The sequence below is a fragment of the Chenopodium album genome, chromosome 12, assembly GCF_948465745.1.
Source record: "Chenopodium album chromosome 12, dcCheAlbu1.1, whole genome shotgun sequence".
In the NCBI taxonomy this organism is placed as follows: Eukaryota; Viridiplantae; Streptophyta; class Magnoliopsida; order Caryophyllales; family Amaranthaceae; genus Chenopodium; species Chenopodium album.
This window is the reverse complement of record NC_137845.1, coordinates 1676298-1813051: the sequence shown is the minus strand read 5'-3', so window position 1 is coordinate 1813051 and position 136754 is coordinate 1676298. Positions and strand designations below refer to the sequence as shown.

At 34.2% G+C, this 136754-nt stretch overlaps 16 protein-coding genes and 3 pseudogenes across 18 annotated transcripts; 11 read left to right on the top strand and 8 right to left on the bottom strand.

Annotated features, from left to right (window-relative positions):
• Nucleotides 1–2738: 2738 nt before the first annotated feature.
• Nucleotides 2739–7072, top strand: LOC145571542 (putative respiratory burst oxidase homolog protein H). Its single transcript, XM_081630578.1, has 14 exons — nt 2739–3260; nt 3431–3593; nt 3700–3748; nt 3849–3962; nt 4075–4881; nt 4984–5079; nt 5157–5272; nt 5370–5472; nt 5623–5714; nt 5909–6065; nt 6154–6270; nt 6386–6514; nt 6604–6682; nt 6895–7072. The coding sequence occupies exons 1-14, from the start codon at nt 2852–2854 to the stop codon at nt 7002–7004; spliced, it is 2541 nt and encodes an 846-aa protein (XP_081486704.1). The 5' UTR covers nt 2739–2851; the 3' UTR covers nt 7005–7072.
• A 14668-nt stretch (nt 7073–21740) lies between these two features.
• On the bottom strand, nt 21741–22630 carry LOC145571541 (embryo-specific protein ATS3A-like). Its single transcript, XM_081630577.1, has 2 exons — nt 22523–22630; nt 21741–22438 (listed from the first exon to the last, which is right to left on the bottom strand). The coding sequence occupies exons 1-2, from the start codon at nt 22628–22630 to the stop codon at nt 21986–21988; spliced, it is 561 nt and encodes a 186-aa protein (XP_081486703.1). The 3' UTR covers nt 21741–21985.
• Nucleotides 22631–25708: 3078 nt separating this feature from the next.
• Nucleotides 25709–36569, bottom strand: LOC145569987 (phototropin-1-like). Its single transcript, XM_081628961.1, has 22 exons — nt 35633–36569; nt 35328–35510; nt 34071–34162; nt 32523–32775; nt 32100–32337; nt 31926–31996; nt 31616–31722; nt 30960–31009; nt 30718–30822; nt 29880–29939; nt 29694–29783; nt 29492–29568; nt 29319–29403; nt 28945–29025; nt 28554–28657; nt 28040–28089; nt 27824–27930; nt 27554–27676; nt 27219–27270; nt 26739–26851; nt 26417–26557; nt 25709–26036 (listed from the first exon to the last, which is right to left on the bottom strand). The coding sequence occupies exons 1-22, from the start codon at nt 36334–36336 to the stop codon at nt 25938–25940; spliced, it is 2985 nt and encodes a 994-aa protein (XP_081485087.1). The 5' UTR covers nt 36337–36569; the 3' UTR covers nt 25709–25937.
• Nucleotides 36570–42408: 5839 nt separating this feature from the next.
• Nucleotides 42409–45303, top strand: LOC145572759 (cation/H(+) antiporter 11-like). The gene is made up of 3 exons (XM_081631728.1): nt 42409–42603; nt 43001–44050; nt 44134–45303. Exons 1-3 carry the CDS (start codon nt 42409–42411, stop codon nt 45301–45303), a joined length of 2415 nt encoding a protein of 804 aa, XP_081487854.1.
• Nucleotides 45304–49500: 4197 nt separating this feature from the next.
• Nucleotides 49501–50496, bottom strand: LOC145571540 (uncharacterized). The gene has a single exon (XM_081630576.1). It carries the CDS (start codon nt 50387–50389, stop codon nt 49814–49816), a length of 576 nt encoding a protein of 191 aa, XP_081486702.1. The 5' UTR covers nt 50390–50496; the 3' UTR covers nt 49501–49813.
• A 10214-nt stretch (nt 50497–60710) lies between these two features.
• LOC145571539 (GDSL esterase/lipase At2g31550-like) lies at nt 60711–62673 on the top strand. Its single transcript, XM_081630575.1, has 3 exons — nt 60711–61382; nt 62004–62265; nt 62371–62673. The coding sequence occupies exons 1-3, from the start codon at nt 60762–60764 to the stop codon at nt 62583–62585; spliced, it is 1098 nt and encodes a 365-aa protein (XP_081486701.1). The 5' UTR covers nt 60711–60761; the 3' UTR covers nt 62586–62673.
• Nucleotides 62674–65380: 2707 nt separating this feature from the next.
• Nucleotides 65381–67892, bottom strand: LOC145571538 (exocyst complex component EXO70B1 pseudogene; annotated as a pseudogene).
• An 841-nt stretch (nt 67893–68733) lies between these two features.
• Nucleotides 68734–71211, top strand: LOC145572758 (PKS-NRPS hybrid synthetase cheA-like). The gene is made up of 3 exons (XM_081631727.1): nt 68734–70531; nt 70619–70695; nt 70762–71211. Exons 1-3 carry the CDS (start codon nt 68734–68736, stop codon nt 71209–71211), a joined length of 2325 nt encoding a protein of 774 aa, XP_081487853.1.
• Nucleotides 71212–73666: 2455 nt separating this feature from the next.
• LOC145571537 (PRA1 family protein B3 pseudogene) lies at nt 73667–74290 on the top strand (annotated as a pseudogene).
• Nucleotides 74291–74587: 297 nt separating this feature from the next.
• LOC145571536 (sorting nexin 2B-like) lies at nt 74588–80599 on the bottom strand. 2 transcript variants are annotated; one of them, XM_081630574.1, is made up of 6 exons: nt 80428–80599; nt 79160–80261; nt 78838–79047; nt 78332–78592; nt 76849–76935; nt 74588–75121 (listed from the first exon to the last, which is right to left on the bottom strand). In XM_081630574.1, the coding sequence occupies exons 2-6, from the start codon at nt 80222–80224 to the stop codon at nt 75041–75043; spliced, it is 1704 nt and encodes a 567-aa protein (XP_081486700.1). In that variant the 5' UTR covers nt 80225–80261; nt 80428–80599; the 3' UTR covers nt 74588–75040. The 2 variants fall into 2 exon arrangements, with proteins under 2 accessions (XP_081486700.1, XP_081486699.1); XM_081630573.1 differs by having other exon boundaries at nt 79160–80599.
• Nucleotides 80600–82454: 1855 nt separating this feature from the next.
• Nucleotides 82455–93275, top strand: LOC145571535 (N-terminal acetyltransferase B complex auxiliary subunit NAA25-like). 2 transcript variants are annotated; one of them, XM_081630571.1, is made up of 19 exons: nt 82455–82833; nt 83645–83801; nt 83877–83995; nt 84100–84174; nt 84467–84560; nt 84650–84768; nt 85149–85219; nt 85512–85650; nt 86058–86233; nt 87287–87489; nt 87749–87879; nt 88903–88979; nt 89454–89528; nt 89670–89862; nt 90503–90622; nt 90699–90834; nt 91165–91202; nt 91285–91545; nt 92159–93275. In XM_081630571.1, exons 1-19 carry the CDS (start codon nt 82675–82677, stop codon nt 92846–92848), a joined length of 3033 nt encoding a protein of 1010 aa, XP_081486697.1. In that variant the 5' UTR covers nt 82455–82674; the 3' UTR covers nt 92849–93275. The 2 variants fall into 2 exon arrangements, with proteins under 2 accessions (XP_081486697.1, XP_081486698.1); XM_081630572.1 differs by lacking the exons at nt 82455–82833; nt 83645–83801 and having other exon boundaries at nt 83925–83995; nt 84104–84174; nt 92159–93274.
• Nucleotides 93276–96028: 2753 nt separating this feature from the next.
• On the top strand, nt 96029–98269 carry LOC145571534 (laccase-3-like). The gene is made up of 6 exons (XM_081630570.1): nt 96029–96133; nt 96281–96432; nt 96520–96764; nt 96855–96983; nt 97102–98034; nt 98134–98269. Exons 1-6 carry the CDS (start codon nt 96029–96031, stop codon nt 98262–98264), a joined length of 1695 nt encoding a protein of 564 aa, XP_081486696.1. The 3' UTR covers nt 98265–98269.
• A 4559-nt stretch (nt 98270–102828) lies between these two features.
• Nucleotides 102829–104835, top strand: LOC145569986 (laccase-3-like). Its single transcript, XM_081628960.1, has 4 exons — nt 102829–103057; nt 103131–103259; nt 103628–104581; nt 104705–104835. The coding sequence occupies exons 1-4, from the start codon at nt 102829–102831 to the stop codon at nt 104833–104835; spliced, it is 1443 nt and encodes a 480-aa protein (XP_081485086.1).
• Nucleotides 104836–105263: 428 nt separating this feature from the next.
• On the bottom strand, nt 105264–106446 carry LOC145569985 (SWR1 complex subunit 6-like). The gene is made up of 4 exons (XM_081628959.1): nt 106288–106446; nt 106102–106204; nt 105702–105811; nt 105264–105582 (listed from the first exon to the last, which is right to left on the bottom strand). The coding sequence occupies exons 1-4, from the start codon at nt 106390–106392 to the stop codon at nt 105379–105381; spliced, it is 522 nt and encodes a 173-aa protein (XP_081485085.1). The 5' UTR covers nt 106393–106446; the 3' UTR covers nt 105264–105378.
• Nucleotides 106447–106628: 182 nt separating this feature from the next.
• LOC145572757 (cation/H(+) antiporter 24 pseudogene) lies at nt 106629–110738 on the bottom strand (annotated as a pseudogene).
• Nucleotides 110739–111989: 1251 nt separating this feature from the next.
• On the bottom strand, nt 111990–115100 carry LOC145572756 (cation/H(+) antiporter 24-like). Its single transcript, XM_081631726.1, has 4 exons — nt 114858–115100; nt 113317–114324; nt 113096–113125; nt 111990–113009 (listed from the first exon to the last, which is right to left on the bottom strand). The coding sequence occupies exons 1-4, from the start codon at nt 115098–115100 to the stop codon at nt 111990–111992; spliced, it is 2301 nt and encodes a 766-aa protein (XP_081487852.1).
• Nucleotides 115101–123058: 7958 nt separating this feature from the next.
• LOC145572755 (uncharacterized) lies at nt 123059–124523 on the top strand. The gene is made up of 4 exons (XM_081631725.1): nt 123059–123409; nt 123478–123724; nt 123816–124154; nt 124327–124523. Exons 1-4 carry the CDS (start codon nt 123059–123061, stop codon nt 124521–124523), a joined length of 1134 nt encoding a protein of 377 aa, XP_081487851.1.
• A 47-nt stretch (nt 124524–124570) lies between these two features.
• On the top strand, nt 124571–125155 carry LOC145572754 (uncharacterized). Its single transcript, XM_081631724.1, has one exon. It carries the CDS (start codon nt 124571–124573, stop codon nt 125153–125155), a length of 585 nt encoding a protein of 194 aa, XP_081487850.1.
• A 3-nt stretch (nt 125156–125158) lies between these two features.
• On the top strand, nt 125159–125829 carry LOC145572753 (uncharacterized). Its single transcript, XM_081631723.1, has 2 exons — nt 125159–125591; nt 125765–125829. The coding sequence occupies exons 1-2, from the start codon at nt 125159–125161 to the stop codon at nt 125827–125829; spliced, it is 498 nt and encodes a 165-aa protein (XP_081487849.1).
• The last annotated feature ends 10925 nt before the right edge of the window (nt 125830–136754 follow it).

The following is a 136754-nucleotide window of genomic DNA, read 5'->3' as shown; positions in this document are numbered from 1 at the left end:
TGTGTAGGAAGACTAACATGGTTTTTACTCTTACTTTTAAAGTAGGGGCTTTTTATATGTTTGGACTTAGTGTATATGATAATATTAGGGGTAATATGGCTTCCATCCTATATAATAGTGTGGATGTGTGATATAGATACAAAGTATACCGATATGTAATATAATTTGGTTGGTTTCTTGTAAAAATTACAACAGTTTGATGTTAATTGTATATTTTCAATAATATATGTTATAAAAAAAATTGTCAGTAGTTATCAAATTTATTTGTCACAATTTGTAATTTCTATGTAATAAGATTTACAATTTTTACTACCGAGTAATATATAATTAACAATATTAATGATCAAAGTTAAGTATTAACAAATGTTTCAAATAAACTAATGAAGTAGTGTATTTGGGCTGGTCTTGAAAGATGTTTCAAGTTATAACGTTTAATAATTGGGCTACATTAGTTCAATGGTTGATACAAGAGGTTTAAAGTTCAATAAAACGATAGTGAGTGTGTTTGTTTCTACACAATGTAAATGCAATATATGAACAGAAGATTCAATACAAAGTGGGAAGGTTCCGAAATACTGACGGACGTATTTGAACCACACTCAATATTAAGACTTTATAATCCGTTTGGAAGACGTGTTATGGTTTCAAACTAACTTTTATAACCCAAGGGAACTTCCCACACATCTACTTCATTTTTACAAAATTATTTTAAAATTGACCCAAAAACATGGATTGTAGCCTTCAAATTTGGACAATTTTTAACTTTTATGGATCCGGATATTAAAAAGGTTGGGGTGCTTCCCTTAAATCTCACGAAACCTCTAGAGACCATTTCAGTGATTGTAACACTTTTCCTTTAAACTGTCAATATAAATAAGTATGTATACACATCCCTTCATTAAATCAAGATAGCCACATTATATGATCTTGGGATGCCTTCCCTATCATCAATTGAAAATTCGACACCTGATGTCGTGTACCCATAAATGGTTCAATCCTGTGTAATATATGCTTGAAATTCAATTACTAGAGAATAATTTCATACTGGACAACATTAGCATATGGACGCTTTTTGGCACCTCATAATAGAATCCCGGGATTGGTGATTGAAACGGTCTCTTTCAATTCTTGCCAATGAAATAAATTTTCGAAACACAACTTAATATCGGACTTTATTAACTAATTGGAAGACCTTTTATGAATTCTAACCGACTTTTATGGCCCTAGGACAGGACTCCCCACACATTCTAAGCAAACAGATTGTTTACTATCTTATGGGCAAGTACAAGAGCATCAAGAATAAATTGAAAAAAAAGAAGCTTTTAGAATCATTAGTGTCAAACGTCATAACCTCATGCTCATAATTCAATACGAGTAACAACAAGCTTTACAAAAAAAAAAAAAAAAGACTTTCTACAAACCAAGAGGACAATGTACAATCTAAAATTTAATATAAAATTACACAAAACATTAAAAAAATAAGAAGTAGAAGATGAAAACAAGAAAAATTTAGTGGAGAACCTCAATTAGAGAACGTGCCTACAACTCACCATTATTATGAGTACCAACCATTAATTTGTTTGAATTAAGTTGATTGTTAGACCACATACTAATTAATTCTGAAACTTCTGCTTTCTTTCCATTATTATTTTCTGTGATTTTTTGTTTGTATCTTCCCATTTTTAATTCCCACAATTTCATGAAATAACATTTTAATTTACTAAGAGAAATTTGACATTTGCTCTAGTCGGTTATTTTTTTATACATAGCTAGATCATATGTGTATCAAATTAATTCATTTTTAATCATGCCAAATTTCGGCTAATTATCATCTAATTATTGTCTTGGACTAACTTATTCATTCGTTTTTTAAACTTTGATGGTTGTTGTATCTTGGTGAACTGTTTTTATTTGACTAGCTTGATTTAAAATGCTCTTATCGATCACTTTATACAATTACTATATGATTTTAAATTAGTTGTCAAATTGGCTTTGTCCATCATTGATGCAAATATCCTCATACTACAATCAATCTAAGACTTGTTTTTGGACAGATGTATTAGTAGAAGGTAAAATTATAAAAGTTGTAAAGCTTCCGTGATTTATACGTAAAGATAGTTTTACTGTTCTAAGCCTTTAATGAATTACGAACATAGAAAATGTGCTTTCTCTATTATCAAACATTATTTCACTTGTCATATTTAATCATTTTTAAATAATTGCATTACTTTCTTACAGAATATTCGGCAATATACTATCAACTTTTATTCATCGTACTATTATTATTTATTTTCCTCGTGAATCTATATGTTTTACTTTTATATTATCATATCATATTATCATGTACCTTACAATTATTTAAAAACAATTTACCATTAAACTGCGAAGGGAGAAAAGCGTAAAAGTACCACGACTAGAAAAAAACCTACCATGTTTCATGGGATCTAAATTCAAAACCACAACGTGATGCGTCAATAGCCTCTTGCATGAACAAGAGTAAACAAGAGAGAGTGGACTTGAGATAAACAAACAAAAATGTTGCACCCCTTTATATTATAAATCTATAATTAGATAATCAAACTAACTGTTTTAACTGTACCACTTGTATTGTATGTCATCGCCTCTCTCATTAACCTCTCCCCATTTCTTTCTCTCTCCAAAATTGTTCAAACAATTAATCAAATATAAATTAAATAAATTTATTGGAAAAAAAAAACCCAAAAATCAGAAACCCCAAACCCTTAAAAAAGATCTCTGTCCCCTTTAAATTTCCCTCCTCCTGAATTTATATTTTCACTGGGGAATTTCATCAAACAGGAGGAGGGCATTGCTGGGTTTTTTCGATTTTCAGATGACCAACAATAATCACAAAGAAGGTGATTCCACAAAATGGATTCTTGATAGCGTTGAAATTGATCAAATTACAGATACACCCAGAAATGAAAGCAGCAGTAGTAGCAGTAATTTTAATAACAATAACAATAACAATGCTCTGAAAAGTCCAAGAGGAGTGAATTTTAGTAGGATTGGTAGCAATGCCAGGAAAAGATTTGGGATACTTGGAAATGGTAATGCCAATAATGCAGCTCAACCTAAGATGGGTAGAATGCGATCAACTGCTGCTAGAGGGTTGCAGAGTTTAAGGTTTCTCGACGGCGCCACCGGAAAAGATGGTGATGCTTGGAAGCCTGTTGAGAAGAGATTTAAGACAAATGCTGTTAATGGAAGAGTTCCCAGGGATAAATTCAGTGCTGTCATTGGTAAATGTTGTTTTTGAATTTTTATGTTTTTTGGGTGTTTGACTTTGTGTTTTTGTGTGTGAAATGCTGTGATTATGATTGAGTTGAATTGAATTTGTTTTTGTTTTTATTTGTTTGGATTGTGAATGACTTTTTTTGAGTTAATTTTTGTTTTTTGGGGGGGAAAAAAGGAATGGGAAATTCAAAAGAATTTGCAGGGGAATTGTATGATACATTAGCTAGGAGAAGGAATTTGGATGCAACAAATGGAATTACAATTGATGAAATGAGAATGTTTTGGGAAGATATGACTAGTCAAGATATTGATGCTCGTTTGCAGATCTTCTTTGACATGTAAGCTGATCATCAATGTGTTTGATCATCTCTGTTTTGCCCTGTTTTGCTCTGTTTTTGCTTCCTAGAATAAAGGTCAAATCTTGATGGATTTTGGTCTTTGTAGGTGTGACAAGAATGGGGATGGGAAACTATCCGAAGACGAGGTTCGCGAGGTAATTAAGTTTGATGGTTCTCTAAAGGTTTTTGATGATGAAGTTAGATGTGCTATATATATGCTTAGAATTGACTTGAAGAATTTCCTTTTTGCATTAGGTTTTAGTGTTAAGTGCCTCAGCTAATCAACTAAATAAACTCAAGTCACAAGCAGGAAATTACGCGGCTTTGATCATGGAAGAATTAGATCCGGATCACCAAGGATTTATAGAGGTTAGTAATCCTTGCATATCATATATCAGAAGAATTATTTGCAGCCCATTTATGTCACCTCATTGCTGTATGTTTTTTAAGCTTCTAATGCTGAGCTATTGTTAATATACAGTTGTGGCAACTTGAAACTTTGCTAAGAGGAATGGTGACTTCTACCGATGAAGGGACTAAGTTTAAGAGGAGCCAAACCCTAACCAAAACCATGATCCCTAAAATGTTCAGGAATCCAATATCGAAAACTGTGAATAGCACAAAAGAATTTATCTTGGATAATGGGAAGAGAATTTGGGCAGTTGGGCTATGGCTAACCATAAATGCATGCCTCTTCTATTATAAGTTCAATTATTATGAGAAGCATGCTGCCTTCCCAGTCATGGGTTATTGTGTCTGTGTTGCAAAGGGTGCTGCTGAGACTCTCAAATTCAATATGGCTCTCATCTTGCTTCCTGTTTGTAGAAGAACACTTACCCGGTTAAGGTCAACATTTCTTAGTAGAATATTTCCTTTTGATGATAATATAAATTTTCACAAGATGGTAGCTGCCGGGATTACAATTGGGACTTTTTTGCATGTTTTGATGCACTTGAGTTGTGATTTTCCAAGGCTCATTTTATGTCCGAAAAACAAATTTATGATGTGGCTCGGTCCAAACTTTAACTTCAAGCAGCCAAATTTTCTTGATCTGGTAAGTAGTATACCAGGGATGACTGGTATCATCATGATCCTACTTATGGCTTTTGCCTTCACACTAGCAACACACTCTTTTAGAAGGAATGTTATCAAGTTGCCGTGGCCATTCCTTCATTTGGCTGGGTTCAATGCCTTCTGGTATGCACATCACCTGCTGTTTGTTGTCTATATTCTCTTGATTGTTCACGGGTATTTCCTGTTTCTCACCAAGGAGTGGTTCAATAAAACGGTATGCATTTATAATTATTTTTTGTATCTATCATCAGATGCATAATCCTTTCATCAATATTTTATACACTGATCATTTTTTTTCTTCTGAAAATCATTGCAGACGTGGATGTATCTTCTGTTCCCAGTTTTGCTCTATGCTAGTGAGAGAACATTGACATCTATCCATGACCACAATCATCATGTTAACATCCTAAAGGTCTTGAAACAACTGTCTTTTATATTTCAGCTGAAACTAGGGATACTTTGGTTTAGTCTTACCATTACAGTTTGCAGGCTGTCGTATATGAAGGAAATGTCCTGGCATTATATATGAGCAAACCACCTAATTTTAAGTACAAGAGTGGGATGTACTTGTTCGTCAAGTGTCCAGATATCTCAAGCTTTGAATGGTAACTAAACAGCCTGCTACTTTGCATCAATATTATGAAAAGAATCTTAAAAAGGTGTGGTCTTAACTCTTTTAATTGTTCTTCCTGTTTCTAACAGGCATCCCTTCTCTATTACTTCTGCACCTGGTGATGCCTATCTGAGTGTACATATTAGAGCCTTGGGAGACTGGACTAATGCACTTCGGGATAGGTTTGCGAAGGTAACATCCATTTCTTGCACCTGTATCCATTGGTTTGGTAGAATCGAGTTCAAGTGTTTATTTTCAATAAAATTTTCTTATTGTTGGTTGGGTGAAATGTGTGAATTTCATCTGGTATCTTACATTCAATGCTATTGCAATGAAATGCAGACCTGTGAACCTCCAGCAAGCCGTCCTGCAAAAGGGAGGCTCATGAGAATGGAAACGAAACAAATGAATGATTTCGATATACAACCACCAAGGTGAGAGCATAGCCTTCAGAATCATAATGTGATATATTTCTGCATGACACTTTCCATTGCATCTGCAAATGGTCAATAAACTTGGATATTAAAGCATCTCAGGGCCATACAGGAGATCATCTCATTCTGAAATCAATCCAAGATCAAAGAATAAAAAACAAATTCTGACTTTAATGTGTTCCTGTTCAATGCAGTTTTCCACATATAATCATCAAAGGTCCATATGGAGCTCCAGCGCAGAATTACAAAAAGTATGACATTCTTTTGCTCATTGGACTCGGTATTGGAGCAACTCCCTTCATCAGCATCCTCAAGGATCTCTTAAATAACTTAAAAGAAAGCAGTTCAGAGGTACCCAACCTGATTAAGCTGCACAGTATCAATTCTTTGCACATTATTGTGAGATCTTCTAAAATCTGTTATTTTGAAACACATGCAGGATATAGAAAGCAAGAAGGGGCCTCAAAGAGCATATTTCTATTGGTCTACAAGAGAACAAGCCTCCTTTGATTGGTTCAAGGGGGTCATGGATGATATTGCAGAATATGATACTGATGTGGGTATTATTAGACCATGAAACCATATTCATTACCTGTTCACATGTATATATTATATATAAGTATTGACTAATTAACCACATTTCTTGCATTTACTGTGATTATGATTTACAGAACGTGATAGAAATGCATAACTACTTGACTAGTGTGTATGAAGAAGGTGATGCTCGATCAGCACTGATTCAAATGGTGCAGTCATTGCAGCATGCTAAGAATGGAGTCGATGTGGTGTCTGAAAGCCGGGTATATATAACTTCTGTCATCAATACAGATTGATTTTCTTATTATTGATTACTCTGCCATCTGCCGTGTCTAACATGAAATATGCACAGATAAGAACACATTTTGCAAGACCTAACTGGAGGAAGGTGTTTACACAACTAGCTGCCTCACATGAATCACAGAGAATAGGTAAAAAAGAGTTCAGCATCTGAAAACATAGAATTTCTTTTTAAGACCTGTAAAATATCATAGGCAGTTAATAAATTTTGTTTATAAGATTTCAGAAGTTTCTTGTAAGTTGTATGATGTATAGTAAGTTGTATAATGAACACATATAGTAAGTACTGATTTTATTGTGCTGGACTACTAAGGCTGAAATTTGTTGCATGATTATACTGCAGGTGTTTTCTATTGTGGAAGTCCGAATCTGACAAAACTTCTGAGGCAACTGTGCCAAGAATTCAGCCTTAGCAGTACCACCCGCTTCCATTTCCACAAAGAGAACTTTTAGGTGTAGCATAGATTTTGCGTGGTAAATCCACAGTCTTGTAGATTATATTGTATCTTATGTTAGAATGAGTTTTGGCCCGTTTTCTTTTCTTTTCTTTCCCACTCTTTGCTTATACACATGTATTTACTAACAAGAGTAACAAAAACCAAGCTTTAATTTGTTTTGTTACAATATTTAAGGCCTCATTGGTTAAGGGTTTATATTCGCTCTTGTGTCAAAAAAAATTAACTAACCTATGTTAGAATAATTTGGAGGATTAAAACAAGAGGGAATGAATATTTCTTCTAGACACGTAGCTTAATGTTGCTTTCCTTATACTTTATTATTGTATCTCTACGAAACAAAAGAGTTAAGACGATAAAACTATTGAGACAAGAGACCAACTAATTTAGGTTGTTCAACTAAATCAATCTACGAGAAGTTTTTTTTTTTTTTTTTTTTTTGAGAAATCTACGAGAAGTTTGTGAATATATATTGTGTGTTTAACCAAGAGAAAAATCTAGAATAAATTCTTTCAAACAAGCAAGCAAATGACTTTTCGATCATCATCATCCTTCTCCATTCACATTAAATAAACATTCTTGATATGACATGTTTCCCATTAAAAGGCATGTCTTTTAAATCCAACTTTAATCATGTCTAACTACACAACTCTAAATAACATAAATATATGACATAAGCATATTTATTACATAATTGTTTGAAGAGGCAAAATTTTTGTATAGCAAGAATATAATTATTTTAACAATATGATGTAAGTTCTTACTTACTAAAGTGGTTAAAATAATTGAATTAACATATGAATTGAATTAACATGCCGATACAATAAATGTATGTAACCATGAATTGTTTCCTACCAAAAAAATGTAACAATGAATTGGATGAATTACAAGTAGTAATAATTACAACAAATCTACAACTCTTCTTACTAATTATACTATGATATTGATCATACACAGTATTTTCTAAAAGAATAATGACAATTTCCTTTTATTTTAACTCACCCCCTCATTAGACATGTAAAATGTCTATTTTGGGCAATCAAGGGTACGGTTGTTTCAACAAATTCTTGAACATTCATTGCATGCGCTGTCTCTTGACGCAACGCATCTTGTCCTATCCAACCATAATTTACTCTTAGATTAATGATTATATTATTTATGTATTAACAAATTTGGTGAAATTAATTATAAAATAATAAATTACGTGTAATTACGTAAATATTATATTGCACATAGTTATTTCATATAATTATAATTATGTATATTTTATACATTACAATGCTAAAATAAATCATTATTTCTTCATTTAATAAATATTTTTAAAACAAATTTTGAGTTAAAAACAACTTTTTTTTTTTTTTTTTTTTTTTTTTTTTTTTTTTTTTACGTTAAAGAAATAGAATTCGTTGATATTAAATGAAGTGTTTATTAGTTGTATAATAATTAAGAGTATGCATGGGAAGTCTCCGAAAAATAGGAAAACAAGTATAGCACTATCTCAAATATTTCAGGATCGTTTTAATACTTATGAAAATTTTTGGAAATATTTCCAAATCATCAATTTTTATTTGTTTTTTTGGATTCTGAAAAATATGCTTAAAATTTAGGAAAATTTACACTTTAGTGTCCCAACATTTAAGTAAATTCTACTTTGGTGACCCATGATTTTAATATTCCTACCTTAGTGTCCTGTCATTAGATAATTGTTCAATATTAATGCCTAATAGTTAACAGTGTTACATTCTCTGTTAAACTAAAGCCGTATAATATTAAGGTCCCTAAATTTTCCCCCAAAACCCATTTCCCTCATCTCTCTGAAAATTTCCCTCTCATAATTTTCCTCTAGCTTCTATGGTTCTACACTACTTCTACCCATTTCCATAATTCAACAAACTAAGTATCTTCTCTAATCAAATAAAATTTTTCTCATTCATCGGTGAAGATAATGCCGCCGCAATTGTAAAACACAATCCAAGCAAATAAGCAATTTGGCAATTGCGGTGCAAATGAAGGTAATATTTGCTAAATTATTCAATAAAGTAGATTTAAGGTTGGTTTCTTTTAGTGGAATTTGTCATAATTTATCATTTAGACAAGTGTTGATATCATAAATTCGTATGGAAACTTCAATTTGTGAGTTTAAAAGTATAATTTTATGCGTACAGTAAACAAATTTGATAGTTTATTTTGAAGTAAAATGTAATCTATGGTATTAATATCAATGTCATCATTTGATGTTTAATTTGTTTATTTATGCATGATAAAATGCTTGATTACTGGACATGATTGTATATTGTACGATCTAGAATCATAATTTGTTAATTTAATACTCTGCTTTGTACATTGCAACAACATAAACTTTTCTGTCGTTATTACGAGAAATGTTTTATCATACAAGGAGTGGATCCCGATAAATATTCAGTTGTGGATTTGCTTATTGATGTGTGGATACAAGCAGCTAGCCAAATTGGGCAAGATTCTAAGTCTCCAAATGTTATTTTTAAACAAGGGAGCAAGAAGGGCTTATGAGGAATGGAAGAAAAAACAGGATAATGAGAAGATTATTGAGGAGGTGTAGTGGCCTAAAAATGATTATATGCATGAGGCGAAAGTTCATGAGATTCCTTTAGAGCTATTATGGCCTACTGAACAAGAGCTTACATGGTTTGCTAAAGATATTGAGGTTGATAGTAGTGGGTATCATGTGTTAATGAGAAATGGTGACCCAAGGGTTCAAAGTGAGCCTATATCATTAGAAGTTGAAGATCATGTTCCCATCTTAGAAGCTCCAACTCTCCAATTACCAAAAAGAAATAAGATAATCGATCATGTTCCCATCTTAGAAGCTCCAACTCTCCAATTACCAAAAAGAAATAAGATAATTGTACGATCTCATAGCGATGTGATACATTGACTTTTTAATTGTTTTTAATAAATTTATGCATGACTAAGTATATATTTTTGTTTTTTTTTTTAGGGAAGTATATATTTTTGTTTTATTAGCTGTAATTTTAGTTTCATGATGAGAAAGAAGAAGTTTCACTACTATTGGTTCATATATATATGTAATACCGTTAACTATTAGGCACTAATATTGAATAATTATCTAATGACAAGACACTAAAATGGAAATATTGAAACCATGGGTCATCAAAGTGGAATTTACTTAAATGTTGGGACACCAAAGTGTAAATTTTCCTAAAATTTACCAACCCTGTGAGATGGCAGATGTCATGACATTCTTATTTGGTTTTTTTGTGCATTTTTAAAATATAATTGTCAGCCTAAAAAATAAATAATTTGGTTGGTTGTCTTTCTATATATCCATATACGTTAATGATGGTTAACTAACATATTGCAATTACTTTGTTTGGTTCTTACTCTCTACATGAATAACACTATCATAGTTGGAAAAAAAAAAAAAATCATGCATACACACTTTTTTTACGGGTTAATACATAACCCTACATTGATTTTTTGACATATTTTATAAACACACGACCATCGGTGCATATATAGGTACGTGCATAAGGGTGTTTTTTTTTCTTTTTTTTTTTTTCATTTTAAGATTTTAACATGAAGAAAAAAAAATAGGAAAATTTATTAGGAAAAACCTTTTAAGACAACCTCTTTCTCAAAAAAAAAAAAAAAAAAAATGCAAAAACTTTTTGTAAAAGACAAATTAGCTCTATTTTCCAATGTTGACCAACCTATTCCGGTATTGACTTGGGTTATTCAGGGGAAAGAGAGGTAATAGGGTGGAAATAGTAACAATTAAGGTCACATGACCTGCACACCCCAAATCAATGTTGTAAATAGGTTGGTCAACGTTGAAAAGTGGGGTTAGATTGTCTCTTACAAAAAAAATTTACATTAAGGTTTTAATTTGTCAAAAAAATGAATTTTTTTGTGATAAAAAAGTTGCTTTAAAAGACTTTTTTGGGCAAAAGTAATACAAAAAAAAGTTATTACATATTAAATAAGGAGAAAATGTTTTTTTTTTACAATGGGAAAAAATATTTCAATCCTAAATAATACAAATAAAAGTATAATAAAGTATTAAAAGGATTATTATTATTATTATTTTACCACCCAAAAATAACCCAATTTTAAAAATTAGAATTTTTTAGAAAATAATACCACAAAAGACACAAAAATTTGATTATAACATCATAAAATTTCAAAGTTTTATTATAACACCGCTTAAAAAATTAAAATTTTGATATCGAAGGTTCGGATTAACGGGCACTTAAAAAAAACAGAGGAAGTATGATCAATGATGAAATTTTGTTGTCTTTGTTTTATATTTGGTTCTTTGATCATAAGGACCAATAATTGTGCTACAATTCTGCTTTGTCTTTAAAAACATCTAAGAAAAAAATGTAAGTATAAGGATCAATGAATTAAATTTAATGATAAATTTTGTGTAAGGCGAGTGTATGTTAATTTTATTATAAGACGGTTAGTTTGAGGATAACTTTTAACTATTTTTATGGTAAATTTAACCCTTTAAAGAGGTTTTTCATTTGTCGTCGGTTTGAATTTTATTTTAATGTGTCTACTGCGTAATTACTCGTTACTCATATAAGACAAAGGAAGTATATTGCTGAATTTTGTAAGATAAAATGTGATTTGAATGACCTTCTTCAAGTCATTAATCCCAACGCTACAATATTTTTATGCTACTAGATATTAACATTATTGTATGTACATATTCTAGATTTTACGAGTATATACAAGTAGGTTAAATTTGTCTAAAGTTTTGGGTTTTGTGTATGAATACTATACTAAAATAATACATAATCACATTTTAAAAATATAAAATAATCCATTGCATGCATTTGTTATCGTTGAATGGGTAAGCTATGTTATAACTATGGATTGCTGTTTTGTCCCATGCATAATTTCCAGCGTTATTTCGTTGTCAAGTCTCTTCCAAAAGCCTGTTGTTCTTGAGCTAAATTTCCCCTTGTCTTCTGACTAACATACCGATCTATCTATTATTTGTCAGCTATATATAAAGTTATAAAGAGGGACATACAAAAAAATGAAAAAAGAAACAGAAAAAATTAAACCCTAATAAAAGTAACTGGCCACATATTATTACATACTTATATTATATCTACTCATAAGTCATTAGTCAACTCTTATCACTGAAAACTCTAAATAGGAAATGTAACATTCAATCAAAAGTACTACAGTAATACTATAGACTTTTAAGACCTTAGCCAAGTTTCTCTCTAACCCTTGTTAATTTGACAAATGCATGCATGCATGCATGCACATGCCATGTGAGTACATACATACAAATATAGGAAAGAGACAATAGCAAAAAAAAAAAAAAAAGAAAAAAAAAAACAAAGAAGTCACTAGCTAGTAGCATAATCTGAAATTAGTTATCACATCATTAGCGTGACCATTAATTCCAGACTTATAGACTTATGGAATATATTCATTTTAGAGTCTTAATACTTTTAAGTAATCATACAAAAGAAAGATTGTCCTTGAGAGAAGACTTGTCTTTGATAGGAAAGAGCTCCAAGGTTTTGAGGGGCCTTCTAGAGGAATGCTCATCATCATCATGGTCATGATTACCATGATGATTATAATCTCCTGATCTCGTCATCATCCAATCATCATGATCTTGATTTATTGTTATCATTGGCTTCATTATTTGCTTTGTATTTTCCCTTCCATACTTTGCATTATCCAAAGTCTCCATATTACAAGTCGTGTATGTATTTTCCATCCGTGGGACTACTACATCTTCTACTCGTGTCTACATAAGAGAGCATATCTACATTATATACAAATAATACAAGTAAATTATTCTTTCAAATCATTTAAAAATTTGACCAATCTTCACTATTTATTTGCACCATTTGTTTAACTTGTTTGAACATTGATATTTTTACTTGTTAATCAGTCAAAAATATTAAATTAATATTTTGAAAGTATATTTTTAGACAAATTTAATGAAATATCTCATAACTTAGCTTTCTTATACATTGATGAGAATTCATGGTCAAAGTTGATGAACTTTGACTTTAAAAATAAATCCAACAAACAATTAGGAACGTGAAGAACTCTATAGTCTACAGTCTGTATATATATATATATATATATATATATATATATATATAATTATAGATGGTAGATTTCTGTATATACAAATAGTTTTATGTATGTATAAAAGGAAAAATACTGTTGTTGCAGCTCAGCTTACTAGATCTGCCGCCTAAAGGTGAATTCTTGTCATCAATCATGCCTAGCTTAACCACCCTAAGAGAATCTAATGTATTGATCTAGTAAAGAATCTTGTTAGTTAATATAAACCCTCAACATATATATATATGCCTTCAACTTAAATCTTAGAGAATATTCCGTGTTTAGCTTTCTCTTAGCTTCTTAGTACTTTCAATAGCTTCTTAGTACTTAATTTAAATGTAAGTGTATATAAAAACAACAATTATTAACAAGTAGCAAATTAGGTGATCATAAGCTTGAGTAATGCATAAAATACCAGATGATGAGCACCAAAGCAAGGTGAGTTGACAGGAGGAAGCTGATGATGGAATAACCCAAGGGAAGACGTTGTTGTCGGACCGCAACAAGGTAGTGGTGGTGGAGGTGGAGGTAGAGGTAGAGGTGGTTGATCAAATTGAAGATGATGGAGTAAATTACTATGATGATGTTGTTGAAAATGTTGATGATCGAAAGAAGGAAAAACATGATGATGTGAAAACATAAAATGTTGTTGTTGTTGAAGTTGTTTACCAAGAAGTTTTTTCCTAAGTTTTTGCCTATCTCTAGCCTTATGATTTTGAAACCAATAGAAAACATTTTTACCTTCAATTTTACCATAAAGAGAAAGATGGGCAGTAATTTGTTGTATTTGAGATGCATTTGGAGTTCTAACACCACTTCTATACATCTCCTCTAATATCATCACTTGTTCTGGTGTTGGACACCATCTTGTTGAGGCTGCTGGTGACATTTTTTTCTTCCTTTTTTTTTTTAAGGAATTTTTTTTCTTCTTTTTGTTTTTGTTTTTTTGGTGGTTTGTTTTCTTTGTTTTTTGTGGCTTCTAATGATATTGATGCCTTTAAATTTGCCCAATTGGTGAGGTGTTGGAAAGGGATAGGCAAGATGAGGGCTATAAATAGATGGGAAAAGGGGGTAGCACAATAGGAAGCAAAAGGAAAAAAAGGTATGAAATAAATGGTATAGTTAATATTAAAGTAACAAAAGGATGCAATAAAAGTTTTTGGAAATAAATGTGTGGATTGGGGATTAACAATAATGTTTGTTGTAGCTATAGATGATTAAGTTTAGATGTATTGAGACTTTAATCCATAAATAGGAGATAGCAAGTTATTTACTAATTTCTTAAGATAATTGAATTAAATTAGAGTACAATATTGAAATACTCCTATAACTTTTCTTTAAAATTATTAAAGATATATCTCAAGTTAGTTTACAACAAATTTATATATTATAGTTAATTAGTTATATATAGAGAGAATATGCCCAATCTTTACAATAATCAATAAGGCAATTGTATTAATGATTAAAGGAATACTTTGAAAAGGATTAAATTCTCTCTAGGCCACTACTAGATGTTGTTTCTTAATCGGTGAAATTTATTTATTAATTCAATTATGTAACCAATTCAATTAGAATATATTTGACCTTTTAATTTCTTAGCTCGCCTAATTTAATAAAAATAAAAATTTGATTATGATATTGTTATAAAAAAATACTACTCCCTCCGTCTTTTTATTAAAGTCCCATTTCTTTTTGTAGTTCGCACGACATAACATAACTTATAACTAATGGAGGCCTGAATTAAAATCATTATTATATCTAATTATGAATAGTGCACAAGTAATTGGCATTTGAGGAATAATTAATTAGTACTTCGTACATTATTAATTTTATTAGTACTATTACACAACAGGAAAGATATAAAGTATGGAGTAGTAAGAAATTGATTAGGGTTTTTTGAAAAAAGAAAAAAGGGAAGGACATGAATAGTACAAGGAAAAAGATGCAGAGTGTGAAGTTGATGTTTCCAATCAAGGATGCATTCAGTATTATGTCCTCAGGAAGAGAAGGGACAGAATGAGGAATTGCAATGTGTGGTTGAGATATTAATGATTTCGTCATTATTACCTTGTTATTAATTATATCCTTCTTTTTTTTTTTTTTTTTTTTAATTTTATTTTATAGTATGATAAAATAAATATATATATTTTTTTACTCCAACTAGTTTCTAGTTTTGTTTTATGGATGAGATGCTTGGATTGTCATAAAGCAAAATAGAATGATTGTTGTTAAGAGTACCCACAGAGAGCCAGAACCCCATGCTGATTCACATCTCTTTCTGCTTACACACCCACCAATTCATACATATTGTTATTTTTGAGATTTTTATTTTGGATTTTCTTCATTCTAGTACACTATGTAGTAGAATATATACTAATAAGCTAGAATGTATCCAAATTGAACCACCCATAATTATATTTAAATGGGGTTCGCTTTAGTTACTAGAAAATTATTGTAACGAAGGCTGTAATTTAATCCGTGAAATTATCTAGTAATTGAAGAATGGTTCAGTAATTTGAGAAGATCATCACATAAATCTGATTATCCAATGTTATCCCGACAACCTGAAATGATAATCAACACCTCTTGATTTCTCGGAGATATGCATGATTATTTGCTAGAAAGCTAAGTCCTAAATTAAACTAATGGACTTATGGACAAAACCAAATATGAATATTTTTTATTTTTTTTTTTTTTTTTTTTTTGAATAGCCATATATGAGTACTTAAAGAGTGAGTTATTCGCTGTTTGAATTATTCTTCAAAAAATTGTATCTATTTTCTCACTTTCTCTTTGAGATATATACTTAATTTAATTTGCATGTTTATCTATTATCATCTCTCTCTTTCATTGTACTCCAAATGTCATGTGAGTCATGTCCATGGTTGAACCATCAAACCATCGTCCCTCGTGAGTGGAGTCTATTACTGCATGAGCTCTCCAATCTTCCTTGTTACATGAAAAAGGCCTTATGATAAGAGTTCTCCATTTTGACCAGATAACAATAAGGTTTTATCATATGGTAACTTGAATTTTTTATATCTTCCTTTTACATTTAAAAAGGTTGACACTACATTGTGCACGACTTCTCACCACTAGGTTATCTACTTAAACAAAGTCCTTTAAGTCAAACTTTTGTCCTTGCTTGCTTGGATCCACATACAAGGGAAATTATGCACTTTATTTCGATAATTATATTTGCATGTATTATTAGTGTTTTATTTTGATAATATTCCTTTAAGATCCAATTTATTTGTATTATTAGTATACCGTACCACACATAATAACCACATTATCGAGATTTCACTACAAGTTATTGCTACAGTGCTACTCTCTTAGTCTCTAAAAGTTCATTCTTATTAAATAGTGATAGTTTTTCAAATTTTTTTAAAAAGTCAAAACAAGAGTAGCCTTTATAGAATGATTGATAGAGTACAACTAACAAAATTAGTATCAGCACAACCGCACAATTATTATTTTTTTTAATCGATAAATAGATTTTTTTGCGTCTCTCAGAGATTTTGTCATACATGCATTGTTCTCGCAATCGTTCAAATATAACCTCATTATTGTACTATCCAATCACTACAAGAAACCGCGACCATAGTGAACGCCCGAAACAATAAGAGAATGCATCTAAGCTTAATTCAAACCAGGCAAGTAACCAACAAAAAAAAATTATGGCGCACATAAGGGGGTAATATCAGTCTATGTTTTTTAACTCAACCCCCTTGCAACAAGTAAAAAAAAGAAAATATTGTAGTACTAATGTATAGAAATACATATATGTGGTGCAATTATGAATGCATTTATATAACAAGTAATTTTTAAAAAACAAGTGACCTGAAAACCTAAAAACTTAATCCATCGATCAATTATATTTAGAATTCCAAACTAACAAACATTTTGTTGGGTGTCAATTGACGACTGCAACAACTTTTACATATTCTATCACAGTTGGTTAGAAAACGACTTTTCCTAGGCCAAATAAAATTCTAATTCATTCATAAATGAAGTAAAACTTTATATTGTATTTTGGGTTTCCGTTATCATATAAACTTTACCCTTTATTCAACATATAATTATGAACATGCCTGCAATTTTTAAACCTGTCTAGTCATTTTTCATTTGTGTAATTTGTTGCCCCTCTAAATTTTTTTTTAAAATAAATTTATTAGAATATTAAATATTTAATTAATGAAATTGCAGGGGTTGCGTACGTCATAACTGATGAAAAATAGAGAAGGTGATGAATAGATTGGACTGTTCAGCTTAATTTTGTCTTTCTTTCTCACTGACCCACTTTCTGTGGGAAGCATTCAATTGTGTTTTATGCATCTTTTCTATTCTTTGGCCACTTCTTTGTCCGTTTTTGTTAAAAACCCAAGGAGAAAGATCTTATTAAACCGTTATTTTTTACGAATTATTAATAATTCTTACACAGTACAATATTAATTAATATATAGGTATATTATTGGATATTTATATATGTATACAACACAAGAGGAGATGTAATAAAATAACATATGAGAAAACGTTTTTGAGTTAAATATATAATGCATGCATCTTCGAAAGTTGAAATTTAAATCAAAGATTTGGTTTCATTGGTGATGTTGCATTGGCTTAATCGATCATCCATAATAATAAATAAGTGAAATGAATACCAGGTTAAGAGAATACACTCTTTAATTTGTGGGAGAGTTTATAAATGGCACAACTACTATGTAGTATAATTTTAACATAAATCTAAACTATAGCCTTGGTATAATCAACTATTTTAATTTAGATAAAAATAAGTTGTAGAGCAATATATAGTTGATAAAGTAACGTATAATTGTTAACTTTTTTTCATTTTTGTTGATGACAAATCTATTAAATACGTTTCTTAAAAAAGAACATGTTTTCGCTAGATGAATAGTCGTTTATATATCGATTAAAAAAAAAGTATATTTTAACTTATTACAACACCAATCATCTCGGAATAAAGTCAAAAGTCAACAAAAAAAAAGGCCGACCTAAATGCATTCACCAAGAAAGGCTGAAATACATACTTCCATTCACTCAAAGTATAAATTATTGAATTCATCACACTCACATACCACACATACTACAAATTTAATATTACAAGGATTACATAAAATTACCTAAATAATACAATGTGATAGAATTGTAGAACAATATCTTTAAAATCGAGGGGGCCTCCTAGTAAATGAAATCAAATCATAAACCAAGAAAAAAACAATATTCCAAACATTTCAAAAGTTACTAGAGAAGTGAAAACTATGGTGAAAATAATGAAATAATAGTGTTTGAAACACATGCATGTCAAATTGTCAATTCATGTTGGGTTCGTACTTGGGTCGTCTTTTGTTGATGATTATGCTTCTACTCACTACAATGTCAAACTAGGTTAAACAATCCAAGAACTTACTTTTCCACAGTGAGTCAGCTAGACGTTGTCAAATTATTAGAATCCTCTCAATTTAATCTTTTGAAATTAGCTAAACGCCTAAACGACCATACTCACGTATGAATACAAGCAAAGGTTTTTCTAATACATGATTAAAACTTTATTATACTCACGATCTCACATTAGTCACGGCCTTCATAAACCCGTATCGTGTACTCCGTATCTTATTATTATCAATTATCTATGGTCATTCTTGTGTAATTAAGGAGATAAGACCAAAAAAAAAAAAAAAAAAAAAAAAAAAAAAAACCTAAAAACCAAAATTATATCAATAGTAAAGTTTCATTGTTAAAAGTGGTCGTAAATTCTAATAATAGCTATAGTATATGAAAATCATCTGTCAAAATTTCACACTGTAAACTTTAATTTCAACATAGGAGACAATTCTTCCTTTTACACATTTCTGAAAGACTGAAACTCTTCATTCAAGACTTATCTACTTGAAAGATTATTATACATGTCTAGTCATAATATTATGTTAACATAGAAACTACTGCCAAGCTTTTCCACCCATTTTTGGTTATATTTTGTCCACATTTTATTTTTTTATAAATAATGGAACAATAAGTCACAAAATTTGAGATGAAAAATCATGCATTAATTATTAAGCAATTCCCCCCAATAAACTTGATTTGAGGTGACTTGATAAGGTGACAATGACAAAGACAAATCATGGGTAGAGTACTAGGAGCCATTCGTGCTGTCACTAGAATAGTAGAATAAAATATTGCAAATTATACTTGTAATAAATTTTAAAATTCTTGTATAATAACTTTCTCTATTCTATTTTACTAGTAGTTGTAACAAAAAGCAATTTGATTGATATGTTGTCAAAATATGATCATGTGATGAAATCTTATTGTATTCGTAATAACATAATTTTCACAATATCAAATTTATATATTCTTTGTTTATTATAATAGAAAATATAAAGGGTTGAAAACTTGAAATTGTGTATTATCGACCATAAAAGTCAATATGTTACAACTAAAAACACAGTAAAGTACTACGTATATAGTATTGTACTTCTCCGTTTTTAAATATATACTTGCTCCATTTCTACTTTTTACATTATTCATTTGTCCTACTTTAACTAATATTTGTGATTTATACGTAAGAAAAAATACAGTCTTGTGGGTATATATTAGAATCGTCTTAATAAATAGATTATTAAATTTTAATTGTTTGAATTTATACTTATTGATAATTAAAATATTATTGATCAAAGATTAACATCGACATACGTGCCTAAAAAAATTGAAGCAAGTATTTAAAAACGAAGGGAGTATAATCTAATACTCATAAAAACATACGAGCAATACATTAGGAAAAAAAAAAAGGTTCAACGCCTGTCAGAAAATGAATTTATATTATTGTAACTAGCTATATAAGTATAGGTAGTAATAATTATCAGTTAAAAACCCTCGATTTTCCCACAAAAAAGGGGTTGTTTTGTACATATACTTTGGTTTTAGAATATTACGGAATATAGCTTAAATAGTTGAGGCATGCATTTCTTCCTTTTTGCTGCTGCCGAATTTATATTCATGCTAGCAGATCAATTTATGTTGTGTATGTCCTTGGTTTGTGGATATTAAATGTTATGCATAACTTTTATTTTCTCTTCTTATTAATGAGATTTTATTTTAGCCTATTCATTAATTAAACAACTATCTTGTTGACATATCGTAGTGGATGTACATGGTTGTTGTTAAGTATGATCAGTTAAGAGTGAAGAACGAACTAAAGAGAGATATTGGGTCGTGTATGTACATGTCAAAAGTCAAAAGCCAAAACGGCAACCCAAGGTATGATCTGAATACGTGAAATTAATTAATCTCTGTGAAATTTATAGACGTATGTACAATTCTGATAAATGAATCGTGATGTACGAGTAATTATGTTTATGTGTAGATTTAAATAGAAACATTCCTTACGAAATTATGTTTGACATCATTTGTATATTTTTATACCCAAGATTCAAAATATTCTCTATACTATATTCTATTAGAAAAAATATTTCATATGACTAATTAAACTTTAAAAACTTTAGTAAAAAATCCTCGAGAATATAGAAAACATAGTCATGTGGATAATCTTTGATTCTTCATATGTTTTAGCTTTATAATGTCATATTTTATAATTTTTGATAATACATAAATAAAGATATTGATGGTCGAATATGTGTCTTGAAAATTATTTAAAAAAATGAAAATAGACATTATATTAATGAATTGAAGTAACAAAAAAGTAGTCCCATCTCCTAAAGGAAGCTCTATGTCATAATTGATCCGAACCAAAAAGTCCAACAAAATGCAGAAGAGCTCATTGATGAAGTACTTCAATTCCCCCTTTCTTGTTCAAACCAAGTACAAGTAAGATACATGCATGATGGGAATTGGGGGAATACTTCATTAAAATTTACTTTTATTATATGTCACCAATTTATGTACCTTTGCATGTTCTTGGAATAACATGTCACTATTATTTTATCAGAGTAATCAATCTTGCATCAAATGTTATAAGAATTTGTAGTTGGACTTTGAGCAACCAAAGGACATTTAAATTGCCATCCTTCCACCCCCTCCATCTCCTTTTGGTCTAAGTAATCAAACACAGTCTTTTGCAAGTAGCGATTTATTGTGAGTTGTTGATTTACTACTAATCCGGATATCATTTGGAATTCGGTAGCCTTGGGTTAAACCTATTAAAGGATGGTTAGAAAATCGCATAATCCGTCTATAATAAGAGCAGCCCACACTATTTATCATAATCAAACCAAGAGTAAATTGATTTTTGGCGACAACACTTTTGTGGAATTTTGTTCAATAAAAACTCCATATTGATTGAAAAGGTTCTCTATTTAGTGATGTAAAAATCTACTTTTTACTAATTCTAAATCTCTTGTTCAATGATATGTGTATCACTTTTTAATTTGACCTAGAGATAACTGTTCATTCTAATCTTTTCCTAAAAAAAAAAAAAAAAAAAAAAAAAAAAAAAAAAAAAAAAAAAACTTTTCATTCTAATCACACCAATTTCTTTTTGGGATTGAATATAGGCTTCAATGAGCAATATTAGATATCATTATCATTTGTGGTCCCATGCCCAATAGGCTCAACATGGATCATGGGCCTGTGGAGTTGGTAATGGGCTTCATAGCAAATTAGGAGTCAATCTTGCTTTTAGTATACATCATCAACTCATCAATCACATTATGAAATGTATGTGGTTTACTTAAACTATTGAGATTTCATAAAACTAATATCATAAAATACAAAAAGGAAGATGAGATTATCATACACATATTTTTAATCTACAAGGTAGATAACAAAGCTGAAGCCTATGCTGCATGATCCGTTACTTTACTTGTAACACACTATTTGCATCTCACTATAAGCTTAATCGAAAACTTTTCTTTTGTGCCTAATCCCAAAACGAGTGACCTCTCTATCACACAAGTCATAGCCATGCCAGACATGCCTTGGGAGATCACGGCGAAAATAGAAATAATCTGAGTTGAAACGAGCCTCATCCAGAACCCGAACCTGAGCAAAGCCAGGCCGCCAGTTATCAGTTCCTGTCAGCTTCAGATACAAGTAGCAGATGGCTGTATCCACACAGGGTCCATCAACCTGAAAATCATCCACACTGCAAGGTTGAAATGGTTTCCTTGGCGCATCATCTAAGACAATCTGATCCATTTTATCCACCCATTTTACGTGCCTCCTGTTAAGGGGGTGTACTAAAAGGTCGTTGCTTTTTGAGTCTCCAAATCGTAGGTAGATATGATTCGATGTGCCAGCATCTTTGATGCAACTAGTCTCTATAGTGATTACATAGGTGCAGTTCCCCTGCTAGCCAAGACGGCAAAAGCCAATCATATCATATATAACCAAAAGAAAAGAAGCATACATTGATTTAATAGATTTGTGTACCTTCATTTGCTCTTCACCTCTTACAAACGTCATACTCTGGCAGTCCAAGGAAATTGCAAGTAAAGACAGCAAAGTTGTTGCAGCGAAAACTCGCTTATAGATCACCATGATTCTAGCTTAGATGTCTACAGGTTTTGGGGTTCAGTAGTGCAGAAATAAGCCCATGTTGCATTTATACTACAGAAATCTTTAATTTGAGATTCATTCCTTGCTTGAAAGTATCAAAAAGCTCTAGATTCTAGTCCTACATTTGGGTCTTGTAGCACAATAATATAATGCTACGTATGTATTGTATGCAACATAACTTGCTTTGCTTGAATAACACTTATACCAGTATTAATCTCTGACTTATTAGCATAATTACTACAGTATTACAATAAGTTAATTGATCAAGTCCCAAGTTTGATATATTCTTTTTCCATCATATACCAGAAAAGATGCCTTGGCTTGAAAACTATAGCACATTGTAACAAATACAATGTTACTCTATATTATCTTTGTGCTAAATTCGAAATTTACCTACAGAGTACATATATCTGCAAGACTAGAACTATTTGCTTCAACTCTTGAAGCAGAAGCAAATACTTCGTATACACGAGGGATGTTTGATCAGTTATAAGGTGGATTAAGAAACGTAAGGGTAAAACAAAACTCAACCATACATGCTTACATACAGAAATGCATTCAAGGGCAGCTAATATGACTGAAATATGAATTGATTTAATAAAACAATACAAAATCATCACTGCAAAAGATAACAAAATTCAGACAAGTTTATAACTCAAATAAAGTGAGCAATATCTAAGAGGAACAAGAATTAAAGATTTTTTCTAGAATGCATCATCCAACTGTATTTTTCGCTGCAAAAGATACTAAAATCCAACGAAACATACAAGTGCTTGCAATTTTAATTTCGCCATGAAACTAAAATCAAGACACAAACTAAAAGAAGCATTTCCTTGATCGAGTACATATATCAAAACATTTGATGCGGCACTTATCTGCCCAACCAAAGCATGATCCAAGCTTGGAGGTATACGAGCAATGCCATCCCATTTATATTTGTCACGTATATCCCTATCCTTTTGAGCCGCGGCAACAGTATCAACAATCAACTTACGAGTACAAACGATATTATGCATCAAACTAGACTCAATCAGGCGACGATCACTGATACGACGGTCTAAGTCAGCAATCTGTCGAGTCAACAGTATCATTAATATCATTACCAGTAGCATTCGCTTTGATAGCATCCCACTGTTGGCTGCGCTCAATAATAAGACCATTCTTTTCTTTTATGTGCTCATCAAGATATTCTTCAGATACCATTAATGCAATTATCAGACGTTGTTCTTGTTCACCATAATCTAGGTATGGATTGCCAGCCATATTTAACAACAAATTTGTGTCGAGGATTTTTTTTTTTTTTTTTTTTTTTTTTTTTTTTTTTTGAGAGGAAATTGAGATTAGCTATTATTTCATATAGAGAGGTAATGAGATATATATAATATATTGAGTAAATTTGATTGTAGAATTGGTTGATATTTTTAGAAAATATATGCTTCTAGAATTAAGTAAAGATTTTAAGAAAAAGGATAGACCGGAATATTCTTGAATAATCTTGAATATTGAGCAGTCAGAGGTGACGGAGGAATTCTAGATCTAGGTTTTGTACTTTGTGCACTGAGGAAGGAAGTGAGGAGAGAGAGCGTTGTTTTTTTATTTGAACAAGGTCTCTTTTATTTACTACTAGTAATAATTTTTTTTACTATGTATATTTCTTTTTTTTTTTTTTTTTTTTTGAAGGGGGGAGATTAAATTCATTAATAAAAAGCCATACGGCACTTACATAAGAGATCGTAATCGAACAATACAAAGACAACCGAACCAATTACAAGTTCGAAATAAAAGAAACTACAATTGCTCGGGCAAAATGACTTTCTTAAGTACCCTTGGCTCATATAACGCTGTCCTATGCAGCCTCTTGCAAGGGGGTCTGGCAATATGATGTAATTTCTGACGAGAACGTTCATTGGCTCAGAATCCCGTACTCCTCGACCTGAAATCAAAATTGGTGTCGTACACTTCACCATAGACAAGGCAAACTCCGATTCAAACACGGATATCGGCATGGAAGCAAAACCCTTTAGCCCAAACCAACAGAAGATCAAACCGAAGCCCCATAGCCAAAAAACCCGGCTTAAATCCTGCACCAGAAGATCGGTACACCGATCTGCAAGCCCCATATCACCCCAACACACCACACAAACAGAAAAAATAATAAAACTAAATAGCACACAACGACTTCTAAAAGGAAAAACAGAAAGAAAACTAAAACCTAAAACAAAAAACGAAACGCTAACATCCTACCCCGCTGCCAAACCGAGCCCCACCACCAACGCTCCGGGATTCACCGACCCAGCCCACGAACCGCCGGAAAGAAACGCACGGACCGCTGAGGCCCGCCTGAGAAGCCCGAACCCCACACGCCCCTGAGCCGCGGCAACGACAACCCTACACGAGGGACTTAGAACGGCCCTACACGAGGGACACAGAGGGAGAAAACTCCCCCTCCCCGTTCTCGTACTCAACGTCGCGGCAACGGACAAGGGGGTGGGGCGTAGGCGCGGCGGGGAGGCGGTACAAAGAAACGACGGCTGGCCGGCCGCACGGTCGAAGAAGAACAGCGGCGGCGGACGAAGAAGCGGCGCGGCGCAAGATGAAAGGCTGAAAAAACGAAAAACCATAACGGAAAAGGAAAGAAACAAACTAAAGGGGTAGATCGGAGGCTCGCCGACGCTGTGGCATGGGCGGTGAGCCACACGCCCGCCGGCGAGCCTCATAGCCGGAGAAAAAAGAGGGGGGGCGACGGTTTTTGGGAGAGGGAGAGAGAAGTTTCTAGAGAGAGAAAAGAGGAGCCCCTCTTATTATGTATATTGTACAAGGGAATTCGATTATATATGTATATTTCTTAAAATAAGGGTATAGTTGTATCTTTATGTATCCCTAGATCTGCCACTATTTTTTTTAACTATGTATATTTCCTAGAATAAGTAGGTTTTATCCATTTATAATGGATATGTATGGAAAGTTTTTTTTGTTGGCAACAATAATATATCCACTTACACCCTAACCGATTCGTCCGTCATGACTTTTCTAAATTAATGAAATTTCATTAAAGGATGATGGAACAAAATAAAATTGTGATTAGATATAAAATTTGAACAAATCACCACAAACATTACATAGGATACTACAAGAAATTAGATAAACACATCTCATTTTTTTTCCCTCTAAAAGCATATTATTTGAAAGAAGCTAAGCAGAAGAACATAAATTCAATGAGCAATTTTGATCTCATTTTCTAATTCTAGAAGTAAAAATTACATACAAAGCTTTTGAAAGAAGCATCCTCTTAAAAGACATTTGCTTGGAGATCTAGCATTTCAGGGTCCATGATTTTTGCTTCCTTCTCTGGGTCAGTGGAGAATGGAACTTCAAGCTCGGGAGGTTTCTGCGAAAATTTCACTCCACATTTAAGATACAATTCTTGTACATATATCGAAACAGCAAACCATGTTAAGAAATACGAGTGAAAAATTATGTAATAGCACATGGGCAGCTTAGAGTAGTTTGAATTAATTGTCCTATTGTCTCAAATCCTTGTACATAAGTGTGACATGACTTTACGTAAAAGGCCCTTCATAAAAGCTTTACGTATAATCTTTCAGTCAATTATATTAAAGTAATTTACTTTTAGACATCACAAAATAGTACTTTATCTACGTCTTATGAATATTCTAAAGCTTAACAAGAGGAAAACTGATTCTTAGATATATTTTGAATAATTTTGCATGATTTTGGTTATAAAAAAAATTGACAGTGTGTATTTACCATGCCACGAACAAGAGCCCAATTGACTCCACGAAAGAATGGATGTCGCTTAATCTCATTTGCACCTTCATATGCCCCCAATCTGCTCTTGGGGTCTTTCTGCAACAACTGATAAATCAGCTGTTTTGCATGGAGACTCACCTGCAGCATATACATCAGTATTAGCAAAAGCACCTTTCAATAAGGCTCTTCCAGTGTAAGAAACACTAGATGAACATAAACCAAAATTTTGACTTCTTTTAGATTTAAAAATACTGATTGTTGAATGGTCATGCTCTCAATTCTCAACTTAAAGATCAGAGTTCTAAAGATTGGCTTTTACCTGTTTACTTGATGGAAACTTGAGATTCTTTTGAAGCACGTTGGTGAATGTTTTTTGCCTCGTTTTACCACGGAAAGGTGTGTACCCATAAAGCATCTCATATATAAGAATTCCTAAGAGCCAACAAAAATAAAATAGTAATGAATATCAAGCATCAAAATAGCTTATCATGGCTCCTAGAGAGAAAAAGGTTTCAAATTTATGCATAACTGGCTAATGTAACAGGGAAGTGAACGCTATATATATATTTTTTATTTGCGTACTTTGGTGCAAGGCAAACTAACATTCCCCATAGAAAATTGCACAATACAAAAGGTCAGGACAGGTACAACATTGTAGAGAACAATGGGCATGCTGGCACGACAACTGTTTCGGCAAAAAAACAACTGGGCATATCCATCAAAAAATCATCGAGTAGCTAAACTGATAATTTTAGACACATTGAATACAGTTATGTAGACTCAGAAAAAAGCAACTTACCTAAAGCCCACCAATCCACTGCACTCGTATGCCCTGCCCCACCGATAATTTCCTGCATTCGATTCAGAAAAAGAACGTTATTCACCTTCGAGTGGTAAAGATAATGTGGGAAGATTCATGCCAACAAATTTTGAATGAAGGATGCTAACATGGGAGAAGAGAAAAAAAGATATGGCTAGTCTTTTTCTAGAAAACTTCAAATATGAGTTATGGCTAGACTCAAAGTGCTTCAAACATAGCTAAGTGGTAGTTGACAGATTGAACACATATTTGTCACGTACAAGAGAACACATTTTCTGTGAGGAAATTAGAGCATAATATTAAAGAACACATACAGGAGCTATGTATTCCTCGGTCCCTACAAAAGAATTTGATGCTCGCATAGGCTCAGCCAAAAATATAGGATTCTGTTGAGCCTTGTGTTGCCTTTTCTTGTCATTGATCTCTGGAATAAGCAACTGTAAACAGAAATCAAAGAAACAAATCATATAACAGTATGTCCGAAAAAAAAAAAAAAAAAAAAAAAAGCAGCATATTAAACTGCTCTACATTTAATCTCTATTCATAAATACATACCCACAAATATAATACATAAGGATGAATACCTGTGGCATGCAAGATGTCATACATGATAGATCAAAATCTGTCAAAGCTATATGGCCATTGCTCTGAATAAGTATATTCTCTGGCTTCAGGTCTCTATAGATTATACCTAAAAGTCAACAAAGAAGATCATGTCTCATTTGCTGCTGCCAGCCCCCATGGAAGAAAATTTAACATATTTATTGTCTTTAAAATACAACTTCGTATCATGCATGTACCTTGGCAATGAAGGTATTCCAGTGCAATAATCACTTCTGCTGCATAAAATCTGCAAAAGAATTGAGAATTTAGATAATGAACAAAAAAGGAATCTATGGTCAACACTGTTGAGAACCAATCCCAGTTTTCTTGATCTTTGAGATTGGTGAACAGCTTTTAATCCATGAATTACAATTAAATCAGTAAGCACCTATTCCTGCATTTGGTATCTGGCTTAAAGCCTATTACTGCATTCGTTAATCTGGCTCAAATTCTACTACTGCAGTTGGTATCTGGCTTAAAATTACAGAATTGATCAGCTTTAGGAAGATTTGGTCTACTAATATGACTTTTAATAATGATTTTGTGACCTGTATAAGTTGGGAATCTACATGTTACTTTTTGAGAAGGAAAAGTATACCAGAACATAAGGAAGTCTACTCTCAAGACCGTGTGCTGGCAAATCTAGATAAAACTGTAAAATCAGTCATGGTCTACTATATATTTGCAGAAGAGAGCACACTCAAAATTTACCTCACTGCATCTTCTTTCAAGACCTTTGTTGGTTGTCTATCCAGAAGTAAAAATAGCTCCCCACCAGGGCAGTAGTCAGTTATCAGACAAACGTGTGTTTTTGTCTGCAAATTTTACCAAAAATGAATTTCAAGTAGCAGATAAATTAAACAGCATAGCAGTCAGAGAATAAAGCCACTATGAATATGGCAATGTTTTTCTATCAAAAAAAAAAGGTTTCTGATGTAGCAAACATTCAAAAAAATTTTGGACTACAATATAGTAATATAGGAGCCAATAGCCAACTCTTTCAGGTAATAGCCATATCTAACTCAAAATTTATCTATATTGCTTTCAGAAATAGCGAAGTATACTATGGAACATTGGAACTGGTTTCAGTGCTTTGCCTTACCTGAAATGAAGCATATAATGCAGGCAGAAAAGGGTGGTCCAACATGTCAAGAATTTCCCTTTCTGCAATAGCTCTATGTACCTACAACAAAATTGGCAAATAATAATGAGCAAGGAAAAATATCAAGACACAAGCTTCAGAGTTCAGAATCAAAAGTTGGGTTTCTTTAAGGATTAAGGAGTATGAAGCACTTCAAAATATTGATATTAATATATACTTCGTATAACTAACTTACAAGTGACATCAGTAGTGCAGCATCCTATAATAAAAGGTCTATCATGGCCTTGTATAATTTGCAGAGGGTTGGAGAATGGACTTGGGAGATTGAATAACCAAAATAACTGAACATAGTATCAGTACAATAATTTTGATACCTTATTACGATTGAGCATTGCATTTTTATCCATTGCCTTCATGGCGAAATATTCACCTGTTCCACATAATTCCACCAGATGCACACTGCAGACAATTGGGGCAGTTAAGAGACAGTCATTATAACACTAAAGATTCATGGTTGAATATTGCAACTCAAGGATTTAATAGAGACCTTCCAGTGTCACCAGCTCCAAGAGGCTTCACTGGTTTAAAATGTTTCAAGCCTATTGGTTCACCACTTTCAATGACCTATAACAAAATATCGTTTTTAAGATAAATAAAAATAACATTTAACAGAAAAAAGTATGTTTGAATATTCTTACATGCTTTGTGATATTGCAGGTATGAACAATATACAAAAGGATGGGTGATACCTTTTGAATGGATTTCCATGAGGCACATTCCCTCCTATGCGGTTTAGCTCGTACGATCTTCGAATGATTCGCCCACAAGTCCTCAGGTTTCTGCAGATGACATAGAATAAAATTATATAGTCAGACTTGCCAATGGAGTTGAAGAGTGATGAACGATTTATCTTGCTATATACTCCTATTGCTCACCTTGTTGGCATCTGGAAGTTCTCTGACTGCAACATCAACATTTTGTGCAGTTTCTTTCACCTGAATTTCATGTAGTGAGCATGTTAAATTTTAGACCATGTTTTGCATAATTGATATCAGTCTACAGTATCTAACAGAGATAAAATGCATATATATATATAGGAAAATTTGTTGAAAACCATCTTATATAAACCAAATTTTGTTGAAACCATCTAATAATTTTTTTTTTTTGTCAAAACACACCTGTTTTAAAAAAAAAATTGTCAAGGCACACCTGTTTAAATTTTTTTTTTGTTAAGTCCCACCATTTCCCCGGGTTCCGACTAATTACTTACATTTCCGGCGTTGACTAATATGTGCATCTCACGTGACCCACTTAACTCTACTTTTCTTTTATTTTCCCCCCTTTCCCTCCATTCATTTCTCTCTTTGTCACTCCTCTTCATCATAATTTTTGTTTTTATAACCTTTTATAAAATTGCACGGAAATGTAAGTGACAAAGGGGGAATGAATGAAGGAAAAAGGAGGGAAAAATAATAGAAAAGTGGGGTTAAGAAAGTCACCTGAGGTGCATATGCTAATCAACGCTGAAAATGTCAATCAATAGTCGAAATTCGAAAAGTGGTGGGATTCAACAAAAAAAAATTTAAAACAGGTGTGCTTTGACAAAAAAAAAAAAATTATAAGATGGTTTTCAACAAATTTTCCATATATATATATATATATATGCCATATCCTCATGTGGCAAGACTGGTAATCCCCTAAAAAGTCAAATCAGAGTCATCAAAATTAAAATAATGACAGAAAAGAAGGGGTAAAAAGACATGAATTACTTACCAGCTTCTCACTCTCAGTAACAGTAGCTACTGGAATGCTGTTTTGAAGTGGTTCGACATGCTGACTACCATCTAACTGTACCCCGATGAAGTATTGGACTTCTCCCTACACACAGGCAAACACATAAGGAATAGTCAATACCAATGAATCAATTCTTGACATGGGCTTAAAACAATATAAATTAATAATCAATAGGAGACAATTTACAAACAAATTGTTGCGGGTAGTAAACAAAGTTATACCTTTTGGTCACGCATGGGCTGTAGATGGAACACATTCCAGAATTTTTTCCCTAATTCAGAGGAACACAGTCATCAGCAACTTATTTACCAACAGATGCAGAAACAGAAGTTTTCATGGTTTATACTTGCAGATTTTGGATTCACCAAGATGATTTTTTTTTTAAAAAAAATGCACTTTATGATTAGATAAGAACTGATTTAGTGATAATCACATTTTTACTACATAGAAACACTGATAAATCCAGACCTTTTCACTTTGGCACTTTATTTCTAGAGTATGGCAAGTTTACATTATGCAAGTACTTGAACCAATAAGGCAAAGATTCTCAAAATCAGAAAACAAATAGAATCTTGTAATTAGATGATACATTTAGAAGAATTGTGTGCAGCAAAAAGTATCACTACAACAAGTGCATTTCAACAAGATTATTAGTGACCTAAAGGAATGCAAACTAACTATTGTTAGCACAAGTAACATATAGTAATAGCCTCATTGAGCCTCCTAAACTTCATTGACAAGGACTCAATGTGTTAAAAACTTATAACCACTAGAAAATTCCAAGCAAATTCCACCTAATCAATTCCCGACCTAACGTATGGGGATTGGGGGGAAAGGGGTGTGTGTAATCGAGCAAAGTTCAGAAAGTAAGGAATACCAGTTTTTGTGTAGTTAATCAGCTGTACAGTAACTTCTGTTTCATTATTTATAGCATCTCTGATTTTACGCACTGTTTCTGGATCAGTTTCAGGCCCCTGGAGAAACCTGTAAAGTTGTGTAATTACAAGACAGTATTAAGCATAATTTATACCAAGTTTAGAGACAATGTGGAACACATTGACAGATCAAGTTGGTCAAATAATAGCAACAGTTACAAATTTCAGGATCTGATACTTGAAAAAACCACAGGTAGGCAGGTAGCAGCATGGAACTAGATCATATTCATAAATAATTAAAGCTTGGCCTACCTGCAATTTCTTCCCAAAATTTCTTCACGACTGTATTCTGTCAACTCTAAGAAACTATCAGATGCAAATATCTGTAGCAACACAGATTGTGAAAATCAGTTGAACAACATCCTTCAAATGCTAATATTTCCAAGTTTGTTATGGATGAGTGATAAAGTATGAAAAGAAACTTACAATGGGATTATCAGGAAGCCTTGGATCAGTGATGACAAAATTTTTCTCTATACGTTCAAGAGTGGTAGCAAGATCAATACCCTTTCTCATTTCCTTTTTCCTTACTTTATCATCCACACTATCTGGTCTTAGATCATCATAATCAAAATCATAATCTTCATCGTCAGTGCTTCCTTTTTCATCAAAAGTTTCTTCACCATTAATAGGATCCTCACTGGGCTTAGTTTTCTTCAAAATCCTAAAGCACAATTACATGGTATTACATGTTACAAACTTACAACAAACCAGTAGGAGGACGAGCAACATGAGGAAAAAATAAACGTTTTGCTTAAAATATATACTTATCCGGTTTGTTCCTATTGATAAAATGATCATGGCAAGATTTTCTATACAAAGATAGCTTAGTTAATTAGAAATCAATACCCCATGAATGAACGGCGTCCAGATTTTTTGGGTTTCTTTTCAGGCACCTCACTAAGCCGTTCCAATGACATACGCCTAGCTGGAGGCACATGCTCTGAATTTCTCCTCATCTGAGACTGTGATCTGTCTTTTTCATCAGCACCACCGGATTTTCTCCGAAAGGGTCGATTCCCTGATTCACTTTGTGCCCGAGGCCTTTTCACTGCCTGCACTAGCTCATTGACCGAATTGGATGCCATGTCTTTCTGGCGGGCTGCAGTCATAATATTGGCATTCATCATAAGCTTAACAGTATTGCATTATTAATAATTTCACTAGATACAAGTCAAATTTTAACATGAGAATATTGGAGGAATGATCACAGCCAGTGGCGGATCCAGGAATTGGGGAATGGGGGTACGAAATTATGTTTAATAAAAAAAACAAATTACAAAATAAAAAGTAATATGTGGAGCGTAATAATTTTTTCCTAACTAATAAATTTTGAGTTAATAATTAAAATTACTATTGTATATTTGTATTAATATTTGTGTGTACTATCCACACTATCTTCCGACACTAAGACTTAAAATTAACTAATAAAATTGTGAGGAGAATTTTTTTATCTAAGAGACCTGTTATTTGTAACAGTAGGTCTCTTTGATAAAATGTACAAATCTTCTTGTGGAAAAATAAACAATATCACTTAAGAGACCTGTTTTTGTAACAGTAGCTCTCTTTGATCAAAAGTACTATTCTGAAACTCCTAGGCGTCTAGCATGGAAGGTATATAAAAAATAACCTAAGAGACCAAATTTTGACAAAGGCGGTCTCTTTAAATTAAACAAAAAAAGGCGGGGCTGATTGGTGTTACATAACAGTACCTAAGAGACCGCCTATTACATAAAGGCGGTCTCTAAGCTTAACAGTTTTTTTTTTTTCAGCGGAATGGGGGTACAGCTGTAACTCTATGTACCCCCCTGGATCCGCCAATGATCACAGCATGCCTTAAGAAAATCCCACTAGCATGTACATTGGAAATATGTGATCACTTGTAGTATTAAGTAATAACCAATAAAAGTTGCATGAAAAATTAACTGCCTAAGGGAATTCTGATTACACAACAACGATCAGTTCAGAACAAATTTACACCTAGGTTTCAGATTACAGCTACATTTTTGAAGTATGAAGTATGAACCAAGCTTGGTTGTAATCTTGTTCTTTAAGGTACAGGTCAGGTCGGAAGTGCGTGTAGAAAACTACAAGTTATAATTATGACGTACGAACAAAATAAAGGAAAAACTATATCTTTCAATTAAGGGGCCAGTCCCGATTAGACTCTAAATGCAAAATGAGAGCATCAATTGCTAGATGATATTTGCAGAGATCTTTACCACTTTCTGTAGGATCTTTTAACTAGCTTTTTTTTTTTTTTTTTTTGAACAAAAACTAGCTTATTAAACTGTCCTCATCGATGAGTTGTCTGTGATGTGATTTTTAAGATAATAAAAATTGAAAGGTCATTTACTAATGTTAATAAAAAGCAAATAGTTCTTGGATCTAACTTACCATCATATCGAATTAAGGATTCTGGTAGTCCATTCGGACGGACCATCTTATCCTTGTAACCCTCTGTGTGCTTGCTCACCTCCACTTGCATCCTGCCAAATCAGCATTCAATATACATTTAAAGGATAAGTTTCGTATGTTCTATCATTTTCCTCCATCTACTAATCAGCCAGCACAATCCAATATACATCGCCGTTATGATAAAGCAAAGCCATAAATCATAAATGGTGGCATATAAGTTGGGGAATTAGGCAACATGCAATAAAGACTTAAGGGTCAGAACTGCTTTATTTGAAGCTTATACGAAGTATTATTTATCAAATCATCAATATATTCACAATTCCGATGAGTCCTTTTATGTTTGACACGGTTCCTTGGAGGATATCTAAACTCCATCGCCATCATGAAACACAAAAGTCAGGCAAATGACAAGAAATCCTCTGTCAAGTCGCTAAGCTAACAAGCAGACATAAAATTGGAAAGTCTTTTGATTTATCACAACAGGAAATGTCTATTATGGCTTATTTAGTCGATAATAGTGCTTATTTGAGATCCTTTTTTATGTAGGTTACATGTTTAAGGTCCCACAGGTCATATGAGTAGCTGCATATGTGGTGCTGGTTACAAACTTACTAGTATATAATGTTAAATATTTTACTCCTATGTTTGTCTCAAAAAAAATATTTTACTCCTATGTGAACAGGTGATCTTTCGATTAAAAACAGAAGAACAAAATCTAATGTTTGATAGTTGTAAACCACTGCTGGTCTAAGGCTCTATTCTCCACAACTTATTGACAAATGTTTTTAGCAGAAATAATTTAAGTTCGGCCAAAATGAAAAATATGTGAAGTTCAGTAATTAATTAATTAATTAATTAAATGAAACTTTTTTAAAAAAAAAAATAGGATGTTAAGTTTAGCAAATACTTCGTATATGTTAAGTCGGCAATAGCTAAGGTTGTAACTAACACTATTTTTGGATTGAAGGAAATGGAGGGAAAGGAAGGGAAGAAAAATGAGTTATCTTTCATTTGGATAACAAATGAGGAAAGAAGGGAATTAGAGGAGGAAGAAATGGAGAGATTAAATTATGAGAAATTAATCTCTCCAATAATGGAGAGATTTGTAAAGAAAACTTATCTTTCTTATCTTCCCTTTTTTTCTTTCCTATTTCTTTATCCAAACACTCCGTAAATGTGCATGATTTTGTAGCCTATACCTATAAACAGAAAGTAAGAAAGTACTAGTATACTTACCCTATGTATTTAAGGACTTTTCCTGTTTCATCTTTGATGGGTGTCATAGTTAGAAGGTTCCAGAAAGGTGTACTATCTTTCTTGTAATTCAGCAACCTCCCACAGTAGTTGGTACCCTTTTGTAATGCTTCTCTAATTTTATCCAATTCTTCTGGGTCTGTCTCAGCTCCCTGTAAAAACCGGCTGGCCCACCCAAGAAAAAATGAGAAGAAATAAATGCTGTTATTACAGTTATTGGGATAAATAATTAATTTAAAAAAAAAAAAAAAAAAAAAAAAAACCAAGTACTAGAAGTGAAATCTTACCAATTTCTGCCAATAACCTCTCTAGAGTTGTACCCAGTCATCTTAAAAAATCCTTCACTGGCATACAGAATTGGGTAATCAGGTTTGCTAGCATCCGACACAACAAAAGTTTGCTGAAATGCTGACAAGGCATCCTTCAAATCTTCAGACACTCTTGGGGCGTTCCTGGTGAGCCCACCATCAGATGAATCACCTGAACTCCGAACTGAGCCGCCGGATTCCCTCCTCGAGCTCTCAGGTTTAGGATTCGGTTCATCCCCACCTGAAGTCCTGACCTTCACACCCTGTGGCTTCCCAGTTTCATCATCAGTTTTGAGTACTAAACCCCACTCAGCTGCCCTTTGCTCAGCCTTGGCAGTACTAGGACCTTTAAGTTTTGATTGATGATCATCTTCTTTAGAAATTGGAATTGCTGGGATGGTCTTGTAGACTTCTGGAGTCGGGTCAGGTAGAGCCATCCATGAGGTGATCTCATCAGACTTGAACTGACTAGAATTGGGGTCGAGTTTTGAGTCATCTTCCTTAACCTGCTCAAGCTTACTTCGTGCATCCTCCCAGCTTTGCCATGTGGATGGGGACTGAAAAACTGGGTTGGTTGGCCTAGACGAGTAAGTAGATGGGTTGAATACTTCTAGTGAGCCTCGGGAGTCTTTTGGAAACGATGGAACAAGTGAGGACTGCTTGCTGGAACGATTTGATTCCATTATCTGCTTAGAGGAAACAGAACTAATGTCGGTAAACCATGTAATATTGCTTCATTGATCAAATTAACTGGTTGAGCAAAAACAATTGGGTCAGTTGCAAGATGGAATAAAAAGGAAGAAAATGAAGATACAAAGTACTCAAGTCATAGGAATAACTCCAAAGAATTAGTGGGAAAACTATACAAGAGGGTCAGAATGAAAGAGAAAATAGTGTAAAAATAATGCAGCCAAAAATTGACAGAAGGGTGGTAGATGCATATCACAATGCTTGAACAACAAGAACAGGATTTATAGTCCGAGGGGTTGGCTAAATAGACAAGGATGATAAAGATAAGGATGACATGGAATGTAAAATGGGCCAATTAGTGCCCACATTGTTTGTGATCACAGGCAGAAAATACAGGGTAGCTTTCACTTCCAAGGATTTTGTCATCCTGTGCAGAAATATCATTCACAAATAGCTTTATGTAATCAAGGTCAGTTAACCAAATATCGAAACAGCAATAGCTTACAATTTGAACCATTAATCAACCAAAAAGTTTCTGTATATTCTAGATTAAATTTCAAGCTTCATGACTCTCATACATGGATATGGACATTTGACAATTTATTTTGGACAAAAAATATAGAATTGACATAAAATAGCCGAGTTTGACACAGTGACACATACACCAATACTTTGTACTCAAGTCCAGATAACATAGGTCGGCATTGAAGAAATCATCTATGCTTTAGCAAAAACTGAAAATTCTCTGGCTATTATGTGTTGCACAAATTTAATACGTATGCCCCACCTTATGGGCAATCCTTTTGGTGACACTTTCTCCATGTTGGAATGTATTTTGGTCAGACTATAAATAATGACAAAGACAGACTGGTAAAGAAACTGATCTGGAAAGAAATGAGAAACATAACTTTACCATGAATTACATGACCAACAGTCAAAATCTTCATCACATGATTACGAAATTGATAGCAAACATTACACAGTAAAAACTAATAAAGCTTGAGAGCTACAGCATTATGGATTGTAGCAAAAAATAAAGCCATCAGTAGTAGTAGTAGTATTACCTTGAGACTCAGACTGTGACTTGACTTGATGATAATACTCAGCTCAGGTAGTCAGGTATATCTATCTGATGATAAGTTACTCAGCAGAATATATAACATCAGCATAATAAGAATAAGATTGATTGCTGCGAACAATCAACGAGGATGGAGCTTCAGTGGATTATCAGAAAAGAGCATAAAGGGCCACACCTCCCCCATGCTTTGCAATGCTAAGCTTCACATGGCACTGCTTTCGAGTTCCTGCCCCATGCCCAAAAAATTTGCACCAGATCATATGTTACAATTATAGTGTAGACAGGCTAAGACAGCTAAATTCCTACACTCTCATCTAATTGGTTATATGTTAATGTAATGTAAAGGAGGGGAAAATCACTAGTACAACTACCGAGAGTGGCAAAGACAAGAGTGGGGGGCCTTAGCGAGCACGTTGGACACTCAGGCTCTTACCAGCAGTTGGGTTGCATTCAAAATGCTTCCCATCCTCCTACCTTAGCTCAGTGTTCATCTTGACTAGTCAGTTATCTTAATTACTACACACCAAACTATGTAGAACCCATGTAGATTCTACACCACATGTAAGCAAGATACTTTGGTATGTTCTGTAATTATCAACTAATATAACTTCATTTTGGTGAAAGATGTAGTACAAGGCCTACTGTACCATAATATTCTATCACAATGAAAAACTACTAATCACCAATGCTAAAATATCACATAGATACAAGAAAAACACATAGATACAAGAAAAATGAATACTTAGCTAATACACCGTGATAAATTATACACATCAGAGTACTAATTGATTCTTCTAGGTGGTACATCTATGTACATTCTATTTTTGTCTAGAAAAATTTTCAAAAGGTTTGATTTAGGTCTCAGGTATCATCCACAAAGGCTATACAAACTAAATGCGTAACATAACGTAGTTTACTTTAATATTAGACATATGTCCTGAAATACATGCCTTCATGTAACACATTCAGATTACTAAGATTGTGTAACAAGATTATATAATTCTAATTCTAACCCTAGCTTAACTCCCAAATTGATGCATGAAACTGATGAAGGTATAAGAAGCTTAAGACTTGGTTCATCTAGCTAGTGCGAACAAATAATCTTGCATTTCTCCCAACAACTTAAACTCATTAAAAGCAATTCATTTCTACTACTTGTAAAATTAACTATGATTTCCAGAAAGGCCAAACACCACATAAATTCCTCAATAAACAGTGGTTTTAAAATGGACACATTTTGTTTAGTAAAAGAATTTTAACAACAAAAACTATTTATGTAGTTATATAAAAGGAAACTTCTAAATAATGACAGGAACACCATACTAAAATTAATCCTAGCCTCAAACATAATACTAACAGTAAATTTAAAGTAGTTGATAGATGGAGACACGTACTATGAATAGTATCCGACACTAATGCAGTAACTCGTAACGGTTTTACCAATTAAACTAGTTGACATACACAAATACACTTGGTCATGACTACTATCCAACACTAATGCAGTAATGTCGTAAAGTTTTTACCAATTAAACTAGTTTTTACTAAAAACCACTCATCTTATTCAATTCTCGTTAAAGAAACTCAAAAGTGGAGCAATGTAGGACACTAGGTACATCCGGGTATATAATTAGCGCGTAACTATGGTACGAGTACGACACTGTAGCCAAAAAATCCTACTCAGAGGGGTCCCAAAGCACGTGCAGAAATAAGAAAAAACAAGAGCCTAAAAAACAAACCAAATAAAGAAATAGCACTGCCTCTTATCTCCTCCAGATTGTCCACTGTCTTTCTGCATCCACCATCACATCATATCATTCATGTTTTCTGCTCCAAACATTCTCCATTTTTGCCAGTAAACTTATTTGGGCCTGGCTGAAGTTGGGCCTAGAGATTCACACAGAGAAGCCCATTGATTTCGCAGTTCAGCCCTTTTAGTTCATCACCTGCAAAAATGATCAAAAACAAAATTCCAAAATTATAAATAAATTGGGAGAAAAGAATAGGAAATTGTTGGAGGAACTTAAAGAAATTGATTGGTAATATACTCAGAATTTACAGTAACATAAATAGCTGCAACGAATTTAATCGGAAATTAGGGTTTTGTGATTGGCGAATTTCGAAATTGAAGAACGAGTAATTTGGGAATTGCTCTTTAGGTGTCTTTCCTTCTTGATTGTTAATGCGGAATAATGGAGTAGTTTGGTGTTGAGTTGCAACTTCATTTCAATTAACTGAATAACGTACGTAACTAATTGGGATAGTAGTTGGGGATCCAATTTAAATCACATTAATTTCCTAACCTTGTTTTTTTGGTCGAAGTTTACATTTTAAAAATTTTGTAAGTGAATTGTCGTTCTATTCAACTTATTTTTATTGAAATTAAATTATTTTAAAAGAAAATTTGTAAATTAAAATTATTTTTTAAAAAAGATAAACTAAAATTATTTTAATATTTCGTGAAATAGGTGATCAAAACAAGACCTAACAACCTTTTAATAATTTTTTCTTTTCAAATAACTATTCCAAAAACACAAAACGTTTGGTTAGCAATTTACCACAATATTACCGTTTGTGAAGCCCACTTACTATGTATTTGTTTCCTCACAAAGTCTCAAGAATGCAATGTTTATCGAATACTAACTAATATTGCAACAAATCAACAATCAAACATCGCAAATTTTTAGCTGGTCTCGCAACTAGCCATAGCTGGCTGATCCCGCACTATAAAATGAACATTTTCTAGAAATAAAATGAACATTTTCTAGAAATAAAATGAACATTTAGTAATTGAACATTGCATGATCAAAGTGAGTGAAAAATGGAAGGCGGCGATGTGCAGCAACATCAAGGCCAACAAGGACAAACAATTAAAAACAAACCCAGTTCATCACAAAATCAAAAATTTATGACAAAAAAACAAAAGAGAATTCACATATCGATCAAAGGAGAGAGAAAACATTGAATAAATGAGGTACCATCGTCATTCAGAGAATGAGAAGTGACACGCACGGAAATAGGAGAAGAAAAGGAAGAACGAGAAGCACAAATAGCTTCACTGCCACCAGCAAGAAGATTAGAATTGTCGACTTCACTGAAAATTTGTCGGTCGTAAGTGTGAATTGAAGCATTTGAGAATTGAAAATGTGAAGAAAATAGTATAGTATTGTTAGTAGTAGTGTGAAATTTGGGAGTTTAAGGAGAGAGAAAGAAAGGGGTTGTTTAAGATCATGGATCCCGATTTTCATTTTGATTTCCATCCCAATTTCCATGGTGAAAGCTTAATTAGCTAATGAACATTTATAATATAAGAATAAAATAAAGAGACTATGAAACAAAAAAAAAAGTACATCTAATGTTATTAATTGAACATCCTTTATTATAATAACGAACATTTTATACAACTGAACAAACACAAAAATTTGTACTCCATTAATTAAAAAAGAAAATGAACATTTATTTATAAGAATGAACATTATACGACATGAAAATAAACATTTATTTTATACGAATGAACATCATACTGCATGAAAATGAACATTTAATTATTGAGAAATACTAAATTATTGTAAAATATGTCAGTTAGAAAATGTTCATCTTTGTTATGGTAAATGTTCATTTTTGAACGAAGGACCAGCCAATTCTTGCTAGTTTGGAGACCAGCTAACAACAACTGATCAAACATTGGTTTTTTGTAGCCTATAAGATGTGGTTGATGGACCAGCTTAATCCAAGTCTATTTAGGCCCAGTCCGATTATTGGATATTGGGCCCAACACTAGGCCTGTATGAAACAAATTGAGTTATGAGTGGGCCTAGTCCATAACTCCACCTAGGGTAATCGGGGTATGCCCGAGATTGAGCTTTAGAATTACAAAAGTGGTGGTATTAAGCTCAAATACTGATTGGTGACAATAACTTAAGTTAACGTTAACCATGTTAATATTTAATATTAAAAAATATAACTTAATCTGATTTACTGTCTACACTATATAGCGATTATAATCTTTTATAATACTAAAATAATTTACTATTAAATTTCATGATATACATGGTAAATTATATTAGATAAATGTTCATACAAACATAAAACAAAATGATGCTGCAATTGTTATTTTATTATTTTGAAGCATAATTTATACAAAAACAAAATTTTGAATTACATTGGTTTTTAATTTGAAACAAAAATAAATTCATAACAATACTTTCTATGCAAATGTGATTTAATTTATTATTTCCGAACATTTTCTAAGCCAAATGGACAAAATATAAATTAGATTACGTAATAACTCGGTATTTACTTTATAGTTTCATGTTCTATAACGATTTAATTAATTGATAAGTTTTTCGCCACAACTCACTTGTTGCTTAGCTTTAATACACATAATAATAAAGCTAGAGGGGAAAAACTTATCTATATATTTTAATTAGAAAGATAAATCATATGTTATGATCTCAATTTTTTTCTATGGATTTATCTACCATACATATGGTATTGTTTATAGAACCTAAGTTTAGAAAACTTTATATAAAGGCCAACAACTTTATGTCCAAGCTGTATTTACTAATCTATTTTACATTTTTCCTTTGGATTCTCTTGTTTGTTTTTTTTTATTGTCATCCTCCTTTCTCTCTTTTCCACAATCCTCTTATTCGGTAGCTCTTTCATTCATAGAGAAAGAAGATTTTCGTCAAAGAGATTGCAAAATTACAAATTGTAATAAATTATTAGAAAGAAAATTGAGAGAGATATATAGCTTAGTGAGGCTACCCTAATTGCCTAGGGTCCCGCCCCGGTTTGCATTCGGGGTGGGAAGGGAGGAGGCTACTAATTGGGTTAAAAACATTATGCATGAGCATGCCTTGTATGTAAATATCCTGAGAGAGGAACCTAAAACAAGGCTCGCGCTCAACCTTTATATTAAGTACTTCTACCAGTAATCCTGAGCCTAACATTATTTGAGTTTTATCAGTTTTCTAACAAAGACATCATGAGAGAATGGAATGCAACATGGTTGTCACCGGTTTGCCTTAAAGTACCACCATGGTACCCTAGAGCACATTTGGTGGAATTCCCTACTATAATGTTGCTAATTCAAATGTTGGTTGTCTATTGTCTAACTCAAGCCATACATCATAGCTCATTCAAGCGTTTTGGCCTTCCTCCTCTTGCTTCACAATTAATGGTATGCTCTCGGATTCATTTACCATATTATTGTGACATCGTGTGTATACTAGTTATATACAATTTATTTAATTTTCTATGAATAAATTCGTGACTTTTGGATAGATTTTGTTGTGAAATTTCTTTAACCCCTCATGTTCAAGTAGATGAATTTCCTTACGATTATAGGCCTCTATGATATAAACGTGAATGTACTAAGATGATTAGCTTGACCTATAAGGTAGCATAATTAGCTAGCTAGATTAAAGGGGGGGGGGGAGTTGGAGCCATTATTATGTATGTTAATCATAAGAAATACCTTGAGACCGTTCAAACCTGATTATTTTTAATTTACTACTTCTTGTTGTATTAGTGTTTGCACGGATGATGATCATATACTATCTTATGGTGATATATAGGCAGGTGTTGTCTTAACGCCGGAGATATGCACAACTCATATTAAGCCACTGAAGGAAGCTCATGAACTCATATTTCCCTTGGCAAGTAATGAAGTATGGAAGTGTATATCTATGTTGGGTTTTAGTTTTTCTATATTCATTATCTCAGTTAAAACAGATTTTACTATCATCATGAAAACTGGCAAAAAACCTATAATAATCGGACTACTAGTTCCCACTCTCACAGGTGTTGTGAGCTTAACAGTTGCGGCTTGGTATGGTGGATTTATTCGAGTAGTCAGTGATCAGAAGCAACTGAGCGAACTTTCAGCTAGTGCATCAGTATTAGCATTGTCTACATTTCCTGTCATTGCTGTTCTTCTTAGTGATTTGAAGCTTCTTAACTCTGAACTAGGTAGATTAGCTTTGTCTTGTGGGATTGTTGGTGAGATTGCAGGCATTGCTCACACATTAGCCTTGAAACGAATACTTAATACTGTAGATCTTCTTCAAAAAGAGGAGACACATGAAGTTCTTCTATATGTTGGACGTCGTGTTATTGGCCTTTTTGTGTTTGTCCTCATTGTAGTATTCATGCTTCGACCATGGATGAAAAAAATAATAAAAAAGACCCCTAAAGGAAAACCCGTTAAGGATACTTACTTGATTCCTGTATTTTTGTTGATGTTGTTAGGAGGTCTTATAACAAATATTAGTGGGGAGTTTGTGATAATCGGTTGTTGGGTTGTAGGAGCGGCGGTACCTGATGGACCGCCTCTAGGATCAGCTATAGTTGGTAAATTTGACACCTTTGTCTCGGGAATTCTTCAGCCCTTTTTCATAACAATGTCTACCATGAGGGCCAATGTGTTCAAAGTTAACTTTCATGACAAAGTCATTCATGGTGTAATCCTTGTCACTTTGTCTGGTTTCGCTACAAAGATCGTTATATGCCTTGCATGTGGGTTGTACTATCGCATGGAAATCTCAGATGCCTTGGCACTCGCTGCCATTATGTCTTCCAAAGGGATTGTCGAAATTGGGATCTTTAACATGTTTATTGATTCTAAGGTACGTAACTTATTGTAAGTAATCATTTTTCTTCAAATATTATATATTCAATCCTAACTTGAGGTATTTTCTACTTTTGGCAGCTAATTAGAATATCAACATGCGCCTTTTTAATGGTTGTCACAATAATTGTTGCAATTGTTATACCCATTATAGTTAAGCGCCTTTATCAACCTCTAAGGAAGTATGCAGGATATCAGAACAGAGATATTGTGAGTTGCAACCTTGAAGCTCATCTCCGCATCCTTACTTGCATTTCGAAGCCAGATGATGTGCCTGCATTTGTTCATCTACTCACTCTTTCTAACCAAGCCACGAACAACATGATTGTAGATGTTTTACACCTTATAAAGCTAGTTGGAAGAGCACAACCCATATTTATATCTCATGACTTACAGGAGGGAAATTCATCAGAAAACATGTCTTACTCTGAAGATATGATTTCAGCTTTTAACTCATTGATTCAAAGAGCTAACATGAAAGACCTCTTTATACACTTCTTTACAACAGTCACCCCACCTAAAGCAATGCATGATGATATATGCACACTCGCACTTAATAATTTAGCATCACTTATCATCTTACCCTTCCATAGAAAGCTAAGTACTCTCGATGGATCTGTCGAGTTTGAGGATTATGGGCAGAGAACCCTTAACAACAGCATGCTTGAACGAGCCCCATGCTCTGTAGGGATCTTCATTAATAAAGGAACATTGAAGCTCCCTACATTTGAGTCCTCAAACATGACCTCAGTAGTTGTACAATCCCAACCTGAGCAGAATCAGTTCTCAGCAGCAGTGATTTTCATAGGAGGAGTAGATGATCAAGAGGCGGTAGCATATGCTAAGCGCATGGCCTCTGGACCAATGGTATGGGTGCTTGTCATTCGACTAGTTGCTTCCAAAGATGAGATCGAGCTTAGCGAGCTTGATTCCACGACAATTTCGGATATCCAACAGTACAAAGAGATCAAACAACAATTCAACTACTCAGAGCAAGTAGTCCATGATGGTTCACAAACAGCAAAAATGTTAAGGTCTATTGCAGAAGACTTTGACCTTATCATTGTAGGAAGATCACACAATCCAGAAAGTCCTCAACTTTCTGGTTTACAACAATGGAGTGAAGTACAAGAACTTGGTATCCTTGGAGATATCCTCGCCGCACCAGATTTTCCTGGCAAGACATCAATCTTAGTGTTACAACGACAAAAGCAATGGTTATCTAAAGGCTATAAATATAGTAATAGTTGAGTGCTAGTAATTTTATTTTGATACTTGTACATATACATATGTATCAAAGTTTTTGGTATAATCTTTCAGGTATGAGCTGATGATACTTCTTATTTAATTAATCATTACACCGTACCACGGTTTGGTTAGTACAGAGTATTCTTATGTCTAAACATGAAAATTACATGTAGAAGTTAATATGAGCAAATTCTTCATGACAAACTCTTCATAACTTTATTTTCTTGAAGATTATATTGATCAACATTCTCTATATATTCAACCCTAGATTTGTCATCGAAAGATCATCTATATCAACTTTGTAGTCTTGTAGAGGTAAATGTTATTAATTGTAATAAGCTATTTAATTTGTTGCTTTGGTAAAGTTTCTAAGCTATTTGTTGCCTTCTTTCTTTATTTGGAATTTATTTGTTAAATATTTTGTAATCCATTAAAGTAATTATATGGAAGGAAGTGTGAAATATACTTGTATTATTATTCTAGAGTTTCACGTACATTTGCTAAACTATTAGATGTGTTAAATGTTATTGATCCAGGTGAACTTATTTTTTTGTTAAAAACCTATTACTCTGTAATTTTTTTTTTTACTGATATTATATCGTTTTCTTTATTTCATATTTAGAAAAAAAAAACTCGAAAATTGAAGAATACGAATGAATTTTGGATCATGTCAATTGAAACTTATAATTACTTTTCAAATTTTAAAAAAGTTTTTGCCAACACAAAATTCAAATGCTTTGCAAAATGCAACATCTTAACCTTCAAGCAATTTACATCTTGTTGTCCTTCTTATGTATGTATTTATTTTATTTGCTAATCTAATACATAAATCTTAGATGCATCATGATGTGTATTTCATAGAGTGGATTAATTTAGACATTTAGTTTTTTTTGCAGTGATAGTTGACATAATTGATTTAACAAGTTTTGACAAGTGAACATATATATGATCTGTAAAAGTGGTAAAAGCAATAGACTTTCGAAGTTGTGATTTAGGGAATGAAGATAGAGTAGATATATAAATAAATGATTGCCAAAAACATTATTATTATTTATGAAAATATGTGGAGGAGAGAGACTGAGAGTGAGCGAGCAAGCTGGAAGCTTGAATCCATGTGAAGCCTCACTTCCATTAAAGGATTTGCCAGCTTGTTTGGCATTACATCATACCTTCGACTTGTCGTTATTTAACTACTTTTTGTGTTTTTATTTAACTTCATTTTATATAATATATACCTGCCAAAAAATATAAAGTATTTATTTTATACATTTCAAAAATGAAATTTAATTATTTATGCTAATTAATAATTGGCAAAAGCTAACGAACGTCTCGGGAGCTTTGAATAAGCTACCTAAAAGTAGAAAGATTAAATTAAAATGAACATTAATTACACCGATTGACACGAGATTTTGTCATGCATTTCCAAAATAATACCACTTTAGGTATTATTTTAAATGTTTATCCAACGCCCCGAATGCGTTCGTTAGCAGGATACTTAATAATTTCATCTTTATAATCAATAATAATACTATCTCAATCATATTAACCCATTGTTTCAAACTTTCCATATGACTAATTCAAAACTTTAGCATCTCGATCTCTTATCTTCAAATTATTGGCATTAATTATTTAGTAATCTTATTAGTTACTTATTAGGGGTTTGCATGCCTTCTAGATTAGTATTTGGCTTTTACGTCTAGTCAAACAGCTTCTAAATATGCTTGATGAGTGACTATTCAAGCAAAATTAAAATTATTAAGCAAAATTATTATTAGAGCATGCATGCATGTCTAATTGTATATGATTTACTAACAACCAATCTAATTTTATCAAACATCAATTTTTTTTTTCTTTTTGGTACATACAAAGAGTCATATTATGACAATAATATGATAATCTCAACTTTGGGTACCACTCTAAGACTGTACCTTAACAAAGATAATGAGTGATGGAAATTACAGGCAACTTAACAACACGTTAATCCAAATAAATTAACAAGGTCGATAGTTAATCGATTGTCAAACTAGAGTATTGGGTACACTTAAGCTTCCAAGAAATTATACAACTACAGTCCAGGAGGGAAATGCAAGGCACTCGACCATGACTTGAGCTGGATAAAATTCATAGATAGATCTTTCACACGTTTACATGTAAAGGTAGTATCATGTATTATGTGCATTTTGTGCATCATTACATCATAATACTAGTAACATTTTTTGTATTATTCAACTTGATGATTAATTACTTAATTTGATTATTAATTATAATAATAATGTGGAAGAAATGTAATATATGGCACACAAAATTGGAAGCAATGATGAAGACAAACTCCTGAGTTATGTTACACATCTACCACAATTATCTCCTCAGTAATATCTGTACGGAGTAATTAACAATTTTGATGATCATAAAAAATATCCATGTATTCATGCATGTAATCTGATTACTAGCATGATTAATTATTATTAACTTTATCATTAGCACCTAATTGATCCTACCAAGATTTATATTTTGACCATCCCAAAAAATATAAGGAGAAATGAATATACATAAATTTTGGATCATGTGATTTGAGAACTTTATTATTTTCAAAACACAAGTACGGAGCGGGTTTAAGAGTTCGTGCCGAGGCTTATTAGCACAAAATTCAAATGCTTTCATGGAGGAATTTATATTCATGCATGATTATGTTGACATTTATACACAACAACATTCACTCACACTTCTAACCCTTTACGGTTTTCTTATTTCCACTTATTTCAGGGCTAATAAGTTCAGATAAGATAAGTTAAACAAAAATTAGTTCGAATAAGTTGTGATAAGGGTTAATCAGAGCTACCCAAGTTTAATTTATAACTAAAATAAGTTCTAATGGGTTAATAAGTTCAGATAAGATCGGTATTTACCGATCAAGCACTCGAGACTTGAGAGTAAAGGGGATGCATGCTAAGGGAATCCCATCCCTATCCTAAACACCCTCACTGGGTAAAATTATTCAAACCTATGACCTCTAAAATCTAATGTAAGGAAACTTAGCAAGTGAAACCAACACTTTGTTGATATTCACTTGTACTGTACTATTATATGTATTTTTTTTAACAACATAATAGGAAAGTCAAAGAAGGATAAATGATATAAGATATAAGCGAAATCAAATATGACATATGGACTACAATATTTTGTACTATCACTACTACAACAATATCGTCGTCCAATTTTGCTGACATATAGTCTCTTTTAAATTACTTCGCATTTGTGTTGTAAAAGAAGAAATTATTATTCTTAGCTTGATTAACGATGTCGACTTTGATCTCGTGTACACCTAATTCTAATTGTACCTTAATATTATTTGCTCCTTGTAATTTCAGTTATTGGCATGACAACATTTACTCGATCATTTGGAGACTAAATATAAATTATAACAAATAATAATTAATAATATTATTATAATGTATGTATTTGAGTGCACATAATTTTATTAGTACGAGTACTTTAAACCACCTAAATTAAAATTGTAGTGAATATGAGTATATGACTCAAAAGTTGGGTGCAGTGGGAATCAAAAGCCAGCTAAGGTAGGTGCATAATTATTATGCCTAATGTCAACAATGGCTGGATTTGGCTAATTTTGTGTGTTTGCATTGTTAAATTAATTAAACATTATGTTGACTAAAAAAAAAATTAGAGTAAGAAATTAAAATGAGCATTTAAAGTTTCAGTTACAATGTATTGTCACAACCGAATTGAATTACGTATAAAATACTATATTGCAAAAATAGCTGTCTTTGCCTTGTGTACGTTAAACATCCAATCACGGGTTGAATAATGAAGATAGATATTTTTAATGGAAAAACAATGGAAGATGGAGAAATGGAAAGAGACATAAAACTGAGATTCAAAGCATTTATTCAAGTTAAGATAGATCCACCAAAAAAATTAAAATTATTCATGTGAAATTTATTTAGATATTTCATTTGACTTTGAAAATAGATATTAGCATAAAGAAGTCGCGTACAATTTTAAATATGACAATAAACTGTAAGTGTCGTTTGATGTTTTATCAATGATAATTTTGAATTGATTTTCTTTTTTTTCCTATCGACAAAGGGTTATTGAATCTTATGTTCAAGTGAGACCGACTTAAGTTATCTGACATTATAGATAAAACACAATTAATTAACTCTGAAAAAATCAAGAATAAAATCCAAAGTTCTTTGTATTTTTCAACTTTTGGTATGCTCAAATATTTTGAGCTCTCTTTAAGAATTACTCCGTACTTGTACAATAATAAATCCGAAGCTGCCAATATTACAAAGCACTCGGAGAAAAATTAAACCAAAATGTAATGTAATGTATCCACAATAAATTATATAACTCCATCCTCAACACCTTGAAATTTTTGACAAGGAAAAAAAGAAAGGCTTTGAAATTTGCGTATAATTGCAAATCTCAAATAAAGGAGTTTTAGAGAGAATAAAATTTTAATTTAATATATATTTAAAGAAAAAAAAAATCACAAATCTTCAGTAATAATTTCCAAATGAGGTTGCCAAATACCACTTTTACCCCTGCTGCTTCTTCTCCTTTGATGCTTCCCAGATTTAGATTTAATCTTCAAATTTGTTTCACAGACTACCACATTGCTAATATTTTCATGATCACCTTCTAATTTCGACAAATCTATACTCAAAACTTTATTATCATTATCGTTATCATTATCGTTATCGTTACTCTTGGACTTACTAAGCTCCTGATCATTGAGTTTTTGATCGTGAGTAATACTCTTAACCTTGTTTTTCTTAGACGAATTAGGGTTTTTAGAAGGTAAAGAGGAATCCGGTAGCAAGAAATAGATGCTACCGCGTTTAAGCTCAGAATCGGAGGATAAAATCATGATTTTCCTAACCATATTACCTTGTGAACAAGGTTTGCTTAAGACATGGTTTGGATAATCTTGAAGAATTTCACCAGCCGTTACACCGGCCCTTGTGATCTCTTCTACGTACCCGTTTAGATGAACTATTCGGATCAAGTCGAGTGCACCACAAGGTAGTACACAAGCCAAACAACACCTTAAACTATTTCCCATTTTTTTTTTTTTTAATCAAAAATTTAAATATTTTTGGATGATCAAACAAAATTTATTTGAAGGTGTTTTTTGGGGGGAGCTTTGAATATTTTGATGTGGAAAGTGGTGATGAAGAGAGTTTCAAAAGTGGGGGTTTGAGAGGGTTATTATATAAGAGGACCAACCTTATATTATAATAATATAATATGATCTAATTGTATGATATGATTATATTTTTATATAATAATATTTGGTTAATTTATGCTTCTAATAATGTGATTATTGTCCTTGTTGTTGAAGTTTTTAACTACCATAATTAGGTGATTAGGAAGCTTACTTAAGGGGAGTACTACCACTTGGCCGTCATGCTTCAAATTAAATTTAATCTCTGATTAACCTTGTTGTAAAGCAATAGTAATTAACTTTTTAATGTTATAGTATGTGCTACGTTTTTATCTTTTAAGGTACCAGTGTAAAACTTTGTCTAATATGTTTTTAGGTCAAAAAATAACTTGCATTACCCAAGCTGATTTAAAAAAAAAAAAAAAAATTATTCTCCATGAGATTGAGAATGAATAAAGTTATATGTGTGATCTGTAATTCGGGTTATTCATGCATAACTCGAAGCTAGAAATAGAGAATCGTATCTATATGGCACCAGGCTAGCACGTGCATCACACATGCCTATAGAGATAAGAGCATAGTCCTCCATGTGCATATCAATATAATGTTGGTTCAACCTGACTATCTTATCAACAAGCTAGCATGCTCTATATTACGCAACTACAAAGAAGTCGATAAAAAAGATTTGCAATAACTTATTATGAGACAGCTAAAAAATAAAAGGTTAATCTCGGTAATTAAACTCTTCCGTTAAAAAATCATAATTTACAAATCAATACTAAGCTATTGTAAATAATTTAAATGTGGAGAAACATTTTCAAAATTAAATGCAAATATCTCAAGATATATAAGCATAATAGATAGCCGTCTTACCCAAAATACAGCCTTTTCTTTTGATATGCAGAGATTATGAATCAAATCTTACACTATTTCCTAATCAAGGCAGCTCAAGCAAGGTAAAACTCTAAAATATAACACCACTGTATAATTGTATAATATAAAAATATATTATATAGTTTTAGAGTAGAATAAATGAAGTTGACTAGATAAGACAAGCCTTGAAACTCACAGCTGAACTTATATTATAAACTGAAATAAACCCATCTTTAATTAAATTTATATATTGTCATAGTTTAAGGGGCTAACACATGATCATATAATTACTTTAGAACACAAACAAAGGGGTGCTCTGTTTTTGCTAATTAAGTTTATGATTTAATTAAGTTGGCGAAACATGTTGGGTGGCCCACACAACATGACCCATTACGATTAATCGCGAATATTGGCTGAGTTGCGCCGATCCTAACGATTTATTTTATTTATTTTAGCTAGCTTAAGACTGCATTTTAAAGGATAGAGAAATTAAATTAAAGTGTAATTTAAAATAGGCTGAAATTAATTAGAGAATTAGGTACAATGATTAATTAGAGAGGACAGCCTTGTTTATGATGTAAACAACAATGTAGATAATGTTTAAGTTGCTAATGATATAACATCACCTACTTTGGTGTTAGACCATGATGATTAAAGAGAAGATTTTTGTAAAACCATCTTATTGCTATATATCACGATATTAATAAGAATAGTGACGAATTTAGCATCTATTATCAATAATTTCGTAATACAATAACAATAATAATGAAGTAAGTAGTAAGCAAATACTTTTTGAGAAATGTTTATAAATGTTGTTCTACTAATGTGACAAGTTATCTTTTTGAGCTACAATTCTAGTGATTAAAAAAGGGTATTTGTGAAAAATTAAAGTTAAGTTGATTGAAGAGACGAAACAGATGATGCATGAGATGCAAAGGCCAACATAATCTTAATGTTGCAAACTTGCAATTGATACATAGTGTGGCAGACTAAGCTAGTGCAAAAATGTTTAGTGTTAGGGCATTCGACACTCTTGTCTTAACAAGATTTGTCGTGCATGTAACATTTTAATTGTCATTATATCTTTTTTCTAAGTCAAAAAAGTTTAATTCGGTCAAATTTAGATTTTGAAAAACAAAAAACTCGTAATTATTATTAGTAAAATAAGAGTGTCGTCCAAAGTTCCAAGACTCAAAAAACATCTTATAGTAAATTATGGAGTCATATTGTTCATTGTTATGGTTTTTTTCCTAATTTTTTGAATTATTTTCACTTGTTTATTTAGTTCATCCACATTTTAGCATCCAAATATGCCAATCTAATGCATTAACAGTTTAGAACTACCATCCAAAAAGAAAAATTCAGATCTGGATGTGAAAATAATTCAAAACCGAGTATTTGCTTTATTTTATAGCACTTAACAATCATTTTACGTGGAAATCACATGATTATCTACTGTAATTTGCAGTAAATATATGCAAATTTTAGCCTTATTCTTTTGTTTCTTTTGATAAAAATTGCATTATACGTTTAGAATTTAATGGTTACATTTTTATGTTATTATAGAATCATCATAGAAGTAGATACTCGGCCTTGGCAATAATAATAGTAATGCCCTGCTATTTTTGGACCACTTCTTTGCTGCTAATTTAGGACCACTTTACCGCGTAGCAAGTACAATCCTATGGTACTTTACCCTGCTTAATTCCATAGTTTATGCAATTTGTTTATGTTTTCAATTAGATTGCACGAGGATTTGTTAATTAACGATGTGATTAATTCATAAGCACGGGCGATAATTACGTTGTAAAAGTTGTTAATTATTTACACTTTAATGTTTATTTAATTTGAGATCGTGGAGATTCAAACCATGCATGCAAGTTGATGAACAGTTGCATCACTTGCATGTAGTTTATACTTTATGTACTACATTAACGAAGACCAGATTTTCATTAAAGTTCAATAGTTTAATTAGTTGTATAAAATGTAAAGATGAATTATGTTCCAAGCATGTATCGACTTTGTAAATAGGTAAAACCCTTGTGTTTTTGAGCTCGGCCATGCATATACAGGTCAATATAGTTTCATCCTAAACTTAATTGGTTACAGATGGAGTAACTCATTGCGCTACGACTTAGTTAAACTCTCTTTTTTTTCTTCGTGGTATGATGAACTTATCCTTACTCACATGTAGTGGCCAATGTGGGTTAATTATTATCTTAATTGACTTAATACAACCTGCATTAGAGCATAATTGTAACCATATCAAAATTTTGCGAAGTTTCTTTTAATGAGTTTACTTACTCATAAAAGTAGTTGAGAAAGACCAACGATAACATATTTACTTAAAAAAGAGTGCTCAAATTAAGATAACATATAATTGTACCTGGATGTACGTTCCCATAATTTGTGGACTATAAATGAATGTATTCAGTACTATTAGAAGATTAATAACAGTCCAATTTGGCTATTCTTTTAAGACATTGATAGGATTTAAAGATTAACAACAAAACTTGCCAATACAATATTCATAATCTGTAATTAAGTAATGTTGTTAGAGTAACAGATATCTTCTAATCATGATTCTGCTGCTAGATACGAAGCTTCGTAGCATGTAGGTTTTAGGCACCGCCCTTAATTAAATCCGATTAAGTACTATAATTTTTTTTAGATTAAGTCCTAAATTTGATTAAAAATTTTAGACCAACAAAACAATAATATAATTGAAAAATTACAAGGGCATCTGCACGAGGAGTTTGAAATTATAATCAAAGAATCTAATTTAGTGGTAAGTTTTAATATGAACCCTAATTGAAAACAAAATGTGTACTGAACGAGGGACCGAAGAAACAGAAAGAAACTATAATTGAATAACGTGAGTATGTGAGTTATTGTCTGTATTGACACCAAAGTCTAGGTGGAAAATTGATTATATTATTACCTATCCTTTAAACATTACTATAATAATTGAATGAATTATTACTAATCATCATCATATTCTTATATTAGTTCCTTGTAACTTAAAGTACACTTTTTTTGGTCCATAAAAGTAAGCTTTGATTATAGCCATACAAGTATGCATAAGAATAAAAGAAAAGATTTTGCAAGCAAAAACCCTTTTTAATGTAGGGAGCGTTCTTTTTTTTCCTTGTACTACAAGTTTAGATTTATATAAGGTATTTCCTTCACCTCATAATATAGTGTCTATTTTATTAATGATATGGATTGTAAACATGATCTAATAAATAAGAAGTATGATATATGATTGGCATACATATCATACCGAAGTCAAAAAAATCCCTAATCGATATAATGCATGTACTGCATGTATATGTCAGATGACCAAATCAAATCTACTCAGTGTCATTTATGTGTTCATATAATAGTCTGATTCTGTAAGGGACGGGGATTACAACTTACAAGTGTTGTAACGTAGCTTAAAGAAGAACACATGATCATTAAACAGCTCTTTCCTAGCTAGAAGGCTAGACCCTTCCATAACATAATATTTCCCACCATATACCAACGCAAAGCTATATACTAAATCAGACCAGTACTAACTTAGATACTGTTTCGCTGGCAACCCATTTCTCAACTGCGCCTAATTCATTGCATTCTAGCTTGTTTTATTAATTTCATCATTTCAATCACCTAACAAAATCCAACTAAATTATGCATTTACTATATAATATAAGGGACTCATATTTTCAGATGAGTTCATTTTTTCTTTAATCAATCAAACTAAACAAACAAACAAAAAAAACGCGTATTCTGTTGGAAATAAATGCAAAAACATTACACGTAACATGGTTTTAGGCACATAAACTATAATATATGTTAGTTTTGTGAATAGGTTCTCGTAATTTTGAGGCCTTGAATATGCTATAAACTTGCCAAATTAAGTGAGTTCATTCGCTGGTTGTTATATGATTAACTAATTTGCTCAATTCGATGGAATATTTCTGATTTTTGGTCAAATATCCGTACATTGTACCGAAATTAGAGCTTATAAGTCCAGCGTAAATGCGTAATGTAGTGGGTAAGTTGAGGTCAATAATTTAAAATAGAAAATATGTTTTTGTAGAGTTCACTTGCTAACTATCACTCCATAACTACATACTCAAATTAGTTAGATTAATTTTTTTCGGATATTGTGCCTAATGTTTGAGATAGATTTTTTTGTTACCCTATAATCCTATATCATCTTTCAAACGACTCCTAAGCTTTTAAAGCTACAAACAAATATAAAGTACATTATATTATACGAGTAGAATATTAAAATAAAAATAAAAATTTATGAGAATATAATACGTTAATTATTGGTGTTTTCAATACCCGTATAAATAATTCTTATACTTTCTTTTTTAATTAACTTCTTATATGTTGCAAAGTATCTTCTCATATACAAAGGATGAGTTTAAAAGTATTTCCTATTTATTCAAACTTACTTTTTAAATTTATAATTTTTTTTCATTATAATAAAACTTACTTTGTTTAAACTTATTACACGTAATATTTTGAACTCATAGTCTGATAGTCTCATAGAGAGCTTAACTAATTAGAACATATATCATGCATCTACCCTTTTTTATTTAAAAAAACAACTGAAAGTCATTATTCATGTAGCTACACAACTTAAACGATAAGTACAGACATTTGAAGCAAAATGGTTACTACTGTATTACATATTCCATGTTTGGTGGCTGTGCCTTGGCTACTATTTCTGGTATCCTATCAAAATTGCACTAATAATATATACAGTTTAATGTTAATTACACCGCAATCACAGTTATCAATTTTAAATAACAGTGCAATAGATTCTATTTTGTTCTTCATTATTAATTATTCTGCATGCATACGTGACCTTCGAAATTACTTATACTATATAAGATGGAGGGAGTACATAGTATTTGTCTTTTGCCGATAAACTTCTTAAAGTCAAATAAGTCGAGTGAATCAATCTATCCATTCAAACTAAACAAGGTCATAAGGTCATGCATGCACATGGATAAGTGAATAATGAAGGAAAGAATAACGTCATAACTAAAAAGAAAATAACAACAGCATTATACGGAAGCAATGCAAAACGATAGAATGAAAATGCATGTTCATGTACGTATACGTACAAATACATACATCCTAATTAGAGTTTAATTGCTACTACTTTGTACGGTATTATGTGCATTAATTGTACGTTTTCCATTACAGAAAGGTCACTTGCACGACCAGATATCGATTGATCTGATCAGAATTACAAAAATTATACTAATTATGATCAGCATATAGTTTGCATACCGTACGTTTGGGACCACAATTTTGTCATGCTTTCAACTTACATGCAAACTCATACAAGTACCACTTTCTCATCAGTTAGTATATTTACACTTTGTATAATATGTCGAGTTTAATTACGTACATTATTATTTATCTGATTACTTTTTTCTGTTTATCCTAATATATATTGTCAGTGCTTAGCTTAATTATAATTAGTGTTATAGCTGTCATATAGTTCCATCATTAAATTAGTAAGATATGAACTGTTAGTCGATTAGTAACTTAAGGTATATATTATTAGTATAACACTTTGCAGCTTTGCTTTAAGCTCCGTCCAAATCTTATAAATGGTAGTTTGATATAGTAAAGCTTGTTTTGCATGCAATAATTTTGCTGTGGATTACGGTAGATGATTAATTCCATGGAAATCGTAGGATGTATGCATGTATGTAGCAAGATATACCATGATTGAGTCCGAAATTAATTATCATGTTAATAGTGTAATAATTGAACAATGGATCATAGAGTATTAGAGTTCACCAATGCAACCTGCTTGTCCATAATGTCAATATGTCATGACTTCATATTCATGTGTATAAGATCAATCATGAATTCATGACTCAATATTCATAAGTTTAGTAATTAGTATGGCACTCAAAAAATCGATCTACATATATGCATTACTTTGGCTTATATAAAATAGTGCATGAAGTAAACATTATTCCTAATAAGATTGAAAAACTATACAAGTAGTAATTTGGTTGAGAAAAAAATACAAGCAATGCAACTTCTTAGAAAATTCTCACCCTTTTACAACATGTAGGAATGGGTTGAATTGCCTAGCTAGCATCCACCCAAGTTATAATTAAGTGGACCCTCATGTGCATGAGAAGATTTACTTCGTGAATTGTTGTGAATTTGTAATCAACTAAATACAGAGTACTTTTTACCACTTAATTATTAGTGTATTGTAATCAACCTTGATTGACACTTAATTCGTATTATAAAAGCAATTTCCTTAGAAATGTAATAACTTATTGCATCCAATTCAATGGCTAGCTTATCCTTTATAACGAGTATTTAGGACGTGTTCTGATTTACTGAACTGAATTGTTTATGAGAAATGAAAATTAGAAAGTGAACTGAAATGAAATGAAATTAAGCTGAAGAGCACAAGTACTTACCCTTGAAAACTTTGATTATTGCCAAATCAAGCAATATGATCATCCGTATTCATACGTACCCTAGCCTTTTTTGTTAACCATTTCATTAAACGAGTAGAACATTAATTATTGCAATTTGGTACATTTACTACTACTACATGCGTTGATTTAAGCATACACGATCGATGAACTTGAGCCTTAAACAAGGCACATGGGAAACTAAAAGCTCCAAGAAAGCTAATTAAGAGCAAGGGGTCCTTGAATTAAGTATACATTACAATACCGACACATTCAATTAGCTCAAGGCTTGATTTGAAGCTCATTGATCATGTTATCCCATGTTTCATAGACCCCACGCTTCTTCAATCATCTATCATGCATCCGATAAGACTTGTCCGTTGTCCCCCCTTATAATCTCGTCATGATATGATGAGAAATGTAAGGGTACTTACGTAAACGTACGCATGTATGTCCTAATTAAATACTTTTATTTCAATTCGTATGTATAAACAATGAACATGCGACGGTAAAGCCTTTATAATCGATCTCTCATAAGAAGGATGATGTTAAAATTAAAGGACAAGGAGGTTTAATTTAGTTAAGTTGGTTAAGATAAGAATCGAAAGTTCATTATTGTTAGATAATAATATTGCGCAAGGAACTTTAATAGGTATTCCTATTTTCATCCAACTCGATTTCAATCTATACCAATCTAAACAAGTTATTTAATTTAATTTAACGATAATTTTGCACGAAATAATTAGATATTATAAGATACTCCAAAATCCGAAAAGGCATGAACACATGATCCTCAAAACTTGTAAACATGAACAGGTGAAATGTATAATCCCAGCCTACACGTTATACAATATGAATAGGACAAACAACAATAAAAAATGAAACTTTGTATTATACACTTATACCTTGATGAACTACACTGGTAATCTATAGAATTATTACTCGTATACAGCAAATAATCAACAAAGGGAATAAATATAATCTGTCACTGTGCATATAGCATCAAAATTACAATAGATATTTCAATCAAATCAAAATAAAAGATCACATTGAGATTTTCTAGGGCCAGAAGACCTCGAAAATGTAGCTTAATTGTACTAAAATCCAAAATATTTATCCTTCTGATTTCTTGAACAAATTAAATTACAGTTATAATATGATGATTTCTAGATCAAACCCATTGTTTAAGCAAATATGAGAATGTCTTAAGCTAAGCTAAGCTAATCATACATATACATTATGCAATTAGGTTAGTTGACCAAGTAGATGAAATAATTGATATATATGAAGCACGCATGTATGCATGCATGCAGACGGCCATTGATTTGGTGCAGTACATAGAATCAGTAACCACGCCTACCGAATCCTGTAATGCACGAGTGAGCCAGCGAAAATCATGCCAATTTCTACTTCACATAGATATCATCTTTCAGACTTGCAACTCACACGTACTCCTTTTCGGCTTCTTATAGATCAACTTATTTTATATGATTTTTACCCCCGGTTTTGTGATGTTAAGAAAAATCTGTCGCGTAGTAATCCAATTTAGTGTTGTTTATTGATTAAGACTACCTATGGTATGTGTCAAAAAAAAAAAAAAAAAAAAAAAAAAAAAAAAAAAAAAAAAAAGAAAGACTACCTATGGTATAGATTAAGGGAAAAGTTGTCAACAACTTAATGTGTATCAACCCCGTGTAGGGGTGGATCCATATGGGCCTTTGACGATGCAATTGGAACGCCCTGTTGTTAAAATAAGAATAGATTAAGTTGTGGTTGGGAAAAGTTGTTAACAACTTAATGTGTATCAACCCCGCGTAGGGGTGGATGCATATGGGCCTTTGATGATGCAATTGGAACGCCCCGTTGTTAAAATTAGAATAGATTAAGTTGTGGTTGGGAATTTTTTTGAGAAGAGGTAACCCTCAGTCTGAATCCAATTTGTAAAGGAGAGGCCAAGTAACTTGAAGGGTAAATAAAAGAGGACTTCTTTTTATCCTATTGTGTTCATTGGCGAATTACCGTTTATAAAGAGAAAACCGCTACAAGCTAAGGATGCCATGCCTAGATGCATTTTGAACAGAGCCAGTAGTGTCCTAATCAATGGTGGTCGTTCAATTGGTGGCTAAATTGACTGATGACTTGGTGAGTGTTGCTACAGAGATTATGTGGAACCAAAAAAAACCCCTAAGCCCAACATGTAAACAAATTGAGAAAAGATAACAAAACAAGTCAGCCCAGGACCAGGCCCAGGCCTAGGCCCAACAAAATCGTCCAAATAAACTGAATAACAAGATGATAATTAAACTCAAGTTTTCTAAAAAGTGCATTCACTAAACCTAAACCTAAACCTAAATCAGGTTATACTTTTTTTTTTTTTTTTTTTTTTAAGAAAAATACAAAAGTTAGGTAAGTCTTCTCTCAAGACTGTAAAATCAGGTTATACTGTACTTGCATCTACAGATGTACTGGTACAAAAGTAGTGCGAGAAACTAAATCTTCTATCCCGTATTCGTGTCTCACGCCTATTAGGATTATGAAATCAACCTTTTTTTCAACCTTTTTTTCAAACTTGAAAAACAGTTTATACACAAATTTAAATAGTGACACATACAATCAGACATGATACAAAGTACAGTATCAAAGTAATACGCAGAAGACTGGGAACCAAATTAAGTTTGCTTCACTAATAAAATTGAGTGTCCATTACTAGTTGCCTACTTCAGAGTATAAATAAATCTACTGTATGTTACTTTGCTTACTCCTTTTATATCTTGACACATAAACTAAGTTATCTATATCTGCTTATAGAATTTAGATGAATAATCTCTTCAAAGCTACAAAAATTATCCAAAATTTTGCCATTTGTTCTTGAAAACATATTACGGAGTATATACTTTCTATAAATTCCCATCCCACTAACTAAAAATCTACACCCCAAAAACATGGCTCCAAACTTATACTCCATCTTCCTAATAACAATACTGTTGCAAGCTTTTTCCAATATTAATGTCACAGCCCAAGCATTATTTCCTGCAATCCTCGTTTTTGGTGATTCAGCCGTGGATACCGGCAACAACAATTTCATCAATACCATTATATCACCAAATAGAGCTGATCATCCTCCTTATGGTAGAGACTTTCCTAGCCATAAACCCAACGGTCGTTTCTCGAATGGGAAACTTGTACCAGATTTCTTGGCTGATACACTAGGGTTGAAAGAGAGCGTACCCCCATTTCTGGATCCCCGTCTGTCAGACAAGGACCTGATTACTGGTGTGTGTTTTGGGTCTGCAGGGTCTGGGTTTGATGATTTAACGAGTAAGACAACTAAAGCAATCCCAATGTCAAAGCAGGTTGAGTACTTCAAAAAGTATATAGAGAGAGTTACAAGTATTGTAGGGGAAAAGAAGGCTAAGGAGATCATAAGAAAGGCTTTAGTTGTTATAAATTCCGGGACTAATGACTTTGTGATCAATTACTATGACCTGCCTACTAGAAGACTGCAGTACGATATAAATGGGTACCAAGATTTTGTTCTCGAAAGACTGCAAAGCTTTGTTGAGGTTTTAACTCTTTTCTTTACTCCCTCCTTTCCCATAAAAATACAATTAACAGATTCAAAAAGGCATCAAACGGGTAGAGGGTAATGGTATTAGGTTTGAGTGCAATTTTGCAATGAAAACGTATCTCATGTCAAAGTACATGATAATACAATTTCATCTCCAACTATGTGTTTTGCTACAAAAGGTTCCATTCTCACTCAACACCAGATCTAATCATCTAAAATGGTTGGGTGGTAATAGAAATTCAAAGAGAAAAGCACATATTTGTAAATATAGTTGCATAAACATTGACACCCTAAGATTTTTCTTACAAAATTACACAAACCAATCAACATGTTACCGTCATACTACTCTGTGTGTGCTAAGACAATCATAGATGCTGTGTCACAGGTTGCAGGTTGTAGCTGACCAATATATGACACATCAACTATAATTGTTTTAGTATGACAAGGAATAGAGCTCAAATTGATTCATCAATTTATACGAATTCCTACAGCTTAGAGATTATTTTCTTTGGCCCAAACTTAACAACTATTAACGACCCATTCAAGTTAATATTTCAACATCTTATAATTCTACTTGACAATAACACACTACTTTCTCAAAAATCTGAAACTGCAGGAGGTGCATGAACTCGGATGCCGTACAATAATAGTAACTGGGCTACCTCCCATAGGTTGTCTTCCGATTCAAATGACAGCAAGATTTAAACTCCCAAATAAAAGGAAATGTTTAGAGGACCAGAATTCAGATGCCATGTTATATAACAAGAAACTAAAGAAACTCATACCTCATGCACAAGCTTCACTTCCAGGAACTCGGATACTATATGCAGACGTATACACACCATTTAGTGACCTGGTAAAAAATCCAGAAGAGAATGGTAAGGAAACACTTTGTATAAGACAACATGAAGACCAAATATTGCATAAACAATACTGCTATTATAATTATAAGCTGATGTTATATTGTCTAAACACTGTAACAGGATTCAAAGTGACAGATAGAGGATGTTGCGGGACAGGATATATTGAGACAGGGAGCCTTTGCAACATATTGACACCTACATGTAAGAATGCTACAGAGTTTGTGTTTTGGGACAGTGCTCATCCCACAGAAGCAGCCTACCAGTATGTTCATGATTCTTTGCTCGAAGAGCTTGGTCCTCAGATAATTAATGATCCCAAGTTTTCTGTTTCCTAACATTCTGTAATATTCAAAATCTTCATACGTTATGTAATGTTGAATGAAAGACATATCCTCTCAGATTCTTTAAAAAAGAATGCAGATAGTTTTATGAATACATCGAAAATACCATTTCAATATCTCTTGAATTAATATAACTGTTCTCATTAGACAAAGCGAAACACTGAATAGCATTAGACAACTTCCTAAAAACTCCAATTTTGGTATTAAACATTCTAGTAAAGTACAAACATAATACTAATACATCTGGTCTGAGCTGCTGCCAAAAATCTACAGTATAAGATTTAATGCTTACTGTGTGGAAGGCTGGAAGCTAATCATAAAACCAAGTACAGTATTGAAAGTCATATCTTATAATGATTTTGAAAGGCAATATCCTTATCGTTAGAAGATTCAGTCAACTAGCTATATCCCACAGCAGGAAAAAGAAAAAAAAAAAAAAAAAAAAAAAAAAAAAGAGGAGGTCCACTGTTCCAGGGGTGCAGATGCAAGTAAGCATACTACAGTCCCTCAGGACACGGAGATTGAGGAGAAAGAAAAGATAGGGGAAAACGAGCCATAGGGTGTGCATCCCAACTTTTGGAGAGAGAGAGAGGGGGGGGGGGGGGGGGGGTGGAGTGACTATAATAGTACTTAAACTCAACTCTGGGAATATCCAAAATGGTATACTTCAAAGTGGCTCTGAGACTGACGAACTAATTCAAGCTATCTATCACCAGAAGCTACTTAGATATCAGAATGACAAAGGTTAAGAAATCTCTAACATAATAATGTACCACAGTATCAGAACTCAAGCAATAGATCTGGCTGCAGAGTACAGACATATATTGGATTGAATATTCTCAGAACTCGCTAACCAGCAAGCCACGTGTAAGAAACTATACCAGATATCTTTGCTCTTTTGTACAATGATAATACTCCACACAAATCTTAATATCTTAAGCATACAAAGATAATGCAAAAAAAAGGCACCAAATTTCTAGGGATTGTGACAGAGAGATGAGTCTAAAATTCATATAGAGGCTTAGGCACAAATGCACAATCATCCTCTTCTCGTATACTGGACGTCTAGACTTCTTTAGTGGTCCCAATATCTCAAAACGAGATCTAATCCTTTCTAACACAATTGAGTGCAAGCTCTTCTGTTGGAGACATTTGAGCGGTTTAGGTATAAGTAGCCTTAGCCCTAACTAGTTGAGAAAGGAACATTCCTAAGAGGCTAAGAGTAATACTAGAAGAACTATGTTCCTCAAAAAAAAAAAAAAAAAAAAAAAAAAAAAAAAAAAAAAAAAAACTAGAAGTACTATGAAGCAAGAGAAATGCAATATGATGCGAGGGAGACGGAGGGGGTACACCGATTGCTTAAACTAGGCCCAGAGTGTCATAATATTATTATATAGCCTAAGGCTCTAATAGAAGTTTGCTTCCAGTTAGCTAATCTACCCTCCACAAACAACAACAGGGCCTCAAAATCTAGGGGATCAAACATGTACAGGGATCAGATGACGGGCCTTTCACAAATTCATAAATCATTTCTCAAAATGCACCTGTTTCCGTAGACCAGAATTCAATATCTACAACCTAGTTACTTGACATGATCAACTCACCCACAAAATTGATTTTGGCCCTGTTTGGTAATTAGCTGGTTTGACTAACTGATTATATTAACTCGTTTGACTAGCCAGTTGTAAATACATGGTTCATGGTTGAGTAAAAGCATTTGGTAAATAACCCCTTATTAGATATTTAGCATATGAAACAACTAATAAGCTAAATGTTCAATAAGCTAATTCCAAAAAGCTCATGTTTTGAGAATTTACAAAAAGAGTTTTTTGAGTCCAAAATGCTCTTTAATAAGCTTTTTACTAAACACTATAATTAACTTTTTGATAATGGTCAAACCACTAATAGGTTCAATAAGCTAAAAACTATCCAAAAAGCACTTTACCATGCATATCTTATGATACTTAACTAAGTACTCTATACTAGCCTTCTCTGGTCATATCATACCTCAGCAAAGACATTATTGATCATACTAGTCTTTCAAGCAAGTCAGTCAAGTCATTGGTGCTAAAAGAGCAATTAGCAATTGAATTTCAATCCCAATAAGTTGTTAGCACAATCTAATTTTTGTCCAATATGATGATCTCTGATATGATAGGTGCAGCACATCATGGGGATCAACTGCTAAAAAGGGAGATTTTGCATCAAGAGACATGGTCTGCAAGATTAAAATCCACTTACAAGCAACTGGACATACAATAATCTAGTTGACTTCAGCAAATGATAAACAAAATCAAGTGACATTAACAGCTGGCTATGCAGATACTTTCTGAGCACTATACAGGCAATATAGTGGAAACTAACCCAAGAATAGAAGGTTGGGCACATGACCCTTTGAAGTTACACAGTTCTGCATTCCCATATCTCCGATGTGTATACTGTATCTCGAACTAGTACTTTCTTAGTGGTAAGATCCTACAAAATCAGCACACATGACTCAAGTTACACATAATGTAAAGGATTTATAGCTCCAGATTGCAGACAAATTAGTAGAATAGAGATAATTCAACTGAGATATCCATCTGCATGTAACAAATAAGCATCTTTCTACCTGTTCTGTAACCCTCAACTTTCTGCATACAGATTTACAGCTTGTATGGTGAAGTAAAGCTCTGACAGCACTTACAGCAGCTCCATGACAGTATATCATTATTGTAAGATAATTTAATGTTACAATAACATGAAAATATAATAGAAAGCAAGCTTTAAAGACTTCCAAGCTCAATAGGTAATAACAGGCAAATAGGAAATTAATTTTGAAGAGCAATTTCTTGCTAACATTACATAATCAAACAGATCCAATTATACACAATCGTACAAAAATGATCAACAAGTCCTTTGTGAAAATCAGAAATTGATGGAATAAAATTTGGCTTTCAAACAAGGTAAAGTAGTACATAAGGGAAAAATCACACATCTATACACCCCAGCGGAAAATCTACCAGCACGCCAAAATTTTACACTCCACAGTGGGGAAACAACTAATTGATCACCAAAATTTTGGAAAAGACCTACCATTTCAATTCACATTTTCATAAATTGATACATTGTTCTAAACCAATACAAACTTGCTTACACTGTTCTACAAAGATACAAACAACATTTTCTGCTCATCAATTCACCACCGTCTTTCATCTCCTTCCACCATTACTATTACCCCGAAACAGCCCATTGTTAATCTGAGCCTCAACATCCTCCACACTATACTTGATATGTTTCTCAGGGTTCCTTCCTGCTTCTGCAGAGTTCTGGAACCTTCCAATGAATATCCGATAAGCAGGCAACAGATTTTGAATAACAGACATCTTCAAATCCTCCCTCAATTGATCATCAAACACGACCCACGAAGATTGAACCTTCAATATCTCCTCAAAGTAAGCATTAAACATCTTAAATCTTTCCTTCAACGGCCTCGAATTCTGGCCCCCATTAGCATTACTCCCACCTCCACTATCCACCTTCAAAACCCCAACCACCTTATTCCAAGTATTCCTCTGATAATTCATCTGAAACTGCCTAACTTTCACACTATGTTTTCGAATCCAATCTTCCCCTAACAACAACCCAAGCTCACTATCCTTAACCTTCTGCACAATGTACCTCCCATTATTCATCATAAACAAAGAACTCAAAGCAGCATCCTTATAAGTCTTTGATTTCGCCTCCAAATTACTCTCTAATAACTCCATAATCCACGCCATTTGAACCGACAACGAGCTCATCCCCGACATCCCTCGGTCTCTCTCCTCCTCAAACACCTGCTCCAACGTCTGCTGAGACTTACACGCAGCTCGAATATAATTCATCACATATCTAGTAATCGGATGAAGCCCGCCACCAGGTACCGGGTTTTTCGCCGGATCACGTCTAATCAAATTCTCCAATTCCATAAAAATCCCTCCAATTGCTTCCCCAACCCTCTTCCAAATTGCCACAGCTTCATTCCTCAGAAAAACACAATACTGATCAGAAAACAATATCTCAAACTCCGGAATCAAATCCCTCAGAGTCTCATAAACATCAAGCACTTTAAACAATCTCTCCGGAGATCGGCTCGAAATCGCGACCGCATCGGCGAAATTCAACAGCTGAATAGCCGAACCACGGCAAACCTCCATAAAAGCAAAATCAGAAGTCGACGGAAACCCGAAGAAAATACGATCACAGAGACGCCTCTCAGAAGGAAACAAAATCCGAAGAGAGAAAACCGCCGATTTACACCACCGCTCAATCTCATCCTCAAGCTCCGGCCATGGAAGCTTCTGGACTTCATCAGTACTCAATTTCTGCAACCCTAACCTCGACAAACTCTCTTCTAGAAACTCCCTCCGGCACGCGCTGTACACGTGCGAACACTCTCTTCCGTACTCCACCAACACCATTCGCCTCGCAATTTCATGGAGATCGTTGATCGTCGACGCCGGCAAAGCGTCGATAACGATGTTAAAATCCGTCACCGGATGCGCCACCGGAATATCACCGCCGCCGTCATCTCCGCCGTAACATCCGCCGTCATCGGAGTCGGAATCCGACGATTCACGAGTCAAATCGAAGGAATCAGCACCTCGTTGAATCAAACCACGAAATTCCTCTTCCAGCTTGAAAATCGCCGATTGTAGCAGCTCATCCGCGCGATCCAGCGTCACTGCGAGCGCCTTGTTGTCGCGCGCAAGAGGAGCGAAGTCGCGGATTGTTGTGATCAGCTCGTCGAGAACTTCGAGGAAGGCGGAGGAGTCGGCAGGGTCAAACCATAGTGGACGGTCAGAGGAGAGAGAATGTGAGATCTGAGCTTCGAGTGAAGTTAAGCATTCTTCCAAGGTAGCAACCGCTGACGACGGTTTTTCGACGGATTTAGGGTGGTTTTCCGGCAACATATTGTCGGAAACCGGTGATAATTTATCGCGAGAAAATCGGCCGTCGAAAGTGGAGAAAATGTTAAAAATATCGTCGGTCATAGAATTGGAATGACCGAGAGATTTCGCAATTTGGCGTGCAACTGCTATCAATTTCTCTTCTCCATTGATGTTGTTATCAGCCATAATTAAAAGATTAAGTATAAATAAATAAAATAAAATTGTGGTCACATCAAAAAAAAAAAGAAATTCGGACAAATTCAAAGTGAGATTTTAGTGGTAGTAGAATAATCAAAGTGATAGTGTAAATTAGGGTTTATAATTGAAAAGATGAACGCGGAAATTGAAGGAATTGGGGAAGAATAATAAAGGGGGTTGTTATTTAACGCCCACAAATTACTCAAAACGCCCGCAAAATTACAAAATAATTACGATATTACCCTTAACTCTATTTCTTACCCTCTTCAACTCTATTTCTTATCTTCCATCCCTTTCATAACTCTAACTCTCAAAATCGAGCTAAAGTAAACTCTACCACCACCGAACACCGCCACGGTTACCACCATCAACACCACCGCCAGTACCACCAACACCCAACACCACTACCACCACTACCACTACCACCACCACCACCACTATCGCCACCCGGTTACATGTCGGAGGCGGAAAGCAGGGTGTCCACCCCGCCGGACCCACTTGGTGAGGTAAATTTTTAATTTTTGTCGCCGAAAATGTACAAAACCGCCCGAAAAAACCGGTTTGACCATGGTCAAAACGCCCAGGAAAAGCGGTTTGACCATGGTCAAACCTCCTAGGACAACCGGTTTTACCGTGGTCAAAACGGGTTTTCTATTATTATTATTATTGTTATTATTTCTACTACTATTATTGTTATTTTTATGATAAGTAGAACTAAGTTGTGATCATTGTTGTGATTATTATGTTTTTTATTTCCATTATTATCATGGTTATTATGCTAAATTTCATGTTATTTCTTTGTTTAGGCGTCATTGCCGGATTATGGGGGTGATGGAGTTGACTACAGTGCAGTCTTTATAACGTCAACGATGTTCCCAACTTTTGAAGAGGCCTTTGAATGGGCTCAAAACATCTCTATTGGTTGCGGCTTTTTCCTTACAAAGTCTTCGTATAAGACACAACGAGATGGTCGGCCGGTCAAGTATCTGAAGTGCGATCGTGCCCATAGAAATACAGCCGAAGACAAGGATATGGAGAATGCTGTACGAAAAAACACAAAAAGAAAGGGTATCAAATGTCCTTTTCGGATCAAGATCACATGTGTGGTAGATGATCTTGGGTGGCAAATAATTCCTGTATCTGGTTTGCATGGCATGCACAACCACCCTATGATGGTTTATCGAGAGGGTCATCGACAAGTGAGTGGTTTAAGTCCGGCTGCGAAGCAATTGGTTCGACAAATGAGTTCAGCATGTGCTAAACCTAGTAACATAATGGCAGCTGTGAAAGATGCGTATCCCAATGAGAACCCTAACATGAGGCACATCTACAATTTCAGAAGTCGTTTAAGGGTTGATGATAGTGAAGGGAGAGATGTCGTAAACCAGTTTCTTCACTTGGCCAACGAGCACAAGTACGTTAGTTGGGTAGCTGCTGACCCCGACACACGTGTTGTCACCCATGCCTTTATGGCACATCTAGAGATGGCGAATATGTTGCGGACTTATCCACATGTCATAGGGATGGATTCCACATACAAGACAAACAGGTACAACATGGCGTTCTTCGAGATTGTTGGGGTCACACCGACAAACCAAAACTTTTTGATCGGGTATGCTTTAATGAAGACAGAGTCTTATGAGAGTTACAAGTGGGTGTTGGAGAAATTGAAGCTGTATATGGGTTTTGAAGTGACTCCTACTGCGATTCTAACTGATCGAGAGTTGGGACTGTTGAAGGCGGTGAAAGAGGTATTCCCAGACACAGCTCACTTGTTATGTAGATGGCATATCAACAAAGATGTGTTGGCCAAGGTATACCATTTGTGTAAGAAAGATATGGTGTTAGCTGAGAAATTTAGAAATGGGAGGTGGTCAAAACTCATGAATGCAACAACTGAGGCTGAGTATGAATTTGAGTTGCGTCAAATGAGGGATACTTGGGGAAGATCATGGCGTACCATTGTGGATTATGTGGAAAAAACTTGGCTTGTACACAAGGAGAAGTTTATCCTGGCATGGACGAATCAGGTGTTGCACTTTGGCAACGTGAACACGTGTAGGGTGGAGAGCCAACATTCTGTGCTTAAACAATGGCTCGGTAGTTCCAGAGGGTCGTTGGATTCAATATTCAGTCGTGTGCACCGCGCCACAGAGGGTCTGCTTATTGGAATTCGTCATCATTTGGAGGACTCCAGACGACAAATTGGAGTGGAGTATAGGGGCATGCCGTTGCACAATCTCAGTGGCCATATGTCCTTCCACGGTCTCAAAATTCTGAAGCAGGAGGTGACCAGGATGAGAGAGTTATCTGATGATGTGTACGAGCGATGTGGTTGTGCGTTGTTGATGACACACGGCCTACCATGTGCTTGTACCATATATACCTCGATTCAGGGTGGCACGGGTTTATATTTGGATCAGGTCCATTCTTTTTGGAAGACTCTCGTCATTGGGGATGGTGTAGGCATTCATACTTTTGCTGATGAGTCGGAACAGGACACTGCGCAATTTAGATCCCTAGTTGATGAGGTTCTACAACGCGACCCCGGTTTTGTGCGGAGTGTGAACCGAGTGTTGTTTGCGGAGCTTCACCCTGAAGAAGGAGATTACGAAGAACCTGAGATAAACGAGACAACCAGGGGTCGACCACAAGGCCAACAGTGGTCGTCGTCTACTAGACGGGATGCAAGTGGGTTCGAGCACATTCCGAGCAATCGTAGTCGTGGTCGTGCTCGTGGGCGAAGTCGTGGTAGAAGCAGGGGTCGTTCTACATCCAGCTCCGGTCGTGGAATATCAAATGAATCTGTAAACATGAGGACGTCACCTGGTATAAATTGTTATTATTATTAATATTTTTGTACATTACGTAATGAATGGCGAATATGTAATTAATGCGTTGATGATGTATTTACAGGTAATCAGATGAACATCGACGAGTTTTTGTACGTCGATTGGTTTCCAAATGTCATGTTGCCGTATTTGGAAGGATGGGTAGACCCTATCGGTGATGGCAACTGCGGATTTCGTTGTGTTGCATAATTCTTTTGGGGTAACCAGGAGGAATGGATATTGGCCAGGACTGTGATTGCGAATGAGATAACCAGGCATCCTAACGTCTACTCGTACATTTACGGTGATCAATTGGAAAATGAGGTTCGTCGTATCACGTGGACTGGTGGTAGGTGCACAGGCGATCATTGGATGGCAGTGTTTCAAGACTTGTTCCCGATCGCAAATCTGTTCAACGCTGTCATTATGCTATTCGGTACAGGCATAAATGGTGTAGGTGTGTATCCATGCATCACTGTGTTACCGTGGAGTGCCCCGTCCACTTCCACGGGCCCGAGTAGGGAGCTTGCACTACTAACGGTGGGGAACTATCACTACGTGCAGTTGCAAATGTCTCCTAATTTCCCTGTTCCCCCAATAGTCGGATTTTGGTATGACGTTCGTGAATTTAGCGTCCAAGATTGGGACCAACGATATGCAAGTAGGATAGAAACATAGCATAATATTAATAGAAATTCTACTTGTAATTAAAAACGCAATTTAAATTCCAGTTCTAATTAGTTTTTAATTACAATTTTAGTTATAATTAAAAATTACATTAAATTCTATTACATTCTCATCATTGCATCCCACGCCGCAATAAGCTCCTGGGCCTCAACCACTGTTGGGGTGACCTCACCGCCCGTGTCTGCAATGAATCGCCGAATCACATGCATGGAACGACCCATCCACTGCAAAATACAAAGCAAATAATCATAACGTATAATATTTTGTACAATAATAAAATAATACAATGATACACTTCATAAAATACTTACGTAATCAGTGTTAGTCCTCTCTGGATATGCTATTAATATATAAACTAAAATTTACCAAATAAATTAATTAAACTCAACATAAAATATAAAACTATATTAGTTGATTATCTAAACATACACCTAATTATTTTAAAATTCAAATACACAAATACATTATTTTATTTCTAAACATAAATTTAATAAAGCTACACATATAAAAAAACAAACATATACAATATCATTTTTTTCCTAAACATATAATTAATAAAGCTAAACATATACGAACATATTATTTAATTTCTTATACATAAAACGTGAACTTAAATTAAACAAATATATATAATTAATATTTTTTTAAATTATACATAAAACGTGAACTTCAAATAAATATTTTTTTTTTTACTAAACAAATATTAAAATTAATCTAAACAATTAATAAACAAATATATTATTAGTATAAATTTAAATTAAAAAATAAATAAATAATTTAAATTCCAGTGCTCAAACCGCTCAAGATATCCGGTTTGACCATGGTCAAACCGCCCAGTGAAAACGGTTGACCGTGGCCAAACCGGATTTCCTGGGCGGTTTGACCATGGTCTAAACGCCCATGAAATCCGTTTCGACCACGGTCAAACCGCCCAGGGAATCCGGTTTGGCCATGGTCAAACTGTTTTCACTGGGCGGTTTACCGTGGTCAAACCGGATATCTTGAGCGATTTGACCATGGTTAAACCGCCTATTTTGGGCGATTCGGTCAAGCGTTAAAAAAAAACGAACCTGCTCCTCCGGCACGCCGTCTTCCTCCCTCGACCGTCCGACGTTCTTCGTCCTCGGCATCTTGGCGGTTCTCCGGTGGTGCTTGTGGTGGTGGTGGTAAGGGGGTTGGGTGTTGGTGAAAGTGGTGGTGGTTTTTTGTTTTTTTGGTTTGAAGGGAGTTGAAGAGAATGGTTTAGGGTAGAGTGGTTCAAGGGTAGAGTGGTAATTTCGTTGTAATTTTGCGGGCGTTTTGAGTAATTTGCGGGCGTCAAATAGCAGTTGACATAATAAAAAGAGGAAAGTGTGAGGAAAATAGAAAGGGATAGTTTTTTTTTTGGTATTTTGTTTTTTCGAGTTTTCCCACTGTTTTGGTGTGTTTTAGTTGGCCGTGTAAAAAGGTAAGTTTATCGTTGTTTTCTTGTTTTTGGATAATGTGGTGTTTAATATTATTGCTTAGTCAGCATTTTCTAGATGATTATACTCCTAGTAATTAATTAATTCTCCCATTCTTGATCCCCTATGAAAATTGCGTCACAAAGTACTCGTGTTTGTTTATTGTTTATCATGAATTTTCCAATACTTCTTTTGTTTTGTACACACGGTCACAATTATTTTGAGGTTAAATATTATACTTTTGATCGAAATTTTCCATTCATACATATTTTTACATGATACCTATTTAAATTTTTGTCCCAATAATTAGTTCTTACATATAAGATTGTCGATTAAAGTATTTTGATTACGTCAATGATGGCCCCTCATTTAAAAAGTCTCAAATTTTGATATTCATTTTGTTTTAGTCACGTTATCTAAATTTTCATGTCTTAGGCACTTGTAATTTAAACATTAACTTTCTAATTTTAACTTTAGGATAAAATTTAAAATCTAGATCTCCAACGTATTTAGAACAATCGTAATTCAATGTGCACTGGAGATGAGCCTGAGGTGAGGTCATGTGTAGCTAGTTTTGTAAAATGAAAGTAGTATTGAAGCTTAAAGCCTCGATTATATTATCAATGGGCCAGGCTCAAAAGCCCAAACATGTTCTGACACAACCCAAGGATCAAACTTGGGCCTAAGCAGCATACACAACAGTTGGCCCATTCAACTTTGCTTGTCGTCTCTTTACTAGTTTTTGAAGCAACATATGCAAGTTGGTGCAATGGTCAACCTTTTACATGCATGCTTTCCTACTGATGCATATGCAATACTAGTGTTGTAACTGATGCCACAAGCAAAGGGAGATAAGTTACCATTTCTTCAATCAACCATTTTTCACGTTATAATTCCTCCATTAATCAACAATCTTTTAAGAATACTACTTTGAATACATTCAAACATCCTATCAACAAGTCTTAGCTCAAGTTTTTGCTTCTGAAACATCATATTCATATCCCATGTCCTCCCCTCTGTTACTCCAGATCCCAAAGAGTGTTTCTCTATCTCCCCCATTCCGCAACTTTATCTCTCGCATTGGCAATTCGATCTACCGTGCATACTCTCGACAACGCCCATGGTCAGAACTCTTTGAATATGCTGCATGTTCTCGTCCTTGTTCGTTCTCTGATGCCACAACAAGGATCCGTAAGAATCTTTCCTATTTCGGGATCAACTACCTTACACTCCTTGGTGGTTTGCTTGCTTTTTCTCTATTGTCTCACCCGCTCTCCCTCATTACTCTCCTACTTCTCCTTTCTGCTTGGATCTTTTTTTACTTCTTTAAACCATCTGAGCAGCCATTGATCATCTTTGGCCGCACACTATCAAACAGTGAAATACTAGCCATCTTGGTGAGCGCCACAATTGTTGTGATGTTCTTTACCAGTGTTGCATCTTTGCTGATTTATGCTACACTAATTAGTGTGGCTATTGTGTGTCTTCACGGTGCTTTCAGAGATCCAGCAGATCTATTTCTCGACGCACAAGATGGAACTTATTCGTCCAGTTTCTTTTCTATTGCTAATGCTGCTTCAATCACATCGGCTCATGCCTCTATGCGTGATGCTGTTTCCATAGTCTAGAATCTGATTTCAGATCTCATTATCTCAATGCTTCTCAGTTATTAGGGTATTAGAACATGTAACTGATGTAAGCTTCATTAGATGTAAGAGTTGTTATGCCCAACATCATTAAAAAAAAAAAAAGAGTTGACCCATACTTCATATTATTATAGGTCTCATTTCTATTCTATAAGTTCTAAATAATACAGTAGATTTTTTAACTTTTCCATCACCCTTTAAAATGACTATTTCACCTTGATTCTACAAAAATGACCACAGCAAATAGGACTAAAAATCGTTTCACAGCAAAGCACGCAGTTGCAATATTAGTAACAGGTTTGACTTCCCTTCATAACCGGGCAGAAAAATCTAGCCAAAGAAGTCAATAACGAATCCACAAGTAATCAACTACCAACAATATACGAAGTACATCTCAACACTGAAAGTAAAACACAATGGAATTGATCAGAATGCCCTTGTTGAAAATCAGGCCATCCTTGTAATTTCTTATTAGTATGTCAGATGTTCAAAATGTAATCAGGCTAAAAAAATAATCCTGCCATGCGTGGAACTTTTTTTTTTACAGGGTTTACAGAACAAATTCCAGTGAACACATCAACTGATCTGAGTTCCTAAAAGCTATATTATGGGCTCCCATTTTTCTGTGTGTGATATGAACTTGTTTTGTCCTTGATTAGACAGTGGGAAGTAAAAATATGGAACACACAAGAAGAAACTCTTTTTTTGCGTTACAGCTATATACTCTTACACTTAGGAACTATCTTTCACATATCCTCTGGTATCTTCTGCAACCTTTGACCACAGATTAGCCATTTTCTCAGCAGAGCTTACCTATTCAAATCACAACAATAAACATTGTCTCAGACCATAACTTTGCGTGGCAGTTCAAAGCCATAAAAATAAATTGATGCAAGAACATAAGACACGTTGTGAATGAGTCATTCAAATCACTGACTGAAATTCAACAAGTATATATTTTTCTATCACCACCATGGCTCCCCTCACACCCCAGCCATACAAAAGCAACTCCAAAAGCCATTTACAAACCTCCCCCACCCCCCACCAACACCAAACCCCCCAATGAAAAGCAAAAGGGCAGCAACATTGATTTATATAGCCATTTACCATCCCAAAAATCATTTACAGCCTATACCATCAACAGCACATCATTAGTTCTGTAATATACGGCTCCCACCAGGCAATCAATATGATCAATAACATACTCCATAATCCACACTCATATGGCTACATGCATCCCCTAATCTACTATCATTTGGAGAAAAAGAATGTCCTTTCAAAGTGGAAGGGAATAGGTGAAATACCAGATGCTCAGACTGGTACAAAAGCAAGCTATGCTTGGACATAGAGACAAACAGATCACGTGCTCATCTTTGCAGAATTGGAGCAAATCGAACAAAGTATAAAGATCTTAAAACAAAAGGGTATATTGTGTATTGACAAGGAGAAGATAATTCATTCGTAGTCCTCGAATCAGACTGCAAACAGAGCAGCAGCCAGATGTAATCATCCAAAAAAAAAAAAACAAGATTGTCTACAAGAGTACCCAACAATGACCCTGGAGAAGAGGCGGGGGCATGTATGGTCATCTGCTGACTTCTTTGAAAAATGCTGTTCTTCCTCTTACTACTAGAACTAGAAGCTCTGTACTACTTGCCAGTTTGCTACTTAAGCTTAACAATAATGCTTTGGACAATGAATCTACCAGAAGAAACCTCTTCCTCTAAATTCTGGTCTTGACATCTTTAATGGTGAGCAGGATCAAAAGAATACAAAACACACTTCTCTACCTTTAACTGTGAGATCCAACGTTGAATCAAAAGCCTTGAGAATTAAAACTCCAATTATGAGACTCCATGAGTCCCAGACTTTCATATTATGTGCAACAAAGGTCTTGGGCATGGACTCCTAGGCAAAATTTGTTTGTGAGTGTTAAATGGAGAGAGAAAGATAGAGATGCATGTGATGAGGGGAGAGATAGAAAGACATGAAAACTTTAAAAGGAAAGAGTATTTGTTGCACACTTGAACATAATGTGTAGCAACCATTTTTAGTAAATGTTGCACATAATATGACACTGAGGTAGTATTAGATGATCAATACAGCAAACAAAGAAAAGACGATCTGGCCAAGATTTCGCAGCCCCTCATCCATTTACTGCTTAGTTCAGGTGAGGATTTCTTTACAGGACCAAACTGCTTCTGAAAACAAAGAGTGAAAAGCTCTTACAATGAAAGCCTCCCAATTTAGCATCTCTCTCCTAAACATAACCCATTTGAGCACCCAGATACTAAAGTGATTGCACCTTTTCATAGGGTTCAAAAAAATACCCTCTCAGCAGTGAGGAGGGTATGACTATATAGTGTACATCTGAAATCCAAAATGTGCACCAAGTGATAAATTTCGAGTTTCTGAAACCTAATTTATCCCATGCAAAGCAAGAAAGACAAGGGGTAATGAAACAGAGTATCATCACACTCAACAAAAAAATATAACAAAATCAAAATTACACATTACAGGGAAGAGCAAGGAGGACCTACCTGATCATTTACAAACCCCTTCAACATTTTCAGAAAATCAGTATGTTTTTCCCTTTCGAGTCTTTCAAGTTCAGTCCTATTATTTTCCTGCAGATATACCAGCCTTGTTTTAGTCTCAACAATTATTATGGTTAGGAAAACAGTAATACTACAAACAGTTTACCCAACAAATTTGTTACAAGAATATTAAAATGAGAGCATGTATCTAACTGGGCTGAGTATTTGGAAACTTATAAATGAGACAACCCCAAGCTGAAAAATTTAAAAAGATGTAATGAAATTCTCTAGACTATCATGGTGTACTCTACAAATTTCTTAAGCTGTGACATCCCAAAAACCCACAGACTGCATGTTTCACATGGATAGTGTGGTATGGAGAACCTCATCTCTTATACTAAACAAGCCATTAAAAAGTAAAGCCACTGTAGATCTTACTGACAAACAAAACAGATGCAAATCAGAAATCAGAACACAAAATACCATCAAACTGCAAAGGGGCCACCTAGTGTTGTATACAATATGATTAGTCAATAACTTCTTCTAAAATAACAAACCACCATATTTCACCAAGATTCTCAGTGATATAGTCATATAGATTATAGCTTCAGAAATCATTGGTCATCCAGAAATTTTAACTACAGAACTATAACTCTCATCAATGATTGGTACATAAGGAGACAATGACCAACATTTGCCTCTGGAAACCTTTAATTCTCCAGCCCTAGTACCATCTTCACCATGTCTGAGAGCATCGTAACTAGATAGAATGATAGATAACATCACAATTGTAACCTGCTTCTCCAGTAAAAGACCACAAAGAGAATTCAAAATTTCAATCTTCAACCATGACCACAAACAACATACCCATATAGATAAACTACAACAGCGTCCTTCTCCAGAACAGGACCACAAAGCGAATTTAAATTCATTGCTTTTCTTCATCACTGGTTCCAACCCCTACCTTACGGCATATAGTCCTTTAAAATCATAACTACTTTTCATCAATGGTTACAATACCTACTTTACTACCTACAAGTCCACATTCCAAATTGAATCAAACTGGGCAAAACTAACAAATTTCTCACAAGATAACCACCACTTTCACAGAGCATCAATTAGATATTCTTCACCACTAGGCCAAGCCTACCAAAAATATTTAAGCAGAATAAAACATTGCTTGCTGAAACAATCAGCAAGACCACTGCTGCAATGCACTAGAAACGGTAGTTCTACAAAAGAAATCATGAAATACACTCAATAAATCTAAAGGGGGAATGATTAGAAATTCTGGAAGCTGTTAAATAGCTGAAGCCACATAAGAATGCAAGATGTTTGATTCAAAGGGCAACATGCAAAGCTGGTAGCTACGCGACAAGGTACAGATATAACATGCACTTAGCTGTACGCAATGCTAGTTTATATGGAAATTGTTTAATTCCAATGAGCAACTTAACTTGGACCATGATTTAGACTGATTCCATACCTTAATTCGCTCATACTCTCTGACTGCATAGTTTTTCGAGTCTTCAGTGATTTTCATGGTTTCCTTTAACTCTTCCAGCTTGTGATTTCTGGTCTTATCACCACCAAAGACTCTAGATGATGCAGCCTCAAGTTTGTCAGCTTTCGATTGCAAAGAGGATACCTCTGATAGAAGTGTCTGAACAGTCAACAACGCATTTGCACGATCTGAATATGCATTGTGAGCAGCTAACATAGCTCCAAGATATCCATGAAGGGTTTCCTGCACAAAAACAAGCAAGTTATCAGCATAATTTTAAGGCATCTAAGCTCTTTAACTGTACAAACTACAAAGCCTATGATTGGAATGATTTTTTCTAGATAGAGTTTATGCATTAGAAAAAGTCAGTAAATAGGCACCAGAGGACAGCTTTTATATGTCCAAAATTGATTGTCAAGCAAAACCCCAGAAATATAGAAACTGCAGTAAGCCAATAAGCATTAATTAAAAGGCAGAATAGGAGATACCAGGTTCTTCACTGTTTTAGCATTTAACTCCCTATACATTCTGCTGCCTCTGACAGTAGCTGTTGCTATGTTCTTCATTTCAGCGGCACGTTTCCATTGAGTATCAAGAATTGCTGCCTCATTCTCAAATTTTGTCAGCTTGATAAATGATAACCCCAACTCTCCCATTGTATCTCCCATATCTTGCTGAGCTTTGACAAGCGATTCAGCCTGTAAATAATTAGATAGCTAAGCATTAGGAAAGGAAGACTTCTGTAAATCATTATAAATGAAAGTGTGAGAAACCAACGAGTAACAAAAGAAGTTGAAAATGCAAATTGACCTGCTTAGAAACATCCGTGAGGCGGGTTTCGAAATCAAAGAGCTTTTCTTTCTTCTCCATAAACTCCTTGTCTTCCTCAACAGCTGATGGCCTCGAATTTCCCCAGTCATTTGTGACAGACTGCTTTAGCTCTCTAAACAACCTCAGCAAATCCCTTCCTCCTTTAGCAGGCTGAACTGCCTCATGTGGAGTGACAAGACTCCTAGAATCCCCAAATAATTGTTTTGGTAAATTAACAGCCCCATCTAGCATCCTCGATGCTACATCGGTGCTCGTCTGCAAGGGAAGCTTCCCCTGCACTTGCAAAAACATTCTCAACTCTTCACTCGTCCTAATGACAGGATGAGCAGCTAATTTCCTCAAATACTTCTCCAATGCCACTCTTCTCTGCTCAACAAACTCCTGCTTGTGCATCACTTGACTCTCCACTACACTCTTATCAGGCCTAGGAGGTATAAAAAACCCTCTATAAGACTCCGATAACCTATCAGCTAATGTCACAACATCCCTAAACCTCCTCCTAACATTAAACTCCGACCCACCAAACCCGCGCACATTAGTCTTTGTAGTGATCAAATAAGTCACATAAGTGTTTCCCCCAGGAACAATCGAATTTGACGATAACTCCTGCTCTTTCTGGGGGTTCGAAATCTTAATATTCAAATAATCAGAACCCAAAGAACTCAACGAATCCGAACTACTCCCCGAATTCATTTTCGGGCTCCCAACCCCATTGGCACCCCCACCATTAACTCCCCCAGTAATTGGACTATCAAACACATCAGAGTAATCAGAATCCTCAAAATGCGAGCTAAAATCAACATCTTTATTTCTAATTTGATCCTCCTCTTGTAGAGGAGACAACAATGGATCTGAATCAACAGTTTCCGCCACAATCGAGGACGATAAAGGATGATTATTATGCGAATCAGATAAAGTAGTCAAAACACTCTTATAATTAGCAAACGATTTAGAAGATGATAATGGATCATCCAAAACTAGGGTTTCCATTTCTTCGTTAGGAGCAAGAGGATGGGCTCCCTCTTCATTCTCAGAGCCCATCATTTTCTTCCCAATTAATCACCTTATCCTCCAAATCAAACTTAAATCAAAAAAAAAAAAAAAAAAAAAAAAAATCAGCAAAATCAAAATCCAAAAAAAAACCCTAAATTCCACAAAAATCCCAAATCAATCAAAACAACTACAATCAACTGAAATTCAAAATTTAATGCTACAATGAGAGATCAGTGAGCTGCGAGATTACGAACCCGGAGAGAGAAACAGAGAATTGAACCGATTATTGAGGAGAGAGGAAGAGTTCGCCGGAAAACGACGATCGACGGCGGAAGAACGGGGGTTAGAGAAGGTGGTGCATTGAAATTCCGGTGGATTAAAATTTGGTTAAAGGAGAGAGAAAATTTAAGGCGTATAAAGACGACGACCCGCGAAGAAGTTTGCACATGACATAAACAGACTATTAACTATTTATTGATTACAAAATAGTACTTGTACCTTTTTCCTAACCCATATTATGGACAAATTTAGGATAATTTTTTGTTTTTTTTGGCAATGTGGATGATTTTTTTGGTTTAGATTCGTTCGTGGTAGTTGCTTCTGTACAATACACACGTTACTAGTAACTAATCACTTTAGTCTCTCTTCTTAAAGGATATTAGATTAAGCGTGATTTGCTTTTTATATTGTGGTTAGTATAAAAATGAAGTTTAAAAAACTTGTTGTAAAGATTTTATTTCTTATCCTTGATTGTAATTAGGGTAATGCTTTTTCTTTTCTTAATGCGTAGTATTATATTTTGCTCATTCTTTTCAGTTTAAAATGCAATCAATTTGTAGGGTTGCCTATCATGAAACATATGCTCTTGGATTTCATAAAATTAGGTAATTATCAAAGAAGTATTGATCTAACTTAAGAGGGATGATCATGTGAGAGTGAAGGGTAGCTTAAGTAGTGGTTAGAGCTTTAAGCTACCCCTCCCGATTTCAAGTGATCAGTTTATAATTAAATGGTAAACTCTCTCCTAATTAAACTTATATTATTTAATTAATTTGTGGAATTGAGTTAATCTAGTTGCTTAAGTTAGTGTACCTGACCCAAATACACTAATATTGTGTTATTTTTCGAGTTGTATATCTATGGTGTGTGAGCTTCTCGTAACAAGTATGATGTTTTTCTTAAGGAGTTAAAAAATTGGTGGTGGTGGCAAGAGGAAGTACTACTAGCTGCAAACTAATATTCACAATGCATTAAACAAATTCATAGCAAGGTCGAGAGTAACTATAGCCCACTACCAGATATGGTCCATATCAAGTACTTTTTTTTTTTTTTTTTTGGTTTTTGTTTATACTGTAATTATTGATCAATGTACTCTTATTGCTGATTTTATACCGTTATTTTTTATTCTATTCTGTTATTATTCCAACGAGATTTTCAATGAAAAAAGAGGGAAAAAGAAAAGAGCGTATTTTTGTTATACTATTATTATTAATTTTGTACTGTTATTATTGATTTTTATACTGTTTTCGTCCCTTGATATGAACCATACCGGCTAGCGGCCCATCACATCGGCGAGAGAAGACTGCAACATGTGGAATCATTGTAACAATATCAATACCACTATTTACAAAGATCAAAACTATTCTTAAGTGCATTTACTACGACATGCATGTACTACTTATGATACTAGCTTCGTCTTGACACTCCACCCTACATGGTAATGCTTATACTCGGCCTAAAGTAAATACACATTAATTACGCGTTTAAAGTACCTTTGTAGACGACGTGGTAACAGTTGTAGAGGTATAAAAAACTGACCCGATCGACTTAAACAAAACCCGATTCAGACTTTGACTTGTATAGATATAGGTAGAATTTGTTAAATACACCTGAGTGTACCATACACCTGAACTTAGATATAAGAGTAATAATTAAGCACGCATGACTCAAATTTAAAATAGATCCAACGTGATCTCATCAAAACTAACATAACCATCCAATTTTATTTTTTTTTTTTATTTTTTTTTTGGTGTTCTACCCGATTCACCCTTTGGGCTAATCCGGATTCGGGGATCAGTTATGGGTGGTTATGTTCCATTCCCTTATCAATTGTAATCCCAATCACCATTACACCAACAACCAATTGATTCGTAACTATCCGAATTGATACCTATAATCTATAGAGATTGATTACGGAGTATAAGAGAGGATTTTCTACTTGGCCCGAGCCTAGGCTAACCCAAAACCCAAAAAAAGGCGAGTTAGGTGACACACCACCTTCCCTTTCAAGGACTAATCCAAATTTCCTCTTCATCCCCAAAATTAGGTTTTCGCCCCATTTCAGTTTTTCACACTCAGTCTCAACTCTCAACCATCATATTCGATAAACAAGCCGGCATTTCTCAATTCCCTCATTTCTTCCCAATTTCTTTCCAAATTCTCTTTCCCCATTTTCTTTCTACCATCAACAATCTCAATAATTAGCAGAAACGATTTCTTCGATGTCGAATCCACTCGCCGGAAAGTTTGGTTATGCCGGCGGTATACCGGAGCGAAAAGTCCGACCCGTTTGGGATGCGATTGATTCTCGACAGTATAAAAATGCACTTAAACTGTCTTCTACTCTTCTCAACAAGTATCCCAATCTTCCTTATGCAATGGTCAGCTTTCTTCTTTGTAAAGTATCTCATTCTTAATTTTTCACAGGTTTTTCTTGGGTATTATTTGTTCATTGTACAAGATTATGTTTGTTAATTATGTTTTTAATTATGGGTTATTTGAATTGAATGTGTTAATTGAACGAAATTATGTTTGATGCCTCTCATTTCGGTATAAATGATGGAGTGCACATTAATATACTATCGGGTTATGTGGGGTTTGTTATCAAGATTTTCGGTTTCATCGAAGATTTTATGTTTTGTGAAATGATTTTATTGAGAAACTTGAATTTTCATGTTGATTTGATAGCAAGAACCTTTGGTGATAAATATTGGCGCTGTTATCCTTTGGTAGATTGGTTTTTATTAATATTCATCTTTATTAGAAAAATAGCGATTTCAGAGTGGAATGTGTGACATTAGATTCAATTGCTCATTCTGATTGTTGGTTTTAGGTAGTGAGTGTACAATTGTTGTCAGATTGTAGTATTTATATCCCTGCAATGCCTCGGTATCGGATTGGATTTCTTAAGCTCACAGGAAAGTGGGTATAGTATGTCAGTTTAAGGAAATCATATGTTTTACAACAAATTCAAATTTATGAGGATTGTATTGCTGTTTACTGTGTTGCATGTTATCTTTTAATAACTTGTCAATGTTGCTCGAGTAAGATCTTTATGTTAACCCTCACATGCGTAACCATGTGATATTTCCTTTTGTTCTTAGTTTGTTACTGGTATAAATTTCGTTTTCAAAATTTATCTTTCTTGTGGTCTGCCAAACCAATTGAAGAAATGTCTTGAAACATCTACAGGCACTTAAAGCTCTTATTCTGGAAAGAATGGGGAAACATGAAGAAGCATTGTCTATTTGTATGGAAGCTAAGGAATTGTTGCATAAAAATGTGTCCTTGTTAATGGATGATCTTACCCTCAGCACGCTTCAGATTGTCTTTCAAAGGCTTGATCGCCGTAAGTATGGGTTTTGATGCTTATTGCTAAATGCTGCAATTGTGTTGTCTGACATGTCTTCTCTTATTTGAACAGTGGATCTGGCTACTAGCTTGTATGATTATGCATGTGGAAGAATTCCAAATAATTTGGAGTTAATGATGGGACTTTTCAATTGTTATGTTCGTGAATATGCATATGTGAAGCAGCAACAGGTTGATGTTTTCTTAGGCCACCATTAATTTTTGTTTGAGTCTCCATTCTTGACTTTAGGGGTATGTGATTCTTCCGGCTTAACACTTTCTTCATTTTTTCCCAGACAGCTATTAAAATGTACAAGCTTGTTGGTGAAGAGAGGTTCTTGCTTTGGGCAGTTTGTAGCATACAGTTGCAGGTTACTCTTTGACGCTTTCCTGAATATTTTATACTGTAATTCATTTTCTTTTTTCTTGCTGGTAATCTGGTATGCTTGAGGATTTTTCTGATTTGTTCAGATTGAATACTATTGAAATATTGGAAATTGGATTTTTCTGGTATGTTTGATGAGGTTGATGCAGTCTATATCTGAGAATATATGCCATGATTCAAAGGACAATAACTGATGTGTTATTATCCTTATAAACAAGCCAATGGCTATTAAATATATGTTTTCCAGCTGACCAATTTGTTTTCTTCGCTTTTAACAGGTTAGCTGTGGCCAGGGCGGAGAGAAGTTGTTAGGATTAGCTGAAGGCTTACTTAAAAAACACATTGCCTCTCTTAGCTTGCATGAACCTGAAGGTCTGTTTGTGATATCTTTTCATATGTCTGAATGATAAATCATGTAGTTTGTCTGGTCTTTTGTACTGAATGATTTACATATCTTGCAGCTCTTATTGTGTACATTTCTGTGCTGGAACAGCAAGGCAAGTATGGCGATGCTTTAGAGGTCTTATCAGGAAAATTAGGATCCCTGATTCTGATCGAAGTTGATCGACTTCGCTTGCAGGTATTTTCTGAAGCTTTTTTTCTTGTGCTTTGTTATTTTGTCTATTGACTACGGTGCTTGAGTGAATTAATTTCCTCATATTGTTATCTTAAGCTTTGTGATCTTTCTATTGCTATTATTATGAAAATGCTTGAAACTGTCCCCAGTTAATTGTTTTAGTAAGAATGTTCCTGCCGCTCTGCAAAAAATCCTTGGCGTATAATAAATTGAGACCTTTGAAACTATGAACTGCAAAGTTCTGTGTAGTAAATCTTCGTGTCTGTTATTTAGCATGCATAATATTACCTCTTAGGTTGAATAATTGTTAACATAGACATTGAAGCTCTTTTGATTTTCTTGCATTCGATTTCTTATTTGTTCTGTTTTACTTAAGCTGGCAGGGTAGACTTCTTGCTCAGTCAGGTGACAATGCTGCTGCAGCCAGTACATTCCAGAAAATCCTAGAAATGTGGTATGCTTGTGGACTCTGTTTTAGTGTTATCATTACATTGTCATTGCTTAGTAGAATTTATTTCACAGTTAATTAGTGTTTTCTTATGTGCTGACTGTCACCTCTCTTTTTTAAGCCTTTCTAAAGGATTTTAAGTTGCCTATAGAGCTGAGGTCTCAAGGGCTGAGGCTGGACCTTTTTTTATTTTTTTTTGCTTTAGCTCAGTATTGTGCTATTATGTGGTCCTTTGCTTTTATGTTTTTTAACACCTCTTTTTCACTATTTAACCTCATTGCTGTTTTTGACCTGGCAGTCCCGACGACTGGGAGTGTTTCCTTCATTATTTAGGTTGTTTGCTTGAGGATGATCAAAGTTGGTGCAATGGGGTAACTAGTGAACCAAGGTGTCCCCCAGGGTCTGTCAATAAGCTTCCTCATATAACAGATGATGTGGTACGTTAGCTTCTCTTGGATATCTGAGTATTATCATTCTTGAACTTCTTTTTATCAGCTTCCAGTGACCAGATAGTCAGATAAGTAAGTTAATATTTGATTAGCATGGAGCTGATGCAGATAAAGGTTATTAAATGTTGATTAAAAATATTGAAATTGTGTTTAGAGAGCATGAAAGAGAGAAAGTGTTTGGAAAAGAGAGAAAAAAATCAGTAGGACTGAGAAAGGCAATAGTTTTGTTTTGGGATGCTCCATAATGGCAAGTGTGTCGGTTTTTTTATGGGATGTAGAAAGTTACAGTTAGAAGAATCTTCCAGTTATGTATTTAATCACTCTTATATATGCTGATACTATTACTGCTTCAGATCAGTTTGACGGACAAGAACTTATTTGTTGTAATTTTGCAGTTCAATTCTCGTATCCAAGATGCATCAGCTTTTGTTAGAAAATTAGAGACAGAAGCTAGTGATGATTCTAAGAGGGGCCCATCTCTTGCTTATCTTGAAATTGAGAGGAGGAAACTCTTACATGGTATTGGTGCTAAGGAGAAACTTATTGATGCCTTGGTGCTATACTTTTCTAGGTGTGTATTTATATTACTTCCTCTTTTATTTTTATTTGATGCAACATTTGGACTTTCACGTTTGCCAATGCACTACTTCAACACTAAAAAGAAAATTAAAAATTTGATATTTTGAAAGTATATATCAAGAAAATTCAAACAAGACCCCACGTGGCTATAGTTTTTGTTCCTTTATCAAATGATGGTCAAAGGGTATTATGTGAGTAGTGTTAAAGTCAAAATGTTGCACTAATAAATAAATTGGCTGTCTGAACTTATCAATTATGTGTCTAATTAAATGATGATAGAGGAGAAACCTTTTTTTTGTTTAATTTTTTTTTTCTTTTTCTTTCTTCTAGTGACCCTTAGAAGTACTAAGAAATCTTTAAGATACAGATTGAGCTGGCTAGAAATTGATATGGGGGTGTTCTCTAGGAAGCTCTTATAGATAAAGAATGATATGATTGGGCTTTTTACTCCTGTCTATTTTTGTTGCATAACAGTAAAGTTGTGCTGGATATAGGTGGATATTACTACCCATGGAAACATGATAAAGCAAAAATTAGAAAATTAGGAAACTTAAACTTTTGGAGAAAGGCCTTGAATATATAAAATAATTTTCTTTCTTACTGAAGAGTTTGACAGTAAGAAACTTTGATTCTAAGTATCTAGATGTCTAAAATGGAAGAAATTTAGGTAAAAGCTAGCAATCTTAAGGAAAAGTGCCATTTTTCTTGGAGTTTCAGAAACAGAGAAGTTAAAATTTGTGACTGGATTCAAGTTGTTTTTTTACCCCTTCTATTTCCTTTTTGTGGAAACATATTTGTATGAATGCTTATTCTGATTTTAGAGCGAGGGATATTGTATTTTGTTTTCAGTAAACACAGCTGTTTGGTCTGGATCTCTGTAGCAACTATCAGTCATTTCAATTCTCTATGTGCTGTGTTAAAACTGCTTCATTCTACTCTAAATTGATAGCTTGGTGTGGCTTGTTTGCTCCTTTAGCGCTGTATTACTTTTTTGAAAATACAGCTTGGTATATTGTTTGAGCTTTTCATGGTTATAATTATGCAGATTTGGCTATTTAGCTTGCTTCTGCTCTGATGTTGAAGTATTTCTTGACATCTTAACTCCCGATGAGAAAATGGACTTGCTGGAAAAGCTCAAAGAGAGCTCTGTATCCACGTCTATGGTACCAACAAAATGTCTCGGTTTGGCAATCAGTCTCCAGAAGTTACAATTGCAAATTGGCATCACATACAAGCTCCCTGATGCTGGTGTGTCTTCCTGTCTCTCCCATTTGTCATTTAAAATGGGTGGTTTAAGCAATAGCTTCACCCGTTATTTGAAATTGCAGCAATTTTCTTTTTAAGGAAGTTTCACAAATATTGCATCGTTTTTTAATAAAGAAATTCAACATTATAATCTTTGTGCGCCCCCCCCCCCCCCCCCCCCCCCCCCCCCCCCCTTCCTTAATTTGCAACATATTTGGATGGAGGAGGATTTTGCTTATTGGCTATTTTCTATTTGTCCCAGAACTTGAAAGTTTGGCAGTGAAGATGATTAATATGTATCGTGAAAACCTTCCTCTTTCAAAGGATTTGGATCCACAAGAGAGTATGCATGGTGAAGATCTTCTTCAGATGGCTTCCAATATATTGGTCCAAGTAAGTCTTCCACAACGAGTTTGTATTCCTTTGTGGGGGTTGGGGGTGTTATGGGAATAGTTGCATGTATTAAGGCATATGTGATTATTGTGCTTTACTTTGTTTGTTTCCGTGCTCAAATGTTATTGTTCATTGTACATTTGGCTATATAAAATTATAAATTGCAAAGTGTTCTGGATTTTAAAGAAACGGAGGAAATTTTGGTCCTGTAATCTGAACTACAGATGAAATTGGACTGATTATGCTCATTGAATGGTCCACCAGAGAATTAAAAATGTAAATAATTAAGGAAATTAGCTTTTTGAAAAGTGTCGTAAAAGAATAAGAGAAGGTCATGTTTTCTACCCCTGCTTTGTCTGACCACTCAAATCGTCAGTGGTCGGAGAACCTTTTACCGAACCTCATCAGCTTTGGACAACCAGTTTTGTGGCTAAATCGGGCTCTCGAATTTTCTCTTTTCTGACACCTCCCCAATTCTCTTCAGTCCTTATCCCTCTTCTCATCACCACCCTTTTCATCTTCTTACTTGATGAGGCTTTTTCTTCTGCTAGCAACTATTGATTTCTTTCCTTGTGATTAGTGGTTGCTGGAGACTGGAAGGTGGTGGATGGATGGATTTGAATGGAGGTTGGGGGTGGGTGTGAGAGAGTGGGGTTTGGTGGGTCAAGGGAGAAGTTTTCATGGTTTTTCTTTCCTTTTTTTTTTTTATTATTTTTTTTTTAAGTTTTATTTTCTCAAACTCAAATTTTGCAGCATAATTTTCTTATGTTTGGCTGGCTACATAATCAATACTTTCCTTGTTTATATGCAATTAAGTCACAATGGACCTTGGAGTTCCATTTCCCCTGTTTTATCATATTCCATTCCACATATAGGAAATAATGTCAGATTTGCTTTGCTTTATTGTTAGGCAATTATACTTGTTTGTTTGTGACGTGTGTTCCTTTACAATATTGATCCTATATCATGATGTTGCTAGTCCAGTCAAGCTGATCTTTTCAATACCTTTGTCGCTGCTTTCAGCTATATTGGAGAACTGGAAAGATTGGGTATTTGTTAGAGATTGTTATGATGCTGGAGCTAGGATTAAGTATCAGGAGGTCAGTTTTTCATTATTCAGGTTTTCTGGTTTTCTTTTTATTTATTAATTTTAGTTATAAATTTGATTCTCTTGAAATTCCTTGATTTCTCCTACTCATATTTATACATAATTAGAATTTGTTGCATAATTTTAAGTGCTGTAATCCATGCATAAATGCATAATTACTTATAAAATTGCTACTACAACTTGTTGCGGATATGTAGCATTTCCCTTGTATCCCCCCCCCCCTGCGAGAACTCTTTGTATATCCTATGAATGCTTCGTAGTGTGAATGTGCTCAATATTTTTTCAGATGATTGGTTACCTCAACAAATCAATAAAAATTTATGTAGTTACATATTAAATCATACTTCATAGTTTGATTGCTTTGGATCCACTCCTGACTAAATTATGCTGTACCAGACTTACTATCATCTACTAAATTTTTGGTAGAATGTGGAGCTGACCATGGAATTTTTTTTTTAATGTACAGATTTGTATCGCAGTATAAGATAATATTGCTACATTTGTATTCTCACTTGGGTGCGCTTCCTGTAGCATATGAATGGTTAGTAATTTAATCAGAGCCAAAAACTCCTTTTATTGTGATTAGGTTGATGGAGTGCGACAATATAGTTTATATTTTATGGCAATAAGATATATTTTACAGAATGTTTCTTTGACTATGAGAATTGTGTCAATATTTTAGGTTTCGTACTCTGGATGTGAAAAATATCCTATTAGAGTCTCTCTCACATCAAATCCTGCCACAGCTGTTGTTATCTCCTCTTTGGGAAGCTTTAAATGATCTTTTGAAGGACTACCTGAAATTTATGGATGACCATCTTAGGGAATCTGCAGATCTTACATTTCTTGCTTATCGACATCGTAATTATTCAAAAGTAAGCTCTTATCTAGCTGCGCTTATTTTAGTCTTGCTTCAGCTATGTCTTTTGGTTATTGGTGCTCCACTCTCACCTCTGTCATCCTCATTTTTTTTTTTGGGGGGAGGGGGTGTTTGCGGCACGTGCATATGTGCTATTTCAAATTCTGAATGTGTTTCCCTGCTTAAATTCACTTTATAACACTTGGTGCACCGGCACAGTTCAACATCCTTTGCGGCACGTGCATACGTGCTATTTCAAATTCTGAATATGTTTCCCTGCTTAAATTCACTTTATAACACTTGGTGCACTGGCACAGTTCAACATCCTTGTGATTAATTTTGGCACATGTTTTTAGGCTCACTTCTGTAATTCTGTTCAATTATATAAGCCTATAACTTTTGTTGCTGGCTTGCTGCCCTAATTTATCTTGCTCTTTTTGTGTGACTATTGCCTGTATTAAATCTGGAGTATTTGTTGTACGGGATTGGATTGTAGGTTAAAGTTACAGGTGCTTTAGGTAAAAGCATTTTATGATTCTACAAAGTAGGTGTAGAACTGTAGACTGTGTAGAGCCTGAAATTAGAAATTATTATCGGGGTTGGGACTTTTAATATTTTTGGCCTAATAAGTGTTGCTTCTGCTGCCTATGTTTCAGGTTATCGAGTTTGTGCAGTTTAAAGAACGATTGCAACACTCTAACCAATATCTGATTGCACGACTTGAATCATCTATTTTAAAGCTGAAGGAGAAAGCCAACAACATTGAGGAGGAAGAGGTAATATTTCCTGCAGGACGTGCCCTTAGCTACATACTGATATTTCTTATGTGTCAGTGACATGTTTTCTTCACAGGGTGTTGAATCCTTGAAATGTGGAACTCAAGCTCTTGAGCTTGCTAATGATACGTTGTGTCAGTCATTGACATTCAATGAAGAATTACAATTAAGGCCTTGGTGGACCCCAACTCCAAAAAAGGATTATCTTTTAGGTGAGTGCATCATGCTCTTTGACTAGCAGTGAACTGTGATAATTTTTTTCTTTTCTAATTGACACTTTTTTTCGCTTTCATGCAAATTGTAAAACAAAAGTATGGTTGTCATTATAGTTGTTAATGTCTACCGTGTATTTTTCTCCAACTTTTCAGCAACCAGAAATGGCTTTATGAACTTCCTTTTTATAGCTGCGTCTGTTGACTAGGCTCTCATAGGTTATTGCTATGTCGCTGCCAATGCTTTCCTTCCTGTGACTCTGTTTGAATCTTCTAAGATGGATGTAGTTATTATAATAAAATTATTAATCTGTGTTCCTTTGATTACAGGACCCTTTGAAGAACTCAAACATCCAATGGAAAACTTGGTATAAACACTTTTTGCTGCTCATGATGGTACTTTTATTTATGACTATATGTACTGATTTGGTCCTTTGAGCTATAATGCAGGATCATTGTAGAGAATGGGAAACAAATGTGCGAGAAAATGTTGAGAGAAGATCTCTTCTTCCTCGGATGATATATTTGTCTGTGCAGTGTGTGTCAGCTTCTAGTAAGGAGAACATAGATGTTAATGGGTCTGTGTCTGATTCTACCTTCTCCTTGGAGATGAAATCGTTGTTGGAGCGCTATGTGAAGATCCTTGGCTGTTCTATTGACGAGGCTGTGAAAGTCGTGCTTGATGTTGCAGAGGGTCAGAGACCTTTGGAGGTCTGTATTATTATAATCTTCGTTCTTGTTTATTATCTGTGCGACTGCTTCTGATACTGCCTCTCTCTCTAGAACTATGATACATGTGGTAGCATGTTCCTCTACTGGATTGAAAGCTATAATAATATACTACATTATTTCAGGATTATCTAATATGAATTGTCAAAGCTATAATGATATATAGAGTATACCAGGGTATCTATCATCCATATTAAAAAAAGTATATATCATGTTATTTGAATAAGAGATGCCCTGTCTTATGAATGGCATTTTTTACTTTCTGTTGACAGTCGTTGGACTAATGAATTTAGGAGTATACTCCCTTCTTCCCATTATGTTTTGCACACTTGCTTGGTGTAGATGTCCAAATCATTTTATTTATTATTTTTTCCCCCCCTAAGAAAACCAAGTAGCCCACTCATTCATAAACAATATGTCCACTATTTATATCTGTGCCAACCTTATCATGAAAAACAATTAAGGGCAGAGGGATTAGCTTGATTGCATGGGTGAAATCTGCTGTGTTATTTAAAAAAAAAAATTATTTTTATTTATTTATTTATTATTATTAATTTTTTATTTAAACTTTTTCCTGTGTCGGCATTTGGCGCAGGCTTTGGGCTCAGACTTGATAGATTGGGTGAACTTTGCTGTATTTTTGAACGCATGGAACTTGAGCTCCCATGAATCCGTGCTTCCAAGAGCTGAAGGGAGTATATCACTTTGGCATCTAGTAAATTCTTTGCTACAGAAGTGTATAGTACAAAAGGTCAGAATAACAGGTCCCAAGGTTTGTTCTCCAGGAGGCGATCTGCCAGTTTTGGTGCAATTGATTGCAGAACCTGTTGCTTGGCATTGTCTAATACTGCAATCTTATGTTCGCTCATCTATTCCTTGTGGCAAGAAGAAAAAGAAAATTGGACCCACAGATGGTTCAACTTCTGTGTTATCTCAGACAATCCGGGATTCAGTTTTGTCTCTATATAGCATTATAGAAGTGGTTGTGGAATGGTTGAAAGAAGAGGTCAATAAAACAGAAGATGAAGCAGTGGACCATATGCTCTCCTCCCTCACAAGTGACCCAAATGAAGGTCCCGGAAAAGTATACCAAGCTCTTAAAGAATTGTTGTCTACTGCAGATGAAGGAGAACTGGGTGACCGCATCTTCCAAGGAATCAAGTCCTGGAGTCCAACAGATGTTGCCAGGAAGACATTTAAAGGCCAACATAAGATGATGGCGACTTTTCTACAAATATGCGACTCCAAGCTTAAGCTGTTGGAGACTGTAAAGCAGCAAATATAAAGTGCAAGTAACCAAGTACTTTGCTAGCTCACTCTTGATGGTTGTGTTGGGTCATTTGTTTGGTTGGTATCTTTGTCACCTTGGCACATTGAGCCTCCTGCCTTCATTCTTTTATTACCCTAAGGGAACTTCATTATCCAGGCACCATGTGCGTTTTTTTCTTCTTGATACAAGTTCCCAATCTAATTGGCATGTTTCTCAATAGGAGAATTTCGAGCTTGAATCATGTACATTAAAGAACAATAGGAATCACATTTTTCTTTAGTTCTTTTTGACAGCAGGAAAAAAAAAAGAGAGAAAAGAAGAGAAAAATAGAGGTTTGTAACTTCAAATTTTTTCGGAAATGAGCTTTGTCAATAATTTTTTTGAATGATAGTTTTAGCAATTTTACATGATTTTTTCATGCCAAGAAAGGTTTTCTTGGTACTCCACTACTCCCTATACATGACGCCTTTCTGTAACTTTACTTTACTTTATATCTTTCTCCTTGAATATTTACCAAATTGCCATGGAATGCAGTTGCAGAAGCACATTTATGCATTTGAACTTGTTGCTGTTATTTTTGTTTGCAGCTTAGCAGAGGGAAACTCGTTGCTTATTTTCTGACCACTGATGCTCTTCCTTGACACGTCTTTGCTTACATACTTCTTTTTGAGGACATAAATTCTTCCTCCAACTTCATCAAGAATCTCTTGCACGAATCGTCTGAGCACCTTGGCGGCTTGGCCTTTGCTGCAGGACTCAATTCAAGTCAATATTTTCAAAAGATAATCCTAGGAGCACATCTCCATGACTACATCAATAGGGGTCGGAGGACTAAAAGATAACTTGAGTACCTATTGAACATGTCGCGAATTATACTGCAATAATAGTCATCCGATTCTGGCTGCGCTCTTGAGCTGGCCAATCTGACATCACTCTTTACTCGTAAGCAGCAATAAGAGATAGTTCAGTTACAGTCACCTAAGAACTAGAGGGGCCATTAGCATGGAAATAAGCAGAAGTGGGTAGTAGATGACAATTGACAATTACCTTAGTCAAAAAAGTCTCAAATAAGTTGTTATCCAAGACTTTGAGATCAGATCATCTAAATCTACGACAATGTGATGTCTTTATTACACTCAAATAAGGCTCAAACAACTTTTTGCAAGAAATTTTGTCAATTTTTTCATAGAAAAATAGCATAACACTCTCCTACAATCCTACTAACTACTTAGCCAACCACATGGCAAGTTATCGTAAAAGATTACGCTATATAAACAAATATGGTATATATAGATTCGTTTATCTTCTCCTTAATGGTAGTAATTATCACATCACATATATTGTAGAAGATAAAAATATCGCAATTATCATAAAATAACTACCAGTTGGAGTGATTGTCAACAAATATTCCTTTCAATAACCACAAATTTCTTGAGATTAGTTGCATGGTTGATTTTTCATGGATACTTAGCTTAATGACATCAAGTCCACTAAGATCATTGAAATTTCCAAACATTTGGAAACTTCATAAGTCAATTAACGAACAAATAGTCAGTGATAATATTCAACAAAAGTAACAGAAACCAAAAAAATTTCTTTAAAATAAGATTATAGTCGTTGGAGTTGCTGGCACACCCAAGAGCCAAAAAAATACCTAAAACAGTTACCTTAGATTGTCAATGACAAAATTTCATGTTTATTTCGTGTTGCATACGTTCAAAAGTCATTAAGTTTAGCTGGAGTTTCTTAATTTTTTTTAATTAAGATCAAGTAAAGTGAGGTCAACTTAACAAGTGTAAAGATAAACCAAATACAATCAGTTTCATGTAAATAAATCAGTTTATATGTCAACATAATAAGCATGATCTGCTTATTAGGTTAGATACTCTTTAGTGATTGGTGAGGTTAGGCAAACAAATTTTTATTTTTACCATAGATAAGTCATTAGTGATTTTAAATCAGTCAAAATTGAGATAGAGTGTTCATTAAACACCCTATGTACCTTGTGCTAGCCTCCACTCTCGAGGTATGTCAATGGTTACAAAAAGATAGTCTTACTTGTACGTAGCTCAATTGACTTGATGTACATTGATGAAAGTACATACTTATCAATGAATAATTCTAATACTAGAATCTTACTTAGTTAAGTATCCCTTATCGTATAGTTATTATGTCTTCACCATGAACGACATTAGGCATATACATACACATGATTAGTGCTGTGTGTAATGAACTAAGAAAGCCCATGTGTGAGATTGGTTAATTATCTTACAATAAATTACTTGACGTACAATAGCTTGCATATACAGAGTAACTCGAGTATTCAACCCTAGATATAACCCTATGCTTGATAATGGTTAATTTTTTTCATACAACTATTAATTAATTGACCATAAATAATATATTTGTACTGAATCAAACAAGCTAAATAACTCATCACCTGACTAGATTCTAAATTAAAATGACTCGAATCTTGTTAAGCATGATTTTTGTGTAGCCTCTATATTCACAACCCTAATACTCTGTATTGAAAAGTTCAATTTTTGTAGCTGATCTTTCTATACGTACTCATGCAGAAACAAGAAGACTACTTTAAAGTCGTCTCTCACGGCAACGGATAATGTGGGAACAAGTCAATATGAACAAAAGAATATGAAAAGGCTAAGCCTTTGAATTTTTTACAATGACCTTTACCTCATTTGATCAATCTGTACATATTTTTCAATTTGCTTAATTAATTTATTTCTAAAAAAACTTGGATCGCAACACTTGGTCAAAGGAGAAATTACCATTACCAGAACAATTCAAAGATTGAGGTAAAAATAAATAAATAAAATTAAGATAATTAGAAGTCAATTTTACACTAATCTTTCTGTAAACTTGGACCTACCTCTACTTACGCACATATATTCCATCTTTAATATAGTCAGGGATAATTGGTGCACCAAATCTTCGTTATGGTTGGACTAGGTACTTGATTTGGACCTAATATACATATTAATAAAATTAAACTCTTACATTATATTCCATGTCATTTTTCATGTTTAACTTTAAATTATAGTATTAGGTTATGACTTCGTACCATCGTATGTTTATGTACGTGTGTATATATATCCAACACTTTTCTTCATACTACTCACACAACTTTATTACAACTTCATTCACTCTAGCAAAGGATAGAGTGAAAGAAGCATGATGAAGTTGAGTAGCACAAAATGTGGCCTCTTCATGGGATTGTTTGTATTTTTGGCATTCGCGGTTGACTTAGCAAGCGCGAAGATACATTATCATAACTTTGTTGTATGTATATCTACTCTATAAGTCTCCCAAGTAACTTAGTTGTATGATTTATTTTCGTGCATGATTTTATTTATTTATTTATTTTTTAAAGAATTTTCATGCATGAATTGTTGTTCATTAACCAACTATTTTGTATGATAAAAACAGATTCAACCGAAGCCAGAGAAGAGGCTGTGCAACAACCAAGTCATTATGACCGTAAATGGTCAGTTTCCGGGGCCAACCCTGGAGGTACGAAACGGAGACACCCTAATCATCAAAGCTACTAATAAAGGCAAATACAACATCACCCTTCACTGGTAAACTCTCTCTAAGAACCTATAGATGTAGGATATGTTAAGCTTGTTGATACCGATAATATAACATGTTAGAAATGTTTCGTTTAGGCATGGAGTACGTCAAATGAGATCACCATGGGCAGACGGGCCAGAATTTGTAACACAATGTCCTATTAGGCCAGGAGGAACCTACACATACAGATTCACCATCGAAGACCAAGAGGGAACGTTATGGTGGCACGCTCATAGCAAATGGCTTCGAGCCACTGTGTATGGAGCTCTAGTGATATACCCGAAGCTAGGATCTTCATATCCCTTCCGAAAGCCAGCAAAGGAATTTCCTGTACTTTTAGGTAAGACAAATCCCCTAAACTTATATGCACATTTAATTTGTAACATAAAAACGTTGAGTTACAAGGGACTAAAATTTTCGAGTTTGACAGGGGAATGGTGGAACAGAGATCCAATGCAAGTCCTTCAACAGTCTATGGTTACAGGAGCTGCTCCAAATGTGTCTGATGCATACACTATCAATGGTCAACCTGGTGATCTCTACCGCTGCTCTAGTCAAGGTACGACGATCTTCCCTTGTCAGAAACAGGTTGATTACTTACAGTTTAAGTGATCTTACTGGATAGGACATAGGATCATAATTTTTTTTTACTGATGACAGCTTCGATTATGATGCAGATACAACAATATTCCCTGTTAGAGCTGGTGAAACATTTCTTCTCCGGATCATCAACGCTGCACTCAATCAACAACTCTTTTTTTCAATTGCCAACCACCAAATGACAGTTGTTGAGGCGGATGCAGTTTACACCAAGCCCTTCACCACCAATGTTGTGATGATAGGGCCAGGACAAACAACCAATGTCCTAGTCACGGCTAACCAACCACCAGGCCGCTATTACATGGCAGCTACAGCCTATGCCAGTGCTCCTAATGTAGCCTATGACAACACCACCACAACTGCAATCCTCGAATACCAAAGAGGAGGTTCTTCGAGGCCAGTCCTCCCACAGCTACCAGTATGGAATGACACAAACACTGCCAAAGCATTCACAGCGCGATTTAGGAGCCTCTCCAGAGGGGAAGTCCCAACTAGCATTGATGAGAACCTATTTTTTACAATCAACCTCGGACAAATCAACTGCTCACGCCCAAGTTTCCGTTGCCAAGCACCTAACAATACTAGGTTCACTGCCAGTATGAACAACGTATCGTTCTCACTGCCAACGAGAAATTCTATACTGCAAGCCATGTATCAGAACACCCCTGGTGTCTTCACAACAGACTTCCCTCCGGTGCCTCCAGTGCAATTCGATTACACTGGAAATGTAAGCCGCGGGTTATGGACGCCTGTTTCAGGGACAAAACTATACAGGCTGAAATTTGGATCTCATGTACAAATCATCTTACAGAACACTAATATTGTCACAGTTGAAGATCATCCTATGCATCTTCATGGTTACCATTTCTATGTTGTTGGTTCGGGTCAGGGTAACTTCAATCCGAAAACAGATCCTGCCAGATTCAATCTGGTTGATCCACCATTTAGGAATACAGTTGGAACTACACCTGGTGGATGGGTTGCTATTCGATTTGTAGCCGATAATCCAGGTGATTTCCTAAATCTCTTACAGTACACTTCTTTTTCATACTAGTTATGATGATGGTAATGCTAATCTTTGTTTTTCTTCTCTATTGTTGTTCATGCAGGGGTTTGGCTAATGCACTGTCACCTTGATGTTCATATTGGGTGGGGTTTGGCTATGGCCTTCTTGGTCGAGAACGGTGTTGGTGAACTGCAAACCTTGGAACCCCCTCCATTAGATCTTCCACAGTGCTGAGTAAAAGAAAAAGTATTGGGTTTACATTTAATACAGCTTAATGTCTAGGAAAATGATGTCTAAGTCACAAATTCAAGGGACAGTCTTTATTATTTTTTTGTCACAAAATAATGTATACCATATTGCATAGTATTTCATTTCCATTGCATGTACCTGGCTGTGGTACAGAATCAATCTATATTGTTTTTGTCTATGAATCAATACATTTTAGTTTCCATTTTTGAAATCGCAAAACATGTGCCTTTCTTTATCATTTTCATTGATCAATAACCACCTTCTCCAAACTAAAATCACCCTATCATGTTAAAATTTGGCAAAATTCTTTTGAGAAACTTTTAACTAACACTTCACATCACCAAAAATTTATTCGTAGAACACTGCAAAATCCCTATTATTTAGTTTCTAAATGAAGGAGAGTGATTGAGTGAACAACAAAGGTGTAATAGAAGCTTAAAAGTTAAAAACTTATAGCATTGATAATAAACAGCTAATAAATACAATTATAAAGCCAAGTACAAACAGTCACCATGGTAATTTCATGATAAGCGAAATACATTGGCTAAATCTGTAAATAAATCATAAGGTTTATGTGTGAAATTCAATCTAAATTACATTTAGCAATGATGAGAGCTTTAAATGACTATCTATGGTTAAACTTTGAGTCCTGATGTCATTGAATCATTGATGGTCTAATGCAGAGAATTTATGGAACTATATGACAGCAAGTACTATGTATGAAACTTCCTTCAATTCTCAGATAGGACATCACGAACACGATCCAAGGTCTAACCTCACAAGAGTCATCTATGGTTCAGTTAGCCATTAGGTAACGAAGGTGACCCGGCCAGGAAAGCTAGGACTATAGAATACTACAACCCATCTTATATCAACAATCTTCACTCATCAATTTTTTTTAGCACATACGAAATGTATGAATTAAGGCCTCCGTTCAGCTTACATATTATAGCTTTCAAAACAAGTTGTACTGGGCTAATTAAGTAAATTCGGACGTAAGCAGAACAATGAACATCTCTCATCCTCACTAGGAGAGTAGATAAAAGTACACTTAAACTAGCATAGTTGGTGTTGGAGTTGTTCAGGAACCTGGCCAGTACAAGTTCGCGTTGTTCAACAAACCAATCCCACTTCATACTTGTATGTTGGAATTCTTAGAGCAGCAGGCAAATCTAAACCTGCTAACAGAAATTGAAGTCAACTTCTAAAGCATAACAAAACAAACATATAAATTTAACAGCAATCATTACTCAGAGACAAAGAAGGAATTGTTATTTTTTAGGTAAATAGGTAAAAAAGTTGTAACAAAGGCTAACGGATTGATGTTACGTACAAAATATGAAGTCACCACGTACAATAACTTAAACTAGAATTAGGCCCCGTTCTTTAGAGCTGCTCTGCTTTGCTTTGCTCTGCTCTGCTCTGCTGAGCCCTGCTCTACTCTGCTCTTCTCAAAAGAAATCTGCTCTGCTCTATTTTCAAATAATAATTAATAATAATAATAATTAATATTCAATAATAATAATAATTAATATTGTATTGATGATAATAATTTATTATTTTGAATAATTATAATAATTATTAATAAAATAATTTTAATAATTATTAATATTAATGATAATTAATATTTATTAATCATAATCATAATAATAATTAATAATAATAGTTATCATTATTAATATTTAATAATTCAAACTATTAAGAATTAATATTTAATAATATTATTAATTAATAATTTCTAATAATTATAACAACTCTTTCAAAAAAAATAAATAATAATAATAACAATTAATAACAACTTCTTTTATAAACATTTGATATTAGAATCACAATGTGTAGAAACATTATATGTATGTGGGTATTGATTGTTAGTTCATTGAGTTGAATTATTTTTCAAATCTTTCCACACAATTTAAGAATTAAAAAAAGAGGTTGTTTTCACGTAGTACTTTGTATATCATTATTATATTTAGGGTATAAAATATATGATTAAGACAAATTTATAAGTAAAATCATTATTACTCATTAAATCATTTTATTTTAAATTTTTTGTGAAATAAATATAAGTAAACCGTTGTCTTTTATCTTTCTACTATTAATATATGTTAAATATGATATACATATATTTATATTTTCACTCACCTAAATCAATGGTATATGCACTTAGTAATAGTAATAGTAATAATAATAATAATAATAATAACAACAACATTAATAATAATAACATTAATAATAGTATTAATAATAATAGTAGTAATAATAATAATAACAACATTAATAATAATAACATTATTAATAATAGTAATAATAATAATAATAATAGTAATAATAGTAATAATAGTAGTAGTAGTAGTAATAATAATAATAATAATTAATAATAATAATAATAGTATTAATAATAATGTTGAAATCTGCTCTGCTCGGCTCTGCTCTGCTCTGCTATCCTGAAATCTGCTTTGCTCTACTCTGCTGAAATTTAATCTGCTCTGCTCTGCTGACCCCTGCTCTGCTCTGCCCAGAAGCTCAAAAGAACAGGGCCTTAGTTGTCACATTGTCTAAATTCTCTCATAATTAAGGATGTATGGAGTACATGGTTATTATCATAGAACTTTCTTTGGCAAAATGAATATAAACTCATTACCATTACTTATTACCGCCTACCAAACAAATGTACATAATCCCGTGTCATGGGTTAAGAAGTAACAACAATGGCAAGATTCTACCAAGAGAGCTCATTTGTTTATTTGGCTAGACCAATAGGCACAATTTGCTTAGGTTGGATTTTTTTGGCAACATTTAGTGGGTTGGGTTGAGCCGTTGAACCTTCTACCAACAAAACTCTACTCAACTGATGGTTTCAAATATACCATGATTGGCATTGGTCGTATCAATGTCTTAAGCAGTTGTACGATGTAAACATAAACAATACAAATTAACAAAAAATAAATAAATATAATCAATACACAACCAATAATTAATTTTTGATACAATCATAGTGAGTACAAAGTTAAAGCCGACTTTCTTTAACATAATAATAAATTTATAAAAAAACAAACAAGAAATAATTGACATTATGTGAAGAAAGCCAATTTAGCTTCCCTAATCTATATGACCCTATGACCCTAAGATATACTCCAGAAGCTTATTCTTTTATTCATGAAAAACAAATTAAACCTGAACAACAAGAGGAAAGTCAAAGTCATGGTACTAAGACAATTTTTAGTTTGACAGGAAACTCTTCTTACAAATATGGTACGTACTAAGCTGAAATTCAATTGAAATTAGATTTCAAAATCCATTTATATTTCGTTCCTCATCGGAACAATATTTCAATTTTTGCCGGAAAAATAAATAGAGAGAAATAGCGGGATCGATGGGAGAGAAGAAATAAGATGGAAAATGTGATATTCATAAGGTAAAATATATTCGGCCCAAAAAAATTATCACCACTATTTTTCGGGGAAAATAAATAATCTTCCAAACATACACAGCCTAAGTGAAAATGAGAAGTACCTAAATCACTCATAAGAAATTAAGAATTGAATGACAATAACATCATATATTTACAATTCAGCTGAACATAAATTATTATAACCTGACTGTAATCATTTAACAAGAAGAAAAGGATTTCATTAATAATAGATGAGAAGGATTTACTACAAAATCACCAAAATTAGAACAACTAAAGATCAAAAAGAGAAAAGCTCATTTGCCCCTCTTTTTTTTTCCTTCAATTTTGAGGACATGGCCAATTTAGTGTATAACTACTGTATTTCTTTACACTTGAGGGTTGAGACTAGAGGGGTTAAGCACATAATTATCAATTATAAAATAATTTGACAAGGTAAGTGGGTGCACCAAATTCTCTCTACTGTTAGACACAGTACTTGATTAGACACCTAATCCACAAATACAACTTAGTATAAACTATGTTTGTTATGGTATTAGGTCACTATTCCATTTCACTCTCGTACGTATATATACTTGAGACCTCTCCACCCTGTAGTCACAACACACAACCATCAAAAGCTTCATTCTAAGGAACGAGCAAAAGAAGTGCAGTAAGATGGAGTTGCACAGCACACATTGTAGCCTTTTCCTCAAACTAACCTTCATTTTCACGTTTACAGCTTGTTTAGCAAATGCAGCGGTCCACCATCATGAGTTTGTAGTAAGTTCCTTCCCTCTAGTCTTGCAAGAAGTAAAATTTTCATGCATGAAAATGCAGTCCATCAACTTTTCTTTCTGGTGACTTCTTTAACAATAAATATCACAGATTCAACCAACGCCGGTGAACAGGCTTTGCCAAACCCAGCATGTTATGACTGTAAATGGTCAGTTTCCAGGGCCAACCCTGGAGGTACACAATGGAGACACCCTAATCATCAAAGTAACGAATGCTGGCAAATATGATATCAGTCTCCATTGGTAAGTAATTAAGTACACACAAGCTATCCCCAAAATACTTTCTAGAGACAGGTCACTCGACCATAACTCTTAAGTTACTTGACATGTTCTCAAAATTTCACACAGGCATGGAATCCGCCAAATGAGAAACCCATGGGCAGATGGACCCGAGTATGTAACACAATGCCCAATGAAACCTGGAGTAACCTACACGTACCGGTTCACCATTGAGAACCAAGAGGGAACACTATGGTGGCATGCTCACAGCAAATGGCTAAGAGCTACTGTATATGGAGCTCTAATCATATACCCCAAACAGGGATCTTCATATCCCTACCCAAAACCCAAAAGAGAATATCCTCTTATTCTAGGTAAAGCAAAGTGAACAACCACTTTAAATAATATAGCCATGATGAAGATGACTCTAAAATTGGTAATTTACAGGAGAATGGTGGAACAGAGACCCAATGCATGTTCTTCGACAAGCAACAATAACAGGAGCAGCTGCAAATGTGTCAGATGCATATACAATCAACGGTCAACCTGGTGATCTATATCCATGCTCCAGCAAAGGTTTTGATTTAAGCATTAATCCTCATATCTGCTGTTATGCTCCATTTACATGGAAATCATGGCTAATATTATGTACAATATTAAGGAGTGTGGAAACAAATAAAAATACATAATAACGCAAATAGATTCGGGCTATCTGACTTAAATCGCTTAACTCAGCAGAAAGTTATAATGAAACAGAGCATTTAAGCCCTGAAAAAAGTCTGCATAAAAGGTCCAACTTAGCATCAAACTAGGCATTATTAGAAGTAACCACCAAATATGATACATGAACTATAACACATTATCAGAAAAGGTGATGTACAACTGATGAAACAAATTTTACCTCCAATAGAGAATAGTATAATCACTGCTTCAACTTTGTGCAGATACAACCATATTTCCTGTCGAAGCTGGTGAGACGATTCTTCTCCGAATCATCAATGCTGCACTCAATCAACAACTCTTTTTTTCAATTGCCAACCACCAAATGACAGTTGTTGAGGCGGATGCAATTTACACCAAGCCCTTCACCACCAATGTTGTGATGATAGGACCAGGACAAACAACCAATGTCCTAGTCACTGCTAACCAACCACCAGGCCGCTACTACATGGCAGCTACAGCCTACTCCAGTGCTCCTAATGTAGCCTATGACAACACCACCACAACTGCAATTCTTGAATACAAGTCTGCTGCTTGCAAATCCAAAACAGGAAGCCCTATGAGACCAATTCTTCCACAACTACCAGCCTGGAACGATACTAATACCGCAAATGCATTTAAAGCTCAATTTAGGAGTCTTTCCAAGGGGCGGGTCCCAATTGAGATTCATGAGAATCTATTTTTCACAATCAACCTTGGGCTGATAAACTGTTCAGGTCCAAGTTTCCGTTGTCAAGGCCCCAACAACACCAGGTTTACTGCTAGCATGAATAACGTATCCTTCGTTTTCCCAAAAAGGAATTCCATAATGCAGGCTTTGTACCAAAATACTCCAGGTGTCTTCACAACAGACTTTCCTCCAGTACCTCCATTGCAATTTGATTACACAGGCAACGTAAGCCGAGGGCTGTGGACACCTGCACGAGGGACTAAACTATACAAGTTGAAGTATGGTTCTCATGTACAAATCATTTTGCAGAATACGAATATTGTCACAATTGAGGACCATCCAATGCATCTCCATGGATACCATTTCTTCGTTGTTGGCAGCGGCAAAGGTAACTTCAATCCAAGAACAGATCCTGCCAGATTCAATCTGGTTGACCCACCAGAAAGGAACACAATTGGAACCACACCTGGTGGATGGGTTGCCATCCGATTTGTGGCTGATAACCCAGGTAACAAAGAAGCAACTTAGTTATTTTTTGTAAAATTCTCTTATCGTTTCATCATTAATTTGCATAATACCCTTACCAGTCAGCGATGCTAATATTTTTCTTCCTTTTCTACTGTTCAAACAGGGGTTTGGCTAATGCATTGTCACCTTGATGTTCATATTGGTTGGGGCTTGGCTATGGCCTTCTTGGTTGAGAATGGTGTTGGTAAACTAAATTCCGTAGAGCCTCCTCCACCACAACTTCCCCAATGTTAATTTACAGGAGTCAACTTTTCAGGAAGGGATAGGGTTGCCCAAGTCACAAGCCTACGAGACAAGACATTTTTCATCCAAATTTTAAGCACTCATTTTCAGTATCGTCACTTTTTTTTTTCAATTCAAGGCTATGGAACAAGGTACAGAGCAAGTCCATTCGCTAGATGATCTTATTTGTGTGGTTATTATTGTAATGTAAACAAGCTGTTCATATTAAAGTATTGCAGTGGCAACAAGTTTTGCCAATAAATATTCTTCTTTCTCTTTCTCTCTCTCTCTCTCTCTCTCTCTCTCTCTCTCTCTCTCTCTCTCTCTCTCTCTCTCTCTCACACACACACACACACACACACACACACACACACACACATCAAAAAACCGTGAATCATGTTGAAATCAATAGGCAAACTCAAAATTCTTAATAAATCAAATAACTGAAGATACTTCATTTCAACATAACAGTAAGCTTCAACAATAATACATTGCAGCACTTAACCTAAAGAGTAAAGACTTACAATATTATGCACAGCAAAGCATCTTAGTTAATCAAGCAACAAACTTCAAACAACGAGTATCATTATGTATTTTCTGGCAACGGATACAGCAAAAACGCACGCCACACCTAACACAAGTATAATTGGCATTAAACCCACAAACCGTGCAGAAATTACGCCGAGAGGTTATGCTTGGAGGTCCAACGGCTGCCCTCAAATAATTCGGTACATGAGGGGGCAAGGCATCCAAGTTTGCCTGTTTCCACAATCAAAGACAAAGGGTTTTGCTAAGAACAATCGCAGAAAGTAGCAACTAAATCAAGTTTAAAGATAAGAATCATGTCCAAAGATTTAACAATTTTTCTATTTTCTCACCTCATTAACTAGCTCCAAAAACGTTCTAGGATTTTTCCTTGCAATTTCTCTCGCTTTTCCTTGACGAGTTTTCCGCTTCATACTCATAGATTGCTTCTTCTGTATATATGCTGCAAATACATACACTATCTCAATTTCCAAATTATTTCAGATATATAAATTATCAACTGGTAATATCATCATCTATTCTGATTTTAACAAAAATTAAGAACAACAAAATTCAATTTCTCAGTACTTTGCAACTCCAATTCAACCTAAAATCTCACAAATTCATTCAACTCTACTAAAATAAACCTAATGTCGCACTAAATTGACGAAATCACTAGCAATAGCACTGAAAAATCAAGCAACAAGAGAATTTTTGAAATAATTTAATCAGCAGATTAATAAAACAACCTACCTTCTTCGTCGTCATCAAGAGAAGCTTCATCGTCGTCGTTGATTTCGACTGTTTCAACTCCGCCATTATCGTTTTCCAGAGCATCAAGCCTAGCTAATGCCGCCTACAAAACAACGAAATTCATCATTATAGAAGTGATTTCCTCCTCTTCCGCCGAAGAGAGAGAGAAAGAGAGAAAAGAAAGACCTGAGTTCGATTATCGGAGCTAGCAAGAGCAGCCGCCATTTTTGTGGCGACTTTTCGAGACCTTGTCGACGTTCGTCGGACTGCGCCGGAGATTTCATCGTCCATCGCCGGAATATTTTGGAATTGATTTCAGGAACTTCGTTCTAGTCTGGTGAATCAAGGCCCCTATGAGGTTATGTTAATGGGTTTAGAAGGGTTAATTTGAGAATTTAGGTTGGGTTCGGGTAAGGTTTGGTTAGATCGATCTACTTTAAAATTGTGTCGTGCTAAATTATTGTGTCCATACAAGTTAAAATATAAATTGAGTTTTTTTTTTTTTTTTTTTTTTTTTTTTTTAATCGGATCGAATCAGGTTAAAATATAAATTGGGTTAATTAAATTAAATAGTCAAAACGAATATACATTTAATTGCTATTTATTGCCAATTTAATTGATTTTTAAATCATTAAAATTGAATCAAACATTATGTACAAATGATCTTTGATATTGCATTTGAGGGGTAGTCAACTCTAAAAAAAAAAAAAAAAAAAAAAAAATTAAAAAATAATGAATAAAAATTAAGTCTAACATGTTTATATATAAAGAAAAATTAAACCATTAAAATTAAACTAACATAAAATCTAATCTAATAACAAGCCCAAGGGCTAGCTCGTTGATCTCTTAACACTTGTTGTTGCACTACTAACACGGATCCGGATGTATTAAAATCGATAGATACTAAAAAATCACCTACTAATCCTAATTCAGGATTATCAGTCCATTCAGATAATCCTTCCAACAAAGTTGGATTAATTCCATTTTTCCTTCCGGTAATCCAAAGATCTATTGGAACGCTATCATTCAACGATTGTACCGCCGAAACAGTTTCAAAACCATTGTTCACAACAACTTCCTTGTACACTACTTTGTCATTCCTCTCATTTTTGACCCAAAACCAAGTTACCATCCCATCATCCAACTTCCTCTCGGACTCATCATCCCCTTTATACTCACTTGCCAAGAATCGAACCACAACCAACGACACGTCGGGATGTTCCACCATACGATCCGCCAATGAGAGGGCCTCACGTGCATCAGGTCCACCAAGGAATAACATGGCAAATTGACGACGTATGCAGTTGCTTGATCGAGTTGGGAGTGAGCCCCATGCAGCGGCATTCTTGCATGCTAAGATTCCAACGGAGCATGGTGCATGTGATAACGTGTTAGCATTAGCAGACTGTACACCCGGCCTAAGTATGGCAGTTGAAAAATCATTCCCATCTTCAATACATTTTTTGTGAAAAGGTAAAATTATAAACCCTACCTTGTTCAACAAGGCAATCTCACATATATCTTGGTACATGGTTCGTTGAGGGGTAATACTTGTAAAAAAATTCATGGAAACGCAGTCTGTCCGAGCCTCTTCGTAGAGCTTGATGGCATTGTGGATAGCCTCATTGTTGGTATCCCAATAATCTTCGTTTTGCTTTGCGTGGTCGATAAACACTGGGGCTGCTCGCCCAAGTAGTTCGACAAGGTAGAGAGCAAATACCGTAAATGAGTTGCTCGAAGTTGGATTAGCAAAGTCTAAGAGACTAAATAGGCTAGCCACACTTTCTTGGTCATAAATGCATGCTAGAATTCGAAGTTCAGACTCTTGCACTGTATGTTGTATGGTTCTTTTCTTGTTGATCATATACGGTCGTGTCGGATCATAAAGGAAGTCAATTATAGGGCTGCATATGCCTGTTACTATGATTGTTAAGATCACCATCAATGAGAAAGATGGCGATTTTATGATCTGCATATAAAAATTTAAAGTTTAATGTAAGATAAATTGATGAGAACTAACCTAATAGTAAAAATTGACCAAATTTAAAGTATATAGATCAAACACCAATATTATTGTATTGATTTGAAATGAGTTGTCATTTTTTATTTCTAATAGTGTAGGTATATTAGGTCGAAATTTGAATATATTACCTTTAGCATTCTACACTGACAGTACACTAGCCTTTGTGACTCATGAGCTTAAAATTTGAGGGAGTAGCATCGATTGTTGGGGAGGGGGGGGGGGGGTGGTTGTGCACTCTTACTTTTAAATTAGTAAGAGTGCCATGATATTGTTTATATAGTTGACTTAAAATATAATGTCTAATGAAATCATTATTGGTTCTTAAGTTGTAATTGATGACTGTCTTCTAAGTTGATTTGTAAACTACAATTTGTAGGCCTACATATTATCCAAAGAACCTTAGATTAGGTAACTTGACCGTAATTCATTCTATAAGAATATAGACATGATCCTTAAAAAATCGCAAGTCATCTAAAAAATCAATTATCATTAGTGTGCCTCATACAAGATTTTGTTATAAAATCGTACCTTTAAGTCCGTCCAGTGAAGATATAGAAGAAATTCTGTTTGTCCTCTGAGGCTAAGCATAAAGCCCATAGCAAGCGAATCTCTATACGACATGTCAGTAAACCGTGCTGCCATAACAACCGAAACAAGCTTTGACACAATGGACATAGTAGCCAAAGCAAATAGAGGAGTTAAGCAAGACCAACATTCACTCATTACAAAAATATCCGTCTTAAGCCCAATAGTTGCATAAGCAAAGGGCATAAGAATGTCATTCATAATAACCTCACTCTTATGCACAATGGTAGCCCCAATGGGCGGTCCATCGGGTATGGCTAGTCCAAGCCAAAGAGGTCCATTTCCAATTGCAGCACCAATAAAATCAGTGGTAAAGGCAATCACAAAAACTCCTAGCAAAGTAGCAGTAATATATTTTTGATCCACAGGTTTACCTTCAGGAGTTTGCCTATTAATCCATTGCATAACTTGTGGAATACCACCAATTACTAACCCACTAATCCCAACTACCGTACATATATAATACAATGCATTTATCCCTTTATCTTCTCCTTGTTTAACAGCTTCAAACGCGATAATCACAGTTATCCCCACGACATCACTTATGATCACGGTTGTTAAGGCAACACGTCCAATTTCTGAGCTTAAAAGTTGCATATCCCTTAGAATTGAGTATATAACCGGGAATGTTGTGATGATTATAGCTGAAACTATACCTCCAATAGAAGAGTATTTCCTAAGCTCAGGGTCCATGTAGTCGCGGATGCAAATAGCTACAACCCATACAATGATATGGGGGATTATCAACCCGGATAATGCTATCACCCAATGCTTCTTCCCTGCTTTAAAGATCACAGCTAAGTCCATTTTTACCCCCGTCACAAACAAGAAAAACATGAACCCTATGATCCCGATATTTTGTATTACGTAACGTGAGTTCTCTGGAATTACATTCTTTGCAAAGTTCTCATTGTGACCTAGCACTGACGGTCCAAGGATTATGCCCGCCTATATACACGAAAATAAAAAATCAAAAATCACTTAGTTTTTTCACTACATAATACAAGTACATTAATAATTAGGCTAATAAGGGAAGGCTTTGCGTTCTCACTTAGTAGAAATCAATGGGAAAGTGCTAGCCCGTATTTACAATATCAAAATAGATAAGCAACTAGTGTTACATATACTCCTAAATCATTACAACCTTTAATTGTAATAACTTTTTAAATCGATTGCTTGAAATCATTTTATCTCATCAATATGGTAGTGATTAATGAGACTTGACTCGATCTCAAGTCTTATATATGATTTATGTTCCATCCTATAAACTTATATTAATCCATTAGTCCTTTTTACTAGTTATGTTTTGACTCTGCACGTTTGTCGCTATATTTTTTGACTATCAATATATTTCACTACTTGTAAAAGTTTTAATAATTGAATATTAATTCAATTAAATACTTGTTGAGACGAATCAAATAAGACTCATATAACCATATTATGTCTTATATAATTGGAATAAATTAATCTTATGAATAGTGTTAAAAGTTAAAACGTAACAAATATATAGAAATGGAGGGAGTAGTATATAAAAAAAAATAAAAAAAATAAAAAAAAAAAAATTCAGACATAATATCACATATTTTTTCCGTACAGCTTGCCATCATCTTACAAAGTACATTATAAAATATATATTGCTAAGTATTCAAGAGAACACTACAAAATTAAATTTTTTACTTATATATATAAGTAAGAGAATCAAGTCTTTTAAAAAAGTTCTAATAATGTTTTATTCATCATAATCATGTAAAGTAAAATAATTATTTAGAGAGAGGAGGACACTTACAAGGATATCGGAGATGACTTTAGGTTGTTTGAGAGGCTTCAAGAGGAAGCGCATTAATTGGCTTAATATAAGAACTAAAGACATTTCTAAGAGGAGAGTGGTGAAGGAAAAATCAAGAGGATTAGCACCTTGAAATATGGAGAAAGCATGATTACCATGATTTCGTCGACAAATTATCTCCACAACTCGGCCATGATAATCTATCACAGCGGATCCATTTAACTCTGATAAAGTTTGGTCCATAACCACAACTTAAATAGATGTTTAATTTTTTGAAACAATAATAAGAAGGAATTAATAACTTTTATTGTTATTACAATCTTTCAATAGCAACAATTCTCACATGTACAAGATCGAATAACTTATTTTGATTACGACGAATAAGAGATTCATCAAGAAGACGGTAATAATGTGATCACAACCTTTAATAAAATAATCATTCATGCAAAACTTTGAATATTAGAGAAGACAAACCAAAAAAAAAAATGTAAGTTAATTTTTTTGGGTTAGGAATAGAGTGGAGAGAAACTAAGAGAAACTAAAGCGGAGAAAGTGAAAAGAAAGGGAAATTTGAAGGATGGTTAGGCGTTAAATGTGGCAATTAGTTTCCATTTTAGTTTCTATGTTACTCCTACAATCTAGTCCTCTCATTCATCCTCACTTTATGTTCTTTTCTTTTCTCCTTTTCTTCCTTTTTGTTTTAACAAGTACTCGTGTAATTTTTTTTAATTTCCTACTATTTTCGGAAAGAAAAAAATGGTTTCTTAAATCTATGTTATATATTGTGATATAGACAAGTAAAAACATACAATGGCTACACCAATTATGTAATAAATCACAAATTTAATCCTTTAATAGTATTGCTATATTTGCACCATTGATTCAAATAATAGATCTACAATCAAATAATTATGATTATTCTAACAGTTGATATTTACAAGTATGAAAATTTAAATTCTATTAGGTTGAAGTAATCGACTACTCCGTACAAAAGTTGATATATACGGTATAAAAAATTGAAATGAATTTAACATGATCAAACATGATGCGTAATGTTTTCTTTATATACTAACACGAAGAGGCGATATCTTTATAATTTACTTTTCCTTTTTTTTTTTTTTTGAAACCTTATATTTACTTACTTCTTTTATAATTTAAAAGAAGTATAGATAAACCATACTCCGTAAGTGATTTTGTTTTTAAGTTCATTTGCAAGTACTTGTGAAACTTGTTTTATAGCTTCAGTATTCGTGAAAGAGTTTTAAATTCCCTTAGTAGCTTATGATGTGTTAGCTACTTAGCCTTTTGTACTATTTGAATTTTTGTTTGTTTTAGAAACATGCATGTAGTTGTTGGCCATCAATCAACAATTGATAATGAATATAGAGATCATATGGAGTAATCAATCAACAATTAAAAAAATATATTATAATTATTGCTAACATTTTTGTACAAAATCTTAAGGCCAACACAAATCCTAATTTTCTAATAAGCTCAAGGACTAACACGATGATTTCTTAACACTTGTTGTTGCACTACCAATACAGATCCCGATTCCAATGACACCAAAAAATCACCTAATAATCCTAATTCAGGATTTTCACTCCATTCTGATAAACCCTCTATTAAAATTGGTTTAATTCCATAAATCCTCCCTGTAATCCAAAGATCTATAGGAGCACTGTCATTTAACATTTTAATGGCCAAAACAGTGTCAAAACCATTGCGCACAACAACTTCCTTGTACACTACTTTGTCATTCCTTTCATTTTTAACCCAAAACCAAGTAATCACCCCATCATCCATTTTTCTCTCCGACTTTTCATACCCTTCATACTCATTTGCCAAGAATCGAACCACGATCAATGACACGTTAGGATGTTCCACCATGCGACTCACCAACGAAAGGGCCTCACGGGCATCAGGCCCTCCTAGGAACAACAGTGCAAACACGCAGTTTACGCGGTAGCTTATTCGAGTTGGGAGTGTCCCCCATGGAGCAACGTTCTTACATGCTAAAATTCCCACGGAGCATGGTGCATGGGACAACGTATTGGCATTAGTAGATTGTACCCCTACCCTACGTACGGCAGTTGAAAAATCATACCTATTTTCAATACATTTCTTATGAAAGGGTAAAATAATAAGTTGTACCTTATTCAACAAAGCAATCTCACAAATATCTCGGTACATGGTCCGATTAGGTGTAACACTTGTAAAAAAGTTCATCGTAATGCAATCTCTACGAGCCTTTTCATAGTGATTGATGGCTTTGTGAACGGCCTCATTGTTGTTGTCTCGATACACATCTTTATATTTCGTGTGGTTGATGAACACTGGGGCGGCTCTCCCTAAGAGTTCAATAAGGTGGAGAGCGAAAACTGTAAATGGGTTATTTGTTGTTGGATTAATGAAGTCCACAAGGCTAAATATGTTAGCCACACTTTCTTGATCGTAAATGCATGCTAGGATTCGAAGTTCAGACTCCTGCACCCTGTGTTGTATGGTTCTTTTCTTGTTGATCAAGTATGGTCTTGTTGATCATAAAGGTAGTTGATTATAGGACAAGCTATGCTTGTCATTAATATTATCAAAATCACTATTAATGAGAAAGACGGCGTTTCTATGATCTGCATATAAGATTCAAAAACACACAAAAGGAAGATTGATAAGTAATAACAACCAAGATTTAATAATGCTGAAAATGTTATTTTAATATAGAATGAGTTTATTATTGCCTTTGTAACTCATACACATAGAAAATACATATGAAGCATAATAAGAAATGAAGCATAATAAGAAATTTATTAAAGAATCGTACCTTTAAATCCATCCAATGAAGACATAGAAAAAACTCCGATTCACCTCGAAGGCTGAGCATGAAACCCAAAGTAAACGAATCTCTAAATGTCATCTCCATAAACCGAGCTACTAAAACAACCGCAACAAGTTTGACAACAATGGCCGAAAAAACCAAAGTGAAGACAGGAATTAAATAGGCCCAATAAGCCCACATTTGAAATACATCCGTTTGAAGCCCAATAGTAGCATATGCAAAGGGCATAAGAATGTCATTCAAAATAACCTCAGTCTTTTGGACAATTGTTTCCCCCATTGGAGGCCCATCAGGTATTGCAAGCCCAAGCCAAATGGGCCCACTTCCAATTGCAGCCCCAATAAAATCAGTGGTGAAGCCCATAAAAAATACTCCTAATAAAGTAGCAATGACATAATTTTGGTCCACGAGTTTACCTTGGGGTGTTCTCCTGACAATCCATTTCATTACATGTGGTATGCCATTTAATACCAAGCCACTAACCGCAACTAGTGTTAACAAGTAATATAACACATATATCAACTTTTTTTCACCTTGCTTCAATGCTTCAAATGTAACAACCATACTTAACCCGAACACGTCACCAATAATCGCGATTGTTAAGGCAAGACGCCCAATTTCCGAGCTTAAAAGTTGCATATCTCTAAGAACGGAGTAAATTACCGGGAATGCTGTGATGATTATAGCTGAAGAAATAGCTCCTGTCGAAGATGATTTATTAATAAATCCAAGGTTCATGAATTGTTTAATGATTATTACCACGAAAAATATAATGATATAGGGGATTAGTATCCCTCCAGACGCGATCACCCAAAGCTTTTTTCTAACCTTGGTGATCACAGCCACGTCCATTTTTACGCCTGTTAAGAACAAGAAAAACATGAATCCAATAATCCCGATATTTCGAATTATAAATCTTGAGTTCTCTGGAATGACATTCTTCGCGAAGGTCTTGTTGTGACCTAGCACTGATGGTCCAAGGATTATGCCTGCCTACACACAAATAGTCACATAATTAATACTTTAATTGTGACCTAGCACGGATGGTCCAAGAAAAATGCTATACATAGTGCTTAGGGCTATATATAAGCATTAAATTTACACTTGAAAATCGTAAAAAGTTAAGAAATCATAAAAATATAAACACTAATTACACTGATTTACGCGTGCTTTTGTCATGGATTCCTAATTTTATATAATTTCCAAGAGTGTATTTAATGTTTATATATAGCCCTTAGGGTACATATAGCATTAATATATACTTGTAAATGTTATTTACTTATTTTGATCTACTCACTTAGCTTGCACAATACGTGGTCTCTAAAATGTACGTATTATTTTTTAAAATTAAAATCTTTGATTACGTATCAGTAGAATTTTAAAAATCATATTATGAAATACACATAAATTGAAAAGAAAGTATTTCACATGATCATATTTTCTTAGCATACAAATTACAAGTACGATTTATTATATGAACATTTAATTAATTAATCATAATTATAAATTAATGGACGGTGACTTACCAGGACATCAGAGATAACTTTAGGTTGTTTGAGAGGCTTCAAGAGGAAGCGCATAATGTTGCTTAATATAAGAACTATAGACATGTCTAAGAGGAGAACCGTGAAGGATAACTCAAGAGGATTAGCGCCTTGAAATATCGAAAATGCGTGACTTCCATGGGATCTTTGACAAATTATTTCAAAAACTTGACCGTGATAATCTACCATAGCAGATGCATTTTGCTTCCATAAATCTTGTTCCATAACAACGCGATGTATATCTTGTACGACGACAACAATGAGGAGGATGAATCTTTCCTTTGATCTAATTTAATCGATTTCAATGGCAACAAATACCACGACGAATTAGCTTAATTATGGAGATCAGATCGATTTGCAAACCTTATTAAAAAGACGATATTATGGTCACGGTCATGAATAATATGACCGCACCATGCATGCAAAACTTTGGAGCTTAAATCAAACCAAAAAAATGATTAAGAAAATAAAATGATGTGAATATTTTTGTTAGAAAAAGATTTGGAAGGATATTATGATTATTTTTCTTTATGTTATTTTAAATCCTTTTGTTTTTAGAATTTTCTATTTACATGCATGTATTCGTGTAAACCTTCGTTTTTATAGTTTTCTCCTAATTAGAAAGAAAGAAAAAAAGAGGGAATTAAGAGAGAATTTGAATCATTTTTAAAGATAGTATAACAAATGAGAAAGAATATGTTGTATTAATTTTAGACGTCTAAATTTAAGTTTTTAAGTATCTCAATTATAGGTAACTTAATGATGTAATTAGGTTACTTTTTACATTTAGCTCAAATAATCATAATCATGATCATGATTTTAAGTCACAACAAATACAAAGTCAAAGATAGTATATCATGTGCTTCTTGTAGTATACAGACTATATACCTTAGCTTGCAGCTTTCAAAAAAAAAAAAAAAAAAAAAACCTTAGCTTGCAAAGCTGTCCCACCTTAATTAGTCTTTTTTTTTAAGATGTAGTATCCTTCGTTAATATTATAGTCAATGTAATTGCTGTAATCAATATTTTAATGTTTTTAAGTAAATTTAATTCATAAAAAAATAAGGTTGAATCTAATAATTAAATTAACAAATTGAATCAAAATAAGAGATGCTCTGATGATTTATTGAAGTCGTGCGGATGGTTTCTTCTAATTCATATAATTGTGTTTATTGCGACTGCAGAATTGGTAATAGTGGTTTTGAGAAACTAAGGGCTTGTTTGGCATCATTTTTGGTTTTCAGTTTTCTTTTTTTTTAAAAAATCAAAAACCAAAAACAGGAAACAAGAAAAAGATGTTTCCACTTTTCTGTTGTCAGTTTTCAAAATTATCATAATTTTAATAAGTTTAAATAATTTTTGATTCATTATGGGACATATATCATATCTATACACTTGAAAAGCCAAATTGGTGACAAAATGGTTCCTTCATTCCTATTCTTATGAACAGTGTACTTCCCCTTTTGCCCTTACAAAAGTCCCTTAAAAGAGTTGAATTACCGTTTTCTCCTTGCTGTAGGTGTCCCTTGTACAGTTGCCACTTGCATGCTCAAGCTTCTCCTCTTTGCTTGGCCACGTGCGTGCTGATAGCTCCATTGCAAGCCATGTTGTGTTCACTCTTCTTTCATGGTGGAAAGCTGCTGGAATTGCTCATAGTTGTTCATCCTACAATTACTGAATTTGTATTTTTTTAAGACAAAGTTCTTATTTTTTGTTGGCTTTGAAGTACTAATAGCGATTGTACATTTGTAGTTGTTCATCTCAAATTTTCTGAATTTGTATTTTTTGGCAGATTGAATTTGAAGTTACAAATTTCATTGTACAATTATTTCCTCTATTTTTAGGTTCATGAGTTGAGTGGTGATTCAATTTTTAGATTAGTTTGTACAGAAACAAAGCACATTTTTAATTATCCTCCTAATGCTAATTTTGTTTTGCTTGAACTTAGCTTTTGATTACTTTATTTTCAATGCTTTGGTAGTTGAATTGTAAAAATTGTGCGCTATTTTGGGTTTCCTTAGGATTTATCAGTTTGTTGGCCTTGGTAATTTTACTAAGTTGATGTATGGAAATGTTTACAAATCTTGGAAATAAGCAATTGCTTGCTTTATGTCACAGTTGATAGTATTGTTGCTTTTCTTAAGCACAAAGATTGAGTATCCCTAATGATGGAATATCATCTTATTACCTGTTGGTTAAAAAATAGATTTTTTTGGGTTTAAAATTCTTTTGTTTGTTTAGCTTAATTTGCATGTTAATGTGGTATGTTTGCTTAATGATGTATTATTGCCTTTAAAAATTTCATGAATATTAGATTTATTCAGATTAGTGTTCTGTGTACATTGGGATTTCAATCTTAAGGAAAAGCTAATCTAATTTGTGTCAAGATATATGTTCCATTTGCCTTTTGCATTTGCATATTTTGATTAGCCTTATGATAGATATACATCTTTTTACCTGTTGGTTAAAAGATTTGCTTATCTCTAAAAAACTGCTTTTGATGTTCACATTTTTTCATGGTTTTGGGTTAATATGTTTGTTTTTCATGGCTCGTTTGCTTATTAACTATGTTTAATTCTCTGTTGTTGATGTGAGTGGTTTTAACAGTGGCCTTAATGATTTTATTTGTTTCCTAATTTTTGTGTGGGTGTTTGGATTTTATGAATTAGGCAAATTATTATTTGCTTAATCTGAAAATGTATCTTCCATCATTGTTGGATGTTAATTCAATTTGAATTGCTTGTTGATGTAGATATACCTTGTTACCTGCTGTGTAATAGGGCTGTCTGCTGGTTTCATTTGTGTATTTTTGCACCCTTATGTGCATGCTTTAGATTACCAATGTTAAAATGCATTTGAGGGTATATGTGTTATTGTATTACAGCTGTGTAATCATGCTTAGCAAGTGGCTTTTGGGTTTCAATAGTTACATGTTACTTCCTATATAAAGGGAGCTGCTTCTCTTGCTCTTGCTCAGTAGAGGTAAGGGTACCAACAATAAAGAAAGAGAGGAAAATAACAAACAAAACCTCCAGTTGAGGTAGTGTTTAATTGCTTTATGTTTCTATTGCTCTGAATATTGGATCAATTAAACCTCATGTACATTGTATTAAACTAAAGAGTATGACTATTGTATTAAACTTGGATTGATGCTTTAGACATTGTACACATCTATTTGTACCGACTTGAATGTATAATATGGACTGTTGCTTATCTTAGTTTGTACAAAAAAAATGCATTAGCCACCTCCAGCCATAACTAATGACCATGTAAATAGTTTTTGGTGGGTTAGATGGGTATTTTGTTTGGGTTTCTAGCAAAAGAATTGGTTTAGTTGTAATGGTAATGGCCACAATTGTTCATGTTTGTGGTTGTTCTAAAAATTTCTTTGCAAAGGGGGGGGGGGCTTGATAATTAGACAGTTTTACAACTCAAATAATTTAGGATTTTTAAGTTTTTGTGGATTTTGGTTGTTTTAATGTGCCCTTTTGTGGTGATGTTTTTTTAAAATCAAGTCATGCAATGGTGTGTTTGAGGTCTGCGATTTCTAACACTTTGGTTTAAAATCATTAATTCTTAAAACTTATAGAGTTTTCATTTTTGTTTATATGCACACTCAATTTGAGCACATGTTATTGAGGTTGAAACCTTGTTTTTTGATCATAGATTGGTGGTGCTTGGTTTCTGTTGTGTTGGCAGGTGATCTGAACCAGTTGTCCTGCATTCCTTGTGCTGCATAGGTTGCTGTAAGTTTGCATCTTTTGCTTTCTTACTGTTATTTGTTGTCTATACTTAAAGAAGCTGGTGTTGTTATGTTTGACTATTGTTTTATATATATATATATATGCATGTAAATAGCTTGATGTTGTTGTGTTTGGCTATTGCTGTTGGTCCCTACAAGGTTGTATCTTGTTTTCTTTAGTTGTTAGTTGTCTAGGCACATATTTAGTTATTTGTTGTGATGGTTTGTGCTTAAACACTTATTTGTTGTTGTCCTAATATACATGTATCTGTTGTTGTTAGTTGAATCTGTTAGTTGTTAAGGCATGTGTCACTAAATTGCTGGTCTTACCCTTAAGTGTGTTCCTTATGTCTTATGGTTATTAGGAGGTTTTTGTTGATTAGGGATGTAGTTTATTTTAAGATTAGCTGAGATGTTGGAGCTGCAACGTAAGGTTATCATTGGCTCTACCTGGCTCCTGCTGTAGACTTCTGATGTGATACATTAATCGTTCGCACAGGTTATGGGGTTAGAACCACTCAAAGTAGCCATTTCTTTCCAGAGCTTACTCAACCAGGTTGTTGGGTTCTTGAGGTTGCCTGCTCCGACCTACTCCCTTGTAGGTGATGATGGGAATGCTGTCAACCTAAAGCTGGTCACTGATTGTATCCTGTCACCTTACATCTTTGAAGGTGGTGTTGCTGCTACACTGGATGCTTCTTGTGAAAATGCTGCTGAGCAAACTATTCGCTTCCTAAGAGCTCAGTATGGGTTGCATATTCTTGACATCACTTCAGAGAATATCTACAAGTTGGATCAGTGTGCCTTCTTGTATGAAATGAAGCGCATTTCCTTGGAATCATTGAATAAGCCCACAGTGAGTGGTCGAACTAAATGGCCTGCGATCCCAGTCAAGAAACAAAGTGCCAACTGCATCACCATTGACTACGTTGATGTTCTCCGTGTTGTTGTAGTAGAAACTAAGGCTAGGATTTCTGGCATAGAAGTGGCTGAGCTTGCTGCAAATAAGTGGGTGTCCTGGCTGACAATATATACTCCTTCCAGTGTTGGAATGGAGTGCATTTGTAGCTCTTTGAATGGGACTTGTAAGGGTGCGAAGCAAGATGCTGCAAGGAGAGGCGTGAAGTTTCCGCGTGCTTTTTACAATGTGGATATAGTGGACCTGAACTATGGCAATGTTGTTTACTCTGGCATCAAATGCTCATTGGCTAGAGAAAGCTATATGGCTGTAAGGGAACGCGTTCTAGGCAAGCAAGGAGACTTGCATCTAGCTCCTTTCCTTGGTGAAGCAGACTGTGTGACACCCAAGTCTGGTGGAAACAAGATCCCAACTCCTGCATTGCCTCCGGCTGCCCCTCGCAAGCCAAAGGCTTCATCTTCTTTTAGTAACCGGCCTAGAGCACATTCTGCTTCGCTTCCAAGTGCTATATCTGTTCCAATCCCAGCTGACTTAGAAACAATTTTTAAGCGTAGGAAGACTTAAATTAGAAACCTTATATCCCTGACTTATCTAGACTGCTAGGGTTATGCTGCTGCTTAAATATTTTGCGTTTCAGACTTTCTGATGTCTATGTAGCTTTTATTTGTCTTCTCTATGTTTTAGTTTATTAAGCTATGGGGTGTAATAGTTTCGTTTTCAGCAGCAATGTTCTATGTACTACATTATGTTTGTTTTAATTAAATGAAATTATCGATGTTATGTTTGGTATATATTTTGGTTGGCTTGTTGCTACTTCTCAACTGTCAGTTGTTATTTGTTAAATATTCATGCTAAACTAGACTTACTAAGCATGAATCAACACTTTATTTGCAGGCCTTGCTCATATATGCTATTGCTACAAGAGAGATTTTAGACAAGCGTGATTATTTAAATGAGTATGTACATTTTAGCTAAGGGGTTGGAAAACTAATTCAACATTTTTTTAAAAAAAGGAACTATTTACATTAGAGCAGATTTTATATTAGGATTGATTTGCACTTAACACTATTATGACCATTGCAATTGTCATTGATACTTAACCATTTGGGCTTCCAGATAAGGAACCTAGATATGCAGACTATGTTAGGAAACGTTCTAGCAAGCGTTCACGAGCAATTGATGCTCTTTCTGAACCAGTTTCAGCTAGGTTAGAATTTGTGTTCTAAATTTATCATCAGTATTATGTACTGTGGATGTATTTTGCTTTGAGGATTTGTCCTTGCATTTGTACATTTAGTGAGGTTGGCGAAATTAGTGCACAAGGAGCTTCACAAAATAGAGGCACCAAAGCAAAATCTTCCAAAAAAAATACAAAGCAATCTAAGGGGAAAAAAAAAGGTAACCAGGTAGCACTTTCTTATGTTTTAAGGTTTGCAAACACTGGCTAACAATCTTCTCTTGGGTTTCTTAATAGAAGCAGGAACTGCTACTTGTGGTACTTTACAAACAACAGCAAGTCTTTCGGTAGATTATTCAGTAAGGTTGTGACACCTTAAATATTGGAGTGCATTTATTTCTATTTTATAGCCGTGCTTACACTAACTTCTTTGTTGATATGTGTGTATATAGTAAATATGGCGAAACCAGTGCACAGGGTGCGCTGAGAAACATTAACAAAAAAAGGGGGTTAAAGGCAAACAAAACCAGCCTAAGAAGAAAAAAAATTGGTGAGTCTACCTTCAGTTCTTTTGCCTAAAATTTCCCAATGTTAGTAGGAATATGATTTTAGTATCTTATTTTCTAGATGAACCAGCTGCTGCTATCGGTCAGCCACTACCATTGACATCTTTACAGTTGGAAGCGCCTCATTATTGTCTCAAATGTGGAGCTAAGAAATTTCAGTATGAATGGCTTCACTTTTGTTGTGGCAATGGGAGTATTAGAATTGCTACAAATAACATTCCTCCTGAGTTACATCGGCTTTTCACATCTCAAGATGAAGACTCATTGCATTTCAGAAAATATGCTTGTATGTATAATAACTTGTTTGCATTTTGCTCGCTTGGAGGCAAAACTAATGCTAGCTCTGAGAAAGGAATCTTTGTTTTCTTATTACATGGCCAAATTTATCACCACTTGCCAGATTTACTGCCTGAGAATGAAGTTCCCAAATACCTGCAACTTTATTTTTATGATGCACATTATGAAGCTACGCGCAGAACAAAAATTTTCCCTGAAGTGAGGGAAGACATAGTAAACATTCTAATGCGTGTCATGAGTGTAAATCCATATGCTCGCTTTTTCAGATCCTTACGAGAACTCACTGTAACTGAGACTACACAAATAATCATCAACCAGAGCATAGTTCTAGATCAACGCGTGTATAATGCACCTTCAACTGATGAAGTGGTTGCTATATGGCCAGAGAACGCGTCTTCCAGTGAATCTAACAGTCCATACATAGTTGTATCAGGGAGATCCACTCATCGGATATATCACTATTATGGATGTTACGATCCATTACAGTATCCTCTTTTATTTCCAAGTGGTGATTGTGGTTGGACACAAGGACTTAGGAAGGATTATGTCAGTGCACAGAAAAAGGCTATAATGGATAATAACCCTGTTTCTTCATGTGCTGTTCATATTGAAAAGGACCTGTTGGCAGAGGAAGCAAAACGTACGTGCTCAATAATAGCTAATTCAAATTATGTTGTCTTATATCTTTGCATGCCTAAATAGCCAAATTGATTGCCATTTTGTTGTCTACATACAGGTGCAGCAGACAATTCAGGCACCTCTAAAAGGCATATATCCCCTCGGGAATACTATTCCTACAAGATACAGATAAGGCCAGGGAACATGCTTCTTTGGGGAGGACGATGTTTTCAACAATACATTGTGGATATGTATGTTAAAATTGAGAACACAAGGCTCGATTTTTTTAGACGAAATCAGCAGACAATAAGAGCTGATTTGTACCAAGGTATTTTGGATACAGTTGAGGATGGAGAAACAAGTTCTAACAACATTGGCCGTCGAGTGATATTGCCTCCAACCTTCATCGGTGGTCCACGAGATATGAAGCGAAGGTACTTAAATGCAATGGCCCTTATGCAGCGCTTTCGCAAGCCTGATTTGTTTGTAACGATGACGTGTAATGCCAAATGGCCTGAAATCACAGCTGAGCTAGCTCCTGGAGAAGTTGCCTGTGATCGGCCAGACATTGTTGCTCGGGTTTTCAGAGCAAAGTTAATAGCTCTAAAGAAAAAAATAATGGTAGACATGGTCTTTGGAAAAGTTGCAGCTATGGTCTATGTTGTTGAATTTCAAAAGAGGGGTCTACCCCATGCTCACTTTTTAATTATCTTGGAAGATGCATACAAGCTAAAGGGGCCTTCTGATTATGACAAATTCGTTGCTGCAGAAATCCCTTCAACTGAATGTCCTCAGTTACGCAAAATTGTTCTTGGCCACATGATGCATGGTCCATGAGGTAGTTTAAATCCTAAATGTGCATGCATGAAAAAAGATCATGGCAATGAAGTTCTCTATAAGTACAGCTACCCTAAACCATATTTAGAAGAGACTGCCACAAATGAAGATGGTTTTCCCATGTACAGAAGAAGGAACACTGGTGAGCATGTAAGAATTCGCGGTGCTAATCTTGATAACCGCTGGGTTATACCTTATAATCCATATTTATCTATGCTATTTGACTGCCATTTAAATGTTGAAGTCTGTTCAACTATTCAAGCAGTCAAATACCTGTACAAATATGTGTACAAAGGTCATGATCGTGTATCTTTTAATGTTGTTGGTGAACAAAATCAAAGTGTTGATGAGATTGATGCCTTCCAGTCTGGTAGATGGGTTTCACCATGTGAGGCGGCTTAGAGAATATTTAGATTTGTCTCTTTGAGATGACTCCTTCTGTACAGCTCCTTCCAGTGCACTTACCAAATATGCAAACTATTTATATGAGGTCTCATGAACAGCTTGGTTCTGTTGTGAAAGATGAAAAGAGAAGTACTACTGCTTTGCTAGAATTCTTAAGACTAAACGCAAACACCCCTGGAGGCATAGGGTATCGATACACTGAAATAATTGCACATTATAGGTGGGAAGCTAGCAAAAAATATGGATTAAAAGAAGTTACAAAAAAAAAATGTTGGACGAATGGCTTTTGTGAGTCCTGCAGAAGGAGAACGCTTCTTCTTACGTTTATTGCTTGGTAAAGTCATTAGTCCTATCTCATTTGATCATCTTAAAACTGTAGATGGTGTGCTCTACCCTACCTTCCAGGAAGCTGCAATCAAGCTCGGGTTATTTCAACAAGACAATGCAGTTACATTATGTTTGCAGGAAGCATCAGAAGCACAGATGCCTTCTGCACTGAGGCAGCTGTTTGCAACTGTGTTGATCTTCTGCCAACCAAGTAACCCAAATGCTCTCTGGCTGCAGTTTTATACTTCACTCTCTGAAGATTTTGCATATCAAAATTCCAACCATCAAGAGAAAGTGATGAGGCTAACTGTAAGAGACCTTGAGAAAAACTTAGAAGCCATGGGAAAGTCATTGGAAGATTTTGGCCTAGGCCATTTGATTGAAGAAGACAGTAATAAAATACGCATTACAAAAGATATCAAAGATGCACTTGAAGCACCAATTCCTCTAGAATGCATTGATTGTCGAGAGAAGCTCAACGAAGCTCAAGCAAATGCATTCAATAGCATTATGGCTCATGTCAATGAAGAGAAACCTGGTTGTTTTTTTTGTTGATGGGTCAGGTGGGACAGGCAAGACATTTCTCTACAATGCTTTATATGCTGAAGTACGTTTGGCAAGCAAGATTGTGCTGCCAACAGCGACATCAGGCATAGCTGCTTCTAATATTCCCTCTGGCAGAACAGCTCACTCCAGGTTTAAAATTCCACTTGATCAGAGATGTCACTCGCTTGTGATGTCCCAAAACAGGGAAGCTTAGCTGCTTTAATCAAAGCTACTGCCCTGATAATTTGGGATGAAGCGTCCATGACTTGTAAAGAGAACATAGAATCTTTGGATTTGTTGTTGCGCGATCTCTGCCATCCTGATCAGCCATTTGGTGGCAAAGTAATTGTCTTTGGGGGAGATTTTAGACAAGTTTTGCCAATTTTACCCCGTCGTTCACAAAGAGAGGTTGTTGGTGTTAGTGTTGTGAGCTCTTACATTTGGCCCCTTTTAGTCAAATTTCAGTTAACAGAGAACATGAGAGCTAAAGAAGACTTACCTTATTCAGCTTTCCTCCTAGCCTTGGGGAATGACCAATTACAATCAGATGAAAGTGCTTATGTACAGCTACCTGAACACATAGTTCAGAATATAGCTGCAAATGAGGATTCAATTTCTGTGTTAACTGCAATGATTTTCCCAGAAATTTCAAATCCAACATTTGATAGTGGCATATTCAATGAAAGAGCAATCCTCACACCAATGAATGAGGAAGTTGATGCCATAAATGACTACTTAATTGAACAGTTTCCTGACATTCCTACTATCTATCTAAGCTATGATTCAATCCTTGATGATAATTGCAGCCTCTATCCAACAGTTATTCTGAACACACTTTGCCCATGAGGGATGAGTCCGCATCAACTTGTGCTTAAGGTTAACAGTCCTGTTATTTTACTACGCAATCTGGCACCATCAAAGGGGATGTGTAATGGTACTCGCCTTATTTGTAGGCACTTTCTTCCTAATTCAATTATTTGTGAAATAACCAGTGGACATTATAAAGGAACATTTTATTTTGTTCCACGCGTAAACTTAAGGCCTTCAGCTTCTTCTAAGTATCCTTTTCAGTTTGAACAAAAACAATTTCCTCTTAAACTCAGCTTTACTATGACTATAAACAAGTCTCAGGGGCAGACTCTCAGTCGTGTTTTAGTATACCTTCCAAACCCATGCTTCTCACATGGTCAACTGTATGTTGCTCTCTCACGTGCAAAAAAGTCTAAAGAAGTGACAGTGTATACAACTCAGCAATCTGATTCTGTCTCATCAACGTACGGCTGTTCGAAACATCGTGTCTTATAAGGTTTTGAGGCTAGCCAATATCATCTAACTAAAGTGATTCTAAATAAGGTTGAATTTATGATATGCACTCTTTCATATATACATCTAGAACAATTTGACTATCAATTACCATATTATATGAAGACTTATGTTTGTGTCTTTGTTCTGCAGTTGTTCCAGGCATTGGTGATGCATGCTTCTCATTTGGCACAGCATTGAACACTTGCAGATTGTAGGTTATAGCAGTAGTTCTTTTTGGCATGAACACACATTGGTCAGATAAGTTTATTTTGATTTCTTCCTTTACTGATCATTTTATAACAACACATTTTTTTTCCTGCTCTTTTATACAGGAAGTACTATGAACATGTTATTTTTTGTGGCCTTTTTCATAGGCACCTTGAACTTGCTATGCAATAACAATACATTGTCTGCAATTGTTCCGTATATGGAATGACTATTTTGATATTTATAAATCAATTTTCATTTTCATATTACATATATTATTTGCTTAGCATATAATGTGCAATATAAGACTACATATATTTTATGCTACGAGACTAATTTAAAAAACAGATATATTTGATGATCTCCCAAGAAGTATCTTAAAAAAAATGACTTGTTCAAATTATATTAAACAAATAATAAACTAAAAAGCTTCAGTTTCAAAAAAAAACTATTTTTAAACTTCCAAGAATTAACAGAGATGTAAACCAAAAAGTTTTGCAATATTCATAAGTCCCAATAAAATTTCAGCAGTGAAATATCTATTGGTTAACCAAGAATCATCATGGTAAGTTTATTTCCACTGGACAATACACACTATGACTTCTCAGCCAATCAGAAGACTTCTCCTTTTTAAAAAGAGTGAGTTCACGTGCTGTCCTTGTTCTATTTAAAAGAACTTTCTTGCTTTCAAAATGCTTATCACAATTCTCTCTTAAAAAATAGTATCTCTGCAGCTGGTAGCTCATACTTTTCAATTGTTAAGGTATGTGCATTAATGTTCTTGTTTTCATTTCTTTACAGAATTTGCTTCTTACATGTCTTCAATAAATAGCATGACTTCATTAATGGTGTTGATTGTTATTACTTTATTATTATCTTTGCTGCACTTCTTGTTACTATAGCACTTCTATACTTAGTGTTAATAAATGTTTCTCTGACCATATATTGGTTAAGTTCCTAGCCTTATACTCATTACTCTGCTAGATACTACGGAATTACGGAATAGATTGTATATTGGAGTATATTGTACATTCTCCGCGTGTTTTTCTTAATTGACATGTTTCAGCTTTGAGCATGTCTTCTTTCATTTAATATAGTATTACAAGCCTATATTTAAGATTCCTAACTTGTTTGCTAATACATAGTTCATATAGTTCTTATTACAAACCACACTGCTATCTTTCTAATAGTGTTCCCAACAACTTCACTGTCAATTTATCTGATATTGTCTAATAAAATTGCTGCACTTATTTTAAAAAATGAAACTAAATTATTACTGCTACATTCAACAAATTTAGTGCTGCTTAGGGTGTATTTCATTTATGTAAAAAACATCAACTTCACTGTTAGTTTATGTGATATTTTCTGATTACATTACTGGGCGTATTTGTGAAACTGAAACTTAATTATTATTGCTAATTCAGAAATTTAGTGCTCCTTAGGATGTATTTTATTTGTCTAAGGAAAACTACTGATACATCTAGAACCCTTTGCCTTTTTCAATTTTGATCGTATATGTGTTACAAATTCTAGAAAAATATATTCATACAGAGTTTATTAACCAAATTTTGTATAATTATTTAGCTAATGTTAAAGAACATGTTTTTTTGTTAAATTGCACATCATAAATTATATACCTTGATTTATGAACAAAATTTTTCAACATTTTGGAACAAGGTTCACTAATAATCTCAAGTCAAGTGATTCTATACAACCTATAAGATTGTTAAATTGTATGAAATAACCTTTTCTTGTATGTAAATGAACTAAATGAAACCTCAATATGTGCCTCTCGATAAGCTAACTCCCAAAAACAAGAGGTACAAGATTAAGGTTAAGGTGAAGGGGAAGTCTCCTGCAAAATATCCAGAAGGCAAGAAAGCTTTCCAGAAGCTTGTATTTGAAGATGATGAGGTATATATAATGCTCTGAATTTTGTTGTGTAGTTAGCTAAAGAAATTAGACATGTTCTGATACATTTTAATGGCGTGCTGTTAGGGGAATGAAATGAGAGGGACTTTGTTTGAAGATGACATTGAGAACTTTAAGACTGTTTTGGAGCACCAGAAAGAATACATCATATCAGATGCACCAATCAGGAATACCAATCCCATGTTTTGTCACAAAGAAGGTGACTACTACCTGTCTTTTGGAGGCACAACAGCAATTCAATCACTCAATCCCAATTCTGGTCCTATTGTGCCAAAATACACTCCCATTGCTGAAGTCCCACCTACAAGCATTGAAGATGATCGCTATGGTAATATATATTATGTACTGTGGTATTTTTCTTTCTATTGCAGCTTACTTCTTAACCCTTATTATGTGGCTTATGTGTAGATATTCTTGGATTCATTGTGCATTTGGAAGACACACGCAAGAAAAAAACAAGCAATGGTTATGAATTTGATGTGCGAGACATTGTTGTTGTGGATGCCAGTGTGTAAAGGTTACATTAACAGATACATTCAAGCAAATGAAACTTATTTATATGTTTTCTTTTAATAATGATTTGATATATATGCAGGATGGCTGATGCTCTTGTTATTTCTGTGTATGGAGAGTTAGCTACTAAAGAGTGTGCCAAATTAGCTTCTTGGTGTGAATCTTTCCTAGTGGTCAGTTTCCGACACTTGAAGGCAGCCACCCATGGAGGTTAATTCCTACTCAAAATACTAGAATCATGTACCTTAACTATATTATGGCTTATTTTTTATTTCGTTGCATAGGATTCTCCTTGGCATCTTCTATGTCCACAGTAATTGATCCCGATCCAGCAGGTCTTGAAGTTAGTGCACTGAAAGCTTGGTAAGTTCATATAATTTTTAAAGCTATTTTACTTTCAAGACACTTGAGTATAATTTTTAAAACTATTTTGTTTTCAAAATACTTGAGTAATGGTTGCAACTTTGTATAGGACAGGGTGCTGGAAAATGAAGATCGCCTTACTAATCATGTGGTGCACCAACTGCAGCCCAGGGAAGCTAGCAACTCAAATGTCCTGACTTCAGTTGAAGATCTGAAGTAGAAAACAGTAATGAAATTTTCATTATTTATACATATGGAGATTACATCCTATAAATATTACATTCAATGAATTATTTTGATGTTAATTTCTGCACTTGCAGCCTCTAACAACTACTGCACATGAGCGCCACTGGCTCAAAATCGCAATACCAACTGCACAAAAAGAGGATATTATTGCTTATGTTGGATGCAGCGTTTGTGGTAACCACTGTGACAATGTTCACGCAGCTAAATTTTACTGTGATAAGTGCAACGATACTTGCATTACAGAAAAGAGGTGAAATACCATTTCACTAACATCATAACTTGCATCCTGTTCTATTGCTAACTATACCTGACTTCTTACAGGGTCAGTATCACCTTCTATGCAGCCGATGATATTACAACAATTCGGTTAACTGCATATGGGAAGTAGTGTGAAAAATTATTGGGCCTGAAAGAAGCAGAACTGATTGAAAAGAAGGTAAAAACATTCAATATGCTGTTCTTAGTTAATAACCTATTGTCCATACTTTAAAGTAAACCAGACCACACCTTAATTAACTGTTTTTCTTTGTTATGCATATATCAGGCTGGGATGGCTTTGACACATTAGCTGCTGCACTTAAAGGAAAACCAGTAAAAGTTGAAGTTGGGCCAACAGGTGCAATCAAGAGGGTTGGCTACCTCAAATGGGTTATCAAATCAGTTGTTACAGAAGCACCCGTGAATGCCAAATCAGTTGGTACAAAAGAAATCGCGGATGCCAAATCAGTTGCCACGAAAGAAGTCATGACTGCCAAAACAGCTGCTCCAAAAGAAGTCAAGAATGTCGAATCAGTTGCTCCAAAATAAGTCATGAATGCCAAGAACTAAGGCTTCTTGTAAGAACACGTTATATCGAACAAGAGTTGCTTGTCATTTTGAACGTGTTCTTGCTGGACACCTTTTGAAACAATAGTAGGTTCCTTTTGCACAAGTCACTGGAAATGATTTTGTACTCCTTAAATGCTCTGCCATGTGAACTTTTATATAATTTGTGTACTTGCGTAACAACTTATGTATGGTTATCATGCCTAACTTCAAAACTAAGACCTTATGGCTGTACTTTTTTTATGCAAGCATGATGACCAACAAATTTCAGGTCAAGCAATTGTTGCTTTTATGTCCTATATTCCTTAGTGATGGCTTATTTGGTGTTGAGTGATGACCTTGAAATAGGCCAAGCATGTTCTAATTAAGATATTCAAAGACTGCAAAATGATACCATGGTTTTTAATTACTACATCAATTTGGTTCCAAGTTAGGAATCAATTTGAATAATAAATCTAATTAAATTTTACTTCAAGTACTATCAGTGTAACTACCAAATTGAAGAACAAAATATTTCACCCAAAATATATCACACATTTCAGACCAAATTTGCAGCCAACATATTTCAAGCAAAACATTTCAAATTAAAAAACTGAATAGCATAGATAAATATGGATTATAAGGTATAACCAAGATATCCATACACCTTATATTACTAAATATCCAAAACAGATTCCTTATATAAACGAAGGCATCCAATCCTTACAAGCATAACAAAAATGGATTGAAGCCAATACTTAGAACAATAAAATAGGATAAAGAGTACTTTAACAACTACATAATTTCTAAATTACTAATAACTTAATCTAACTAATGGCTCTAATCTGAATTAAATCCATATGCATCATCATCACTATGAGAGACCTCAGGGGAGTGATAATGGTATGGATCACCAAAATCATCCTCCGAGGTATCCTTTTCAGTTCGCTGCTCCTCATTTCCTTCCTCATCATCTTCTTCGTCCTCGACCTCTGGCCCTCCTTGCTGTGGCTGTGGTTGCCCTCCTTGAACTACATTGGCATTGCCTTCTTGAATTGCAGGTTGTTGTTGAACCTCTCCAGCTCGAGCAACAACTGATGACGGGATGACTTGCTTCTCAACGGTCTCCTCATCACTTATATCCATATCGGCCTCCCCGCTTTCAACACCATCAGCTTGAATCTCATTGAACTCACTACACTCACCCTTGCTTTTACATGTTGGCCCTCTAAAACCCACAACTTTTCCCATCCTCACCGGTTTTTCGTCCTTATCACTATCAACTTCAATTGGACAGTCAAAAGAGCTCCCAATTTTAGGCTTCTTATCCTTCTTCCTGTTTCGAGCTACTTCATCACACTTAGCAATTTGAGCATCAACATCCTTCATCTCCTCCATTAACATGTCCAGCTTCTTGGTAGCTTCCAACCAGTTTTCAGCCGCTGCAAAATATTGCCCCCTCAAATTATCTTTTCTTTTACCAAGAAAATTGCGATACCAATCATCAAAAATGGAATCATCATCACTCCCTGCCATGGAGAAATTCAAGAATAAAATGGAAGAAAGGAGATTGAAATGCAAAGACGTTTATGAATACAGAGAACTCAAACCTTGGCAAAGAAAATGGAAGATAGAAAGTTAAATAAAAGGGCCTTTTCAATACAGAAAAGGGATAGAGGTTGGTGGCCATTAAAGAGTCAAGCCGTCACTTTTAGTGTGTCTCTTCGAATGTCTTTCATAGCATGCAAGACGAAAAAATTGTACTGTTTCATATAATACACGTAAACCAAAAAGACACTTTAGATCAAAACATCTTATTATCCGATATTGTTATACATATCAACTACATAAGCATTTTCCAAAAATAGAATCTAAGTTTCTTTCTTAATTGTTCAGTTTAATACGTTACATATACAAACGCCATATAATAATTTCACTCGGCAATCTGAAATAATCATCTATATTAAATAAAACACATTTAAATATTTTCAATAATTCGCCAAAAAATTCAAAATGAATATTATTCATTTACCAAACATATTTAATTTGGCTTATTTCGTTTTTATTAAATTCCTTCGTGTTTGTAAAAAAAAAAAGGAAAATAGATCTACTTCATTTAATCAACGATAGTTTTTCCAGTGAATTCAATAACCAACAATATTGAATGCCTCCCACATTTTACATGGGTTATTGTTTAAGATATTTACATATCAAATCCTATTAATTAACACATTGTTATTATTTTGATATATCTATCACCCCAACATCTTAAATGTTTTTCAATAGGAAATTTAGACATTCAACTTGTTAATACTAAATTAAAGGATTGTTATATAATGTTGTCAGTTCATTCGACTTGTTGATTCATATTTGATTTATTTATCCCAACAACCAAAATGTTGTGCGCGCATCGCGCGCGTGCACCACAACTAGTACTTTAAAAAAACAAAAAACCAAAAAACAGAAAACCACAACAATGTCAAATGAACCCTAAGTTAACTAACTATGAACTTACAACTTTTTAATTCTATTTGGACTACTCCATCAAATCAGGCCTCCTTCAGAATGGTTTCCTTCTAATGCAAATGGTTAACCTATGTTGATTTGATTAAGCTATTTCCAAAAGTTATCATTTATAAATAAAACAAATTGGGTCGGTCAGACTAGTTTTTTAAAAAAAATTCTGTGGATGCGGATGCACAATGCTTGGTGCATCCGGTTTTATTTAAAAAAAGGCGGAATGAACATTTAGTTGTTCAATAAAAAACATATAGTTGTTTTGTAAAAAACATATAGCTATTTTATAAAGAACATCTAGTTTTTATATGTTTTTTTTGTAAATCTAAAGAACATTTGTAATATTAGTAAAGAACATGATAATATTAAAGAACATTATTCATATAGTAAATGTACATTTGGTATAAATGATCATGTATGTATATGAAAAAGTACATTTTACTGTATTATAATGTACATTGTATTATATTCTAATGAACATATATGTTATAATGTTGGTTACATGTTTAATGTACATTGTATTATTTGGATCATGTAAGTATATGAAAAAAGAACATTTTACTGTATTTTAATGTACATTGTATTATTTGGATCCACAACTTTTTCTAAATTTGTCTAATTGCTTGTTTTCTTCTTCCAAAATGTATTAATCGGTCGATCTTCTTCAAGAACTCATTTTATTTATCATTGTAACAACAAAATTACATCAAAATTGCAATTAATTCCCAATAAAATCAAATATTACAATTTTCAATCAAATTTATAAAAAACAAACACTCAAACTCAAAATAAACAAGTATGAATGTCAAATAAACAAGTATGAATGTCGAATTTGGTCTTACCTTTCGTTTTTATTTGTCATCTTGAACAATTTTAGACTCAAAATTTCGAATTTCTTGAAATTTTGCTTGAGGTTTGAGGAATTTAAATGGGTTTGAAGTTTTGTTTGGAGAGAGAAAGTGAACTTTTGGTAAAAAAAAATTTGAAATAATTTGTAATTAATATATGGTAAAAAAAAAATAATTATAGTACTATTTATCTATTTCATTATACAAAATTTCTTTCAAAAAAAAATATATATATACAAAATTGTCACAAAAATCTAATGTACATTATAAATGAACACTATGCTCTTTTATATATATGTCCATGTACATTATAAATAAACACTGTTCTTTTACATGTCCATGTACATTAGTATATACTTGCATGTTCATTCTGCCTTTTTGTATTTTAGAGCGAATGCACCATGCGGATCGTGCATCCGCCTCCACGAACCAAGCTTTGCTAATTTTTAACACCTATTCATGGATATGAATTGGTTACTAATTAAGCTACTAATAATATAAATTATATTTACTCCTTCATCTTGAATCTCAACCCTTCATATTTAATTAAATGATCTTATCCATTAATATTTGACTTTTAACAAGATGGAAAAAAAAAAATAATCTACTTTCGTATGTATAAACCATGAAACCAATAAAGCAATAAGATACTTTCCAAAATTTATATATTCAAAACGTAAAATAATCATCTTTCTTCCTCATTCGTTCTCAACAACATAGGGACTTGGTGAGATTGATTTACAGGTTACAAAACATTTCATACTTCCTCCGTTTTTATTTTATTGTACCATTAGGACTTTTACACTATTTACTTAATTTTCTTTGACCATCATTTGTGATTTATACATTAGGAAAAATATAGTCATGTGGGATCTAGTTAGATTCGTATCGAACTCTACTTTTCAATTATCAAATTTTTATAATTTTTTACAAAAGTATAATTGAAGATATTGATAGCTAAAGTAATGCATTGGCAAGCGTAAAATCTCTTATGGTGCAATAAAAAAGAACGGAGGAAGTATACATTTTGAACATCTCGACTTTGAAAATTAAGATATAAGCTAGCTTTTTGAATATTTCACTTAACTTTTTGAAAGTTTCATTATCAATTTTTTGAAAGAGGACTTCCAAAGGGAAGTTAGTGATGTATGAATAAATACATAACGAGGGGCATGAAGTTCATTTCACGTAAATACATTTCTGAATTTAGAGTAGTACTAGTGGGTGATCAATTATATCACTAGATGATCAAATGGTATCATTGAACATTTTAGTGGTACTATTTATGTACGTAGTGGTACTATATATTCATTCAGTGGTACTCACTACATGTAGAAATAGTATCACTACATAGTCAATGGTATTATCTAAGCTTTCAACGGTACATTTAAAAAGTGGCCCCACTAACCCATCTCTCTCCTCCTTTAATTTCTCTCACCCCCATGTGCTTTTTAATATTTTATTATTTGTTATGCATTTGCAAATGCATCACTAACCTCCCTCACTACTTCCTCTTTTTGAAATACTCTTTGTGAACCAGACTCAATTAATACTTTGTTTTATTTTTTATGGATAGTTATTTTGTTAGCATAATTATATTAAGTAATGGTGTAAATTAATTCTTATAATGACTATATTTTCATTGTAGCCATTGTAAATTTAATCTATTCTTAATTATTATCAATATTTACCAAAGTTGGGGATTGTTTTAATTTTATAAACCGTCAAATATAAGTTTAACATAAAAATTGTGTACACATGAAACTCGAGAACACATTTTGATGTTATCAGTTACAAATTGAGATTAAAAAAAATTAAAAAAAATGAAAAAAATGAAAACAAAAAAACTGATCTAGTAACAACCCCATGGTATACATTGTGGATCTCTTAATACTTGTTGTTGCACTATCAATACAGATCCACCTGAGGTATTAACATCCATGGACACCAAAAAATCACCTATTACTAGTTCGGGATTTTCACTCCAATCTGATAAACCCTCCAATAAAATTGGATTAATTCCATTTTCCCTCCCAACAATCCAAAGATCTACCGGAATGCTATTGTTCAACGATTGTATAGCCGAAACAGTATCAAGACCATTTTTCACAAAAACTTCCTTGTACACAACTTTGTCATTCCACTCATTTTGTACCCAAAAACAAGTTACCACTCCATCATCCATCTTCCTTTCAGACTTAAGATGCCCTCTATTCTCACTTGGCAAGAATCGAATCACAATTAACGACACGTAAGGTTGTTCCACCATGCGACCCGCCAACGAAAGAGCCTCACGGGCATCAGGGGACCACCAAGGAATAGCATGACAAATTGACGGTGTATTCGGGGGAACATTGGAGTTGGGTTTGTTCCCCATGTTTCATCATTCTTACATGCCAAAATTCCCACGGAGCAAGGTGCATGGGATAATGTATTAGCATTTGACGATTGTACCCCTGGCCTTATGCAAATTGAATAATCACTCCCATCCTTAATACTTTTTTATGGAACGGTAAAATTATTAATTTAACCTTGTACAACAAGGCAATTTCACATATGTCTTGGTACATTGTTCGATTTGGGGTAACACTAGTAAAACTTCTCATAGTAATGTAATCCGTACGAGCCTCTGCGTAGTGCTTGATTGCACTATGTATGACCTCGTTGTTGTTGTCCCAATACGCGTTAATATGCTTCGCGTGATCGATAAACATTGGGGTGCCTCGCCCGAGTTCGATTAGGTAAAGAGTGAAAACCGTAAATGGGTTGTTTGAAGTTGGATTTGCTAAGTCCAAGAAGCTAAGTAGGTTGGCCACACTTTCTTGGTCATAAATGCATGCAAGGATTCGTAGTTCAGAGCCTTTCACCGTGTGCTCTATGGTTCTTTTTTTGTTGACCAAGTATGACTTTGTTGGATCATACATGTAGCCGATTATCGGGCAGCATATGGCCGTCACTATGGTTGTCATAATCACTGTCAATGAGAAAGATGGTATCTTTATGATCTGCATTTGAACATCCAAAGAATAAAATTATACGTTTGTCTCAACACACGTTAAGATAATATATATAATGAACTTATACCTTTAATTCCATCCAGTGAAGGCATAGAAAATACTCGGTTTGACCTTTAAGGATAAGCATGATGCTCAGAATAAATGAATCTTTATACGACACCTCCATAAATCGGGCCAACATAACATTTGTCACAAACTTCGCTAAGATAGCCATAAAAACAATAGTAAAGATGGGAATTAAGGTATTCCAAGATGCAGTCATTGCAAACACGTCCGTGTAAAGTCCAACAGTGGCATATGCAAAGGGCAAAAGAAGGTCATTCAAAATAACCACTGTCTTTCACATAACGTCTACTCCAACTAGAGGCCCATTAGGCATAGCAAGCCCAAGCCAAATAGGCCCAGTTCCAATTGCGGCCCCAATAAAATCAGTAGCGAACCCAATCAGAATAACTGCTAGCAAAATAGCAATAATATAATTTTGGTCCACATTTTTACCTTCAGGAGTTCTCTTATTAATCCATTTTACTACATGTGGTAGGCCTGTAAATAATAAGGTAATAATCCCAATCACCGATAATAAATAATACCACATATAATCCTTCTTTTTTTCTCCTTGCTTCATTGCTTCAAAAATAACAAGCATAGTTAACCCAAAGAAATCACTTAGTACCGCGATTGTTAAGGCAAGAC

Coding starts and splice junctions, on each gene's coding strand:
- LOC145572756 (XM_081631726.1), bottom strand. CDS start 115,100: ATGGAACAAGATTTATGGAAGCAAAATGCATCTGCTATGGTAGATTAT. Junction 114,325..114,857: donor AAGTTATCTCTGATGTCCTG/GTAAGTCACCGT, acceptor ATTTGTGTGTAG/GCAGGCATAATCCTTGGACC. Junction 113,126..113,316: donor TTCATTGGATGGATTTAAAG/GTACGATTCTTT, acceptor TCTTATATGCAG/ATCATAGAAACGCCGTCTTT.
- LOC145571535 (XM_081630571.1), top strand. CDS start 82,675: ATGTCGAATCCACTCGCCGGAAAGTTTGGTTATGCCGGCGGTATACCG. Junction 83,996..84,099: donor CATATGTGAAGCAGCAACAG/GTTGATGTTTTC, acceptor ATTTTTTCCCAG/ACAGCTATTAAAATGTACAA. Junction 90,623..90,698: donor ACAACATTGAGGAGGAAGAG/GTAATATTTCCT, acceptor TTTTCTTCACAG/GGTGTTGAATCCTTGAAATG.
- LOC145571539 (XM_081630575.1), top strand. CDS start 60,762: ATGGCTCCAAACTTATACTCCATCTTCCTAATAACAATACTGTTGCAA. Junction 61,383..62,003: donor GACTGCAAAGCTTTGTTGAG/GTTTTAACTCTT, acceptor CTGAAACTGCAG/GAGGTGCATGAACTCGGATG. Junction 62,266..62,370: donor AAAAAATCCAGAAGAGAATG/GTAAGGAAACAC, acceptor ACACTGTAACAG/GATTCAAAGTGACAGATAGA.
- LOC145572755 (XM_081631725.1), top strand. CDS start 123,059: ATGAAAAAAGATCATGGCAATGAAGTTCTCTATAAGTACAGCTACCCT. Junction 123,410..123,477: donor CCTTCCAGTCTGGTAGATGG/GTTTCACCATGT, acceptor CCTTCTGTACAG/CTCCTTCCAGTGCACTTACC. Junction 124,155..124,326: donor CCATTTGATTGAAGAAGACA/GTAATAAAATAC, acceptor TTGATGGGTCAG/GTGGGACAGGCAAGACATTT.
- LOC145569986 (XM_081628960.1), top strand. CDS start 102,829: ATGAGAAACCCATGGGCAGATGGACCCGAGTATGTAACACAATGCCCA. Junction 103,260..103,627: donor ATATCCATGCTCCAGCAAAG/GTTTTGATTTAA, acceptor AACTTTGTGCAG/ATACAACCATATTTCCTGTC. Junction 104,582..104,704: donor ATTTGTGGCTGATAACCCAG/GTAACAAAGAAG, acceptor CTGTTCAAACAG/GGGTTTGGCTAATGCATTGT.
- LOC145571541 (XM_081630577.1), bottom strand. CDS start 22,630: ATGGTGATCTATAAGCGAGTTTTCGCTGCAACAACTTTGCTGTCTTTA. Junction 22,439..22,522: donor GAGGTGAAGAGCAAATGAAG/GTACACAAATCT, acceptor CTTGGCTAGCAG/GGGAACTGCACCTATGTAAT.
- LOC145569985 (XM_081628959.1), bottom strand. CDS start 106,392: ATGGACGATGAAATCTCCGGCGCAGTCCGACGAACGTCGACAAGGTCT. Junction 105,812..106,101: donor TCTTGATGACGACGAAGAAG/GTAGGTTGTTTT, acceptor ATGTATTTGCAG/CATATATACAGAAGAAGCAA. Junction 105,583..105,701: donor TTTTGGAGCTAGTTAATGAG/GTGAGAAAATAG, acceptor TTGTGGAAACAG/GCAAACTTGGATGCCTTGCC.
- LOC145571534 (XM_081630570.1), top strand. CDS start 96,029: ATGAAGTTGAGTAGCACAAAATGTGGCCTCTTCATGGGATTGTTTGTA. Junction 96,765..96,854: donor GGAATTTCCTGTACTTTTAG/GTAAGACAAATC, acceptor CGAGTTTGACAG/GGGAATGGTGGAACAGAGAT. Junction 98,035..98,133: donor ATTTGTAGCCGATAATCCAG/GTGATTTCCTAA, acceptor TTGTTCATGCAG/GGGTTTGGCTAATGCACTGT.
- LOC145571540 (XM_081630576.1), bottom strand. CDS start 50,389: ATGGGAAATAGTTTAAGGTGTTGTTTGGCTTGTGTACTACCTTGTGGT.
- LOC145572754 (XM_081631724.1), top strand. CDS start 124,571: ATGACTTGTAAAGAGAACATAGAATCTTTGGATTTGTTGTTGCGCGAT.
- LOC145572753 (XM_081631723.1), top strand. CDS start 125,159: ATGAGTCCGCATCAACTTGTGCTTAAGGTTAACAGTCCTGTTATTTTA. Junction 125,592..125,764: donor TGTCTCATCAACGTACGGCT/GTTCGAAACATC, acceptor TTTGTTCTGCAG/TTGTTCCAGGCATTGGTGAT.
- LOC145571542 (XM_081630578.1), top strand. CDS start 2,852: ATGACCAACAATAATCACAAAGAAGGTGATTCCACAAAATGGATTCTT. Junction 5,473..5,622: donor TTCGGGATAGGTTTGCGAAG/GTAACATCCATT, acceptor AATGAAATGCAG/ACCTGTGAACCTCCAGCAAG. Junction 6,683..6,894: donor ACATGAATCACAGAGAATAG/GTAAAAAAGAGT, acceptor ATTATACTGCAG/GTGTTTTCTATTGTGGAAGT.
- LOC145569987 (XM_081628961.1), bottom strand. CDS start 36,336: ATGGAATCAAATCGTTCCAGCAAGCAGTCCTCACTTGTTCCATCGTTT. Junction 29,404..29,491: donor GGAGCTGGTGACACTGGAAG/GTCTCTATTAAA, acceptor AATTGTCTGCAG/TGTGCATCTGGTGGAATTAT. Junction 26,852..27,218: donor AGTGGATTGGTGGGCTTTAG/GTAAGTTGCTTT, acceptor GTTGGCTCTTAG/GAATTCTTATATATGAGATG.
- LOC145572758 (XM_081631727.1), top strand. CDS start 68,734: ATGGAGAATGCTGTACGAAAAAACACAAAAAGAAAGGGTATCAAATGT. Junction 70,532..70,618: donor AAACATGAGGACGTCACCTG/GTATAAATTGTT, acceptor ATGTATTTACAG/GTAATCAGATGAACATCGAC. Junction 70,696..70,761: donor TGCCGTATTTGGAAGGATGG/GTAGACCCTATC, acceptor TGGGGTAACCAG/GAGGAATGGATATTGGCCAG.
- LOC145572759 (XM_081631728.1), top strand. CDS start 42,409: ATGAGAGAATGGAATGCAACATGGTTGTCACCGGTTTGCCTTAAAGTA. Junction 42,604..43,000: donor CTCTTGCTTCACAATTAATG/GTATGCTCTCGG, acceptor GGTGATATATAG/GCAGGTGTTGTCTTAACGCC. Junction 44,051..44,133: donor ACATGTTTATTGATTCTAAG/GTACGTAACTTA, acceptor TACTTTTGGCAG/CTAATTAGAATATCAACATG.
- LOC145571536 (XM_081630573.1), bottom strand. CDS start 80,224: ATGATGGGCTCTGAGAATGAAGAGGGAGCCCATCCTCTTGCTCCTAAC. Junction 76,936..78,331: donor GAGAGTATGAGCGAATTAAG/GTATGGAATCAG, acceptor GTATATCTGCAG/GAAAATAATAGGACTGAACT. Junction 75,122..76,848: donor AGGGGTTTGTAAATGATCAG/GTAGGTCCTCCT, acceptor TGATTTGAATAG/GTAAGCTCTGCTGAGAAAAT.